Source organism: Miscanthus floridulus, chromosome 2 (genome assembly GCF_019320115.1).
Source record: "Miscanthus floridulus cultivar M001 chromosome 2, ASM1932011v1, whole genome shotgun sequence".
Lineage (NCBI taxonomy): Eukaryota > Viridiplantae > Streptophyta > Magnoliopsida > Poales > Poaceae > Miscanthus > Miscanthus floridulus.
Window position 1 is genome coordinate 170,294,325 of NC_089581.1, and position 121,896 is coordinate 170,416,220.

General features: G+C 46.6%; 10 protein-coding genes, 1 long non-coding RNA gene and 1 pseudogene across 12 annotated transcripts; 6 read left to right on the top strand and 6 right to left on the bottom strand.

Moving 5' to 3' along the window:
* Positions 1 to 6,233: 6,233 nt before the first annotated feature.
* On the bottom strand, positions 6,234 to 7,127 carry LOC136537435 (protein ENHANCED PSEUDOMONAS SUSCEPTIBILITY 1-like). Its single transcript, XM_066529410.1, has one exon. It carries the CDS (start codon positions 7,125 to 7,127, stop codon positions 6,234 to 6,236), a length of 894 nt encoding a protein of 297 aa, XP_066385507.1.
* Positions 7,128 to 10,270: 3,143 nt separating this feature from the next.
* Positions 10,271 to 16,174, top strand: LOC136535675 (sulfate transporter 3.1-like). The gene is made up of 10 exons (XM_066528033.1): positions 10,271 to 10,782; positions 10,949 to 11,156; positions 11,764 to 11,935; positions 12,315 to 12,380; positions 14,157 to 14,270; positions 14,409 to 14,525; positions 14,655 to 15,259; positions 15,357 to 15,442; positions 15,536 to 15,612; positions 15,776 to 16,174. The coding sequence occupies exons 1-10, from the start codon at positions 10,458 to 10,460 to the stop codon at positions 15,965 to 15,967; spliced, it is 1,962 nt and encodes a 653-aa protein (XP_066384130.1). The 5' UTR covers positions 10,271 to 10,457; the 3' UTR covers positions 15,968 to 16,174.
* Positions 16,175 to 32,987: 16,813 nt separating this feature from the next.
* Positions 32,988 to 33,815, top strand: LOC136537436 (uncharacterized). Its single transcript, XM_066529411.1, has one exon. It carries the CDS (start codon positions 32,988 to 32,990, stop codon positions 33,813 to 33,815), a length of 828 nt encoding a protein of 275 aa, XP_066385508.1.
* A 20,381-nt stretch (positions 33,816 to 54,196) lies between these two features.
* On the top strand, positions 54,197 to 58,484 carry LOC136540624 (type I inositol polyphosphate 5-phosphatase 4-like). The gene is made up of 14 exons (XM_066532622.1): positions 54,197 to 54,605; positions 54,715 to 54,811; positions 55,087 to 55,167; positions 55,260 to 55,347; positions 55,429 to 55,533; positions 55,628 to 56,128; positions 56,223 to 56,358; positions 56,481 to 56,671; positions 56,770 to 56,878; positions 57,132 to 57,280; positions 57,364 to 57,675; positions 57,754 to 57,814; positions 57,903 to 57,971; positions 58,074 to 58,484. Exons 1-11 carry the CDS (start codon positions 54,570 to 54,572, stop codon positions 57,608 to 57,610), a joined length of 1,740 nt encoding a protein of 579 aa, XP_066388719.1. The 5' UTR covers positions 54,197 to 54,569; the 3' UTR covers positions 57,611 to 57,675; positions 57,754 to 57,814; positions 57,903 to 57,971; positions 58,074 to 58,484.
* A 9,475-nt stretch (positions 58,485 to 67,959) lies between these two features.
* On the bottom strand, positions 67,960 to 71,470 carry LOC136537437 (probable N-acetyltransferase HLS1; annotated as a pseudogene).
* Positions 71,471 to 78,890: 7,420 nt separating this feature from the next.
* LOC136540625 (uncharacterized) lies at positions 78,891 to 81,290 on the bottom strand. Its single transcript, XM_066532623.1, has 3 exons — positions 81,029 to 81,290; positions 79,344 to 80,926; positions 78,891 to 79,268 (listed from the first exon to the last, which is right to left on the bottom strand). The coding sequence occupies exons 2-3, from the start codon at positions 80,867 to 80,869 to the stop codon at positions 79,052 to 79,054; spliced, it is 1,743 nt and encodes a 580-aa protein (XP_066388720.1). The 5' UTR covers positions 80,870 to 80,926; positions 81,029 to 81,290; the 3' UTR covers positions 78,891 to 79,051.
* A 2,366-nt stretch (positions 81,291 to 83,656) lies between these two features.
* On the top strand, positions 83,657 to 88,632 carry LOC136540626 (probable RNA helicase SDE3). The gene is made up of 6 exons (XM_066532624.1): positions 83,657 to 83,969; positions 84,061 to 84,135; positions 84,807 to 85,597; positions 85,665 to 85,826; positions 85,933 to 87,381; positions 87,474 to 88,632. The coding sequence occupies exons 3-6, from the start codon at positions 84,815 to 84,817 to the stop codon at positions 87,957 to 87,959; spliced, it is 2,880 nt and encodes a 959-aa protein (XP_066388721.1). The 5' UTR covers positions 83,657 to 83,969; positions 84,061 to 84,135; positions 84,807 to 84,814; the 3' UTR covers positions 87,960 to 88,632.
* Positions 88,633 to 91,163: 2,531 nt separating this feature from the next.
* Positions 91,164 to 91,984, top strand: LOC136540627 (uncharacterized). The gene has a single exon (XM_066532625.1). It carries the CDS (start codon positions 91,369 to 91,371, stop codon positions 91,663 to 91,665), a length of 297 nt encoding a protein of 98 aa, XP_066388722.1. The 5' UTR covers positions 91,164 to 91,368; the 3' UTR covers positions 91,666 to 91,984.
* A 4,774-nt stretch (positions 91,985 to 96,758) lies between these two features.
* Positions 96,759 to 101,593, bottom strand: LOC136535677 (uncharacterized). The gene is made up of 5 exons (XR_010779030.1): positions 101,394 to 101,593; positions 101,229 to 101,297; positions 100,757 to 100,802; positions 99,736 to 99,801; positions 96,759 to 96,964 (listed from the first exon to the last, which is right to left on the bottom strand). It is a non-coding gene; the product is annotated as an uncharacterized lncRNA (long non-coding RNA).
* An 847-nt stretch (positions 101,594 to 102,440) lies between these two features.
* Positions 102,441 to 105,107, bottom strand: LOC136535676 (uncharacterized). Its single transcript, XM_066528034.1, has 4 exons — positions 104,857 to 105,107; positions 104,639 to 104,764; positions 102,929 to 104,420; positions 102,441 to 102,848 (listed from the first exon to the last, which is right to left on the bottom strand). Exon 3 carries the CDS (start codon positions 104,357 to 104,359, stop codon positions 103,781 to 103,783), a length of 579 nt encoding a protein of 192 aa, XP_066384131.1. The 5' UTR covers positions 104,360 to 104,420; positions 104,639 to 104,764; positions 104,857 to 105,107; the 3' UTR covers positions 102,441 to 102,848; positions 102,929 to 103,780.
* A 1,358-nt stretch (positions 105,108 to 106,465) lies between these two features.
* LOC136535678 (serine/threonine-protein kinase EDR1-like) lies at positions 106,466 to 114,648 on the bottom strand. Of its 2 annotated transcripts, XM_066528035.1 has the most exons (13): positions 114,065 to 114,648; positions 111,663 to 112,085; positions 111,137 to 111,243; positions 109,761 to 110,974; positions 109,497 to 109,537; positions 109,290 to 109,358; positions 109,067 to 109,167; positions 108,709 to 108,787; positions 108,520 to 108,618; positions 108,381 to 108,449; positions 108,225 to 108,274; positions 107,150 to 107,326; positions 106,466 to 107,020 (listed from the first exon to the last, which is right to left on the bottom strand). In XM_066528035.1, the coding sequence occupies exons 1-13, from the start codon at positions 114,509 to 114,511 to the stop codon at positions 106,885 to 106,887; spliced, it is 3,012 nt and encodes a 1,003-aa protein (XP_066384132.1). In that variant the 5' UTR covers positions 114,512 to 114,648; the 3' UTR covers positions 106,466 to 106,884. The 2 variants fall into 2 exon arrangements, with proteins under 2 accessions (XP_066384132.1, XP_066384133.1); XM_066528036.1 differs by lacking the exons at positions 106,466 to 107,020; positions 107,150 to 107,326; positions 108,225 to 108,274; positions 108,381 to 108,449; positions 108,520 to 108,618 and having other exon boundaries at positions 108,777 to 108,914.
* A 3,482-nt stretch (positions 114,649 to 118,130) lies between these two features.
* LOC136540628 (uncharacterized) lies at positions 118,131 to 119,105 on the top strand. Its single transcript, XM_066532626.1, has one exon. It carries the CDS (start codon positions 118,360 to 118,362, stop codon positions 118,846 to 118,848), a length of 489 nt encoding a protein of 162 aa, XP_066388723.1. The 5' UTR covers positions 118,131 to 118,359; the 3' UTR covers positions 118,849 to 119,105.
* The last annotated feature ends 2,791 nt before the right edge of the window (positions 119,106 to 121,896 follow it).

Sequence of the window (121,896 nt, forward strand, 5' to 3'; positions counted from 1 at the left end):
TCTATAGCAACCTGAGTGTATTTCGTTTAGGATTTCTTTGCCTTCTTCAAATGAGACGCATTTTAGGAGTACTCCTGATGATGCGGCTCTGCTGTAGAGCTTGTCTCCTACTAGGACATAATTCTTGCTTCTGTGAACAACTCAGGTAGCTTCCTCTTTTTCCGCTGGCAATTTATTCTCTTTGATGTAATTAATAAAAATCTGGGTCCATGAAGTGGTGATTACCAAGATCAGGGTGCCTTTGGTTGAGATTTCAGGGGTTATCTCACTGGGTTGTTTGATAGAGGGAGCTGATAACTCCTCTATGAATACTCTAGGTGGGACCTTTGCCCTATCTGATCCAAGTTTAGTGAGGACGTCTGCTACTATATTAGAATTGCGCAGGACGTGTAGAATTTCTAATCCTTGAAAATGTTTTTTGAGCTTTCGTATTTCTGCACAGTAAGCGCCCATGTTTTCTTTGGTGCAATCCCAATCTTTGTTGACTTGATTGATGACTACTGCTGAATCGCCGTATACGAGTAAACGCTTGATTCCGAGGGTAATTGCCACTCGTATCCCATGGATGAGGGCTTCGTATTCTACTTCATTGTTTGTAGCCTGCCATAATATCTAAAGGACATACTTGAGTTGCTTTCCATCTAGAGAAATTAGGAGGATGCCTGCACCGGCTCCGCCTAGCTTGAGTGATCCATCAAAGTACATCTTCTAATGATCAAGGATGGTACTTGACATAGGTTGTTGAATTTCTATCCATTCGGCAACAAAATCAGCCAGAGCTTGAGATTTAATTGCCTTCCGTGGGGTGAAATCGATATTTGAGAGCACCAAGTTCAACTGCCCACTTAGATATGCGCCCTATTGCATCTCTGTTGTGTAGGATGTCTTCGAGTGGAAAATCTGTCACCACGGTAATCTTGTGGCCTTCAAAATAGTGGTGAAGCTTGCGTGAAGTGATTAGTAGGGCATAGAGTAGTTTTTGTACATATGGGTACCGGACAACAGTACTTCGCTAATGTAATATACGGGGCGTTGTACTTTATGTACACTCTCTTCTTCTTCTCTTTCCATGACAATCGCTGTGCTGATCATAGTAGAAGTTGCCGCAATGTACAGCATCATATCTTCGTATTTCTTTGGAGGTGTGAGAATGGGTGAGGATGTGAGATATGCCTTGAGTTTCTTGAAAGCTTCGTTGGCTTTTCTGTCCACTCAAATTTGTCTGTCTTCTTTAGCAATTTAAAGAAAGGTAACCCTTTTTCGCTCAGTCTAGATATGAAATGATTAAGGGCTGCCATGCAGCCTGTTAGTTTCTGCACATCTTTGACACTTCGAGAAGGGCCCATCTCTATTATGGCTCGAATCTGCTTGGCGCTTGCTTTGATTCCACGATGACTGACCAAGAATCTGAGTAGTTGTCCTGAAGGAACTCCGAATACACACTTGTTTGGATTTAGTTTCCACCTCCATCTTTTCATGTTTTCGAAAGTTTGCTTTAAGTCTTCAATTAGTGTATCCGTGTTCTTTGTCTTTACCACTACGTCATCTACGTATGCTTCTACGTTTTCTCTAATCTGATCACCGAGGCATGTTTGGATAGCTCTTTGGTAAGTCGCACCAGCATTTTTGAGTCCAAATGACATGGTTTTGTAGCAGTAGGCACCGAATGGAGTGATGAAAGATGTCTTGCTCTGGTCTTGTTCCTTTAATGCAATCTGGTGATATCCTGAATAGCAATCAAGGAAGGATAATAGGGCAGATCCTGCTGTTGAATCCACTATCTGATCAATGCGTTGTAGCCCGAATGGATCTTTGGGGCAGTGTTTGTTGAGATCTGTGTAGTCGACACACATGCGCCACTCGTTCATATTCTTTTTCTGTACCAAAACTAGGTTTGCTAGCCAATCTAGATGGAGGATTTCTCTGATGAATCTGGCTGCCATTAGTTTTGTAATTTTCTTTTTAATTGCTGCTTTCTTGTCGGGTGAGAATCATCGTAGTCGTTGCTTTATAGGCTTGGAGCCTTCATTGATATCAATTCTATGCTCAGCCAACTCTCTTGTGACACCTGGCATGTCAGCTGGCTTCCAAGCGAAGATATCTTTGTTGTCCCGAAGAAAGTTGGTGAGCGCGAGTTCCTATTTTGCCGAGAGGTGGGCGCTAATGGTTGCTGTTTTGGAGGGATCGCCAGTGCCCAGGTCGATTTGCTTGACGTTGGCTTGCTTTGGTGGTGTGAGGATGCTGGGCTTTTTAGCCGGTATCTCTAATTCTTCTTGGCTTATTTCTACGGCAATAGTGGCTATTTCTTTTCTACCATTGTCGGCTTGTGCTTTGGCTGCAATTTGGATTGCCTGAACATCACAGTCGAAGGCGTGCTTCAAATCGCTTCAAAGAGAAAGGACACAGTTAGGTCCTGGCATCTTAAGCAATAGGTACGGATAATGTGGTATTGCCATAAATTTTGATAGTGTTGGGCGCCCGAGGATTGCGTGGTATGATGAATCAAAGTCTGCAACTTCAAACTTGATGAACTTTGTACGGTAGTTCGAGGGAGTCCCAAAAGTAACTGGTAGAGTGATTTGCCCGAGTGGCATGGCTGCCTTGCCGGGAACTATGCCATAAAAAGGTGTACTTGTTGGTGTAATCATCCCGGTGAGTTGTAGTCTCATCTTCCTTAGTGTTTCTGAAAAGATAATGTTGAGTCCGGCTCCTCCGTCGATTAGTACTTTCATAACAGTCATACCGGGAATGGTCGGATCTAGAACCAGTGGGTAATGGCCTACATTTCCTACGCTGGTCCATTGGTCTTCTCTTGAGAATTGGATTGGATACTATGACCAATTGAGATATCTTGGTGTAGCAGGTTCTGCTGTCATGATGGTTCGTAACGCTAGCGTTTCTTGATGTTTGCTTCTGGAATCTAGAACCCCGACGAAGATTACTGCCACTGTCCCTCTAGATTTTTGGAATCCCTTATCTTCATGGTTGTCATATTTTTTTTCTGATTGTCTTCTTTATTGTTCCCCTTACTATCTTTTCTTGTGTATCTTTCGTTGAAGGTGTAGCAATTTCTGATGGCGTGCTTTCCATTGGGGTGCAAGGGGCAACGTATGTTCTCAATATTGTCATATCTTCTGGTTTTTGAAAACTTCTTTGATTTGTCAGCCATTGCTACCGTGTTGTCTGGACCACGCTTTCTCTCCTGATGTCTGTTGTTTCGAGGGTTTTGCCTGTCCGGGTTGTCTCTATTGTTTCTATCTGGGAATCTTTCTCGTGTCTTCTCCTCTGTAGTAATCATCTTTTCCACTGTTCGTCTGAATTCTTTGTTGTTTCTTGGATTTTCTTTGCAGAAGTCTTGAAATTACCACCTAGCCATGATTTCGTGAGAGAAAGCTTCGATTACTTCTCGTTGTGTGATGTCATGTACTTGAGCTCGTAGTTCACCAAATCATTGATAGTAATTTCTGAGACTTTCACCTCCTTTCTACTTGAGTCCTTTTAACTCTATGTGGGTGATTGGGTGTGTAATAATACCCGCGAAATTTTCATAGAAAGCTCTTTGCAAGTCCTCCCAATTTCTGATTGATCCTGGATTTAATTTGTCAAACCATTGAAGTGGCATGGTTTCTAGGGCCATGGGAAAAACAAGGTTTTGATGTCATTGTCTCCTCTGGCCAATTCAATCGATTGTGAGTAAATCCTGAGCCATTGCTTTGGTTCGGCCTTGTCATCATACTTAGAGTGGTTGGACGGCTTAAACTTGTGAGGTAGTCATATTGAACCAAGTCTGTTCACAAAACAGGAGAATCTATCGTGCGTTCTGGCTTCTGTGTATTCTGATTCAGCGCCCCCTTCTTGCCAACTGTTGTCTTGGTGAGAGTAGTTTTGCGTGGTAGTCTGAGTAGGTGCTTTGCTTCTAGCCTTTCTTGGTTGTTCGACTCGGTCGTTTTGACTATGATTTCTTCTACTTTCTCTGTTGTGACTTCCACTTGGTCCAAGTCTCTCGAAGGTGGACTTCCTTTGATTTTGATCTTCCTGTTCATGAGATGTTGCCCTTCCGTCATGCGTCCTAAGGAATGTTGATCGGAGGAAGTCCTAGAGCTGTTCTTGTTTTTCATTGGGATATGAAGTCACCCTGAGTTCTTCTAGTGCTTCTCAAATCTTATCGTAAGGTGTATTCGCTGCTCGTCCTTCTTCGACCTCTCACTTTGATTTTCTTCTATTGTACTTGGCTAGGTCTGACTCATATTTGATCCAAGTGTCCTTTCGCTGTTTAGCACGACGTTGACGTCCTTGTTCCAATTTGTTCTTTCTCTCTCTGGCTTGCCTCTGACTCTCAGTCTCACCATCGTGCCCTTGGATAAATGGTGATATGTTGGATTCAGATTCATCTAAAGACCTGACGTTAGGTGCTTCTAGGGGGACCAATGGTGATCGAGGACGGTGAATCATGAATATCTCTCTAGCATGAGTTGTTCTGTCATCATCGTTGGTTTCCATACTGCCAGAGTTGTTGATAACTTCAGTAGAGGTTTCAAAGTCACAGATCAAGTCTCCTTCTTGGTAGGGTAGAGTTGCTATTATCGTATCATCGACTAGTTGGGCGCTGTCATCTTCAGGAACGGAACCTGGCCAATGGACGATGCAGTCTTGAGATGTTATAGTTAAGACGAGGCCTTCCTAGGCTCCCTTCAGCAGCATTCTAAGCACAGGATAGGTGGATCCTTCGGGCCATGTCTGATAAGATGTTGCCATGTTGTGGAGTCCAAACAAAAGAGGACCCGACTTCTTTGAAGTACTCCGAGTGTACTTCGAGTAGTATTCTTGATAGGTTGACATCATGTTCCGGAGCTTTGTTGGAAAAGAACTCAATTTTCTGAAAGAACTCGGATAAGACTCCGTCTCGAAAGCAGAACCTGAGTTTGAATCGGATGCGTGAAGTCACGAAATCTAAGTTGGATTGGACATCACGAGCTGTGCGAATCTTTCGGCAAGCTGATCTGTCATTGTCGCCGAAATGGAAAAATCCTGATGATGATCGGAATCTTCGAGGAGACGGCCTTGGAGCTTGCCATCGTCGCCTGCCTCGCAGATCCATGAACCGAAGATAAAGATTGATCCCTTCGAGAAGATCACATTATCGAGGTTCATCAAGCTCTCGGATGCAAAGTCGCCGAAAGCCCCCTATCTGGCGCGCTAGCTGTCGATGTTTGACCACCGATAGCCTGCCACGGGGGTCCCCGGGGTAGTATGTTTGGGCTTCAGCGAATGCAGAACTCGACGGTTAATGCAAGAGACAATCGATTTATCCTGGTTCGGGCCCTTGATCTTAGATCGAGTAATAGCCCTACGTCCCGTCGGCGTTAGCCTTTGTGTTAGATTGATTGTAAAGTGTTGTGTCGTATAATTGTTCTCTTGAACCCCCCCCCCCCCGATCAAGGAGCCCTGCCCTCCTTTATATAGTCAGAAGGCCGGAGTCCTAGTCGGTTTACAATGAGAGTTCCTAGTAGGATTATAGAATAATACTACTACTAAGATTACAAGGAAGAATCCTAGTTAGACTAGTTCTCCCTTCCTTGTGGGGTATCCCGTGGGTCCCGCACCGACAGTGACCAACTTGGACACCATCGCCGCTGGCCTTACAGCTTGTAAGGCGGAGCTTACGCCCAGAATCCGATGCCATCGACAGGAAGCATGGTGTTCAACAATGACGCCCCCATGGAGGTATGTGGTGTCCGAAACATCACCGTCGTCCGCCCGGCTAAGGCCGAGCTAAACTTTCACCCAGAACTCCATGCATCCCAACAACGACACACACAACAGCACGTGGACACTCCACCCCATGGAACCAGTAGCGATATCTCTAGAAGGAGCTGAAGCAGCCAAATAAGCCGACGACATAGGGCTGCTGCGCGGATCTAGGCCAAGAACAAGGGTAGCGACTGTAGATCCATGGCTAGGGACGCAGATCTGGCCGCTGGTCACCGACCCTCACCGGCAGCTGGCTACCGCGGGCGCAAGCTGGCTAGCCAAAACAAGGGAGAATTATTTATTTGGCACTGAAATAAACCAGCCTTTCATATTTGGCACTAAAAATTTTGAACTTTCTTATCTAGCACCAAGTTGAATTTTCCTTCCGTAAATGGCACTTCCGTCTATTTTCACCGTCCATCTGTTAGTTGACTGGTTCGATCTCGTCAGTTTGGTTTCTGTATGTCCAATATACCCCTCGGTTACTCACGCGTGCAATTTGGCCAGGCCCAGGATCCCACGAGCTTCTTCCCCGTGCGGAGCCAGGCCGCAGCGCAGTCGTGGTGGCGGGCGGGTTCGCGGGCCGGAGCTCTGGCCAACCCGCGCAATGGTGGAGGTGGCGCGGCCCTCCGGCCAACACGCGATGTGGCGGAGGTGGCGCGGCAGCCTCGCCAGCCGGCGGCGGCGGCTCCTTGCGGGCGGAGGCGCGTACGGTTGTTGATGGTGGCACGACAAAAGGTTGTTTGGTCAGGCGACAGGCGGTGCGCGGGGGTGACGCAGTGCCACACCAGCGAGCTAAGCGCCTGGAACTTGGTGACGGCCGCCGCGCCAGCCGTGTCCTCGGCCGCTAGGAGCTCCTCCCATGCCCGGTCCTTGAGCGCCTCCAGTGTGTGGGCCGAGAACTGCAGCATGCGCTCGCACAGCGGCGGCGAGGGTAGCCTCTCGATGCGCCCCGTGAGGTCGGGGAATGGGAGCACGACCGGCGGCATCAACGTCGTCAGGCCATCGGGGGACCAGTGCTCCAGCAAGGGCGGCGGAGCTGGAGCGTGCTTGTGCTCCTCTGGCCCCAAGGCCGAGGGGGAGGCAGAGAGGCTGTCATGCACGATGCCCGCCCATACGTTGATGAATCTCCATAAGACGGTGCCATCGGAGAGCGCGTGGTTGTAGGCGAAGCCGAGGATGACACCGTCAGTGAGTTCGGTGACCTGGACGACGAACATCGGGAGGTGGTGGCCGTCGTGGTTGACGGCACTGACGAGGGGAAAGAGGGACTGGATGAGGGCACACATGCACGCTGCTGCTACTTGACGTGTGCTGGTGGCGTCGGATGTGCTGGTGGCGTCGGTGGCTGCGGACGGCGGCGGGCTCCTTGACATCGCTGAGTTCGCGCGGCTCGTGACGCGCCAGCACGCGGAGGCCGACAGGCTCTACTACTAGAGCGCCAAGCTCGCCGGCAAGGACAGGACCTCGCCTAGAGGCCGTTCCTCGGATCCGGCGCCGCCAGCTACGGCTTCTCCGCACGCCACGGGCTCGCCGCCGGCAACGGATAAGGCTCAGCTCCCACTCCTCCACCGAGGCCACGGCGCACGCCTACGACGCCACGCTGCTCTGCCTCAGGGAATCAGCGGCCACGGTGGATCTCAACTTCCCGCTCTGCCTCCCGTTCGACCTACCCCCCGCAGCCATGTCGCCCAAGGCCATGCAGCGCGTGGCCGCCGCGGTCGCGCTTGGCCAGCACCCGCTGCGGCACCAGCGACCTACGCTCAGAATAATGGCAGTGCCTGCAGCGACGATGACGGCAACACCACCCCGGCGTGGAGTAGCAACTCGCCCACCAGTGACGTCTCCTCCCCGAAGTCGACCATCAGCAGCGAGAGTGAGCTGGCCTACTACTTCGATGGCGATGGCGTGGTCAGCTTCGACGAGTCCAAGGTCATGATGAACGCAGCAAGCAGCCTTGTGCAGCAGCAGCAGCATGCATGCAGAAGAGCAGCAGCGTGCGTGCGTGCTCCAAACACCTACTACTAACAAGGGCACTTACGTCATTTTGCAAGCCACTTAACATTGTTACCGGTGAAAATAGACGGTAATGCTATTTACGGAAGAAAATTTCAACTTGATGCTAGATAAGAAAGTTCAAAAATTTTAGTGCCAAATATGAAAGACTGGTTTATTTCAGTGCCAAATAGATAATTCTCTCCTAAAAAAATCCCCTAGTGCCCCCACCCCGGGCCACGGGCGTCCACCGGGTCCAGAGCAAAGCCAAGCAGATCCGGCACCGAATCGTGCGTACCCGGCAGGAGCACATGCCAACCGTGGTCGAGGCGAGCTGAGGGAGTGGCTGAGGCACGCTGCTGTCCGCTGGCCCCGTAGCAGGGGCCCTCGTAGTACGGATGCGGCCTCGCGCGGATCTGGCTAGACTGGGGTCAGGGCGTGCTGAGGGAGCCGGATCGGCGCACGCCTGCTACTGCCGGCCCTGTTGCTGGCTTCCCACATGACGTAGGTCCCCAAACTCCCGTATCCGGCTGGATGCACGACCGGGATGAGCACAGACAGCCAGATCTAGATCCCCCGCTGGCTTTGGGCACCGCCGGCCATGGTGGAGCTCGAGGAGGGCGAGGGAGGAAGCATCGAGAGGAAGCAGGATAGGGAGAGGGAGCCGCGACAGTGAGCCTTTTTGAGCGCGCCACTGCGGGCCGCCACCGCCACTTGCCGGAGGGAGCAGCGGCGTCGCCCGGATGACCGGCAAGGAGGAGTCCTCGGCGGCGCTGGTTGGGTGCCCCCCGAGTCGCCGCTAGGGACGACGCGGGGGTCGAGAGCCCACTAGGATACGTGATTACATGTAAAGGCCCCATTCGGCTTATCCCGTATCTGGCTTGTTCGGCATCTTTTTTCAGCCGGAACAGTGTTTTTCTCTCACAACAATTCAGCCAGAACAGTGTTTTCAGCCAAAATTCAGCAAGCCGAATGGGGGCCAAAGTCTGTTTTGGAGAGCAGCCCGTTTTCTCTTAAGTTAAGGTCCCGTTCGTTTGAGCTACTTTTCAGTCATGAAACAATGTTTTCTATCACAAATTTTTAGCATAAACATCAACATAAACTAAATTTCAGCATAAGCGAATATGGCCTAGATAATTGAAGACGCCCTGAAAGATAGGCATTGCCCTACGCATCTATAGGGAGCAGAGCTTAAGTTCTGAGGACTACGGCGATACACTGGATGAGTGGGGTGCTACCATGAAGGCCGCGTTCGATATACATACACAGCTGGCAAAGGTATAGCCGCAGCCAACATAGAATGCCAACACATTGGACGTGTAGGTTAAAGGTAAAAGCGTGTGCTAGGTGCCGTAAATATTTCATATTGTTTACACCTGTGCTGGTGTGAACGGTTGCACAGTACTAAATCCGTTCTAAATTATAGTTTATTTGACTTTTTTTTATCTCAAGTTTGATCACTCGTCTTATTCAAAAATTTATGTTAAATATCATTTTTTTTGTTTTGGCTTGCTTTATTAACAAAAGTTCTTCAAGAATAACTTAAATTTGACTATGTTTACACAAATTTTTTAAATAAGACGAGCGGTCAAACTTGGAGTAAAAAAAGTCAAACGAATTTTAATTTGAAACGGATGTAGTAGTACGTATATACGTACCTCCATATAAGTGTGTACTCGTAGACGCGTATACGGTGCGCGTGTCCGAGTTATACGCGAACAAGAAACTGATGAGGGCCAAATTTAAGCTGCGAGACACACAAACACCGGCGGCACAGCACACTGTAGTCTGTAGTAGCACGTCACCCTCTCCCGACCAGGGCTCTCTTCGCTCGGTTGTATTTGGCTTATCAGCCAATGAACAATATTTTTCTCTCATATTAAATTAGTCAACAATACTTTTAGTCATGATTTATAAGCCAAACAAACCCAAACGAACGTGACGCTGCATCGTAGGCCGATGTCACGGTACCCAAAATCCAAAATCCTAGGATCCACGAGGTACCAAAAATCCAAAATCCTAGGATCCACGAGGTAGGCAACGTGGTAACTGCCACTCCCGAATCAAGAAACACCACGGCCGGAAACAACGCCCGAGCCGAGACTCGACGCGCCTTCTTCCAAACAAAAATGAGAAAACCCCGTCGCCGAATCGGCAGTTGGACCGATCGAGCAGCTGAGCTTGAGCTGAAGCTGACACGTCCGGCGCGCAGATTTCCCCCGGCGCGGCCATCGACAGCGGCGCCAACCCGCACGACCGAAGGATGCACACAGCCACGTGCGCCCGCGCGCCCACGTGTACAAAACCACCGGCGCCGGGCCACTTCCCGCCTCGCTGACGAGCGGGGTCCGGCCACCAGTGCCGAGCACGCCTGCTCCAGTAGTGACGCGGCATCCGGCCTGGGCCTACCCCCCATATCCCATTCCCACCCAAACCGAGGCACACCACTTGCCGGTCGTCGCCTCCTCCAGAGGCCAGCCGCCTATATATAACCGCCCCGAACGCCTCGCCGAGACATCACCACCGGTCACCGAAACGCAGCAGCTGACAGACACCTGACGGGCAGCTAGCTAGCAGCTGAGTTGAGCTAGCGCGCGACTGCGCGAGCGAGGAAGAAGAAGAGCTAGCTACTGCTGCTTCCTCTTGCAGCAACGAAAGCTCCATCTGCTTGCTCAAAAGCTTGCTGCTTGCACGCACTGCACACCATCTCCATGGGCGGCAGTGCGGAGGCGAACGGCGGGGCGGTGCGGGTGCCGGTGCCGCCGGCGCGGCCGTTCCTGGACACGTTTCGGGGGAACCTCAAGGAGACCTTCTTCCCGGACGACCCGTTCCGCGGGGTGGTGCGTGAGCGCGGGGCCGGGCGACGGACCGTGGCCGCGCTGCGCTACTTCTTCCCGTTCCTCGAGTGGGCGCCGGCCTACAGGCTGGGCACCTTCAAGTCCGACCTCATCGCCGGCATCACCATCGCCAGCCTCGCCATCCCGCAGGGCATCAGCTACGCCAAGCTCGCCAACCTGCCGCCCATCGTCGGACTCTGTAAGCTGCTCTGCTCTGCATGCAAGCACTCTGTTGTCTGTTCTTCAGGGTTCACTATCAGGCGCCATTGCCTGTATTTTTTCCACGCCGGCGTCGCCATGCACTGCACCTGCACGAACGTCCTGAAACACTAGTACCAGTGTGCTAACGTACGACTGCACTGCAGACTCGAGCTTCGTGCCGCCGCTGGTGTACGCGCTGATGGGGAGCTCCAAGGACCTGGCGGTGGGGACGGTGGCGGTGGCGTCGCTGCTCATCGGCTCCATGCTCGGCAGGGAGGTGTCGCCGACGGAGAACCCCACGCTCTACCTGCACCTCGCCTTCACCGCCACCTTCTTCGCCGGCGTCTTCCAGGCCTCGCTCGGCCTCCTCAGGTACGCATGCATGCTAATTGCTAGTACTAGCTAGCTACAACGTACTTTGTATATGCTATGCACTCTCTCATGGCGGATTAAGCTTAATTCATAAGCCTCTCCAGCTCCGGCCCCTCCCAAAAGCATTACGTAATTGGTGAATGAAGAAGAAAATAAAGGCCAAAAGTGCAGTGCAGTAGGTAACTTGTCAAAAGTCAGTTTCTAGAATAACTATTATTCTACTACTGGTACCACACTACCACTCAATCTACTACAGAGTAATTTCTGTGATCAAATGATATAGATGGTCGAGTGTCTTCAGTCTTCACCAAGACCGGAAATTTTAGGGCGAGCTATTAAAGCTTTTAGGTGAGAGAAGCGGGAACAAAATTGTGTACGGGCAGCCGTACAGTGCCGCGTGCGGGAGTTTCTACCGAATTTTGACGCGAGCAGTGAGACTCTAACCGCCGGCTAATAATAATAATATAGGTCTTCAGTTTTTTTTAGCTGAAACAGTATTTTTATTTCACAATAATTTAGCCAGAACCATGTTTTTTAGCCCGTTTCAATCAAAATTCTGTGAATCGAACGGGGCCATAATCTTGTGCATGCATGTATGTGCTTCTAGGTTGGGCTTCATCGTGGACTTCCTGTCGCACGCGACGATCGTGGGGTTCATGGCGGGCGCGGCAACGGTGGTGTGCCTGCAGCAGCTCAAGGGCATGCTGGGCCTCGACCACTTCACCACCTCCACCGACGTCGTCTCCGTCATGGACTCCGTCTTCACACAGACACACGAGGTACATACTACTACTCATCACCTCTCCCAACTCCCATGGCCATGGATGGACCATGCGTGTGTGGCCGTGTGCACGACACGGCGGCGGCGAAGGCATGGGCAGCCTGTGGAGCTAGCTCCCTGGCCCTGCCCCTGCCCTGCAGCAAGGTAAGGTTACGTCGCGTTGCGTGCGCGTCCGGCAAGGCCAGGGCCGACCTGCACCTGCAGCGGCGACAGGGACATGAATGCCCTGCCGTGCGTGCATTTGTAGCTTGCTGCCGGGTTCCATGTCACGGGCGATCCGATATTGATTTTTGGTCCCGTCGTTTTCGAGAATTCCGGATACTAATCAATTTCCCTGCTCCTGACGCGCTTGGTCGGTTTTGGATGATTGTTTGCAGTGGCGATGGGAGAGCGCCCTGCTCGGCTGCGGCTTCCTCTTCTTCCTCCTCCTCACCCGCTTCATCGTAAGTACTAGTAGGAATATTTTTTTTTATCTCACTCACCTCTATGAACATATTTACACTCACCTACCTCTATGAGCATTTTTACCTGGGTCGATGAAGAGTAGGAGTAGTTATAGTCTCCCTCGATTTTCCTCTAAATAAAAACGTAAAAGGGGTGAGGGATCTACTACTCCTACTGCTAATAGAAAAAGTTAGGCACGAGAATCTCTGTGAAAGGCTCCTCCAATCATACTAAAAGGAGTAATACGAGGACCACAAGAGAATCGCCTAACCATGGGGTGTTTTTACTTTCCCTTATTCTCTTACTATTACTTTGTGCATAATTGATGATCATGACGTAATACCGCACTTGTACTAAGATTGTGACCGGAGATAGATAGCCCAGCTCACTGGTTTCACAACTTTATTTAGGGATTTTTGTGACAAGAAATTGCACCGGAGAACATGTGTCAAATTGGAGCCTAGAACCACTCGTGTAGACATGATGCTTCCAACGTTTCTGAAATTACAAATATCTCACCTGCAGCAACAGTAATTAATTTAGAAACAAGTAATAAACGCGCGGTTAATTAGAGTGGGGGTATGCAGCACCATTTGGTTCAAGTAATCTAGTAGCCTAGCCTAGCCTAGTGAAGAATCCGTGACTGCTAAAGATGCAACAAAGACAAACAGCCTGTTCGCTTGTTGGTTTCAGCTAGCCCAAACCAGCCAGTCAACAGTGTTTTCCTCTCACAATAAATCAGCACCAGCCAGCTCAAACTAGCCCAGAAACCAACCAGCGAACAGGCCGAAAGTTTGTCATGTCATGACTCACTCGATCAAGCACACAAATAAGGACGGGATCTCGTGAATCCAATTGGTGGGCGACAATGGCATCCATCCTGATCCATCACGCACTTTTGGGTAGCGTACACATTCACCATGTTCGTTTGTTAGTTTCAGCCAGCCCAAACCAGCCAGCCAACAGTATTTTTCCCGCACAACAAATCAGCACCAGGCAGCCCAAAGCAGCCCAGAAACCAACCAGCGAACATGCCGATTGCATCGACGAAGATCCAATCTGCTGCCTGGGCAGCTTTGGCTTCTATATATACATCTATATATATCCTGCATATCATATATCCTCTTCTATCCCAGCCATAATATTAGCCTGAATATTCGCATCCACTTCGACCTCTTTTATCGCTTGCCTTTGCGTCCGGAAAACAAAAACAGCCCCCATGCCATGTCGTGTTCAAGACGCTAATCACTGTTCCGGATTAGAGCTTAGTCAGTGTGTGTCTCCGTGCGGCCGCTGCATGATTGCACCAGACGTATCAGCTTTTGGCACAAAGACTTTCTGGCTTCCCTGTGCATCCGTTTCATATTCATGCTCTGGAAAGCGATCGATAGGATCCAGTTTCATTCATGCATGGCTACTGAGAAGAAAAAGAATATGCAAGAGGCCAAGATCCACCAAACAAACTTTCTACTGTATTATAGATTTGTATTTTCTCAATCGTCTTGTTTCTTGGCGCAATCGCAGCTTATCTGGCTTGTGCGATCGAGAATGAATAGAATTCATGGTCAGACGAAGATTCTGAACTCTGTAGTTTCAGTACTTCTTTAGTCTGTCTGAACTTTTATGTCTAAGCAAACTGGAATCTCTTATATCAGTAACTAACAGGTCAATCATTGCATGTTTTTACAACAAGACGAACTTCATGTTTCAAAATCGTCAAGTTTTTAATAATAATAATAATAATAATGTAATCTTATAATTACTTGTTCTGACAGAGCAAGAGGCGGCCCAAGCTATTCTGGATCTCCGCGGCGGCGCCGTTGACATCAGTCATCCTCGGGAGTGTCCTGGTGTACCTCACTCATGCTGAAAACCATGGCATTCAAGTGGTGAGCATAGCTCGACTCCTGAACTCTGTCTGAAACAATACAAGCATGCATCACATTATCAGCAAGAAATGCATGAGCAGACAGAAAAAAAAAATGGTTACTGATTCATGACATTTTTTCCTTCCTACGTCGTCATAGATCGGTTACCTCAAGAAGGGTCTGAACCCACCATCAGTGACAAGCCTGCAATTCTCGCCGCCCTACATGATGCTTGCGCTCAAGACTGGGATCATCACCAGCGTCATTGCCCTCGCTGTAAGTCTTACGATCCATCCTTGTCTCACTGCTAGCTAGCTAGTTACATGCCACCTGCAAGAGTTTATTTTGTTTCATAGATAGATGATTGCTCAGGTACTTACAATGTTTTGCTCTCGTCAAATGCAGGAAGGCATTGCCGTAGGGAGGAGCTTCGCCATGTTCAAGAACTACAACATCGACGGCAACAAGGAGATGATCGCGATCGGGACGATGAACATCGTGGGCTCCTTCACGTCCTGCTACCTCACCACGGGCCCCTTCTCGCGGTCCGCCGTGAACTACAACGCCGGGTGCAAGACGGCCATGTCCAACGTGGTCATGTCATTGGCGGTGATGGTCACGCTGCTGTTCCTGACCCCGCTGTTCCACTACACCCCGCTGGTGGTGCTGTCGGCGATCATCATCTCCGCGATGCTGGGGCTGATCGACTACCAGGCCGCGATCCACCTGTGGCAGGTGGACAAGGTGGACTTCTGCGTCTGCGTCGGCGCCTACCTGGGCATCGTCTTCGGCAGCGTCGAGGTCGGGCTGGTCGTCGCCGTGTCCATCTCCCTCCTCCGCGTCCTGCTGTTCATCGCGCGGCCCCGGACCACGGTGCTCGGCAACATCCCCAACTCAATGGTCTACCGGAGGATGGACCAGTACGCCGCTGCGCAGACGGTGCCCGGCGTGCTCGTGCTGCGCGTCGACGCGCCCATCTACTTCACCAACGCCAGCTACCTGCGGGAGAGGTAATCAATTAAGCACGCATGCAGTTCAGAACGGATTCCATGGATGGATGGCGAGGACGATCTGGAGATCTTACCTACCGGTGTTTGGTTTGATCAGGATCTCGCGGTGGATCGACGACGAGGAGGAGCGCACCAAGAGCAAGGGCGAGATGGGCGTGCAGTACGTTGTCCTCGACATGGGTGGTGAGTGTCAGTTGCATTGCATGGTTTTCTCTCAACTCTGAAACTCGATCGATCTGCATCAGAAACTTGATCTGTGTTTTCTTCTTGGTTCAGCCGTCGGTAGCATCGACACGAGCGGGACGAGCATGCTGGACGAACTCAAGAAGTCCCTGGACAGAAGGGGGGTGCAGGTAAGAGCAGAAGCAATGCCACTCCCATCCTCTATTCCTTTGGCACGCGCGCGCTTTGTTCTGAATGAACTCCAGCAGAGTTCTGAAATGCATGTCATTGCATGAACATGAACATGAACCCCGGCTGATTCAGTCAGTGCTCTTCCGTGTGTCTTTCATTCAGATCGTGCTGGCGAGCCCGGGCAGCGAGATCATGAAGAAGCTGGACAGCTCCAAGGTGCTGGAGCAGATCGGCCACGACTGGATCTTCCCGACGGTGGGCGAGGCGGTGGCGTCGTGCGTCTACGTGCTGCACTCGCACAAGCCGGCCGGCGTGGTCAAGGACAGCGCCGCGGCCCATGAGAGCATGGTCTGACTGATCCATACGAGGACCGCCAACCGTGTGTGTGTAGTAAAGTGTGGTCGAGTCTGACGTAACCTGTCGTCACGCGAACCGAGATGAATTATAACGCGTCTCGAGTATTGTACACCTGTACCATCGAGGAAAAATTTCAGGGAAAGAATCCCACTCGTTTTTTTTGTGAAGAAAAACCCGTCTGGACATTAAGCCTGTTCGTTTCGGCTGAAACGATCGTGGATTATTACTGCTGGCTAGTTTTGTGTGAGAGAAAAATATTGTTCTGGCTTATAATCCACGATCGTTTACGACCAAGCGAACATGCTGATTATGGTCTTTGTACGTGCAGACATGCAGTGCGCTCGCAGTTTGCTAACCTTAACACTGATGGCCTGAAAGAAAAAATAACTCATTGTACAGAAATTCAGAGTAGTTTAAACAAAACGAGCTTGCTAACTGGCACGACCACACGACAAGGCATGGAGATGGAGCCACGTAGGTGATGGCACAACGCATTTCCATGCTAATATCCACTCCTCTGGTAACTGGTATGCCTAATCCGCTAATCGGGGACCGACCGGACAGCCGGGCAGAGCAGCAACACTCGGTTGCAGAGACATTCGCCGTCTCAATGGCCTCCACGGGCTCCGGACGGGCGAGAGATGTCAGGTCTTGCTGGACTCCAATGGGCAAGCCCTTGCGTCCCCGTCTTTTGAAAATCGGCTTATAAGTTATGACCGGAAACATCAAGGTTAATACTAGCTGGACGCGTTAGTATAAGGAAAGATAAATCCTAGAAATCGTATGATAATCAGAAACTTATGTCCTTTAGTTTGGAAAATTCTAATCATCGCCATCAATAATAGTCATTAGATATATTTTGTTTTATAAAATCCATTCTACCATTTTTTAAAATTAAAATATATACAAAATAAACCCCAAATCTGTGTCTAAACTATTCGCCTCTAGCATTATAGAAGATAATTTAAAATACTCCCTGAATTTACATCTAAATTAACTACATATACATTAAAAAAGATAATTTCTCCTGCTTGAATCTCGTTCAATATGCAAACTCGTGCAATCCCATCTCCAACCGAGACCACTCAACCGATCTCATCCACTTGAAAATTAGTGTAAAAGTAGGTCATTCTACTTTCTAATAGAGTCATGAGTTCCACAACCCTTGGTGAAATTCCATACTTTAACAAACAAAGACGATAGATGATGCGATTATAAAACATAATGCAAGTAATCCCTAAACCAACCATATAGGCAATAGTATAATTAAAACATTTTAATTTGTATCTAAATTATCTAATTCAAACTTTATAGTAAATAAATAAAAATAGATTTCAAATCTACATGTAAATAATAGTATAGCTATTATGCAAAAAAACGATATCCATAAAGTACGCTATATATATACTTCTAAATTACATACCACTATTATTGTTGAGTTAAAAGTAAGTACAGTGCGATATTCCACCATGTAGACCAAGTAAACGTGTATACATTAGGACTAGGGTTTAGATAAGCATAAATAATGTTTTATAGTAAAATATATTTTGTATGGGATGATATGGTGGTTGCCACTTGACACCAATCCAACGATTGTGTTTATATTACTGGTCTTTGCGTCTTGGAGTGGAATGAGAGAGAGAGAAAGGAGCACTCCACTCCAAGACGCAAAGACAAGTAGAAGCCATTTGAAAGGATGGCATAGGTAGGCACCATGAAGGATTAGAGTGTGTAGTATAGCCACCAATAAAGGGTGTCATTGCTGTACCAAGTGCATAAAAGAGAACAAACCTTGATTTTTCTTGTGTAGAGAGTCGATCTTCCATTGGTGTCGGTGTGAAGGTCTCCTTTTAGTTGTAGTACAGTAGTATATACAGTCCACATAGAAGTGGTATCAGGTGTCATTTTCAAAAAGTTAGTGACTAGATCGAACTGCGAATTTATAAACACTTCTTATTCATCCTAAATAAATAGTTCTAAAAACATAGACCAACACTTGAAAGAGAAACCATCTAGAAGGATCAATTGCTACATCACAACTCACAAATTAATGTTTCCAACGGGTTGTGTAGGCATAGATAAGATTATTAAAACTTCAGTCATATTATAAAATAAAAATTATTAACACCCTAATCAGACATGTGTTTAATTGTTTATGGTGTGCCATGTAAGAAAAACTGCAAGTATAACACACTGTCTTCACTTATCCTTGTGCAATCTATAGTTGTGGCGTCTCAATGAGGTAGCAATAGCTCAAAGTGACTATCAAGCGTGGTGACACGTAAGGTTTTGGAGCTCATAGTGTAAAAAGAAAATCACATTCAAGACGCTGTGCTAGCTTGTCTCCTTGCCTTAACATTTGTGGCACAACCGCCTCATCTAATTCTCTCTACATAGTACTTATCTTCCATTAGACCCTAAGTACCCAAAAGAGTGCACTAAACCACGCAGTTCCATCGAGCACACCCAAAGGGAGAACTCGGCAATCCACATTTTTCATCAGAATCATAAATAAGAGAATAAAGCTTACAACATTCTTAACCATTTCTTACATCACTTTATTACAACGTTAGAGTACTTAAACAAGTTGAATGCAACAGCGGAATTAAGACAGTTTTAAATGTAAAAGAGTTTATACATTTTAGGATTCATATTTTTATCTTGCAGCGGAGAACAACATATGATCAGAATTACATCGGAAATGAAGATTAATGGTGAATCCTTAACATAGTGAACATTTATAAGCCCGTTATGATGGCAAGTCATAAAACTTTTCTTCTAAAAACTTTTAGTGAGGGTTATAAATAAACACTACGATCGTAGCGTGAAAGGAATCCTCTCTGAGCCCACCAGGAGGTTTCCACACATAAGAGTCAGCTCTAGCATCCACCTGTCTCCTACAACAGGTGGATTAAAACCCTGAATACTCGATTGTACTCAGCAAGACTTACCCGACAGGAAGAAAATAAAAGACTCCAAGGATACGAAAGGCTATCTGACTTATGGGTTATTGCATCCGCAGAAAACATTACTAAACGTGCATCCTTATATTCAATTTTATTAGCAATCATTATTAGTTTATTAACTAACCATTCTATGTAAGCACATATGCTACTTTCAAGCAGGTGGTAAGCAATCAAAACCATTTTATCATCGTTCATATTCTAGTTCTTACTACGGTGCTAGACCATAGCCAAGTCATACCGTCTCACAGAAATGGCGATTCGCAAATCAATGTATCCCAGCTGGGTACCCCAAAACACACGCTCCCTTTGTACCCCAGGCACAAACGAGACCAACCTATTTCACTCTTGTCGAGAGGTCCATGTCCTCGTCTAAACTTAGACTCCAAGCCCCTACACTTGAGACCCGATCTCAGCATGGTGCTTAGACCTCCACCTTTCTCCGTCTCCATTCAGTCGGTCCGAAAAGAGCCAAAACCCATGACAAGAGCGTAACAAGCCTTTCCGCTCCCATAAGCAAGTATGTGCTCTGAATAATAAGTCTGTGACCTGACTACCATCCACAACAACGGACGGTCCTCAATTGACACAGGCAGAACAAGTGCAATCCGAACCTCGCTCGAATGCCTAACCAAGTCTAGATCCAAAGTACCATTTCGCCCGGTCTCCGATTATCCTCCATATATATTCCATGTGATAGTAATATAATACCAACATTAATATCTTTCTTATCTCTCGCGAGTGACAAGTAATCACTCAACTTCTACCGGATCCTATAGCACAGCAATCTACGCGATTCCGACATACTAGTAGGACTCATAGGATAAGGATATATATATATATATGCAAGTGGTTTTTATTCAACTCCTTAAAACTTAATGCACAAGCATAAAATAAAGTCCAAAATAATAGGGCTTATGCACCGGGGCTTGCCTGGGTAAGATATAACCAAAAGTTAACATACCATCGTGGTGACCCGATCATCAAGGCAGCATCCTTTCTGCTACTCTAGATGACTCCGAAAGCCATCATTGTTCCATGGTGCACGCTATGGCGATGGTCGAAGCAGGGGAGGGCCGAGGTGGTCCGGCCACGTGCGCCCAGGCACGACAACGACGTCCCGAGGCGGACACCGATGCATCACCACACTGACGATGAGTGCCCTGGCCAAAACAGTGTGAGCACCGGATAGAGGGGGTCAAGGCGAGTTCAGGGTTACGAGCAATTGAACTGCTATCAACCCTACGGGCCTTACCCCAAAACCTACCGGCTCGATGGCACACATGACCAGCGGCGAGCAAAATGCCAAATTGTCAATCGGTAGTGCTCGACCGGGCATGAGGGGAAAGAGACGGCTAGCCGACTTCCTAAGCTACCCACAGGAGCGAGGAATTATGCGGCGAGGCCCGCTGACGCTAGGAGGGAAGAAGGAGCGGTGGCCTTGCGCATGGTGCGGTCATGGAGAGGGCACATGAGCGAGTCCGAGTAGGTTAAGATGGGGCAGTTCTGATCGATGGCGGCAACACCAGCACGTGTGCCCAGATGACGAGACATGGAGGCTTGGCGCGAAGTGCTTGGAATGTAGTGGCAGGACCCAAGCGGGGCTCACCGGCGTCGGCTAGCGGAGGCAAAGCGAGGCAGAGAGGCATCACCATCGCCACTGTGACCGGGGTCAGTCGACCTAGACGCGGTGGCAGTGGCACATGCCTAGAGGCTCAACGTGGTAGTTGAATCAGGGGGTGGGGCGAGCGCCATGTTGGTCGAGCGATGACAATCACAACCTTGGATCAACCCTGCACGTGGCACGGCGGCCAGCCACTCGAGCATGGCGTGCTCACGAAGCAGCAGCGGAAGCTAGGCCACATCCAACCGAGACCGACCAACACAGGGTAGGGACGCCACGCCACACCAATCGGGCGCGCGAGCTGGCCAGCGGCAATAGCCCGGCCACGGCTTGAGCTTGGCGTCAGCAGTGCTCGCGTGCACACGGTGACCGCGGACTTAAGCCGAGCGACAGCAACCAATGATGTGTACGCATTTTAAAGCGAAGCAAAGGCTGTTGATCAACACGACTAGAGTTCAACCAATTACACTAACCTAAAATCGATACTAATACCCAACTGGCGAAGCAAACCTCATGTCCAGAGAGCGACTAGAGAGGGAGATAGGGAGGTGCCAACATGAGTTCATCACGCTGAACACCGGTTCATGAACCGAGCACCAAATCATGGTTCGCAACGCGTTCTAAGGAGGTTTGGGCAAATTTAGAGCTAGCAATGTGACCTCCAACACAACTTCTACCGACACCATGCTCAAGTGCTTACTTAGAAGCAACCAACAGTATAAAAACATGGATCTAGTGTTTAAACATTTTAGTTAGAATTTAAATACCAAAATGGCATTGTCTACTATCCTTCTATACTTAGAAAAGTTAAGGGTTTCAGTTGGGGCTAAGTAGCCATTAACTCTTTTGTCGCAATTTTTAATAGGTCTAAACCTTATTAACTTCAACCAACAAATACTTCATGCAATAGTCCATACTTTATACTAAACCATAGGAACAAAATATTTAAGTACTATTTAATTATTTTGTTCAATATAATTCGCTAAAAATGGCATTTTAATCACAAGTTCAACTTCTTGCCGATTCAACGAAAATGTCTGATTTTAATTTCAGATTTGATTTTTTTGAGCTCCCAAGAACACTATTTAACAACATTTATTTTTCAAAAGTTAAAGTTGCATTTCCATCTACTAAACTTGTACTTCAATTTTTATTTAAGTACTAAATACAAGTTATATTTTATTTTTGTTTATAGAAATTGTTTTCTGTGCCAAACAATTAAAACTACTTGTCCTATTTTTCTTGTTAGGATTTTCATTAACATTTTTACGCGCTAAGTAAATTAACTTAGATATTTATTTGATTTCTCTCAACCACTAAAGGTAGGTTGCACAGAGTTTTTTTTATCATTTCATGCGTGATTTTAAAATTTTCAACTGGAGAACTTGTTTTGCTAATTTCCCTAAGACCTTCCCCCTTAAAAGAATCTCGTCCCGAGATTCGATCTGGAATTCGAAAGAGAAAGTGCGATTACACTTCGCAGTTCTAAAATTACACAGAAGATTACACGACTTCGGATACTAAACCACATAGGGATTTAGAGATAGTTAGACGAGAACAATGGAGAAACAGCAAGATAATGATCAACCAAAACATGGCGTATGTCCAACAAATCCAGAAACACGAGGGTGAGAAATCGATCATCGTGAACCCTAAGACTTAAACTAACCAGAGGTGGACTTGAACTTCTTTGACAAAAAACAGATCCCTTCTTCTTCTCAAAGTACACAATCACCTCTGACGTAATACCCTACTCCTGTGGTTTGTTGGTTTCTATTAGCGATCGTATGATATTACGTGTGTTTTGAGGGGGTCCCTACCCGCCTTATATAGTCTGGGGGTAGCGTTACAAGTCAGTTAGATCTGGGAGATAATCGAAAAGTAATAACATATTACATGAATCATGGGATCGAACGTATCCTAACAGATCTCGTAGTATTTTCAGGATATTTTCCCGGTGTCTTGCGGGGCGCGCTGAGCAGCACCGTGCTCCGCAAGGCTTCGTCTTGTGGGCTAGACCACCCCTGGGGGCGCAACCTATGTAGTCTACTGTGGGTATCTAGGGTCGTACCCCCCCCCCACAGATTGGGACATGACGTTAGCTCAGGCGCTTCAATCACTCCAGACTACTCGAGTACTAACTTTTCCTTATTGCTCTTCTTTTTTCTTCCTGTAGGGACCATGACGCCTAAGAGAGGGATGAATTAGGCAACTTAAAATTCTAACTCTAAACTATGGCCTCTTTTTCTACCCTTAGCAAAACCTATGCAAAAGATAAACTATCTAAATGTGCAACTACGGTTTTGCTAGTGTGTTATTATCTCTACCGCAAAAGGAGTAATATAAACAATGTAAATGCGGAAGCTAAAGAGCAAGGTAGAGATATGCAAACTTCTGTCAATGACTCTGGTATTTTTACCGAGGTATCAAGAAGCGTGCAAGCTTCCCCCTAGTCCTCGTTGGAGCCCCTCGTAAGGAATCCCTCACAAGGGCCAAGCTCCCAGTCGGGTAACTCCGTAGATAGCCTCGGGCCCTCCCCATGCACAAGTGGGTCTCCGACGTGCCTTCCAACAAGCCTCTCCCGTATGCTCCCCGCCGTCTTCACTATCAAGCTTCCGACCAAAATGTCGTGGGCCTTGTTCCCTCTAGTACACGGTGGGACCACACCACAAATGTGGTTGGTGTGATCTCGCAAGACTACAAGCCCCCCCGATGTACAACAATGGTGCACACAAGCACTGAGTGGTAAGAAGTATACAAACCTCACTAAACACTAGGCGTAAACCTAGAGCAAGCGCATAAGCGGTGGTCTAATCAACCTAAGCACTTCGCAAAGCACCTACGCTAATCACCTAATGACTCACTAAGCACTATACAAGTGGAGATCACTAAAATGGTGTATCAACACCCTTGGTATGTTTCCTCAGCTCCACACACTTCATTTGGCCGGTTGGGGGATGTATTTATAAGCCCCACTGAGAAAGTAGCCGTTGGGGACGAAATCCCGCTTTTCTGCTACTGACCGGACGCTAAGGTCGTCCTGATCGGACACATCCGGTCGTCCTGACCATTAGAGCCATGATCAACTGATCGGACGCTGCCAGCGTCCGGTTACTTACCACCAGACGCATCCGATCGCAATTTCACCGCTCTGAAACCTTTCTGTACTTGATCGGATGCTACGGTCCTGTGTCCGGTCAATTTGTCGCCAGCGTCCGGTTGCACCTGCTGTTGCCAAGCCTCCTAATCGAAGCGTCCAGTCGCTTTCCGCTAGCGTTCGGTCCAACGTCCGATCACCTTTGTGAGCTCATTTCTTTATGATCTTGCGTCCGGCTTGGTTCCTATCTTTGTGCTTGGACTTTGCTTGATATCTTAGGTCTTCTCTTGTGCTTCTATGGTCTTGCATATGGTGTCGGTCATCGGATCATCACATCGCCTTCGTCCAAGTCACGTCTTGCACCCTATTAAACTACAAAACAATCACTTGCAAATTCATTCGTCCAACATGGTTGTGTTGGTCATCAAACACCAAAATCCAAAGTAAATGGGCCTAGGGTCTATTTTCCTTACACTTCCCTTCCTTGACTATAGTATGAGCCAGTCTTTCGCATGGACTGAGATCACGACATATGTACTTCCTCCAAAACCATGTCATCTCGGTCACTTTGAAGGAGCACTACTTCGTTGTGGATTTCCCGTTAGAACACAAGGATATTTTTCCAAAGGAGAACATTTTGTTGAAAGAGTGGTACGATGGTGTAAGTTGACAAAGGTGCTGGTCAACAACCTTGATGCCAGCGCGTGCCAAGCAGCATCACCTTGTGGCAACTGTTCCACAAGGGCCCTCGGTTTTGTCGTGGCACCATAAGCATTTAACCCGACAACTTTACCAACTTACACGTGGTGAAAGCAGTAGGGTCATAGACCACAGAACCAAAGGAGTATTGCAAAGGAAGATTCAGACAGCAAGGTTTTCTTTCACAACAAGGGACAAGGAAATTAAATCCTATAATGGATTTAATTTAAATTAATGCAAACATTCTGCTAGGACATCCATAATTAGTTGATACAGTGTCCTATGTTATCCAATCAGGGTTGGTCTGCTTGCATCTGAATGGCTGCTTCTCTTGTATCCCGCTTGATGTTGTCTTGAGAACCCTAAGCAAGTCTAACAAGATCTAAGGGAAAATCGACATAACAAACACAACAGAATAAGCGAATGCACGTTCCAAACACCCAATACAGGTACCATTATACAGGCAATAGCCCTCTCCTATTCTTGACACATCATTTGCCACCCTATGACCAGACGATTTTTAACAACTATGGACGAAATACAACGAAAAGATTACAATACTAGAGGACAGCGATGAAAAGCACTACTAACTATGGGTACATCTCCCCTAGGACAATTAATCTACTTCGTCGGACCACACAGCTTCATTCCTAGGCTCGGGGGATCCTTCTACTGCCCTGGCTATGGATCCGCGTCCTCTCTTGGTGGTGGCTAAGTGAGGGGAAGCAAGGTCTCTACTTCTGATACCTCTGAGGGTGGAGGTGCTGGCGGTACTGCAACACCGGTTCTCCTTCTTTCCGGTGGGTGAACAGGGATTCCCTCCAAGACCAAGGGGTCCTGCCTTTCTATGGCAAGCATCCTATGCTTGGCCCTTGTGACAAGATAGGCATCCTCCAGCTGCTAGGTGTGCCGATCTTCGGCCTCCTTCAGGGCTTCCACCATGGCTGTCTCATGACTTTCTACGGCTGCAACATTAGCGTGCGCTTTAGCGAGCTATACTTGGAGCATCCTAAAGAAGATCTCGGCTTCCTCGGCTCGGCGGAGGCACATCCTCAGCTCTGAGGCCTACCGATCATACTACTCATCCATAGCAATCAAGTACATGGCCAGGTGTACCACGGTTGGGCTGTCTTCTTGCGCATCCTGCCCTTGCAAAGCCTCCATGCGAGCCTTCCATACCCATTGATTCTTTTCCAAAGGTGGAAAGAACCTCATGGGGGTACGAGCAATGGGCTCTTCATAGATCTGGCAAAGATGCCGCAAGGCTTTGCGGGCCACAACTTGTTAGGTGTCGACGAAGCAAAACCCGGTTGCGGTCACATTCTAGGCTTCAGTGATGTCGGGGAACTCTTCACTCTTCCCAATGTAGACGGTGACCTCACATCGCTCAGTGCCATGTTTCTCATACTCACGACCCTCATACTCGGTGCGATCCTTGACTCCGAGTTTTTGTAGGGTGGCATACAGAATTTTGGGAAAACCCTCAGTGTTCAGGCAGTAGCTACTAACCCAGGTTCCTGCCATTCTTGGTGGGTGGTGGTTACAAGGAAGGATCGAGCGAGAAGGTTGCTCAAGAGAAAAGGCTAGGGAGCTGGGATGCACCGAGTGGTGGTACCAAGTGGCTAGGCTGGGCCTTTTTGTAATGGTAGAGCGGTCATTGGTCCTGGCACAGTCCACCATCGAGTCTTGCGTGGAGACCAATGAAAGGAAAGCAGCAGGATTTTTACGCACATGAGACGAGCGGTGTGCGAGGCCATAAAGGACTAGTATGGCTGCTGGCAGAGGTTCGACAAGAGCGTAGAAAGGCAGTACGGAAAACATGAGCCACAACAGGCGTGAACCATAGGCGAACACGATGCACGAAGCCACAGTATAGCAGTAACTCACGAACAAGGACTGGTCAGTTTGCACACTTTGCGAAACGCGTGGCGCCTATGAATAGGCGCACCTGCCAGCAATACTGGCACGACGACTAAGGCAGTACTAGCGCGTCTGACTTAAGGATCGTACACTGTGCAAGAATTAGTCCATCAGAGAAAGCCTAGTTAAACCTTTTCTGAATACTTAACCATAGCAATAGGGCTACTTATATACTTCGTATGCGAACATCCCAACATTTTGCAAAAATAAGTTATCACATTTTAATTTAGGAAAGGGTTTTGAAGCTTTATTTTCTCATTTATGCTCTGATACCACCTGTGGCAGAACCGCCTGATCTAATGCCCTCTATAGAGTACTTGTCTTCCATTAGACCCTAAGTACCCAATAGAGTGCACTAAACCACGCTGTTCCGTCGAACACACCCAAAGGGAGAACTAAAAAATCCACATTTTTCGATCAGGATCATAAATGAGAGAATAAAGCTTACAATATTCTTAACCATTTCTTATATTACTTTATTACAACATTATAGTACTTAAACAAGTTGAATGCAATAGCGAAATTAAGATAGTTTTAAATGTAAAAGAGTTTATACATTTTAGGATTTACATTTTTATTTTGCAGTGGAGAACAACATATGATCAATGTTATAGCGGAAATGAAGATTACTGGTGAATCCTTAACATAGTGAACATTTATAAACCGGTTATGATGGCAGGCCATAAAACTTTTCTTCTAAAAACTTTTAGTGAGGGTTATAAATAAACACTACGATCATAGCGTGAAAGGAATCCTCTCTGAGCCCACCAGGAGGTTTCCACACACAAGAGTCAGCTCTAGCATCCACCTGTCACCTGCAACAGGGGGATTAAAACCCTGAGTACTCGGTTGTACTCTGCAAGACTTACCCGACAGGAAGAAAATAAAAGACTCCAAGGATACGAACGGCTATTTGGCTTGTGGGTTATTGTATCTGCAGGAAACATTACTAAACGTGCATCCTTATATTCAATTTTATTAGCAGTCATCATTAGTTCATTAACTAACCATTCTATATAAGCACATATGCTACTTTCAAGCAGGTGGTAAGCAATCAGAACCATTTTATCATCTTTCATATTCTAGTTCTTACTACGGTGCTAGACCATAGCCAAGTCGTACTGTCTCATAGAAATGGTGATTCATGAATCAATGTATCCTAGCTGGGTACCCTAAAACACACGCCCTATTTGTACCCCAGGCACAAACGAGACCAACCCATTTCACTCCTGTCGAGGGGTCCAGGTCCCCATCCAAACTTGGACTCTAAGCCCTCACACTTCAGACTTCATATGCATGGTGTGCCCTCTCCTTGCTAGGCTGACATCGCCAAAAAGTAAAGTTCATCGCCACTATGACCCCATCTACTCTCCTTCGGTCAATCAACGCCATGAGCTCCCTCACCTGCTCCATTCCACTAGCACTAGGTCTCTCTGACCACATGGCGTTACTCACGGGAATTTGTTCAATGCCGCATGCCACATAATGTTCCCCCCGTGGCATGTAGAACCATCGCTGTGCCCAATACTTCACATTTGTGTTCAATAGGGTAGCGATGTACTACCCAACCATCCCATCCCACAGCTACAAGTATGCGCTACCCACAACCCTAGATCCAGACCCCCACGAGATTTCAAATAGAAAAAGTGGCGGAAGAGATCAAAATGTGAGAGAATGCCAAGATAGGCTTCGTAGAAATGGATGAAGACAAAAACATGAAGGATGGAGTTTGGGCCTAGATTGCAAAGACTGATGGTGTAATACTCAATCAATCCATGGAGGAACGGATGGATCGGAACGCCAAATCCATGATAGAAATAATCTTCAAACACGACCAATTCATCGCCGCAGGGGGTAGGAAAGCTCTCACCGTGGGCAGGACATCATCCCACCGTCACCCTATCCGGCAGCACGCCATCCACCACCAACTGGCTAAGCGCCACCTCATTGTCGATGGAGCTCACCCATTCCTTGGCGCGGTTGAGCTCGCGTGGTGCCCTGCTCGAGCTATTGTGGCTTCTCTTGGGCGCCATCTCGCCTATCTGAGGAATGGTGGAAGATTACGAGCTTGCGGTTGCTAAGATGGCGGAGCAGTTGCCGAGTGATGTGGTGCGGACGCAAGGAAGAAGACGAAGAGGCGAGAGCAAGGTGGAGAATGTGCGCCGGGGCTGTGGCACTTTATAACGGTTTGACCCCGACCCTTTGCCTTCTAAGGATTTTGGGAAATCGTGCCTGACCCACCGCATTCCCTCCTGAAACCGCCGCACACTGATGGGCCACCAAATGAACAAGGTGGGCCACGACGTTAAATCGCGTTGAATGCAGAACAACGAAACAAATCTCCAGACTTAGCGCTGGGTCAATGGAATTCATTATGCATCTATGCTAAGATATTTTTCCTTCATCCTGCTACAAGATTTCTCCATCATCTTCCACCAGGCTCGGGGACTAAGTGTGTACACTTCACCTTGTGGTGAATGTATTGGTTCCCTGATTACTCGATCTTTCAGCAATGATGGGGCCTGCATATTTTTCTTTGACCCTGCTATAAGATTCCTTCATCATCTTCCAACAGGCTCGGGGACTACATTGTGTACATTGCACCTTGCGGTACATGTACTTTTTCTTCTTCATGATGTTTTGACTTCATCAAGTCTTCGCCTATGCTTTGCCCTAATGACCACGTCATCAGGACCATCGCAATTGGCACTTAAGTGTGTACACTTCACCGACTAAGACTTCAAAATTTTTACTTGAGCTCCTTACATCCTTATGGCAAACCACGATTTCGAGTGAGTCTGAGCTTGATGCCTAGTTAAACTGGTCGGATGCATGTCTCAGCTGCTTGGACACCCACTTCAACAGCTCAGACGCTTGTTCGAACTGCTTGGACGCTTGCTTCAATAGCTCGGCCCCTATTTGAACTGGTCAAAAGACTGATCCTGATAAGTTGCTGCAAGTTTGATAGCTCGGATAGACGCAAGATGGTGTTGCTCAGTGGATGTAAGGTGCTCGAGGACTAGCTATGGGGGTATGACCCCCGGTACCCACAAGGCTCCACGTGGGCCAAGCCGCTAGGGGAGGCCCAGCCCACAAGACTATGCATGGGTCCGCCACTGGTCTAGGCCCAGCTCGCAAGACAACGCCATGCGAAGTATGTCGCAGGACGACGTACTTCACAAGGCAACGTGAAGATCCTCGGTGATCTACGAAATCTGCTCGGATATGATAGATATTGTATGATCTGTAACTTTCTATCTTGTAAACTGATAAGAATGGAAATAACCGATCTATAATCCTACCCCCAAGCTATATAAGGCAGGTATGGACCCCCCTCGTTTTCATCTGAACACACACAATACAACCCACAAGGACACATGATGTAGGATATTACGTCAAGCCGATGGCCCGAACCTGTCTAATCATTGTCTCTTGCATTCTGTGTTACCATCTGGTTTCTTCACGCGCACCTCCACCAATTCATCTATTGTCATGGGCATACCCCTCGGTAGACTGCCGACCAGATTTCGTCGATAGCACGACACACCGATCCAACTTTAGATCAAAAGACCCGAACCCCACAATCTTAGCACCACAACTCCTATAGTTACCAACCGTGTCACCTATCCGGTTGACCTTGCCAAGAAGGCTAATCTCTACCTGCGAAACAAAGAACACAAGTAAGAACTCAAAAGTACACAACTAAAAAAATATGGGACAAACTATAGATATATGATTAAAATCACGAATGTGGGGTTTCACAAATCGATAGATGGCGACTATCAAGGACATATTCTTCTAAGCAAAACCCAAAAACCTAACAACAGTGGCGCCGACTGATTATAAGGTCTAAGGGTCATCGCTCCCCTTGGACGTGCCCCCTTAATGGGCTCAAAGAAGATACACGGCCCAATGGACCAAAGACGGTGACATAGCAGCCTGACAAATTCTGAACGCTGACTTCTTTCGATGATTCGTCGAGTTAGGCTAGGCCTCAAGCTGGTGTGGGACGTCCTTGCTGGTCTTCTCCACCTCCGCACCTTTCTCCAAGTACCTCATGAGCCTCCCCACTGTTCCTAAGCAAGACAACATCATTAGGTAGTAATCTATTCTCAAAACTATGAAAGAGATCGCTTAAGAATGAGCTCACCTCTAAATTTAATTGCCGCATTCGAACTTGGGTCATTGGACCTTGCATAATGGTTGGAGGATCAACGGGTGCATCTGAAGGAGTGATGTCCTCATGACAAGCCCCCATGCCTACCGGACCTCCCTTGCTGCTACTCTTTCTACCTGCATAATGTTTTCAAACTACATATATATCAATGCCACTAACAATTCTCTTTAAGTTATATTAATATTCAATGATTATAAATTTATTTTTTTCATTTTGACTAAAAACATTATGCCATATCAATACTTGTATTTGAAATTTAAGCACTTTATATTTTAGAAAATAATAACATTACTGTGATGGTCCTGCTCAGGGTTGGCCGGTTGGGGGCAGCCTAGGGCAAGGGCGGTGGCGTGCTTGGGCATCGGCGCTACTCGTGCCGACTGCGGAGGCATTGGTGGCTACAGCGTTAGGGCAGGGGGTGGCGACAATGTGGGCGCAGGGATGCAGCATGTAGTGCTAGGGAGAGAGGCAGGGGAGAAGAGCGAAGCTTAGAAGGGAGATGAGGAGATAAGGAGCCGAAGCCCACTTCTTTGCTTAAGATTGAAAGGTTACATCGCCCCTCTATCTATAGTCATAGGAGACTTAGCCCCTAAGCAATATAAACTTAACCTCCAAGAAACTAAGGAAGAGTTCTTATAGATTTAGACTGCTTTCATTACAAAGTATACTTATTTATTTCCTAATAAATTCTAATCAATTTTATTCTAAGCAAATCTTTTATTTCTTCGCCAACTTTTTCCGACTTCCCTATTTTGTTCAGGATTGCCTCGAATGTCGGAAGATCTTGAAGCGGCGGCGGTGCTGCCCCTCTGGCCGCGGCGCCCCTCAGGCCGAGCGCCGAGCGGCCCTGTGGCCGTCTAGGGCTCAGTCCTAGGCCTCGCCTGCCCCCTTTGGCCCGTCGTTGGGAGTCCCACCTAGGACCATGACAATTACATAAATAATTCTTTTGATATACCAAATTCAATATCTTGAGTGTCATTGTGCAAGCTGAAATGACAATTTATCCTATTGTTAAGAACAATTGGCCATTAATTCAGTTGGCAATAATCATCACCAATAATAGCCATTGGATCTATTCTATTTTCTAATATACCCGCATGTGTACTGTGTAAAACAACATAAAGTAACACATGCATCTCTATTTAAGTTACCCACATGTACCATTAAGAATTATGATATAAAGTAAATCTAAATTTATATTTAATTACCTGCATGCTATTGTGATAATTAGTAAAGTGCATGACTGGTTCTCAAACTTGTATGGGTGTGTCATTGCCGGTTCCCATACTTAGAAATTGGATCATTTTGGTCTTTAATCTTTGTTCAAATCTTAATGGTCATCCAAACAGGTCTGGCTCGTGCGTGCACGCCGATGCAGAGGACTGGATTTCTTTCTTGAGTAAAAGATTAAAAAGTGTTATATGCAAAATGGCTTAGACACATGAAACAGATGAAAGGCTATCCTTTGAAAGTTACTTTGCAAAACCACTATCTTCTTCCTTGGTGCCACTATCATCTTCCTTGGGGCAGCACCGGTTGGTGGGGGGCACGGGCCGAAGCACGGTGGCGGTCGGGCGACGTAGGGCATGACATGTGTTGCAACGGTGATCAGGCGGTGGGACGGAGGCGTTAGCAGAGGCATGGTGGCGGTCGGGTTGTGCATGCACATAGGTGTGCAGCAACAACGGCAAAAACGACACCGGATGCAAGGCATGGGCTGAGGCGTGGCGACGGTCATGCGGCATGAGAAGCGGTGACAGTCAGGTAGCAACGGTAGCAGTGGTGGCCGAGCGACATGAAGAAGTAGGCAAAGATGCGGGCAGCGATACGACGTGGAGAGGGCAGCAACATTAAGGGCAATGCGCAAGCAGCCGGCCATGACCTTGAGAGAGGTGAATGAGAAGGGATGGAGCTGATATGTGGGTCTAGACCTGTTTGGATGACCACTGATAGCCGAACGGATGTGAAGGATTAAAATGATGTGGTTTATGAGTACAGGATCGACGTAACATACCAACACAAATTTGAAGAGGCGGCCGTGTACTTTTATTCTAGATAATCTATATATTCCCCCTTAAATTCACTAAGTCACTACTTCTGTGACTATTAAAAAAATAAGTGCTGCTTACAAACTAGACAATCGTCGTCACCGTTGTTGCCGATGAGCCAGAGCTCATCTTTGAAGAAGAAAAAAACAAAAGCTCGCTTTGTTGTGCTTTGTGAGCTCCTTTGGTAACTCATGCAATGGAGGAAACGTCCTCGTGCATGCTGTATCTGCTTATAATCTGCAGCACACACAGAAAGGGTAGAGAGGAAAGTATGGCTTCCCTGACATTGGTGCTGTACGGACCTTTCGGCGATGGCCTGACCACAACCCCAACCCTAGCTGGCGGCGCCGCCACTCTCACCGCCGCACCCGGCGCCGGCGGCCTTCCCGGCGTCACCACCGGCGCCTGCCTCCCCCACCACCGAGAGCCACCATTTCCACGCCACGCTAGCTCCCCACCTCGACAGTGCCAGCACGAGCCCTCCCGGCCATGGTGGCCACGGCCACGAAGGCCGTCTCCACCCCTTCCTCCCCTCCTTCCCCCCGCCCGCTCCCCCTCCTCCGCAGCTGGGGCCTAGCATCGCCGCCGCCACCACCGCGGCCTCCCAGCTCACGGAAGCTAGTGATGGGGCGCTACCGCCGCTGCAGACCGAGGAGGCGGCCGATTCCCATGCAGATGGGCCCTGGGCGGCCGGGATCCATGGCCGGCAGCGATGGAGAGGCCGCCGCACGGCAGCAGCCACTGCCACCGCCACGGCCCATGACGTCGCCGGAGGAGAAGGTGTCGACAGGAGTCGGTCCCGAGCAGCTGGTTGCCATGGGCGGCCCCGGTCCGAGCTCGTCGCTACCGCCATCACTTGAACCGGGCACCGCGGTTGCCGGCGTTGGCGCGCTAGATGCGCAGCCACCGCCACCCACGACACCAGCTCGTAGCCTGGCTACGGCAGAGGCAGCCCCACACAGCCAGGCGGCGATCGGGCCTGCTGCTGCGCTCGCCCAGCCGGTGGGCGTAGGGCCCCATGCCACGAGGGCTGGGGCAGCGGCGCTCTGCCCGGTGGCGGCCTCCGAGCGTGGCTCCGCGGGAGCGTCGTTGTCCTCCGCTGCCTCCGACCTCGATGCCTTCCTCATTCACCCATCCGCCCCCGCCCTGAGCCCATCATCTACCCTATCCCCCCAAGCTGCCCCCTCCCATCCTTGGAGTAGCGCGGCGGGACGCTCCAAGGCCCGTCGTTGGGCGGACGACGACCTCCTCGACGACTCCTATGCGGAAGAGGTGCAGACCACCTCCATGACCCCCTACCTGGACGCGGTTCATTAGGAGCCGCAGCCGCCGAGGACGTCGACGCTGCCTATGATGTCCCTGTTGCGCACTCAACCTCTGACGTTGGGCCATGGCGGTGCGGCGGCGGGTCGCTAGGATGCTGGGCGAAGGCGGGGAAACGCAGTCGGCCACGCCCGTAGCTGTTGTACGACATGCCGGCTCGGCCAGTGGAGGACCGCATCCCGGCACGCCAGCGCCTCGGACGGGTCTCTGCCCCCAACGCCGATGGGTGGCGGGAGATCCTCCATTGGCAGGAGACGCAACCAGTGGCCGCCTCGGCTGAACCATGAGGGCCAGCAAGCGGAGGCCAGCCGGCGAGTCATCGACCACCGAGGCGCATCCCGGCAGATCTTCTCGGTAAATGCCTCAATTGCCTCTCCTCCGCGCATCGGGTGGCATCCTGCGGGCTTCGCCAACGATGTTTGCGGTGCAGGGTATTTCGACACATTGCGTGCGACTGCAAGTAGCCAAGGCGCTTGGGCTCTCGGAGCTCGGGCGATGCAAGAGCCATGGGTCGCCAGCCGCAGCACCCTGCCTGCTCCGCTGGGCCAGCAGACCATGGTGGCTCGTAGGGTCAAGTCAGCCAATGCTGTTCCTGCCACCGGTGGTCGCCGGCGCTGAAGGCGGAGGCAACGCCGAAGACGGAGGCGTCACAGGCGGTTGGCAGAGGGGCCGCATAGACAGCCCCGACCTTCACCTCGGTTGCTGCTGAAGCTCAGCATGGGCACGGCGAGCGGTCTAGCGAGACGGGCAATGTCCAGCCTGACCCGTTGACGCTAATGTTGTACCCGGACGCCACGCATGGTCGCGACATCACGGAGGACCCGATGCTGGAGGAATTCGCAGCCTCGCTCGCCAGCAGTCGGATCGTCGCGTGGCCTTCTCTTGAGCGCCAGTTGTCACTTCCGGTGGCCCCCCAACTACAAGATGAGGCCCAGGCAGTGACAGCCCCTAGCTGGAGGATGAGGACCCAGCGGCTGTGGGCTCCTATGTGTTGCGAACACCACCTCCGCGTCCCATTCACTGGGCCGTGGACTCACCGAACCTCACGGTGGACGCTGGCCCTCCCAGTTCACCACCGGTGGATACCCACCCGACCGAGGACAACGATGACTCCGCCAAACGCCGTCTCGATAGCTTCATCAATGAAGTGACGCATAAGTGGGACTCTCCACAAATTCGTGAGCCTCCAAAGCAGCCTCCTGCTAAGCCCGTGATGCCGTGGCGGAGCAGGCGGTTGGCGGCTCAGCCCCTCTCTCGAGTACCTGCTTCAAAGCGAGGTGAGGTGCTGATCATGCAGCGTATGGGATTCACCAAGGGTCCATCAACGCCATCCGCGTCGGAGCTGGCGGCCTATGACAAGCTCTTCGGTGCCGACCTGATTGCGTCCGAATCCGAAGCGTTGGACGAGCTCTTCCCGGCTGTTCGGTCCAGGCAGCCGCGAGGACGCAAGTTCACCTCTTAGGTCGCACAGTTGTGTCGGTATTGGTTGTTTCTTTTAATGTAATATCGAATCTAGAAGTCTCTTGCTAGGATGGTCCAGTTATGGCTGCGTTAGATTGACCTCCTTCGACGCTCGATACAAGCGTGTTGTATGTTTGTCTAAACTCTTCTACCTAATATAATGATACGCAAAGTTTTTGCGTACTAGAGAAAAAAAGACATTGGTGCTGTACTAGCATATAATCTGCAGCACACGCAGAAAGGATAATAAGGACAGTATGGCTTCCCTGGCATTGTCGGTTGCGACGCGCCGAGATTGCTTGGTGCAGGAGCTCGCTGAGGAGTTTGCACACCCTGCGCCCAACTCGGTGGTTGTGAAGGCGGCTGTCTTGGCGGTCCAGGTCCAGTTGCGGGAGCAGCCCAGCGCGGTGGCGGCCGAGCTATTGGGGGCTGCTTGGGTGCCGGCGGAGCCGGCGTTATAATTACATCATCGGCCACCGTCTGCCAGAAGCGGGACACTGCAGCTTCTTCCTCCCACGCCGTGCGCGCGGCGGCTTCCGCCACACGCATCGCGTCGTCATAGGCGGCCTGCACGATCTTGAACGCGCCATCGGCGGCCGCGGAGGGGTTCTTGTCGGGGTGCACCAGAAGGCACAGCCTCCGGTGCTGCCGCTTGATGTCGTCGTGGGTGACGACGGATTGGTCGCCAGAGGGCCGCGGGTGGGGCAGGCCCAGGCCCAGCACGGCGTACCCGTCGGGCGCGGCGGCGTGCACGTCGTAGGCCACGAGGGCCTGCTCGGCGCCGTGAAGGCCCGGCGCGAGGTTGAGCGCGTACTGCGCGTGTCGTCTGGCGCCCGCAATGTCGCCGGCCAGGAAGCGTTGCTCGGCGGACGCCGGCGGCCTCCGCACCTGCGCTTCCAAACTCGATTCCGCCATAGCTAACGCGTTGTACAGACGAAGAAACCCGCGTGCTGGACGATGCTTCGGAATATTTGTACATGCGAGATGAGACGGGTTCGAATCCGAGAAGGTATAGGAAAGCTCTCGTGATCACGAGTGCTCGCGGGTCGCCGCATTGGGCGCGGATTCATCTGCGTTGCCGTGTGATCTGTTTTATATGCTGGTTGAGATTGATGACAACCTTGACAAGGTTGGGACTCCGCCGCTCCGGACTCGAGAGGGAGTGGGCCGAGCGTCTGTGACTATACAGGTAGGGCTGGGCCTTCGAGGCCATATTTTCAACGGTCTGCCGTGAAGAAACTACAGGAGGGTATGCACACATTTTGGGCTCTCTCCGGGCTGCAGCCCGGGCCCAGTTTGACCTCCACTAAACATCGTTAATTGCTTTAGGGCCTCCACAAACACTGCTTCATAAATTTTACTGTACAGCAGCTCCACAAAAATCTAAAATTTTTAGAGCACTTCTTTAGATGTTTTTATAACTCCACCTTTTTTTTAGAAGTTGTACCTGGTTGGCTAAAAAACATTGAGCGAAGTTGAAAAATATAGAGCAAAACAGTCCCAAATAGTCACGAAATGTTATAGCACCATTAATCGTGACCAAGACAAATATTCATTCCTCAGTCTAGAGGAGTATAATCTATGCCTATTCATCGTGTTCTTTACTTAATAAAACCATTGAGTGTTGAGTGAATATGAATGTTGATCATAGCTGCGGGTACGCTGACTTTTAGTGAATGTTAAGTAAACAATTTGGAGACATGTTCTCCTAAAGCCTGTACATGTATTTGAGTAACATGAAATTTTTCTTAGTTAAATATTTTCATACACAATTAGCTATTAAGATTTTTCATATGTTTTCTACAAAACCTACTAAATGAAACAGCCTCGGCTATAGCCTTCCTTTGTTCCAAGCCACCGCGGTCGTCGAGCACCTTGCACCTGCCACCTAGGAGTCATCTTCTTCGTCTCCAGCGATGTTGCCTATGTGTCGGAGATATGGGCCAGAAATATCTTCACCGTCCGTATGATCATCGTCAAGCTATTGGCCCAGCAGCAGTCAAGGGGAGGTTACTACACATAATAATCACACTCTAGGGCATGTTTGCCTTTTTCTCCGCAATTTAAGTAACTGCATGATGCATTCTATATCTAAAGTTTTGTCACGACAATGACTTATGCTGCAAACCAACGCTATACGGATCACGCCATCTTATGGCTAACATCCTACACTAGGGGGCTGTAGTCTAGTTAACAAAGTGCATAACACGCTGAGCAATTCGTAAAGGAAAAACAACATCAAAGAGAGAAGGCAACAACCTTTAAAACTGTTTTAAGTACTTTTATGACACATGTTCAATGTAATGTGCTTTGTTGGCTATGACAACCTAAACCCAATGCTACATGCGCCGCATCTCGACGGTTAGCACAGGGACTACAGTCTAGTCGACAAAGTGCATAACACAATGAATATAGCTCATAAAGGGAAATTAACACATGCTTTCCTACAAGTTTGTCTTGTTCGACTATCCAATAAATACTCACCGATCTCGTCTTCATGTTTTAAGGCGTACAATAACAAAGGCAATGTCGACAATAGCGACTTAGCTGTGCTGCCTCCAGCTACGTCGACATTCCGCCTTCGAAAACTCTGTCGGCAACGACCCTCGGGTACTCCCTCCGGGGCTACCTCGAGCCGGTCACGCCGCCTCTGGCTACGTCATCACGCTGCTACTAGCTATGTCGACATGCCGCCTCCAGGCACTCCGCCGGCAATGACCCTCGGGTACTCCGTCGGGGGCTACCTCGTGCTGGTCATGCCACCTTTGGCTACGTTGTCATGCTGCTACCAGCTACATCGAGACGCCAACTCCGGCACTCCATCGGAAATGACCCTCGGGTACTCCCTCGGAGGCTACCTCGAGCTGGTCATGCCGCCTCTAGCTACATCAACACGCTGCTTCCGGGCACTTCGTCGGCAACGACCCTCGGGGGCTACCTCGTGCCGGTCATGCCACCTCTGGCTACGTCGTCATGCTGCTACCAGCTACGTCGACACGCCGCCTTCGGGCACTCCGTCGCCAACGACCCTCGGGTACTCCCTCAGGGGCTACCTCAAGCCAGTCACGCTGCCTCTGGCTATGTTGTCACGCTGCGGCAAGCTACGTCGACACGCTACCTTCGGGCACTTCATCGACAACGACCCTCGGGTACTCCCTCAGGGCTAGCTCCAGCCGGTCACGTTGCCTTTGGCTAGTCATCATGCTGCCACCAGCTACGTCGACATGCCGCCTTCGGGCACTCCATCGGCAATGACCCTCGGGTACTCCCTCGAGGGCTACCTTGAGTTGGCCATGCCACCACCATCTACGTCGACATGGCTCTTCGCACGCATCGTCAGCAATGACCACTCGAATACCCATTAAGCGACAAGCAAGGTGAGTATGCAAAAGCTAAAATACAGATGTACTAACTCTCCTCTCCTTCATATGTTTTTATAGGCAGGGGATGCTCACGGCTAATGGAATTTCAATCTCTGCAAGCAGAGGCGCCAGTTAAGACTAGGCCACATCCCCATGATCTCTGAGGGGACGCCTTCTGAGAAAAACGCGTGGGGAAATGAGCCATCGAAACCGATGCCTTAGCTTCGCCGACAAGGAATCCATCCGCGCAATCATGGGAACCGTGGGGCCCAATGGCCAAAAACTCGACATACCGTCACCCAAGCTGGTGTAGGCGAGTGGTCTGCCACTCAGATCGAGAACTCGGCCCGGCTCACCCTCACAATAGGTGCAAGCGGTAGTGATTCATTCACTATCGACCCTACCTGTCGGGGGCCTAATACTGGGGTACCCAATGAGATGGAGCTAATAACCATCGAACGTTAACGCTTCTGGTCAAACAAGAACGCTACTACACTTTTTGCCCGAATGATAGAAGATTGGTTTTGCCTCACCCAACCCCCGAGGGCCAAACTCCGCCTCGCCCAATGGCTGAGGGCAGGCTCCGCCTCGCCCGATGGCTAAGGGCTAGCTCCATCTCGCTCGACGGCTGAGGGCCGGCTCTGCCTCGCCCGATGGCTAAGGGCCGGCTCCGCCTTGTCCGACGGCTGAGGGCTGGCTCTGCCTCGCCCGACGACTGCACCCTGCTCCTTCATGATGATGAGCACGAGGTAAGACAGGACATTCAAGTCAACCGCAGTACCGAGGACCATACCCTACACACCTATAGAAAAGTATCATCAGGATACGACGGGACGGGCACGTTAAGCCCTTCCAAGCATAGCAGAGCCCAAACAGTGTTGTAGGCGCCGACTTTAGTCTTATAGTGTTGTGGGCACCGCCATCAGCCCTCGGGCGTGGATCCTAACATGAGCATACGACAACCACTATAATCCAAGAGGGAACTCACATCATCAACAGTAACAGGCATATAGTCACTCCTCGTCTACTCCCCGCAGAGTCATGGCTCGGCACCCTAACACACTGCACCGTTCGCTAGGGGAGGATGGGACATGACCACTCGATGAAATGAAGCCAGAGCCTGGCCCTATTAGGATCAGCGAAGCATGCTATCCCTAGCATGGTCTGTCATGTCAGCAGGGCAGGCTCAAGGGAAAAGGAAGAACTGGCACCTTCGAAAGACCTTCTCTACCTTTGTTTTTTTCCTCTTTCGTCCATCTGTAATCCCTGCTCCCCCTTGGTCTATAAAAGGAAGGGCAGGGCACCCCACTAAGGGGACGGATCGATTCCACACACAACACACAAGCGCGAGCAGCGGCTCTGTCCGCTCCGATGTAGGTGGCGGAATAACCTCCGTCGCCATGTGCTCGGTGACCCTCGAGGATGCTTCTTTAGCCCCGGCGCCTGCTTGACCCACCGAGGGCACGGACGCCACCGCAGACGGTGCCTGACCGGCCGACGAGGCCCCAACATCGGCTTTGCTTCTACCCAAAAACAGGAGCGACATCAAGCGACGACGCCCATCCTGCCTGAAGAGCAATGCTCTTCTTAGGCGCCAGTGCCAAAGAGCGGCCCCGTCTCAGGATACTGCAAGAGTTAAAAGGCATAGGTCACACTGAAAAACAAAAAAATAGGAAAAACAGAGGAATCGGTGACTTACGCTAGCGCTGTTGGGCGGTAGGAACATTTTGGGGATGAACCCCTAGATTCCTGCTCCAATTCATCTGGGCGAGACCGTTTTGAGCCTACCCCCTGCTCCCAAGCAGAGGGGCTCATCTCCCTTGCCTCCGAGGGCACGATGACAGAGCCACCCCTCTCTATTGGCACGCTGGGCAAGGCGGTAGATCTGCTCACCCCCATCAGCTCGTGGGGAGCGGCAGTGGAGCCGCCTCCCTCCACTGACACCCTGGGCGTGGCAGTAGATCCACCCACTCCCATCAGTCCTGAGGACGGGCCAATGGTTTGGCCTGTCTCCGCTGGCCTTACAGACTCACTTCCTCCGCATGGAATGGAAAGGGTCCCTGCGTAGACGAGTGGGTACCTGTCAGCGAATCCTCACCCTCCAAGACATCCCACCCCACATCGGCAACTACCTCATCGTCATTGTCTTCATCGTCTTCATTGTCTGTGTCCTCTCCTCACTCCCGTGCCTGCTGTTTCTGCTGTTTCTTCTTCCGCTCAGACTCCTTTGTCTTCCTCTGCCACTCAGCTATGGCATGGTTGGCCGCCACCATGAACTTGTCCTTTGATAGCGGAGCCGGGCAATCCATAAAGATAAGTTTTTTTGGCTAGTCCTGCTATCCTAAATGTCAGCACCAAGGGGTCAGGAATTCAAGTAAAAAGGAGGCACAGAGAAAGAGAACTTACAAAGTCGATGAACCTCAGTTCTTGCCACATTGGGGGATGCCCCAGCACCGGATACACGAAATCAAGGATGACACCGATGTTGTCCTTCGAAGGCTCTATCACCTCCTTGATGCACTATGCCACTTCGGAGGGGGGAGCGCTTTGTCGACAAGCACCATCCCTTCAAGTGATGCTCCAAGCACCATCTAGTGCAGGGGAAGCGTGTGCACCATCAGCGGCGCCACCCTCCTCATGTGGTAGGCACCGATGATCCCCGACACCTTCATGCCCCTCTCCTTCAGAATTTGGAGGGCGATAAGATGGTCCTTGATCTTCTTCTTATCTTTGTTCGAAACACCCCACTTCTATGACTTCAGGACCTCTTCAATGATGCGCCTGGAGAACACTAGCAAGAGGGCGGCAACATCGTCCTTGACATAAAACCAATACGAATGCCACCCCTTGTTGGAGGTCAACAGACACATCGATGGGTATTCGTTCACCCGGTTGTTGCGAAGATGAATGCCGACATATCCCACCGGCACGCTCAGCTCTTGCTTCTCGGACCACTTCTTTAGAAGGTTGACGACGAAGAGATACAGCCACAAGTTGAAGTGGGGATCAATCCCCAAGAACCCCTCACACAGGGCGACGAACACCGCAACGTGCTGGACCCCATTGGGAGTAAGGTGCTGCAACTCCACCTTGTAGTAATCCAACAACTCCCGAAGGAACTTGTGGGCGGTGGTGGCGAATCCCCGCTCGTGAAAGTGAGCAAAGGACACCACGTAGCCTTCGGGCGGCGACGGCTCGTCCTCATTACTAGGCAGCCACCACTCCTCAGCGGTGGTCAGCGAGCAAAGGAGGCCACGGTGAACAAGGCCCTCCAAGCGCTGAGGGGTGATGTTAGATCTACACCACAGCTCCATTAAACGATTGGGAGGGGGGTGAATGCAAGCTTGACGGTAGCTGTGATGTGGGTGCTGGAGGCTCAGGCGATTGACGGTGGAGGTTGTAGATGCAAAGGCAAGGAGGCAAAGTACGAAACCCTAGGGGCGAACCCCTTGGTTTTATAGGGGCAATGGATGCGAGAAGAGCAACCACCTGCCTAGGTCTCCAAGCCTACCACGATACGCCACCACATCACATCACAAGATATGCGCCCACGATCCCTATCCTTTCCCACCAAAATTACGCTGGATGTTTCGCCTTCCCAAGCAGACCAGGACTCTTTTCCCACAAAGGGGATACGGGTCAAAAAGCATTTCTCTGGCCCGCCTAAGCCTAGGAGTTTGAGGGCTGGCCCAATGGTTTCGATGGCCATCCCAATGAGGGATGGGCCCGTGAGTGGCTAGAACTCAGGCGCACAAGTCTCAAGGGAGCCTTGATCCACAATCGAGTCCCAACCGGGCTGACCCTGGACGAATCCCCATGAACAGGATACTAGAGTTTCCTTTAAGCTATCCAGTTGTCAATACACCAAATCTCATAGTCATACCCACGAAGGGTCCAAAATAACCCTCGGGCGATTCTATCCGAATCACCTGGGGGCTCAGGGGCTACACCCTACGGGTGCGCTCGCGTGCACCCTCTGGCGAATCAAAATACCCCCTGGGTGATTCTATTTAAATCACCCGGGGGTTCAGGGGCTACTGTTGAGGACCTAATACTGGGGTACCCAATGAGATGGAGCTAATAACCATCGAACGTTAACACTTCCCATCAGACAAGAACACTACTACACTTCTTGCCCGAACGATGGAAGATTGGTTCCACCTCGCCCAACCCTCGAGGTCCAGACTTCGCCTCGCCCGACAGTTGAGGGCTGGCTCCACCTCGCCCGACGGCTGAGGGCTAGCTCCGCCTCGCCCAACGGCTAAGGGCTGGCTCCATCTCGCCCGATAGTTGAGGGCTGGCTCTGCCTTGCTCGATGGCTGAGGGTTAGCTTCGCCTCGCCCAACAACTACACCCTGCTCCTTCATGATGATGAGCACGAGGTAAGACAGGACATTCAAGTCAACCGCAGTACCAAGGACCATACCTTGCATGACTGTAGAAAGGTACCGTCAGGATACAATAGGCCAGACACGTTAAGCCCTTCTAGGCATGGCAAAGCCCAAACAGTGTTGTAGGCATCGACTTTGGTCTTACAGTGTTGTGGGCGCCGCCATCAGCCCTTGGGCGCAGATCCTAACATGAGCATACAACAACCACTACAATCTAAGAGGAAACTCATGTCATCAACAGTAATAGGCATATAGTCACTTCTCCGTCTACTCCCCATAGAGTCATGGCTTGGCACCCTAACACATCACACAGTCTGCCGGGGGAGGATGGGACGTGACCACTTGCTGAAACGAAGCCAGAGCCCGACCCTATCAGGATCAGTGAAGCATGCTATCCCTGGCGTGGTCTGCCATGTCTGCAAGGTAGGCTCAAGGGAAAAGGAAGACCCGGTACCTTCGAAGACCTTCTCTACCTTTGGTTTTTTCCTCTTTCGCCCATCTGTAATCCCTGCTCCCCCTTGGTATATAAAAGGAAGGGTAGGGCACCCCACTAAGGGGACAGATCGATTCCACACACAACACATAGCCAAGCAGCAACCGAGCTCTTGGCATCCTTTCGACCTTTCCATTAGAGACTTGGGACCTGTCCCTCTCTTGACCGTTTGTACCCCCTACTACGAACCTTTTTTAGTACTAACAACACAAGCAGCAGCAAACTGGATGTAGGGATATTCTGCCTGAACTAGTATAAACCTTGTGTCCTTTAGTACATCATCCGAGCCTAACACGTAACAAATATAAATTTACTAGTTGGTGTTTGTTCGAAACGCCGACACTGCCCCTACTAGAGTCAGGGGGTATTCGGGAGGGTTGCCAGTCTGACCCTAAAACCTCTGACACTCTGTGTCACATAAACCTCCTAATACCGAGACGATCTCAAAGTACCTTATTTCAGCGGATGTGTGCCTCTTTGTGGGAAACCAGAAAACTGGTTGGCCCATGGCTATAACCTAAGTACGAGCTCCTAGAATTTGAAAAAGAGTTTCATGACATGCCTCACTGGTTAGGCTTTGTCCTACCACTTTCTTTCAGTGATAGTGGATGTTCACTCGTTCTACCTATTACCAACTCGAAGAGTAATATGTGCAACTGCCCATAGCTGCTCACGCGTTCATTACTCGCTGTTGATGTTTCACCACCGATAGCCTGCCATGGGGGTAACCGGGGCAGTATGTTCGGGCTTCAGCGTATGCGGAACTCGACGGTTAACGCAAAAGATAGTCAATTTATCCTGGTTCGGACCCTCGATCTTTGATCGAGTAATAGCCCTACATCCAGTCGACGTTAGCCTTTGCGTTGGATTGATTGTAAAGTGTTGTGTCGTAAAAATCGTGTCTCTAGGAACCCTGCACCGTCCGTATATATGACCATCATCAAGCTATCGGCCCAGCAGCCATCAAGGGGGAGGCCCGCGAGGGCCGGTGCCATCGACCAACGTGGAGATCAAGGCAAACCAAGGTAGACATATCTGGACGATAGCTAAGATCTTTATGTTGCGCATATCGTGTAACAAACTAGGAAGCAATCTGTTAGCCCGATCGCCCTATCTATAACCCTACCTCTCCTACCTATATAAAGGAGGGTAGGGACCTCGAGCTCGGGACTCAGGATCCATCCATCTTCCACCTATTTCATCTACTTCGTAGCTAGGAGCAACAACCCCTGTAATTGAGCATACGGATACAAAAGCAGCCGCACCACTGGAGTAGGGATTAGCGCACACCGCGCCCCGAACCAATATAAATTCTTGTGTTTCGTGTGCTACCATCTGATTCCGTCTACGCGATCACGTTGCTGGATATTGCCGCGGCAAAACAATCCGACACTGTGGCAAGAAGGAAAGGGGATATTTCCCTCGTCTATCTATAGTTAAGCAGTCCTTCACTTAGTTATTGTTTTGATTAAGTTCAAATAAATTTACCATTAAAATCACCACTTTTATTTTTGGTCGAGAGTTTGTTATACTTCGATAATGGCGTCCTTGGAGTTGATTTCATCGGTCATTATCTTCAAGGGAAGGGTGCTCCCGCCGGGGAAATTAATTCCGAATCGTCGATCTCATTGTCGATAGCCACGAGAGAAAATTAGGCATCCAACTTGATAAATCAAGAGTTGGAGGTGCTGAATTTACAGTTTATGTTGTACTCGACAATTCAACCGTGGTTTGATAAATAAAGAGGATGCCAAATTGTGGTGTGCTATCTAAGTGCGAATGTCTGAGTGAGATCATCCCAGCGATTTAGTCTGATTACATTTTTCTAGGGTTTTCTTCGTCATCGCCAGACCTTGGTTTGGATACCTACTAAATATCCTTTGTAATATTCCTTCTTATTTAATATAGAAAAAATGTTGTCTGTCATTTTTTGTCTGTATACTGTGATTAGAAAAAAAATGTGGCAGGCAACTTATTTTTAAAAATTGATGAAATATTTTAAAAATAAAATAATTGGTGAAGTTCATTGAAAGCCATGAGATTCATATTATTGGTTAGGCTTTATTATAAAAAGAGACCGCTTTCTCGATCTCTCCATGTTTAAGATTCACAATGATGGTCAAACCAGTTTCTGGGAGACAAGTGGCTTGAAAACTCCACTATCAAAGAACAACGCCTGTCTTTATACGATATTACAAGGGAAAAACATATAGCAATAGCTAATATTTTTAGTTCTACACCCTTAACATTTCCTTTATAAAAAGCTCTAATAGACGAAAAAGCTACTTAAATGGAATCAATTGGTGGCTAAAACTGTATTTGTTCAATTGGATGACCAACAAAATCCCCTTAAGTGGACCCTTACAAATAAGAATCTTTCGTAGTGCAATCAATGTAAAAATACTTAACTAATCAAATTGTCATGCCTTTAAACAAGTTGCTATATAAGCTAAAATTATTACTTAAAATCAAGATATTTATCTGGTTCTCGATAAAAAGGGGTAATTTTAACCAAAGACAACTTAATAAAAAGAGAATAGAAAGGAGACGATAGATGTTGTTTTGTGACAATAAGGAATCTGTCCAACATTTGTTCTTTGATTGTCATGCGGTTAGATTTGTTCTTAGATTTGTGACTGTAAGTGGGGTTTAATCTCGAACCACCAAAATATGTGTCTGACTTATTTGCGGTGTCCGGAAGTACAAGTACACCAACACTTGCGCTCTCTGATTTGTGTGGGAGCAGTGCAATCTTTTGATTTATTTGGCTATTTAGAAATGATAGGATTTTTCATAATAAAACTATACTATTATTTGTAGGTTGTTTCTAGGATAATTTATTGGACACGTTTCTGGAATGCCACTTGCCACATGCCATTTTTGAAACGTGCATTACGATGGACACCGTGGCTGTGAAAATTTTCGCCAAGCATGGATGGTCGCTGTTTAAGAGGCTTAGCGTTTAGTTGATAAATCCCTTTGTTTGGTTTCAACCTTTGAGAGATTAAAGAAAAAAGATCAAGAGGCTGCAACTGTCATTTGGATTGGTTAGGTAAAACTCTTGTAAAGGCAGAAATAAACCTTTTTTCTAGAAAAAGAAAAATATGTTTAAAAAATCTCTTATTTATTTTTCACTTAAGTTCTTATCATTTAGTATATCAATTTAAAAGGACCCACAGGCCCACTAATCATACGTGAGATCCCCAGTCCGGATATAGTCTACCTGAACCGTCAGATTTGATCTCTACGGTCCGGATCGGTTCCCCCATCCCCTTGCTCAGAATAGGCTGTTGAGAAGTCGGCCTGTTCGCTGCTTAGTTTCTGAGCTGGTTTAGGCTGCCTGGTACTGGTTTATTGTGAGAGAAAAATACTGTTGGCTGGCTAGTTTGGGCTGGCTGAAACCAACGAGCGAACAGGCTGAAGTGCGAAGAGATGGTCCAATGGCAGGCGGCGGCGGCGGCGAGTGTCTGCCGTCGTTGCACGGCCTCCGTTGTCTCCACCTCCACCTGAACGGAGTCTGGAAGCGCCACCACTTGCCACGCCCACGCGCGTCGCCTCCCTCGCTCTCGGCGCAGGTAGCGATAGGGGCCTGCACTCGAATTAGTCTTCTCGTGGTAGAAATCAACAGCCAATGTTCAATTACTTGTCCAAACAGTGGGTGGATTGATGCTTGGTATGGTACTTTCTGGATAGGGGGATAAGCAGCGGTGGCTGTTTTACTCATCCATTATACACTTCTAGAATTGATCGACGGATTTGAAGTAATAGAGTAATAGACTAATTGGGAATCTGGGATTGGTTCTCCCCCCATATCCTCTGTTGTGCATTTAACCTGTTTTAAGTAGAGAGAATGGTGGTAATTGTTGTTGCTGTCCCAGAACGCCGCTGAATTTGGTAATGACTTGCTTTATCTGCAGAGGGCATGAGATTCATCCGGGCAGATGCAGTTCCTTATATTGGAGTGTTTGCTTCCACCTCTTAAACTTGTCGTTGTCCCATCGGATATTTGGACACATGCATGGAGTATTAAATATAGACTATTTACGAAACTAAATGCACAGATCGAGACTGTTTTGCAAGACGAATTTTTAAGCCTAATTAGTTCATGATTTGACAATGTGGTGCTACAGGAAATATGTGCTAATGACGGATTCATTAGGCTTAATAAATTCGTCTCGCGGATTATTGACGGATTCTGTAATTTGTTTTTTTATTAATATCCGAACACCCAATGCGACACCCCCACGTGACACCTTCTAAACTTTAGTCCCTGAATCAAAACACCCCCTATATAATAGTTTTTGTTTCTTCTCTGCATATAGGAACCAGAAAATTCATTGTATTGTAAGAGAAGTCAAGCTTGATCCTCGCTCAGTTCATATACATCAGCCTCATAGTTTCAACAATGCCTGGTCTTTGAAGCACATACTCAGTTTTTTGTCGGCTGTATTGCAGATGAATGACTTATTGCCACACAGATAGGGATCAAAGTTGGTGAAGCGTTGGCCTTATTCATGGTTATTTCTCGGTGTTCATTGTGAGTATGGATAGTGCCAATCAAGTGATTACCCAATAATTTATTATTTCTGTCCTACGCAGGCAAGTCCTTTACTCCATTACTAACTTAGAAATCTTGTGTCAGCAATATTGATCATAATCAGTAAGACGTCGTTTTGCATTCTATTATTCTGGCCCTTTTTGGTCTCTGTGTTGTCCTGACAGCCAATTAGGAACTACTGCTAAAAGCTTTGCAATGTGCCAATGTTTACATACATCATGTGACAGGATATGGTAATCTCTCCTGATGCATTATTTCCTTGGATCTAACGAATCCTGTCTCTCAATTTTGAAGCATATACTCCGCAACAAATTTGTCTTTGATCCAACTGTCCTTATGTTACACATGCCTGGGAAGATACGCTGATGTTCCCTTCCTAGTTTCAACAAGCTTGCACTCATCATATATTGGTGAATGGTTACACATGGCAACAATTGATCATGTGGGAAGATTGTTCTACGATAGGGGATAAATTAGTATGCCACAGAAAATTGTCATATAGAAAGTACGTTTTTCAGGTACAATTTCAGGAGCCTATAATTGTCATCTGTCTTATAGATCTTATGGTTTTTTTCTTTCTAAAGTGTCATTCATATTGACATGATTCTCAGCAGATTCTGCCAGGACATGCGAAAATTGCTCATATCTTTTTTTTGAAAGAAAAAATTGCTCATATCTAATTAGCAGAAATTTACAATAATGCTTCTCCAGAAATTTACATAGTCAGATAGTTCACTCTACTTCTACTGTCCTGACTGCTGATGCAGTGATGCAAAATACTGTGAATAACAGCTATTCATCTGCTATGGATTGGATTATCTCAAGCTTCAAAGCCCACAAATCCTATGAGCACAGAACAGGAACCACAGGATCAAAGGAGGAACCATTTAAAGCTGTCCTTTTGCACATTTGGGAATCAAATCTTCCCACTCTTTCACAAGGTTGCTGCATTTCGGCCATATGATTTCTGGTCAGTTGTCATGATATAACCGGTCAAGTTTGTTACAATGTTACTATTCATGCGGTCCTGCATCTTGATCACGCGCGACATATGTAACTAGTCCTTGTGCACATTGCTGGTTGCAGGCCTGGTTTTCTCTTTTAAGCTGGAGCATGGCAGCTGCATAAGATGGATGGACCACTGAGACGGTTTTTTTGGGGAAGCTTCAGAGATGGCAAGAATCCAGCTCTCGCGTGGATGTACGTGTGCAGAAAGCACTGTAGGTGAGGAAACACTGTCGCCCTGCCACTTAATATGTTACTCTGACTTTTCAACTTTAGTTTTTGGTTTACGTGCTTCTTACTATTGCAATAACTTGATGATTTGCTAGGATAGTTTGTATTATGTTCATTTGTTTTCTGCAGTACAGGCCTTACTTTTTTTTTTCTCGAATACGCAAAAGATTTGCGTATCATTCTAATTAAGAAGAAAAGGGGTTTAACCATACACACGACACGTTTCTAATAAGCGCCATAGGAGGTCTTACAGTTTAACTGGACCTGCCTTACTGGGTGCATGGATGGGTCACGGAGTTCATATTACAGAATTTACGCTGTTTCCGTATAAAACGTTTGTAGGTTATGTGGCCTAAAAATTTCCTAGTTATTATTATGCTTCCAAAATCTCGAAATCTCCTAGTCATTAAGTTTTCAAATCTCAAAATCCTGTGGATCAGAGTTTGCATGTTGTAAAGGGCATATCTACATGCTATACTTTGGGCTTTCATGGGCACGCTCAAGTGACCACGGACAGTGGGCCAGATTCCAGGATTTTAGAAATGATGGTAACTTGATGCGTTTATCAATAGCGGGCCCAGTTGGAGAGAGAGATCCTTTTGCAACAACAGAAATAGTGGCAGCAGGGTGGTGCAGAGGTAGGGAGGGAGAAAGGGAGCGATAGGGATTGGGACAAAAGGGTTGAATTGCAGTAGAGTGTGTGACTGTGTGCATGGCAAAATGAAGATGAGAGAGATAGCGAGTGCATGACTTGGTTGGGTTCGATGAGAGAGTACGTGGTAGATCGATCAGCAACAGCAAGTCAGCAGCTATCCTCACTTCGTCAAAGAGGCGCTTTGGGTTGTCCTCCGTGTACAACTCTATCAACTAGAGGCTTTCAGTGACACGAGGGGAACTGGGGAAGTGTGTGAGAGAGAGAGAGATTGCGAGGGAGATGTAGTCACTTAAGTCTAGTTACCTTAGCTAGTTAGCTGCTGAAGAAATGCCATACGCTTTTGTGTAAGAATATCGCAGTTCACAGCAGTGCGTAAGTCTTTTGAAGCACGCTGCTCATTTTTCTCGTCTGCTCCTACCTCTAACATAAGTTGCTGGCTTCCTCTGTTACCGTTAGAGAGAGACAGAGACGGAGAGGGAAGGGATTGAACTAAATGAGGGCCTGAGGGGCTGCAAAGCTGAAAAGCAAAAGGCAAAGAGGAACACTTTGGCCAAAGCATATGGAACGAGGATCCTGTTTTGACTGACTCCACAGTTCACCCCCATTTCTTCATTTCGGTTTCAGCAATTTGGCACACTGTAGATTAAATAGGGACTAGGGAGTACTTCGTTATTCGTTTCAACTTTCAAGTTTAGGCTAGTTCTGAACCTATCCTACTTTCTGCTTCCTATTTTTTTAGATTTTTTTTTAAATTCTACCATCTGTTAATGCTTACTGGAACTCGTGCTCATGCACTACAATTTAGTGCTCCTACGTACTTGAATTTATTTAATACTTGGTTATCATATTAAAAACATATCTGTTCATGTATCCTGGTAAGCATTCAGCCTAGCATTTTGTTGTTTTACAAATATATAGTGAACATACAGATTGTTGGATGATCTAACGATACAGTTATCCCTAAAATCATTATGGAAATTATGATGAGAGCAGAAATCTTGACACAAGTACTGCATTATTCTGAAACCAATATCGATGCCTCAGCAATGAAAAAAGGAAGGTGTAGGGATTCCCATTTTTGGAGATTAGGGAAGAGCATGCATGCCCAAGATGGCCTTTATAGCTAATCTAGACCCTGAAATCTGCTTTGCTCTGACATTAGGCTGACACATGTACTCTATGCAGTCAATCGTTTCATGCTTAATGCCCCTAATCTCGTAGATAGACTAATATAAGTGCCCTCTTGTGCTGTTTCAAGTTTGAACACAATGCTCTATGGATTTCTCTAATTTGATAATTTGCTTGGTGGGGTTAACAATCAGTTGCACAGCTTGCAGGGTTAGTAGTTCCCATGTTCTTATTCTTGGTCAAGTCTGCTCTCAACTCAAGAAGATTGGCCTTGTCTTGGGGAAGGGAGCAAATGTGCACAACAACTAGCCAATAATGTACTTTTTGATTGATTAATCAATCTAGGCACTAGTCTAATCACAGATTGTGCCCATGCTTAGGGCCTGTCCTAAGTGATCATTTTAAAACTGACCATCTTTTCCACCCACTCGTGCAATGTCTTCTATGACAGTGGGACCAAGGATTCACTATGCCATACTATACCTGGCTTTTAGGTAGGTAGATGTAGCATTCAGTATATTGTTTTCATTGCACACATGAATCTAGTGTGTATGCAATTGTTAAAGACAAAAGTTGTATGCCTGGCCATGATTGGGGCAGTAAGTATCCTGTTGGTAGCATGATATTTAACTCATGATCAGCCTGAACTTGGAACAGAGAGATCAATAACAGATCTGCTCCAACTCAGGTCTACTTTCTCTGAGCTGCCATACACCCGTGGGAATTCTGGGATAAACTAAGCGGAAAGGATGGGGCTTTGCACGACTTTTGACCAAGATAACCCTGGTCGTAATCTCTTGGTTCCAGGATTATGATGCTAATTGTTAATTATTGGCTGGTTCAGAGTTCATACGGATTGGTCACTTCTGGTAAGACCGTCCTGCCATCTGAGCAGATGATCATTGAAAATGGATGTGACGTGATTGGCACAAAGGTTCTGCTGTCCTATTCTCAAGGTAATTCTTGTCATTATTTTGTCATCCAATTTACTGGTCGAACTCATGGCCAGTGTTCTGCGCTAAATTGGATCTAGTACCATATGTATGAAAAATAAATAAAAGAACTGACACCTCGTTAAAAAAAGAGAGAAAGAATTGCTGCTTCTGCTAAAACTCATGAGTCATGAGTCGTATCTCCATGACTGTATTGAATGTTTTTTTTCCTGCAAGAAAGCCTCACGGCGACTGTTAACTGCACCGAAACAATCTAATGACTGTTTTGGCAGTGTACGAAGAAAGAGAACATGTGAATGGGGTAGGTAACTTCTGTGCAAGGCAGCACCCGAACCTTGTCAGTCAAATTGGGTGCAGAAGAATCAACCCTCTGGGCTTTGGCTGTTTTACTGCTGAGATCAGCTCCCTTATTTCCATGTCCGTGCTGAGATCCCCCCGGCCGATCTGTGTCTGTCCTTGGGTAAGTACGTTGCAGCTGACTTATTACTCGGTGGAAAGTTGGTCCCAAGTGATACCTATCCCATTACCAAGTACTACCATGACTATCCCCACAAAATAAAAGTTGGCCATAATGTTGTAGTCTATTATGATCTACTATAGTGCTAGCATTTTTACAAAAGAGGATAGTGGCAGCAAAGCAGATGTGTCGCATATATATGTTTGCCGATTTCGGGCCAATAGAGGCGTGTTCCATTCAGTTCATTTCTTTCGATCTTGATCCGATTCAGTCACTGGTTCTTAGGAAAGAAAAGAAAAGGATCAGAAAAGAAATTAGGCGCGCTCCCTCCTTTGCTTGGTTTTCGTTTTACCAAGACGACACGCTCTTGATTCTTGAGTAGTACATGAAAAGAAGAGTGAATCCCTTGGAGTTGGACTGAAGGTGCTGACAAAGCCAACATTCCCAGGAAAATCTTGGAAGTAGGCACTAATGTAATGTGCAATCACCACCATCCAGATTCCAGGGTCGCTCTCAAAACTCAAAAGGCACGCGCCCAGTGAGTGTGACCCAGTCACCCAGCCCAAGTACCCGCGGAACAAGAGTCCTCCAAAATCCATGTGGCTGACTGTGACCGGTAGCCAGGCGTAGCTCCATTCCAATTAGTTTCCTCCTGGAAGAAATAGTACATGCTGCCTATAAATAAAAAATATATATATTTGCATTGAGCTAAGAAAATTGTTCGATGTTGAGCTGCTAAGAACAGGACTAGAATGAAAACATCTCGAGTTCCAACTCACACTCTTCTTGCCGTACAGGGATACAAGATCCAGCAGGCCAAAGAGGGAAAGGCCAATCTCCTCGAGCCGAAGTACCAAAGCATATCAAAAGAAAGGAACAAGGGAAAACAAACAAAATAGGGGGTCCGTATCATATCGGGTGCCTAAAAACACAGGGAAAAACGCCTTGGAACGGAGAAAAGCAGGGTCACGGTGAAGTGTGAGCAGCCTCTCCTCTCCTGACTTTATCTTTTCTGCTGCTCCTCCCCAACTGCTGCTCTTCGTTTCTTTCTTGGCCAGTGGGACTGTGGGAGTGGGAGGGATGGAGCCATGGAGGGGGATCGAAAGGGACACACCAGCACTGCAGTACTAGTACACTGGGGTGAGGCTCCAGAATACAACAAATGATACATACTCCACTCCTATTTGAAACAGCTACTGGTATATGCACATGCAGCTGCAGAGGAGTATTTTTTGGGGTAGATTTATTTATATATTTTTTCAAATAATAAATATTAAATATGTACGTATGTGGTGTAGTATTTTAGGAGTAGAGTTAAATGAATACGGTACCGTATGCCAGTATCAATGTGGTTGAGTACGCGGGTCCTTTTCCCCTCATGGAGTTCTTCAGATGCTACATACTGCAGTACTTTTCACCCACTACTGTGCTTGTGCTTGTATGCATTCTTTCCTCTTCTACACAGTTTACGTATTTTACCTTACCCTGCTTGTTTTTGCAAGACCAGCATAAAGCAGAGGAGACTGTCCATCCTAAGATTCCTCTCCACTTTATTCTCTCCCAGCCTCGCACACACGTAGTTAGGCTAGTCACACAACTTCACCTCCCTCCAAATACCCAGGTTTTGAAGCAGGGAGGAAGACAGAGCGCTCTCCAGTCCAGTATCCCACTCGCTCTCCTCCCTCACCCCAACTTTACCTTCTAGCTCTGCTCTCCCTCCCTCGACACGCACGCACACAAGGCCTGGTGAAGCTCTAGCCTAGTGCTAGTATAGCATCACATTTTGCTCTTCTTCCTTTGCTTCAGGAGCCAGTTAGAACATTGGTGTTAGCGCGCTCTTTCCTCCAAACAGAATCAAGATTTTGTTCTCATCCTCAATACACTTCTCTCTCCCTCCCTCCCTCTCTCTCTCCTCTCCATCAAATCACAAGCTTTGTTTATAGAAAACAAACAGTTGTCTCTGCATCCGGCCTGGCTTCTTCTACCTACATCAGCTGTCCATTTTGCAGCAAGCAACAGTCTCTTCGGCTGCATGAGTGTTCCCCTGAGCAACAATGAGAGATGGCAGCAACACCACCAAGAAGAGCAAGGTATCTTCCGCTCCTCGAGCTTCACTGAGCTCTGCTGCATTGTAAAAGTAACTTATTATGTCCCTCCATGCTCCAATGTGGCGCTCCTTGATGTTGCTGTGACTTGTAGCTGTCATGGTCCAAGAGCTTGGTGAGGAAGTGGTTCAACATCAGGAGCAAGGCCCATGACTTCCATGCCGACGATATAGCCGCGATTGGTAGGACAGGTATGCATTTCTCTGTGTTTGCTTGTGTGCGTTTGTATTGTATTTGTGGGCCTGATTGCTCCCCATTGCTCCAGCAGTGAGCTCGCCATGTCTCTCTTTGTCTCCTGAAGATCAGTTTTGTTGTCTCTTCAGCTTCTCATCTTTCTTGTCTTGTTTCTCTTTTTTCACCAGACACCCAATTTTCTTGTTTTTTCGAGTTCTTGTTACCAAGTTATTGATGGAGCAGGCTGCTATCTTGGATTGGATGTTGCCTGATCAATGGTTTCTTGCTTCAGTTGCAGGAGGGGGCGATAATGAGTGGAGGGGCAGCAGCTTCACCCGTAGGGAGCCTAGCACAGTGAAGAAGAGCAAGACAGGTGAGCAGACTACCAAAGGCTTGGTCTTTATTTGCTATCTGGACGGCCACATTTCTGAATTATTTCTTCAATGCCATGGCGCGTCGATTCAGAGAGGTCGTCGAGGAGGAGCAATGGGCACTCGAGGCGGGGAAAGATTGACCTTGATGCCGCCGAAGCTACAGTGACATTGGACTATAGGTATACTACTGCATTGTAGAGTTAGTGCTCATACCCATTCCCAAACTTGACGGTACATAACTTGTCGTGTGCTCGAAGTAGGATATTTGTTGCTACATGGAATGTGGGTGGCCGTTCCCCGCCAAATAACATGAGCCTTGAGGACTGGCTCCATGCTGCACCTCCTGCTGACATCTATGTCCTCGGGTACTTGTTACATCTCTTTGTGTGTTCTCATGATTCTTGTGACAGTGCTTATTACAAGTAAGATTTCACTGGTTTTGTTGATGCTATTGTGAAGGTTTCAAGAAATTGTTCCACTTAATGCCGGTAACGTTCTTGGGACAGAGGACAATGTTCCAGCAAAGAGGTGGGTGTCACTGGTCAGGAGGACACTGAACAATTTGCCAGGTACTAGTGGCAATGGGAGCTTCCGGACACCATCTCCGGCTCCTAACCCTGTGGTGGAGATCGATGATGATTTTGAGGGTTTGTCATCGAGGCAGAACAATGCGACATTTTTTCATCGTCGGTCTTTCCAGGCTGGGCTTAGTCGGAGTTTGAGGATGGAGGGTGACATTCTTGCTCCTCAGCCAAGGCTGGAACGTCGGTACAGTGTCTGTGACCGAGCAATCTATGGTCGTAGGCCTAGCGACTATGAGAACAACTACCGATGGGGTGGATCATCAGATGACGAGAATAATACTGGAGAGTCGCCGAGTACTGTGTATTCACCAATGTCATATGGATACGGCAATGCATCATCTCTGGAAGATAGTCAGAGACGAGCTGGTCAAACTAGGTAAGTTTTAGTCTGAAGTTTTTCATTCTTGAAGCTGAACTCCAGCACATTACTATGAATTTTAGTGGATATTTTGTGGTAACTGGCTGTTCAGATACTGTCTGGTGGCAAGCAAGCAAATGGTGGGATTGTTTCTGATGATTTGGGCTCGGAAAGACATAAGAGATGACATAAGAAATCTGAAAGTTTCTTGTGTTGGGAGAGGACTGATGGGCTACCTTGGGAATAAGGTTAGTCATAGTGTTTTTTTTTTGTGATTTTTGTTGCTTTTCCAGTTTATCATATATAATTTGATCACAAACAGGAAGTCTTGCTAGCTTAAGTATTCAATGGTAAAGGATTTGTTTTCCAGGGTTCAATTTCGATTAGCATGTCATTGCACCAAACAAGCTTCTGCTTCGTCTGCGGCCACCTGACTTCAGGACAGAAGGAAGGTGATGAGCTGCGGAGGAACTCCGATGTGCTGGAAATCCTCAGAAAGACCAGGTTTCCAATGGTCTATGGGCAGTATGAGCGTTCACCAGAAACAATCTTAGAGCATGAGTAAGCAAAGAACCTTACAACGTATTCATGAAGTTTACTCCATAAGCCCATATGCATGTGGTATGACATTGGGTCCCTTGTTTTGCCTTTCATTGCAGTCGAATCATCTGGCTCGGGGACCTAAATTACCGAATCGCGCTTTCCTATCGGTCAGTGAAGGCCCTTGTCGAGATGCGCAATTGGAAAGCCTTGCTAGAGAAAGATCAGGTGAGAGCTTGGTAACCCTTGTTGAGAACAATGCATGTGTGCGTGTGTGTAGCGTTGAAGCTCTAGAAAGCAGTAAAATTCTTGTGCCAGAGGCAATTCGGTGCCTTTAGTCTTGTCGTTCTTTTTACTTTATCATGTTACAAGATTACTGCTGGCTTCACAAAAAAAAGCAAAAGGAGCTATTGTTTTCGCTATAAAAATGATTTTAAAATATCCTGATATCTCAAAAGACAAGAAAATCTGGCACTTTCAGCTAAGGATCGAGCAAAGAGGTGGAAGAGTATTTGTTGGGTGGAATGAGGGAAATATATATTTCCCACCAACATACAAGTACTCAAACAATTCTGATAAGTATGCTGGAGATGACATGAACCAGAAGGAAAAGAGGAGAACCCCCGCATGGTATTTTAGCTGCAGATTTTAGTGCCCAATTAACTTTGCCGGATTTTGTACAGTCAAGTAACTTCAGTAATCTTGCCATGCAGGTGCGACCGTATTCTATGGTACGGAAGAGGCCTTGGTCAACTGTCATACGTACGAGGCGAATCTCGCTTTTCGGACCATAGACCGGTCTACAGCGTCTTCAGTGCGGAAGTGGAATCAATCAATCATAGCCGGATCCAAAAGATGAGTTGCTCAAGTTCTCAACTGGACATCGAAGAACTGTTGCCTTACTCATATGGATACACAGACATCAACCCATATGGATACACGGACCTAAACTTCTACTGAAAGAGTTGAGGATTTCAGTCTTCAGCATCCTTTGAATGTTGAATCCAGTAAATAGTGATGAAAAGGTAGGCCTTGGAGAATGATTTTGGTTCTTACTTGAAATGTTTATGTTGCATCAATACACTGATAATTTCCAATGTCAGGTTGTATTTTTCATGAAAGGTCCAAAATTTGTTGGACCAAAGCTTCAGCTTGTGATAGTCGGTAAGCTCTACTCATATATCATGATCGACACAGTTGATTCATTACTCATTAGGTGCTGAATTACTGACTGAATTTAGTAAAATTGCAGACCTGCGCATTGTACATCTTCATAAGTGCTAGGAAACATAGTATGCAAGATTTAACTACTCGAGATAAGGTACGAGTACATATGATCAGTTTCATGTGTTGGCAGCAGAGCTACATTTTGGTGCGTGAGAGGTCTGACGAGTCACTCAATCTTATTCCCTCCCTTTTGCAGCCAAGGGCTATATTCTGCTAACTCTGAACAAAGTTACATGCTGCAACAAGGGCGTGGTTCACTGACTTTGAAGAGAATAAGCAACAAGATGGCCACTTACAGAGCAAACGGTTCGTTTTTTGGGGCAGACAGTACGATATTCAATCATAAGCCCTGGAGACTTTGGTCACAGCAAAGATCCTACTGGTAGCAACGGCAAGCGTGCGTCAGATATTTTTTTTCTTTTTACCTGTACACTGAAGGGCAATGTTTTCAGACAGTAACGACAAGCAGTCCTTTGTATAGTTTAGTCGTCTGTGGTTATCTGTTGAAAAAGGCCCATGAAGCCTGCATTGCTCGTATCATTTCCATGGATGGAAAAGGGATGTGTAGGCCATCATTGCCATGTTTTTATTTTTATGAGCATCGTCTGAATCAGTTGAGCTGACAAAAAGGCTACCTGTCACATTTTCACCGGCCGTCGCTCTGCAGGAAAATGTGTGTTCTTGCCCCTCTTTTCACTGTACCTGGCTGGGGCTAGGCTAAAAAAAACTGCTGCTGGAACCTGCAGACTTGCAGAGACATCTGTGATATACTTTTCTGTTTGCGTTGCAAGTGCTGAAGTGCAAGCGCACGCCGTGATGAGTTCTAGTAAGGAACGATTTGGCTAGCAGTTGGTGTGCACTGCATGATGGTCAGATTGAGTGCACCCTGAACGTGCATCAGTGCTGCAGACCGTTCCCATTGGACCTTGCATGCAGTAGTGTTGATTCAGTTTGTGGCATTGGCTGTTGGACTGCAGAGGGAGTGAGGGACCGAAATTTCTGCAGGCATGCACTTGCCATACATTACTGTTGAGCTACTGAAGATGTAATCATTTTTATATTAACAGATATTGTGCTACTGAAGCAAATCTTTGTCCACTGGGAAAGGGCTAGCTTCTTATGGTTGACAGTCACCACCAACAGATCTAAGGCAACGTTCTGACCCCGGCCCCAATGCTTCGACAGGGGAGATGCAGAGTTCTAGGCCACTTTAGCCTCATTTCCTGCCGAAGAACCTGAACTGCTTTTCACCATACAGTTATTCTTGATTGGTGTGTTAGCCCCCTTAACAGAAGATAAACCTAGCTAGCTAGCTGACCCTGACTGTACTGCGCCTCAAAAGGAGGTCAGTTGGGAGGAAATGACAGCCATCTTTCACCTTCTTTTGTGCGTTGGCGGGTCTGAAACAACGGTAATTTTACGAAACCTAGCTATGTATTATGGAACTGTTAACCATCAAAGTTACCAGCCCATGACCTGTCTTAGTAGCTAGCATTTCAGTAAACAATTGTGCTTGCTACTATATATATAGTATTACTTTTTTGTTTCTTTGGGTCACGTCCATAGGAGTATGTAGTATATGTGTTCATGTGCTGGGTGAATGTAACAATTATGGCTTGGGAATAAAAGAATCTCGATGGGTATGGAGCAAAATGGCTGTGACATTGCACCCTTTGGGCGTTGAGGTGATTGGTGGAAAAGCATATGCTCTGGCTATGCACGAGAGGACACGACGGGGACAGACAAAGAGAGAGAGACTCGTCGCCGGCGGTAGCGTAGCCCCGGCCCCGGAGGGCAGAGGCATCCATGCCTTCTTGGTGAAGAACAGCTAGCGAGGAAATGCAAGGCCGGCCGATTTCATTTCTGTGCATGGGCCCAAATGCAATGCAAACAAAAACTAACAGATGCTCGCTGTGGATGATATATGCATGCAGTCAAGATTCATCATCCCGGCCGGATTTCCATGATTTCTCCCGCTCGACGACGATCGATCGGATTCTGCATGCATCCCGTCCCGGCCGGCCCTGGGGTGATTGTGTTGTGTGTCGTCCCTGCTAATCATTGGATCGGCCGCTGCAACAGTGCCTCGTGCATCATCCATTCCCATGATGACTAGACTGCATGCTGCGTTGCTGCTGCTCTTTTTGCAGCATGCAACATGTGCAATACATACATGTGGCCGGCCGGTCGTCAGCTAATATTGTACAGCTGAAGAGAGACCTAGTAGTAGTATTCAGAAATCTTTTCTTGGGGAAATTTGAACTCGATCTTCCTTAGAGAGAGAGAGAGAGAGAGAGAGAGAGAGAGAGAGAGAGAGAGAGAGAGAGAGATGTGAGTTTTAACATGTTATTGCAGAAGAAAGGGAAGGTATGGACTATGGAGACAGGAATGGATGAGAGAAGGTGAGGCGATTACCATGTATGCATGCTATAATTTCCAACATCGTGGGGCGTGGCAGCAACGTGCGTGCAAGAAGCATCAATTGGCGCCGCCGGTCACCGTTGATGCTGTGGCCCGGATCTCGAGGAGCAGAAGATGATGGCTGATGTCACCGCTCTCACCTTCCAGGACCCAGAAAACCATGGCCATCATATCCACCACCACCTCCTATACTGTCCTTTTTGCTTGCTGTTGTGCAGTGCAGTGTTCGTCACGAGACAGCAAGCAAATAGCAATGGAGTTCCGCTCCAGAATTAGCAAAGAGTGTCTAGGTATAGCATTTGTTTTACTCCATGCATGACGTGTTCAGCAATCAGCACCATGCATGGTATGGAACGACACGACAAGTTATATATATATATATATATATACTGTTGTGCAACTGGCCATAGAATAACTTATTATGTGGCAACTTTGAGTTACGATAGTTACTATGTTAATTTACGAGACTACAGTAACTCCTTTACTAAGTGATCTACTATAACATTATGGTAAATATCACCGTGAGTTGTAGTAACACGAGTATCGTAAATGCATATTTATGTTATCGTAAATTGGTACAACATTATCATAAATCAAGATTGCTATAGAATAAGTTATTCTATGGCCAGGTATATATATATATATATATATATATATATATATATATATAGAGAGAGAGAGAGAGAGAGAGAGAGAGAAAGAGAGAGAGAGAGAGAGAGAGAGAGAATCAGTACGTAGGACAGCGTATTCTTTACCTGGATGCATGTAGAGCGTGTTTTGGGCCATTCTTGCACAGAAGATGCAATGCAAATGGACAGAGCTGCACTTTTGCATGCAGAACAATCTCTGCATGCATGGGGGTAGACAGGCACTGTTTCTCATCGATCAGTTAAAGCCTAAAGCTCGAAGAAGAATATCATTCAAAGCATCGATGCCTTGCATGAGAGAGCACGATGCAAGGCTAAAGAGTGGCCTTGTCTCGTCAAGTCGTCATGCATGCACTCGTACACGTGCCATTCAAGCAAGGTGTCATGCATTTTTACGGCTTCGACGACGTGCTGCAATCATGCAAAGTTACGTTGTGTGCGCGGGTGATAATGCTATAAACACCACCATGAAGAGACCATGCATAAAGAGAGAGAGAGAATATAGGGTCTGATTTGATGTGGGCGGGATAGGGTACAGCGTGGCAAATCTAGCTTCAGCTAGATTGATCTTGATCTTACTTTTTTTTTTAGAGAGAGAGATGATCTTGATATTACTTGCAGGTGCGGACACGGACCCATGTAGAGCCCACTAACAGCACGGGCCTGCTAGAGGCTTATACTTATAGAAAAGTGTACACTTCATCTACATCTCACGTGTCTTTTTTTTTTTTTTTGTTGTTCAAAGTTCAAACAATATGTAATTTGTCATTGTTTGACTATAGCAAAAAAAATGTAAATTGTCTCTTTTGAGTCATCCTTGTAGTTATACTAGCTTCTTTGTGTAAGATTGTTGCCTTAAAATTTTTAAAAAATTCAGACACCTGAAATATAGCAACTTCCACTACATCATATGTACGTGTCCATTTTCAGTTCAGAAGAAAACACAACGCCGACCAGCCTGCAGCTGCAAGGGATCAGAACTGAAGTGAAGGGAGAGCATCTGTGAGATGCCGGTGTGCTACACCTTGGTGATGAGCGATTGACAACACGGTGTGCGTGTGACGTGTCTCTTGGCAGGTTGTGGTTGCAGGTGACAGGTGGAGACAAGGTACATGCGGCGACGAGTGAAGAACGAAGATAGGATGCCGCGTCGAAAAACCGCGGGGGCGGAGAAGGGCGGATCGAGGCTTGCGTTCGAGGGACAGGCGATCGTGCGGTGTACGTCTACTGTACCTGACTACATGGCGGGAGGACGTCGAGGGAGGTTTCCGGATTATGCCACAAAATCCGGGGTTCGCTGGTTGAGCCACAAAGCCATGCATCGTACCGGGACGCCCGTGCGGCAGGCGTTGGCCGAAGATGGAAAATTCTGGCGATCGCGATATGATTTCGGATGGTCGTGCGGCGACATCGCGAGGATCACATCGCGGAGATGGGGGGATCGCGGACATCGCGGAATTTGCCATGGAGGACGTAATTGGAATTTACGCCCCTACGTTAGATTTATTTAGCGTAGGGGGTTATGTGAAAATAGGTCGTGCCACCCTTTGGAGATATAAATATGTGGCACCTAGGGTTGAGAAAAGGGTGGAACGTTTTGGACTCTCGGCGAGTTACTATTCACGTGTGAACAGTACCTGTGAACAGTACTCATGCCCCGGGGTTCCGCGGTTCAGTTTTCCTCTCTCCGGTCTAGCCTAGGGTTTAAATTCTAGTGAGAGGTTTTTGTTGATCTCTCCGATTAAGAGAGGGAGGATGTTCGGGCGGAGGCTAGATGCACTTTTGTAAGTTCAATTACTCAATTTAATCTTTCATCTATAATGATTGATCTTGTGCATCTCGATTGGTTCTTTACAATTCTCGTCAGCATCTGATATAGTCTGCTTGTTTTATTTTTATCTCAAGATCCGTAAGTCCGATTGACGTGATTCTAGTTGGGTTAGTTTCGTAATTTCATCTAGTTTAATCTGACAAATTTTTAGGTCGATCGGAGTTATGGATTTTCGTCCACGTCAGGTTTACTAGGTACATAGAGTTCTGGCCAGATTTGAAAAACGTGATTTAATCAGGTTTTGTGTTTAGGGGAAGGGTTAGAAATTATTTTTGGCTTCCGCGACCATTCACCCCCCCCCCCCCCCCTCTGGTCGCCCGTTTCGATCCTTCAATCTGCATGCAGGTTAGCTAGCACAACTTTGGGCATGCATATGGAGCACCGCATGCATCAGCATGCATCGTCTGGCGACTAGCATTCATCAAGCAGTTCAGTACATTATACATGCAGCATACATCAACGTAGAACGTGCCTTTCTTCGCTTTGCGAGCGGCACACTGCAGCAGAAAAAGACTCTTGGATTGGAAACGAGCTAGCTGTAGCTCTGCTCTGGTGGGCAAGAGAAATGGCTCCTTTGCCTTTTGGATCGGAAATGGCTGCCATTTTTGCGTAGCGCAGAAGCTGTCAGAACTCGAGAAGAGAGAGAGAGAGAGATGGCTCAAAGACAATGCCATGCCATGCATGCGTGAGAAGAATGTGTGCCGTGTCGTGTCTGCTACCTACAATCGATCGACAGAGATGTATACATACTGTACTGTACACTCCACAAGCTACGACTAGGGCCATGTTTAGTTGCGGCCAGATTCGGCGCCGCCGGAAACCCAGGGTACTATAGCGCACTGTAGTATTTCATTTGTATTTGGTAATAATTGTCCAATCGTTGACTAATTAGGCTCAAAACGTTCGTCTCGCAAAGTATAACCAAACTGTGCAATTAGTTTTTGATTTCGTCAACATTTAGTACCGCAAGTTTGATGTGACGGGAAATCTTCTTTTTGCATAGTGCCAAATTCAGGAAATTTGGGGAACTAAACATGGCCTAGCTTCTTCTCTAGCCATGCATCGTGCGTACTCCCTGTTAAAAAAATAAAGTCATTTTGGACAGCGATACGGTCTCCAAAGTATTACTTTGACTCCTTATTTTTATAAAAATATTTATCAAAAAGTGACATGTATATTTTTATGAAAATATTTTTCAAGACAAATCTATTTATATGACTTTCACATTTCAAAACTCAACAACTTAAAAGTTATTCATGATTTATATTCCCAGTGACCCACCTTGTCCAAAACGACTTTATTTTTAAGTACGGAGCGAGTACAGAATAGTACATACTCTACTCTGTATATGCATATATGTCCGTGTCTCTCCACCTTGTTCTCTAGCCATCGTCGTTTGAACTCTTGGGACCTTGCATGCATGCGTGTGCGTGTCAGTGTAGGCCGGTGCTGCTTCTGCTGCAGCCTGCAGTCGTTGACATGCATGGGACTCGTTGGCCGGAAAAATGATATTTATGCTAATGCTGATTTGTTATAAGAAAAAAATATTATTATTTTGTTAAAATGGTACGGCTGATAAGTTTGAGAGTCCAATCCTGCCATGCCATTGCCATGTCTTTTTATTTGGAGCATGTCGTTGCCAATTTTCAGGCGAGAGGAGCGTCGTTGAAGATCGGCCTTTATTTGCACCCACGGGCCAAAGGGTTGTCGAGCCCAGGCCAACTGACCGCGGGTCCAGCGGGACGGGCTGCGGCCTTACCACAAGAGCTGGAGGCCTCGCGCATTGGGCCGCTGGCCTACCTATCCAGGGGTGCTTGGGCGGGCTGCTGCAGGCCTGCAGCGTCAGGGCCACCACGCTCGCCCATGTGGCGTGCTTGACCGCAGAACAAACTACGACACAAAGTTTTTTTTAATGCCTCTTATCTGGGTACAGCTGTAGCATCTGTTCGTATACACGCACACCCACTCAACACATGCACACAACTCACGCCACCCGTGTACAAACAAACATATAACTACACCCAGATCTGAAGACCACGTCCTTCTTGATATCACCGAAATCCACTGATTCCGTAGGCGACGGGCACGTCATGATCCCCTGCAACACAAAGTTACCTTACCTAGCGATAATTTCTTTCTTTTTTTTCTATCTATATTCATTATTTAAGTTTGGAGCTTGCACCCCTCTCATCCATAGTTGCTCACTCTTACCCTTCTCGATTTCAGTTTAGAACTGCAAAGCCTATCTTTATCCCTAATGGCGTAGTTGCTCACTCTCACCATTCATGCTTTGGGCCTCTTTTCTTGTCACTCCATCCTCTCACTCTTCGTGCTTTGAGCCTCTTTTTCTATCCATTGGTCCGTAGTTGGTCACTCTCACCCTTTGTGTTTTGAGCCTCTTTCCATCCCTCAGTCCGAAGTTGCTCACTTTCACCCTTCCCACTTTAAGTTTGGAACCACAAAACCTCCTTTGCTATCTCTCGGTCCATAGTTACTCACTCACCCTTCTCGCTTTGAGCCTCCCTTTCTACCCCTCGGGTCCGTAGTTGCTCACTCTCATCCTTCATTTTTGAGCCGCTTTTCCCATCCCCTCGGTCTATAGTTGCTCACTCTCACCCTTCACACTTGAGTTTGGAACTACAAAATCTTCACTGTCAGCGCACCACTCATATCATGATTTCGGATAATGAGTTCTCAAATTTCGAAGTTGATATCAAGATTATGTTAACCAGATGACAAATAGAGGTGTTTGTGCCTCTTTTGTAAATCTGGCTTTTCATTGATAAGATTTTTGTTGGAAACCTATATATGAGTATACGGTGATCTATAGAATTACAAATTACTAGGAACCAGGAACTGATGAGCATATACAAAACATGATTATAATTTCATGGGACGGACCGAAAAAGTGTTAGATTTTATACATGGGCTAGACCCTCAAGCCCATATACATAAAATTTTAATGAATCTTTAATAAGGTCCATTGTTTGTATTCTCTAATGAGTTTTTAATGTTTATTAAGCCCACAAGTGAAGATAGAAGTCATTGTATCAATTAGTACCATATTACTAATTGATGTGGAGGTAAAGGGTTCTTCTCCCTATTTATATGCACTAATCCCTGCTTATATGAAGACTACTATATGGCGAGCTAATGGTTTAGGAATACCTAAGGTAGTAAGGTGAGCAATTATATTTTTCCTTTATTATTATTATCTCTCTCTCTATAGATATATTGCTCACTTGTAATCGTCGTCAATGAGATGAGCTACTCAGCTCTAGTAGTAGTATTCCGTGCAGACGTGCAGTAAGAACGGCCCCACAGCCATGGCGACATGTATGGACGCGGACGTGAGCCAAGAATTAACATCAGGCACACAGCACACTATTATGGCGCATACGTACAATACATAATGCATATATGCATATGCAACAATTGCCTTTCTTTCATGTTCTATTTCTATAACCTTTATAGACATATGTCCTGATCAAAATAAATACCATTAGTCCATAGATAGCGCCGCAGAAGGAAATCAGAGATTTTAAAATAACCGGAGTATGCAAGAAAATAACTCGTGCAATAGTTTCCCATGCTATGGGCTTTTTGGTTTGAGTCCTAAAGTAGCTAATTAGCATAGTACCCCAACTATTAGTATTATGTTGACAAAGTAGTAAATTCACAGGTCTTCCTGAATTTTATTATTATATAAATAAAAATAATGCGGAAGCTAGGAAAGCAATCAGGCCGTGACAAAGATCGTTCGCTTATTAAAATAGACCCAATTGGAATCGGGCGCTCCCCCAACGTCGTTGCATCAAAAAGTGTAGTTGTAAAAAACGCTTCCTTAAGCTCATCGATGTGTACTCCTCGGCTGTTCAAGAAAGGGCGAAGGTTTCTTGGTCACGACCAGCTAAAGATCACTGGCCATCTCACAACGTGGACTCGAACCACAATTTCTCCTTTTAGTAGATCGTGATTTGGTCTGTCGGCCTCCTCATGATAGTCCACCGAGTGAAACCACGAATAGTAACCTTTTCCTCCTCATGATAGTCCTCGCTCTGCCCCTCATATCCTTAACTTGATTTCCTAAAACCCTATTGATGGAATGCATTGCCGTGATTTCCCACCTACTACGCTAATACTTGTTTCAATCAATTCTCTAGGTCCATCTAGAAATAATGATCCTTTCTTGCCACCCACGTCAACTTCGACTCCTAACGTATACGAATGGTTCTTATGCTCGCCAATCTTCAAACTGTTACGGAGAAATGGTTCTTATGCTCGCCAATCTTCAAACTGTTACGGAGAAGTCGTTTACTGATTAGCTGCTTGAACGTGGAAATATTTCTGATAATCCATCAATACATCCTACCTATGCCGAGAGAACAAAGATCATACTATTCAAACTGGTCTAGTTAATGCCCACTCGTCATAAGGAAAATACAATTTGATGCTTTATCCCTCCATACCGGGTAATGATTGGTATGGCTTGGGTATCCCTTGATCTCTTATCACAAACTAACCTGTTGTCCCAACCGAATCAAACCCTACCTCGGTTCTAGCCCCTGAGGAATAAGTAGGCACTCATTTAGTTCTTGAGGAAAAGGTATAATCCTAAGCAGACCCCTAAGAACTTGTGATATACAGCCCGCTAAGGCATGGCCTATTTTCAACGGTTTAAAGCAAGTTATCTTAGATTTGAAGGAATAGATCGGAATTGGAATTCATATCTATCGGAAAAATACCCTATCTGTCGATAAAGAGCCTATTTCTTGCCATTCTGATCGTCGAGAATATATCCAAATTCAATAAATCAATTCATTTGATCGTATAATGCTTCCTGAACACTTTAATGCTACAGTAGTTATTCCCTGTACTACTTGGTTGTTCCTAAGCAGCCTTTCCTTTGAAAGAACTGTAAACGAACATTGCATTTGATCCCTTTATTCAACCAGGTCTATCCGAGTTACCATCGCGGTCTTAGAAAGGCTAGTGCTTTTCTTTTCACGGAAGTCGAAGAGAACAGACTAATCGAGTCTAGCCTATAGCTACTAAGTATTCCTACCTATAACTAGAGGGTATTTATCTACATGATCGACAGATATCTACAGTGGAGCGAGCAGGGGCCACCTGGTCCAATCCCAGCCGTCCGTGTGCCCACCGCTGCCACGAGCCGCTTCAGATCATGCACCACAGGTCCTCTCGGGCGCGGTGCACGACAGGCAGCATCAGTGCGGGATGCGCCTGCGGATGGGGTCCATCGTCCATGGCCTCCACCTCCACAGCCACCGCTGCCGGCCTGCCGCGTGCCGGCCACGTTGACGATCGACACGAAAAACGCCGCCTCCGCGACCAGTGCGGCGTCGCGGCCGCTCGCGGCCGGCGAGGCCGCACACGAACCACACCGCGAACGGGCGGAACAAGTCGGGCACGGACGAACATTCACGCCGCCGCAGTCCCACGCGCTCGCCACGACCCACGACGTCGCGGGGACGCCAGGAAGTGCTCGACATCACCGCCCCACTCGTAGCCGCCGCCGATCGCCAGGAACGTGCGTGTGCGTGGGGGGAGAGCGTGTTGTCCAGGACGTCGCCGATGTCCGCGGGAAAGAAAGAACTCTGTGCGCGAACAGGTTGCAGTACATGGCGCTTGGCGTCGCGGGCGGCAAGGCGAACGACCGTGGCGCGGCGCGGAGCCGGTGCGAGTGCACTGGGTGCACGAGCAGAGACAGCGTTTGGAACTCGGTGTAGCCGCAGCGGCCGGTGAAGAGACGCAGCGACGTCTCGTTGGGCTTGTCGGTGGTGGCCATGCATGTACGCGTACTCGGCGGTCATGATCATGAGGTCGTCGAACCACTGCTCCAGCTGCCGCACCAGCTGCCGCGAAATGCCCCATGCATGCACAGGCCGCACATTTATGAGAGCAAACGAAGCTCTCATGACCACAAAGCTTCTCACGACCATGGTAAGACCGTGCATTTATGAGAGCAAACGAAACTCTCATGACCACCAATCTTCTCACGACCATGGTAATTCCCATGCATGCATGCACAGGCCGCATATTTATGAGAGCAAACAAAGCTCTCATGACCACGAAGCTTCTCACGACCATGTTAATTCTTCACACACGAGCAGGAAGTTTAAATTCCTCCTCCTTGTTCTCTCTCTCTAGCGAACGGAGCTGTCACGAAGCTTCTCACAACCATGGTAATTCTTCACACACGAGAAGGAAGTTTAAATTCCTCCTCCCTGTTCTTTCTCTCCAGCGACAACAGCTCCTCATCCTCCCACCGTCAGCGATAGCAGCTCCTCATCCTCCTCAAGCCGCTCATGATGGACCGTGCCTCCACCGTCGACTGACCCTCCTCCCACTGTCGTCGTCGCCGATCCTCCTCCCACAGATCGCCGCTGGCCGATCCTAGCAGCAGTGCGTGTGCCCCCACCGCCCCCACCGCCGTCATCGATCCAGCAGCCCTCTTTGAGCTTCTGGGCTACGACGCCGCTGTCGTCGTCGGCCTACAGCCTATTCGCTCGGTCGTGTTTGGCTTATAAGCCATGACTTATTAGCCAACGAACAGTATTTTTCTCTTACACCAAATCAGCCAATAATACTTTCAGCCATGGCTTATCAGCCAAACAAACCCAAACGAACAGGGCGCTAGTCACGGAGCTGAGACGTGTTGCCACCTGGAACACAGCGCCACAGGTCTCCTTCGGACTTCTGCTGCTCCCGGTGGCGTTCATGGCCGCTCTGAAGAAGCGCCTCTCCCTCTCATATCTCCGTCGCCATCTCGACGCGGTTTGGGCGCTGGGGGAGTCTGGTAGTTGTGCCCCCCGCCGCCGTCGTGACGTGCATCATGACCGGCATCTAGATGGGGTTCTGGCCTTCTGGGCAGCAGCTGAAGGGGGAGCAACTGAAAAAAAAAATCATTGGTTTACGGGAGCAGTTGAACAAGATTCGTTGGTTGGTTTAGTCTGAACAAGGATTTGATGGTGTGAGTATATCTTCAGGAGTTTGTTTAGGATTCACTGGTGTGAGTACGAGTGTAGGGGTGTTCATTAGTTTGAACAAACTGTGATCCTTTCATATGTCTTCATGAGTTGTTTATGCTAGCAACCCGTAATATATATTCAGGAGTTGTTTATCTATACAATGATTAGCTAAATCTATTTTCATGAAAATTGTTATGCTTGGTTGTGCATTAGAGAAGCTTACCAATTATTTTTCATTCCAATACCATCTTCAAAATGGACTCTATAAATATTTTCACCTCAAAAATAGTATCATATGGTCGTTCCTCTCATCCTGCAAGCAAAGAAAAAAGAACAAAAGTGTGGTACCCTGATGAACTTCAGTTTAAAGATGTGGACGAAGAGGGCAAACACAAAGAAATTTCTTCGCAACCACTTCGTTGCTGACAATGTTTTTTTTATCACAAGCTGGCACTCATGGAATTGTATTAAAGCACGTAAACTCGGCCAAATCGTGAGTTACCACATCTGTTTAGTTTCTTGACTTGATGACTACACAGCAGCATGGACAGTGTCGCTCGCGATCGTAGATAAGGATGACAACAACTATACCTGTGGGAGGGGCCACAATGCGAAGGCCTAGAATGTTGCCGACTTTGGCATCTGGATGGGGTTCTAGGCACGCCGTCTTGACATGCATCATGACCGACATCTGGCTGGGGTTCTGGGCAGCAGCTGAAGGGGGAGCAACTGAAAAAAAATTCATTGGTTTACGGGGAGCAGTTGAACAAGATTCGCTGGTTGGTTTAGTCTGAACAAGGATTCGCTGGTGTGAGTATGTCTTCAGGAGTTGTTTAGGATTCACTAGTGTGAGTACGAGTGTAGGGGTGTTTATTAGTCTGAACAACCCGTGATCCTTTCATATGTCTTCATGAGTTGTTTATGCTAGCAACCCGTAATATATATTCAGGAGTTGTTTATCTATACAATGATTAGCTAAATCTATTTTCATAATTGTTATGCTTGGTTGTGCATTAGAGAAGCTTACCAATTATTTTCCATTCCAATATCATCTCCAAAATGGGCTCTATAAATATTTTCACCTCAAAAATGGTATCATATGATCGTTCCTCTCATCCTGCAAGCAAAGAAAAAAGAACAAAAGTGTGGTACCCTGATGAACTTCAGTTTAAAGATGTGGACGAAGAGGGCAAACACAAAGAAATTTCTTCGCAACCACTTCGTTGCTGACAATGTTTTTTATCACAAGCTGGCACTCATGGAATTGTATTAAGGCCGCGTTTAGATGACGAAAATTTTTGGTTTTGGCTACTGTAGCACGTTCGTTTGTATTTGACAATTAGTGTCTAATTATGGACTAATTAGGTTCGAAAGTTTCGTCTCGCGATTTCTCACCCAACTGTGCAATTAGTTTTTTTTCGTCTACATTTAATACTCCATGCATGTGCCGCAAGATTCGATGTGACACTTTGGGGTGAAAATTTTTAGGAACTAAACAGGCCCTAAAGCACGTAAACTCAGCCAAATCGCAAGTTACCACATCTGCTCAGTTTCTTGACTTGATGACTACACAACAGCATGGACAGTGTCACTCGCGATCGTAGATAGGGATGGCAACAACTATACCTGTTGGAGGGGCCGCGATGCGAAGGCCTAGAATGTAGCCGACTTTGGCATCTGGATGGGGTTCTGGGCACGCCATCGTGTTGTGCATCATGACCGGCATCTGGATGGGGTTCTGGGCAGCAGCTGAAGGGGGAGCAACTGAAGAAATTCATTGGTTTACGGGGAGCAGTTGAACAAGATTCGCTGGTTGGTTTAGTCTGAACAAGGATTCGCTGGTGTGAGTATGTCTTCAGGAGTTGTTTAGGATTCACTAGTGTGAGTACAGAGTGTACGGGTGTTATTAGTCTGAACAACCCGTGATCCTTTCATATGCCTTCATGAGTTGTTTATGTTAGCAACCCGTAATATATATTCAGGAGTTGTTTATCTATACAATGATTAGCTAAATCTATTTTCATGAAAATTGTTATGCTTGGTTGTGCACTAGAAAAGCTTACCAATTATTTTCCATTCCAATACCATCTCCAAAATGGATTCTAAATATTTTCACCTCAAAAATAGTATCATATGGTCATTCCTCTCATTCTACAAGTAAAGAAAAAAGAACAAAAGTGTAGTACCCGGATGAACTTCACTTTAAAGATGTGGACGAAGAGGGCAAACACAAAGAAATTTCTTCGCAACCACTTCGTTGCTGACAATGTTTTTTTATCACAAGCTGGCACTCATGGCCTTGTATTAAAGCACGTAAACTCAGCCAAATCGCGAGTTACCACATCTGTTCAGTTTCTTGACTTGATGACTACACAACAGCATGGACAGTGTCGCTCGCGATCGTAGATAGGGATGACAACAACTATACCTGTGGGAGGGGCCACGATGCAAAGGTCTAGAATGTAGCCGACTTTGGCCCAGGCGCCTCAGACTAGCGCATGCAGCCCACGTCGTCCCGAGACATCGCATGTAGCCGCTTCTACTACCGGCTAGCGCTCCGGCCATATAGGCATATACAAATATATGGAGTATATCCACTAGACTCCTAGTTACAAACTTTTTTCTCGAATACGCAAAAGGCTTGTGTGTCATTGTATTAAGATCGAGAAATAATTTGATTACAACGATGCGCCACGTAATGGCGCACTAGGGGGCAGATGATATTACAAAGAGCTTAACCCCACCTAGCATACTCTGAACAAGGTGGTTACTATGAACTCTTAGTTAGAAACTAGTTGCACTCTCGTAGTTAGAAACTAGTTGCACTCGCTACTCTCCACGAGACACGAGTCCATCCATCAGCAACCGACATTAAGGGTGGCCTGGAGGAAGAAGTTCAGAATGATCAAACAATTGATAAAATGTAAAGTAATAGCAAGAGTCTGAAAAGCTTCACAGGTCGTCAATAGGTGTTCATAAGTAATAGGTCCTATAAAGGAATGGTGAAAAGAGTAAAAAAAATAAGGCCGAAGGACACCTATCATCACCATCATGTCATAGTTGACATCATAAGCCCCAGGCAGCTGGCAAGGAGGAGAAACAACAGTCACGAGTCACACCTATGGTAACCCCCTTATTTCCTCCCTCCCATCAAAGAGAGCATAACTAATCGTTCAGGTTTAGTTTCCTCCTGATTGTCTATGCTTGCGTGGCCGGTCAGCGAAGTTTGAGCGATAGAAGTAGACATTAGCTTGCAGATCGAGTCACTGAAACTACCAAATCAAAGAATCAGTACAGCTAGGGGCAAATCCAATGCAGGGACTATGGGGGCTCAAGCCCCCCTACATGCCTGGGCCCTGTGGATGGAGGAGAGATAGAGGGAGGAGAGAAGGGAAGAAATGGCAGAGGAAGAGAGGAAGAGAGGGGCCTAAAGGAACTAAAGGAAGAAGAAGCGAGATGAGCACCCCAACACCCCCTATGATAGCACTTTACCATCTTAGGTGTATATATAGGTGCAGTGGCTACAAATGAGAAGGCCCTTCATTTTATAGTCTATATGTGTAGTGGCTACAAATGAGAAGGCCCCCTGACTATAGCCAGCATCTTCGTCTAGTGGCTACAAATGGAGGCACATGAATAAAACCTCCCAAACAAGAGATGATGAGAGGTGCCCATGCAGGTGGTTTTCAATCCATGTATATAGGCGTACTTTTGCACGAGTTCTTCGAAAGATGGTATATATGCAATTAAGTGCATTCCCCCTTTATATAGGGGGAATCCTTAAGGATTTCCTACAGGCCCATCAGAGGACCCATTGTATTCGTTTGTGGAGGTAAAATGTGAAGTAATATAAAGGCTAGATGAAGATCAAGGTTAGATATATAAATGCTATATCATTTTGCTTCCGTAGTGGAAACATGCTGAGAAGGGGTGACCGGAGGTGGACGGCGAGAGGGTTGCTCAACTCTTTGGGAAGTGGACGGGAGCATTGCCAATTAGAAGGGGTGTAGGCAAAGTTGCACGTTTTGATGTTTTTTAGCAGTGACAAAGTGTCGAGGGAGAGAGGGGCTACCCATTGGGTTAGGAGCATAACCCGCATGGGGTGATATTGTGGGGAGGTAACAACAACGAAGAAGATTCCAATGGAGTGGAGATTAGCAATGATTTAGAGTTACGGGGACCTGGCAGGGTGTCGTGATCGTCTTTGGCCTCTGTGCGTGCGTGGACTAATACTTCTATTGGATTCGAGGAATAATTTGCATGCAGTAGTTTGCATGGGCGTGCGTGAAGCGATGGAGCTGCATGCATCCACGGCAATTGCATCCACCGACCTTATTTCTGAATTTAGGTGTACAACCACCAATGACCGGAGAAAAAGCTTCTGTAGTTTTTTTTAGAATTACACAGTACAACCTGTAGTTTTGATCTCATAAAAAATCTAGATATATAAAAAATGGAAAGTACTCATCTTATTATTCTTATTCGTCAGTCTTAGCATAACGACCCGATCGAGGAGATAGAGATATATACCCCTCGAAACAACAGGTACTTTCCACTACTGCATGCAAGTTAATTTTTTTTCAGAACACACTTCACGTGTATTTCATTAGGTAGGCATGCAAGTTATTCCTAGGCCACTTTTCTCGCATCGCAGCATTCTCATTTCAGGGCCCGGTCGTGGCGGCACATCCAGGCGTTCTTATTCGCTGCTGCCATGCCATTGTCGTTGCCATGTCTTTTTTTTAGGAAAACCATTGCCATGTCGGTGTCGTGCATCGTCCAAGGAACCCCAGGCGGTCTTGGCCTTTTTCTGCATCCACGGACCAAAAGCCTACTGGTCCAGTGGGATAGGATGGGCTGGGCTGCGGCCACTCTAGAAGAGCCGGCGGCTTTGTCCACTGGGCCGTTGGCTTACGCGTGGGGCCTCGCCCACGCTAGGGATGCTCGGGCGAGCTGCTGCAGTGTGGGCCCCATGCGCCTGCCCCCAACCGCTCCGCGTGCCGACGCGTTTAGATGCAAAACTTTTTGGGTTTTGGCTACTGTAGCAGTTTCGTTTGTATTTGGCAATTAGTGTCTAATTATGGACTAATTAGGTTCGAAAGTTTCGTCTCGCGATTTCTCACCCAACTGTGCAATTAGTTTTTTCATCTACATTTAGTACTCCATGCATGTGCCACAAGATTCGATGTGATGGGTACTGCGTAAAATTTTTTGGGAACTAAATAGGCCCTAAGTTGTGACCAAATAAACCGCAACAGCAAGGCCTTGTTTAGTTGGCGATTTTTTTGGGAAACGGTACTGTAGCACTTTCGTTGTTATTTGACAATTAGTGTCTAATCATAGTCTAATTAGGCTTAAAAGATTCGTCTCGTGAATTTCGTCTAAACTGTGTAATTAGTTTTATTTTTATTTATATTTAATGCTTCATGCATGCGTCCAAAGATTCGATGTGACGGAGAATCTTGTAAAATTTTGGGAACTAAACACTACCCAACTTACCACGCGAGAGGTTGGTGCGTGGACTCGAAAAAAAAAACTCCTGGCTTGAAAAGTATTGGCTCGGCTTGGTTTCATTTGGCTCAGCCCAACTCGTTTTGGTTTTGTTTTCTTTAACAAGCCAAGCTATATACACATTATCGTGACCTAGCTGGCTCGTTTCTTTTTTTTACTGATTTTTTCGAACGCCAAAAACTATGGTCTTTGAGTTTCTGTTACTCATTTTCTTTTTTCTCGCGTGTGTGCTACGCTTCCATCGCTGTATTGCTAATGGAACTTTTAGGGTTCCAAAACCATAGTTCTTTTTGTCGTCATATGTTTCTATATTGGTTGTGTGCGATGACAGAGACCACAAGTTTTCCATTTTCTAAAAACATTGTTTCTACATAAGTTGATACTGATGACAATGATTCATGTTCTTGGAGAGAACGCTTGAAACGCTTTCAAAGATGTGCACGTGGAAAGTGGATACTGATGAAAATGACTAATGTTTCTAGTATAGTGCCCATGCTAATGCCACGGCTTCATTCAGAATGTGGCTTCATTTCAAGGATGCTAATGAAAACAACCTAAGGACGTTATTTTTTTTTCATAATATATTGCTTGTGCTAACAGTGCTTGTGTTAATCCTATCAAATTTGAAGTACTTGGCTAATTGTGCTTTATCAAAGCTGTTTTCATAGCACTGAACCGAGCAATGAAAGTTCAATGTTTTGCTAATATGACAAGACATTGCACAAAACTTTTTTGGCATTAGCCAAAAAACAAGCACTATGTTGCTATCTTCACGGCAAAAATTGGCATCAAGAGAGTACATGTAATAATGAGAAAAAATTCTAATGTAGCCAGAGTGGAGCATCTTCAAAGCAATATGACAGCCCGCCCATAGGAGGAGATTGACCACCCCAGTAGGCATTTGACCGCGAGTTCAGGTGTGTGTTCATGTCCTCTGTTCTCTACTTCTTCTCGTAATTAGTGTGGCACTAACGAAGGTCTCACCTCTGTTAAAAAAATCCAACCTTCATAGCTCATACATCCTAGAGTGTTGCATAAGACAAATTACCAGTTCTACTGAAAACATGTGTAGGGTCTCTAGGTGGTGAAAGCATAAATCTACTATCTATTATCCGCTTCTCATGCAAATTGGTCTTTGGGTTTGGCTTGAAAGCAAGACCACCAATGCATACTCCCCTCGCAACTTTTCTTGGCAAGTGAGAATCTTAACCATCAAATGGGGACATCCAAGGTAGGAATCTTATAAGATGGGTCAATTATCAATTGTTGGCACAAAATATCCTGACAAGATGCCAATCTGGCACCTACAAAATGCTTTTTTCCTGATCAATAAAGTATACATTATTTATAGTTAGTAACACAAATAGAAGTTGTGCATAAAGGTGAAACATAGCTGAAATAACCAATATTTCAAAAGTATCCAGTATATGATAACTACATCAGGCAATTTTTTTTGCAGGAATATGGCCACCATATATTTTAATTTATTATCATACCTCATCCATAAGAAGTGCAGCCACCAGCATCCGCGACACCTGAATAAACAAAATAAATTATTAAGGCTTGCAGCCTTGTTCTCTTGAACTTACCAGCCATGGTACAGTATTTTTTCTCTCACAACAAATCAACATCAATCGGCTTATCAGCCGCAGAAACCATCAGCCAAACAACCGGCAAAGTTATTAAAAAGAAAGAAGCAAATAAGGTCTAAGATGCCATTCCAGCAGAGAGATGTTCAGCAGAGAGATGCCAAGCCCACGACAGAGGCCACAAGTTTTCCATTTTCTAAAAAAATCTTTCTACATAAGTTGATACTGATGGCAATGATTCATGTTATTAGAGAGAACACTTGCAACACTTTCAAAGATGTGCATGTGGAAAGTGGATACATAGATGCATATTAGGGGAGAGTATGTATATGTGGTAGCGGTAGCGACGGTGGTGATGGTGGGGTGGGAGATTGCAACCTCTCACATGTAGGAAAAGGAAACACATGAATTTAGAGGGATAGAATCAGAGAAGGATTCAATGGGTACTTGTGGCCCAAGACTACTCTAGACTCGACTTATTGTTTGTTTAATGGTTTCTTTATTATTTGGCCCAAATCAAGAAACAAGAGGCCCATCTCCAACAATTTGTGCAATCTTGCCTAGCGACCCATAATTGTTGTACGCGGCAGCTATCCTATCCTTTGTCCATCCGTGTTGTGTGCTAGTGCGCCACCATTCCTCGCTTCTCTGATCTAACACCTAATTTCCTATTGCCATGTCGTGCCCCAACCCTCTACTTCAATTTCGATGAACGACAACCAATAGGGAAGTTGAGTAGTGAGCAAGAGAACTAACAGGCAGCAGGTTTCCCAACGACGAGCTTGGATAGGGCTACCAAGGTGTCGAAGTATTATTCACCGTCTCCGGGCTTTGGTCGCCGCATAAAGAGCAATTAGGCAAACCAACTTCATTTGGTGGTGAGAATTGTCGCAAACATATTGGCTCAATTCCTTACTAGTGTTTGAGATTCCTTTTGCATATAGAGCAAAATTTGTTGCCTTTGAAGTGGGAAATAGTGAATAGGTTAGCAATTTGGTTCCCAAAAAATCTTTAGATATAATTTATGCAGTTTTGAACTTATTTTAAATTTAAGAAACTATGAGATCTTTTAAATACATGTGGATCATGCTTTTGATTAGAATTGGGTTTGTGAACATGGATTATACCAGTTTTTCAAATATTGTGCATGCATGCCAGATCCTAAATACAAATTACGTCGAATTACATACGGTTGAAATTGGCTAGAACTACCCTAGGTTGTCATTGTAGTTCCACCACTAGGAGGTACGGGAGCCAACAACTGAATTTATGCGAAAAGTTAGAGACTAGGAGGCGCAACCACAAAAATCAAGGGAAAATAGGGGGCGGAGGTAGAAAGATGGCCTGAACCTCGGCATACATGTTCATTAGAAGAATCTCTCACAACTATATATGCAAATGTTAATTTGGAGGCGTGTAATAATAAATAAAAGCTACAAGAATGACAGCATGTAGTAAGCAATGAATGGAAAAAAAGAGCTCGTGTCTTTATAATACTTCAGAGGTAAGAATCATCGCAGTTATAGCATATATTTTTGGGCTTATTGGATACACACCATTGCAATTTTCACGATTTTAAAACACGCCACTACAATTCGCCTAATTGGGCTGGTGCCATTACAATTCTGCTAGAGTTTGAAATACGCCATTGTCTATGCTCCATGCCGTCTTGGACCCACTGTCAGGGCTACAGGAGGCCACCATATTTGCGTATGGACCTTTCTGCCCTCCCGAGAAAGGATAATGTCCCAACGCCGGCTGTTATCTGAAGTGAAGCACTTGGGTTTGCCATTCTCTCATTTTGTTTAGTTTATTTATGAATCAACTTCAGTACATGCAATGCACATTTGGCGCATAGTTCCCAGAACATGCAGTGACATGTCAAGCGCACATGCTACATTCTAGAAATAAAGATGGAAACATGTAATGCACATACGGCACATAGTTCCCAGAACATGCATTTTCATCATTCCAGAAATAAAAATGGAAACATTCCATCGGTCCACATCCATAGTTCTCAAACATTGTACTTAACATCCATACAGAGGACACCATTCTAGTTGCATAGTTCCCAAACACATCAGGTCACTTACAAAGCACATGTTGGTCCGCTTGGACTAGCAAAAGCCATAGATAACACTTCAGGTCACTAAGACCAGCAAATGCACAACAAAACACATCATCTAATCCACGCCGAGCCAGCTGTTGAGGCTTCTCACCACTCTTGCTTCAGGAGCAGTTGCAGCCTTCAGAAGCTTCTTCTTTACAGGAGTCTTCTTCTTCTTTGGTGCTTGCTTGGTTGCACTTGTCTTCTGATTTTTCTTGGGTGCTTGCTTGGTTGCACTTCTCTTCTGCTTTTTTTTTGGTGTCTTGCTCGGTCCTTCATCTTCTTGCCTCACCCTATAAGAGATGGCTATCATTTAGACATTCCTTGCCCATTTACATTCACAAGCAAATCAGGAATAAGAAATGTACCTTTTAAGTGATGCAAGCGTAGCTGCCTCATCAACACCATCATCATCTTCTGTTGGTTCAGCAAGTTTGCAGGTCTTCTCAAAGTGCCCATAGCCTTTGCACCTTTTGCATCTCACTTTCTTTTTGTTTGCCCTTTCTTCCATACTCCCTCTGATCCTGACCACTCTAGGTCTGCCTGCTGCCCTCTTCTGCAGTGGTGGGTGCAGTTTATATCCTAGCTCCACCTCAGGCCAGTCAGCCCTATCAGGCATGGGTGGAACTATATCTGCATATGCTGCTTTGAACCTGGCCACAGAGTAGTATTCATGCACAAAATCCTTGATTTCCAAGCCTCTGTTGGACAAGATCCAAGCAAGTGCATGTCTACAAGGTTTTCCTGTGACCTGCCATTGCCTACAGCCGCAACAATGATTGACTAGGTCCACTGTATGCCTTTTGGTGTTGTTCCAATCATCAAGCAAGGTCACCTCAGCAAAATCCTCATCACTTACTGCAACTTTGATGACCTTCAAGTGTTTGCTAATTAGGTTCAGTTCCTTGATGACACTAGGCAAAATGCCTTCTCCCAATTCTCTACCAACCTTTCTCCTAAGATACCTCTTCTCCATTATCATCTCCCTGAGCCCATCAACTAACTCATGTATGAGCAGCCCTTTCATGTCCCTCACCTGACTGTTGAAGCTCTCTGACACATTGTTTGTCAGATAATCACATTTGCTGTTCTCGGAGAAACCAGCCCTGTACCAGATTCGGTTGTGGTGATCTTGCAAGTACTTGATTGCATCAGGAGCAAATTCATATATCTTCTTCAAGTGCCACTTGAACAGCCCTTCAGTGTAGCTTCTAGCAGCTGGATAGAGATGAGTTGTGAAAACATCTCCTTTGTAATGCTTCATGAAGTTGGAATATAAATGCCTCATGCACTCTCTGTACTCAGCCTCAGGAAACACTGCACCAACTGCTTTCTCTAAGCCCTTACATGCATCAGTACAAATCACTAGTCCTTTTGGGCTCCCAACAGCCCTTCTCAAATGATGCATAAACCACTTCCAGTTGTCCTCATTTTCACAATCAAAAATAGCATAAGCAATGTAGTATAACCAGTTATGTCCATCAACCCCTGTAGCAGATGCTAACTGTCCTGTGTATTTACCATTTAGACTTGATGCATCTACACCAATGAATGGCCTACAACCAGTTATAAACCCATCCACACATGGTTTGAGAGCTACAAATATCCTCTTAAACCTCATTTTCTTGCCTACTTTCTCCACATCTATCTCTACAATGCTACCTGGACATGTTATATCCATCTGAGCTTTCCAATTAAATAGCAATTTGAATGACTCTTCATATTTACCATGAATATGTTGCAGTGCTAGCTGCACACCTGAATAAAGCTTGCTGTACTTGAGCTTTATCCCATAATCTCCCTCAACCTTCTCCTTGGCTACCTTCGGACGCTTGCTTGGATTCTTCTTCAACCATTCTTTCAGTCTATCTGACACCCATTCTTGAGAAGGCATTTTGTTTACAACAAGCTTCGTGGTTGGACAATCGTGTTCAAAAGGTAGGGTCTTAATCTAAACAAAAGACAAGCATGAATAAGTAGTATGCACAACCAAACTGAATTTAATTAAAAAAACAAACTGAATTTAATAACAAGGATACATAATTGTTTATACCTGTATAGTTTTCTGATCATGAATCCTTGAAGCATGAATACGCCAAGGACAGCCAGGGTGCTTACACCTTGCAATATACCTGGTAGGGTCAGTCTTGATGCCAGGAGCAAGCTCAAAACCTTTCTTCACTGCATAGTGCCTCACTGCTTTCCTGAAGGTGATGATGTCAGGAAATAAGGCACCCTTCTCTATTCTTGGGTTCTCAGGATCATGTAAGACCCTTATCTCATCAGGATCTGCATCAGTAACCTCTGCCTCAGCAGGAACAATTTGATTGGCAACATTAGTAGGTGCATTCAAAGATGGCTGTGCAGGTGGAATTGTAATGTACATATGCTCATCATCGACGCCAACATACTCTTCTTCATTATCAAAGATGTCATGCTCTTCTTCGGCAACACATTGGAATTTGTTAGGCATTGTTGGATTAGGCTGTGGTTCTGGATCAGTAGGTTCTGGTGGTTCTGGATCAATAGGTTCTGGTGGTTCTAGATCAATAGGTTCTAGTGGTTCTGGACTAGGCTGCATTCCTAGATCAGGAAGGATAAGGTCTAGTTGTAGTTCAGTATAAGTAGAAGGCTTTAGTAATGGATTTATGTCATCTGGAAGCGCACACAGGGGTTGTTCCCACGAAAACATCCTAAGACAAAACAAAGGATAACAAAATAGTCATGGCTGAATTGGAACACTAAAAATAAGGAACGCAAGAACACTATCTTAGATACTAGCGAGAAAAGTAACATTTGTCCAAAGGAAACTAAAAAAACAGCACCATTTTTTATCATTTTTTAATTCATAAAACTCAAAAGTAAACCATGTACCCCGGCAGTGCTCTTCCAAACATCAGCTTATAAGAGAATCAACTTCAGATTTCGGAATCACTGTTTTTTTTTAACCTGGAATCACTGAATTGACGCAAAGGGAAAGGGAGAATCGCTGCCAAAGCCTGAAGACCATCCCTCGCGTAAAAAATACAGAAGCCAAGCAGCCCCAATTGGTAGATCCGCTCCTGCTTCCCAATCCCCCAACCCGTCAGGCTACTGGACCGCAACCAGCAGCCCCTATTCGACAGACACGGAATCAACCAGCCCGTCCGTGCCTGCACCCGCGCTGCCGCTCGCGTCACTGGCGCGCTCCCCGCCCACACGACCGCTCCAGTCGCCGGCGCGCGCCCCGCCTCCCCGCTCCCCACCGCGTCTGGCCGCCGCTCGCTCGCACGGACGTGGAATCGCGCTGTGCCGTCCCTCGCCGCCAGCCCGCCCGCCCGTGCTTCCACCCGCGTCGCCATCCTCAGCTAGTATGGGTGCTACTTCGAAACAACGTACCTGGTGCCGTCCGTGGCCGAACAATCGGCGACCTCGGGCGCCGCCGCCGTTGTCGCAACGTGCACCATCGCCGCGCTACTGGTCCGCTGCCACAGCCCACTCGACCTTCATGGATTGTGGAGCCCCACTCCTCCGCCGGAGACCAGGTCCGCTGCCGCCGCCGCCGCCGCCGCCAACCGCCTCGCAGTCGATCTCGAGTTCTAGGGTTAGGGATTGGATTGGGGAAGGGAGTGAGGAATGCGGAGTCGGGGACGGCGAACAGAAAGACGCGTCGCGCGTCGGCGGTCGCGGCTTATCCTTTTGCGTGGCATGAAGGGCAAAAGTGGCAATACGAAAATACAACAGCTCATGAAAATTGTAATGGCAAAAGTGGCAAAAGTCAGCCGTAGATAGTGGCGTATTTCAAACTCTTGCGAAATTGTAATGGCACCAGCCCAATTAGACAAATTGTAGTGGCGTGATTCAAAATCGTGAAAATTGCAATGGTGTGTATCCAATAAGCCCTATATTTTTTCCCCTCTTATTGTACATATATTATCCTACCTGCCATTGGACTATTGTCATTGGCTACCTTAAAAACTACAATAATGGCACCGTAGTAAGGAATGAATGGAAAAAGGTATGTCATATCGTTATAATACTTCAGAGATTATAACCATCGTTGTTATAGCATATATTGTTTCATACAATACAATGCATCTATTGTTCTACCTACCATTGGACTGTCGTCATTGGCTATCTCTGGAGTTTATTTTTTGGGTTGTGTGTGATGAACTATTCATTAATTTTCAAGCATTTTTAGTGATCCATGCCATGCTAGAACCAAAACTCATTTCTACAAAGTGGCATCTTTCTTTTGTAACCGTTCCTTTCAAATTTGAGACTTCCATTGATTTCTACGTTCACCAATCTCATATTGCTCTGGTCTTTACAGCTTTACTGTTATTGTTGCGTCCTTACCGTTGACCTCCTTGCTCGGCTGCTCTGCCTATTGGTTGGATACACCACCTCTATTAAGGGCTTAATATGTATCTACACATTTAGCAAAACTTCACCATGTTTTTACGCCGCCACGAATGGTAGACGTGCCGCGCGCGGTGCATCAGGCATGCTAAAGGTGTGGCGCGAGAGCTGTGAACAGTGAGCAGCGAACCAAACAGACGCTAAATACGTGGAGCATCTAAATATATATACATGTACTGTAGTATTTTGTAGGGCTCTCATCAACACTGCAAGCCTAGACCACAGCTAAATAAAAAATGGGCAGAACTTTTATCCGGCACTATACCGCGTGTTTCTTGAGCTCAGCTCAAGCCTAGCCCATCCGTCCTTTCCCTTTTCTTTTCCCCTGACACCGCCGAATTTCCTTTCTTTAAGGCGGACAGAGTTGTAGTTGCAGCTTCGACGGAAGAACACATCAATGGCGGTTTCATGATCCTTGATTCGCTTCGTCTACCGCCGTCAGAGTCATCACCCACTACAGTATTCCTCCCCTTAAACCCCTGCACCATTCTCCTCCCTCCCGACGCCGACCCGCGGATTCTGCTTCCTCCCCTCCCCTTTTATCGCCCGCCTCGACGGCGACCTGCCCCGCTCTTGCTTCGCTGTGGAGACCGGTAATTTCTCTTTTCTCTCGATCAGTGCGGCATTGCAGTTAGCCCCTGCCCTTTTCTTCTCCCGTTCACCCCCGCCGCCTCCCTACGCCAGGTGCCCAGGTGTAGCTTCGTCGGTCCCTTCGCCAGGTCTTCCTCGGCCCTTCGCCGGCGGCCGAAGAGCGCCTAGGTATGCGCGCCCCTCCTCCTCCCTTCCTTCCTGCTGTGCGAAACCAGGCACCCGAACCGTAACCTGAACTATTTGGGTATGTGTATTCGGATCTGATCTAATTACAAGTGTATGTTTTTTTTTTTTTTTTTTTTTTTTTTTTTTTTTTTTTTTGCAAAAATTATTGGGTATGCATGTGTACACCCATGTCTTTCACTGGTCTGCCCCTGATTCATCTGGACTTCTAGGATATGTAGAGTGATTACTTCAGCTTTGAGATGCCTAATTTTATAACTGCTTTATCATTTAAATCCTTTGCAAAGAAGGGAAGTGGAGTAATGCAGTGGCAAAGTTTGGTGTGAAGGGGAAATCTTTATCTAGAGATGCTAGAACTTGAAATGAGCTCAACAAAACAACAACTCTTATAAGATGCATAGTTCTGGGAACCGCAGTGGCTTGGTAAAGTATATCATGCCTATTTCACGTAGTTGGTTATACCGTTATAGTGTATCTGGTGTCTGGTTGTAATATTTGTTTGTATGCTTGTTGTCCTAGTTGTAGATGGTCATAATACCATGTCTAGAATGTTTTTTTTCTTGTTTTGGACTTAACTTTAAATGCTAACTTTTGGTTAACAGAACTTTCTTTCTTTTTTTTTTAAAAAAAACTGTTACTACATTTTTTCTTCTCAGGATTCAAGATGGGGACTCATTGTAGGAATTATTCAGACGATGAATTTTCAGTTGCTGGCGAGAAGCCTGAAGTAGAATTCATGGACTTCCAGAATGATGACACTTTTCAGGATTATTCATCTGAAGATGCCCCTGTGCTTGTCTCAGCTCCTTTCCCTTTCGAGGATGGAAAACCAAAATCTGTACTTGTTGGAGAAACATCGGCTGATACCATTCAGATTGAGAATACCTCTCCTGAATCTGTAAATTTGTGGAGTGTAAGAATTTTCTCTTCGAACCCAGAAGACAGCTATGTGTTATCAATGATGAGACCCCCGTCAAATGATGCTAATGAGGAGGAAAAGCAGGCTTTTCTTGCTTTGACATCCGTGGAAGACCGTACACTTCTGCCTGGACAAACCCTTACAGTTTGGCTGTCTTGTACGCCAAAAGATATTGGTTTGCATACATCAATCGTGCATGTTGATATCGGTGATGAGAAGATTGAGCGTGTGGCTTTTCTTTTGGCAGATGACAATGTCTCCAAGGCCTTATTTTCTGATAAGCCTTATTCCAGGAGACGTGGTCAAGTTAAGAAATTTGAGCCTTCACCATATGTGCCAGGTTGCCGTCCAACTCAGCAGCACACTCAAGGATTCAAACATAAGCTTCGTCAGTATGCAATACCTGCACACATCCGCGAGCTTATTGAAAGTAAACAGAAACCTGATGTCCTATATGATGAGTTGAGCATGATGAACTATGCAGAATTTTTTAGCGCTCTTATAGTCATGGAAGAACTCAATATGGAGGTATTTTCAACACCTGTCTCCTTAAATTTTAAGCTCTGTCCTGGTTTGCTAACTTGCCTTTTTGCAGGAGGAGATGAGAACATATGACATGGAGGGTATCTTAATGAGACGGAGGGGTATGAACTTTTTGTCCCTTGAGGTCCCTGGTTTGGCAGAAAAAAGGCCATCACTAGTCCAAGGAGACTTCATAGTTGCTAGATATGCTGGGAATGATGCTCGGCCTTACCAAGTTAGTTCCCTTCCCTTGACAATTGTATATTTTTTGGCGCATTTTTAAAGGTTGAATATAGGTTCATATGCTCTCAGTGAATAATGATATGTCGGTTTGTCTCCAGGGTTTCATTCATAAGGTTGAAGCTGATGAGATATTTTTACAATTTGACCATCAGTTCCACATGAATCACCGTGACAGAAACCAGTACCACGTCAGCTTCACATATAACAGAGTGAGCATGAGAAGGCTTTACAAATCGATTGATGATGCAAAACATTTGGGACCTGGCATTTTGTTTCCCCGCCAATCACCTTATAGAGTTTTGAAAAGGTGGCCATTTAAGCCTCTGAATCCACATATAAATACTGAGCAAGCTGATGCTGTTGCAATGATACTTGCCTGCAGAGGAGCTCCACCATATGTGGTATATGGACCTCCAGGAACTGGCAAGACCATGACCATTGTAGAGGCCATTTTGCAGCTTTATACGGGCAAGAAGAGGGCAAATATTCTCATTTGTGCTGCTTCCAATACTGCAGCTGATCATGTACTGGAAAAGCTCCTTCAAGCTAGCTATCTGATCCGTCCAAGTGATATCTTTAGGCTAAATGCTCAGAGCCGTCAATACGAGGATGTCAATACTGATTTTATCAAGTTTTGCTTCTTTCAAGATCGGGTGTTCAAGTGCCCTCCGTTAAAAGCATTGGTGCAGTACAGGATAGTTATATCGACCTATACGAGTTCATATCTGCTGCAGGCTGAGGGCATTCGCCAAGGGCATTTCACACACATTTTCTTGGATGAGGCTGGTCAAGCCTCTGAACCAGAGGCGATGGTTCCTTTGTCAGGGTTGTGTGGAAGAGACACTGTGGTTGTGTTAGCTGGAGATCCAAAGCAATTAGGGCCAGTGGTTTATTGTAAGCAAGCGGAGAAGGATGGTCTGGGGAGATCATATCTGGAAAGGCTGCTTACTGACTTCGAGCAGTACCAAACAGGGAATTCTAATTATGTGACCAAGCTGGTGAGGAATTATCGGTGCCATCCTGCAATCCTAGAGCTACCATCAGAGCTTTTCTATGAGGGTGAATTGATTGCCTGTAAAGAAGGAGAACCATCTGCTTATGATTGCATTGGCCTTCCTAACAAGTCCTTCCCTGTTCTTTTTGTCGGAATTCAAGGATGCGATGAGAGGGAAGGCACCAATCCATCATGGTTCAACAGGATTGAAGTTAGTAAAGTAGTATCTATCATCAGGAACCTGACAAGGGGTGGGGATGTTCATGAATCTGATATAGGAGTAATCACTCCATATCGTCAGCAAGTTGCCAAGATAAAGAAAGCCCTAGAGGCATTAGAAATACCGGACTTGAAAGTCGGAAGCGTCGAACAATTCCAGGGCCAAGAGAGGGAAGTGATAATCATCTCCACAGTCAGGTCGACTGTAAAGCATAACGAGTTTGACAAATTTTTTAACCTGGGATTCTTGAGCAACCACAAAAGGTTCAATGTTGCTATCACTCGCGCAAAGTCATTGCTCATCATCATCGGAAACCCTTACATTATCACCAAGGTAGTCTCTCTTTCATTCATTATATCTCTAGGCTCTAGTCCATATCATGCACTGTTATGTATTCATTGTCAAACTAACTACTGTAACTTCAGGACCGTCACTGGGACAGGCTTCTGCGATACTGCGCTGACAATGACTCTTATCAAGGATGCCCCCTTCCACCACCAGAATCTCATTCTTATTCAGACGATACCAGATTCTTCTCCAAGTATGATGAAGACCAAGGTGGACCTTCTGGGCAGGACTACAACCAAGAAGCTGCCTACTGCAACTACAACCAAGAACCGTCTGACTTCGGTTTGAGGCATGACACTGGTGCTCAACCTGCTTCTGAGAATCAAGAGTTATGGTCTGAGGAGTTGCCTGAAGATGATAACCAGCCATTCAGCAACCCCCAAGCAGATCTTGAGGAGATGCCGAAGCAGGATGTCGAGGAAGGGGCTGCACAGGGAGATGTGCAGGCCGACCAGTTATCGACCAATGACAATCAGCTCCAGGGTGCATACACGGAGAAGTACACCTTCCCTCCTGGTTGGTGCGACGTTTCGAGCATCCCAGCAACAGGCTGGGGTGACTGATCAGACCTGCAATCGCCCTTGGTAGTAGGGGGCCATTGGCAGAATAATTGAGGCTGGTGACCTTGTGAAGCCAGCACCCTCGGTATCCCTTCTTTTCATCAAGCCTTCATTCAGCTCACTGCTGGACAATTGTTGTAGCGAGTGAACTGCGTCTATGTGTTTAGGCCATCGTGTGCCTGATGCTGGCAACATGAGACGTGCAATATGGTGTGGTTGATTTGCGGGTGTCATTGAACGCGTGTGCTCATGGTTTTAATGCACTGCAGTAGCCTGTTTGGTGTCGGTGTGGCTGCCATGCCGGAGTAGGGTTGTCAGGCTTAAAATCTTCATTGTTCTGTTTCGTCAGGAAGTTTAGAAGAAGGCACTCAACTGGAGTCAACAACTCGTGTAACTTGTTGCCGACTTTACTTGGCCGAGAGAAGCTGTCCATCCTTCATCCAAAGACCCATTTTTTTAGTTATAATTCATGTTCTCATTTCAGTTTGAGTTGGGTCGTTTAGCTAAGTTATGAGTCAGAGCTTTAGCCTTTGCAGGTTCAGGTTTAGTTTGTTGCTTCCTTTTCTAGTTCTGCTCTTTTCCTGGCTTCTATCAAACTCATGTATTTCTGTTATGCTATAATGGAAATGGGATATTCTCGTGTGAAAAAAAAGCTGTGATAGAACAAACTCCATAAGATGCAGCCTATATTTATAAATGCTTGAAGGGGAATTCTGAATCGGCATATCTGGCATTACCTTATATTACTAAAAAATACCTTATATTGCCAAAAAAAATTCCTTATAACTTCCTTCGGTTCATTTGTATATCTTGGGCCTGTTTGGATACGATTATAAGCCGATTATCGGTGGCTGGCCCTATTATTGGTGGCTGGCCGCGAGAATCACGAAGAATCGCGTCAGAGCTGATTATCGTCTCGTGACTCAACAACTGCGACTTTTGACGGGAGCTCGATTTTAGATCGTATCCAAACAGGGCCCACGTGACAGCGATGCCGCGGGTCACGATGCGTCTGCGACGAGCAAGGCCCAATCCATGTTTCGTTGGGCCCAGAATTTTCTCAGCCTACCCATCTTCTTGGCCTGCCCATTGCTAAAAAAAAATCCTCTTGGCCTTCCCACAACTTTCTCAGCCTACTCATCATCTTGCCCCGGTGTCCTCTTCACACAAGAAGTCCTATCTTGTCCTAATTAGGTGCACTCAGAGGAAATTGTTACTTTTTCTTTCTCGCTGGGCACGTATCTCATCGCGACAAGAGGATATATGTATATGACAAGTTGGTGTCGAGTTTTGAACCATCAATTTCACTCGTAGGTTCCAAATGTGATCGACAGTGATGATTGGTTACAAACAAAATAGAGTTTAACTGAAGTAATTCACGGGGAAGTAGCCGGACAAGTCCATGTGGCGGCCACGTGGGAGGATCGGAGCGCAATCAATATCTGCTAAAACTTGGCCTCCAGTCACTGGGGCTGGGTTCTGACGGAGGACGTGCAACAAACACTCGCACAGAACATAATTGAGGCTGAGCCTGCTTGCCGATCCTAGTCTCCAGACAGTTTCATAACGCCAAGAGACTATGTCAGCTTATCAAGCATTGTCTCGTTATTAGTGGTATATGGCCGTATGGGCCTCCAGAGCTCAGACATGGGGTCTTCAGCAATAACTGCTGCAAACTTTCATGCTTCAGCACCCGGTAGTTTGAAGCTCCTGTGTTCTTTCTTTCTCACATCCATTTCTGCAATTTTTCGCTATTTGGATAAGAATGTGCAATATGAAGCGCTGATCTGAATTGGTGTGTGCTGAATGAATGCCCTGAATTTCTACTTGTTAGGACATGATAAGCTTTGTTTGAAAAACTGTTGGGCATAAGCCCAATGCATTGTGTTGGGCTACCACCACCACACGATCGAGGAAGAGACAGGGGGAGAACTGTATGCAGAGAAGAGGAGTCATTGAGTCACTAGGTTTGCATCGGTCCGTGCGTTTCATTGTACTTGTTCGTGGTACAACTGCTTCTTGATCCCAGGACAAGAAGCCATGGTTGTACACATGCGACAGCTGGTGCTCCCATTTCCCCCGTTCATGGGCCAAATACCCCAGCTGTACAAATGTACCACCAACCATTGCAGCTCATGAATGAGTAGCCCAGTACAGGCTTGCATCTTGTCATATATATACACTTGAAACTACTAGGCCAAATGGCATATACGTATATGTGTGATGTGTATGGGTTAGGTCACACGGTCCAAGCACTTGCTTAGCCTTAGCACGGACGGTAGGGTGACTAGGGTCCTACTCCTACACCAACGGCGAGCAAGAGCATGCAATTGAGGCACTTGGGGTTGAGCTGGTCTGGCCTCTCTGTGTGTTGTTGCTGCTGCTGCAGGTCCAAGACGAACTGAAGCTGTCCAAGAACAGGTGTATGTGGCATCAGTTCACTGAGGAACTGCCTTTTGTGTTGATGACAAACTAAAATCAAATCACGGCCGGGGTGCCGTCATTGTTATCATGAGTCGACCACGTAACAACCGATCCGACAAAGCCAGGTGTGTCGTATCATGAACAGTGACTGAAACCTAGCACAAGTTAGCGACGAAAAGATTCTGCCGGGTGGTGGTCCTAGGTCGACAGTAACTAAACTGGTGTATGTATAAGATTTTGGCTAAAAGTTTATGGAGATCGCAGAGAAAAATAATCGCCGAGATAAGAATATAAGATCCTTGGTGATTCTGTGTCTTCCTAACTTTTAGGTGCTAGAGTATCTTGTACAAGTTCGAAATATTCCTAGCATGCATATTTCGCACTCTTCTTTATCTGCCAGGTCCTCCTGAACCTGAATCATTCAGAAGAAGCAACATTGCTACCTGTCAAGCTCATAGAGTGCATTGTGCATCAGACTGAAAGTCCTGTACTCCTGCAAGGACCAAGGATATCAGTAAATGGCCTAAACATGCAGCGACATTTTTTTCAGATGCCAAACGAAGGCAAGGCAAGCCAAGACTAGGTGTATGTGATCCAGAGAGACCAGAGCATGCATAATGATGGCACCTTCACTGAGCTCGCATCATCTGAAACAGGAGAGATGGCAAGCATTTTGTCTGACGCGTCACGGTAAAATTAAGCCCCTGTGGAATAATCAACGCAAGGTTGCAGACGAACACCACCACCTGGCTCCTCACTGTCTTATTACAGTTACAGCAGCCAGCATCTGCAATCTGCATGCAGTAGCAGTAGCAGTAGTGTAGTGTAGTGTCATCTTCTTCCCCAGAGCTAGAGCGTCCTCAGCCGCCTTAAATACAGCACCCCGTAGTCCTCTCCTCCTCGCACCGCACACACTGACCAACAGCTAGCTCCACCTCAGCGGCACTGCACCTGCACCTCCCCCGCCAGCCGCCAGCCGCCAGTCAGCATGGAGGTGGTGGTAGAGTGCGCCAAGTGCGAGTGCTGCGGCCTGGTAGAGGACTGCACCCGGGACTACATCCTGGGCGTGCGCGCGGCCTTCGGCGGGCGGTGGCTCTGCGGCCTCTGCTCGGAGGCGGTGCGGGACGAGGCGGCCAGGGGCACGGCGAGAGGCGCAGCCGCCGCGGCGGCGGGGCTGGAGGAGGCGCTCCGGGACCACATGGCCTTCTGCGGCAAGTGCAGGCGGAGCCCCGCGTTCCAGGTCGCCGACGGCATGCGCCAGATGCTGCGCAGGTGCTCCAAGTGAGACGGCGCTGGCGGCACGCCCGCCGCATCGTCGTCGTCCCGCGTTGGCGTTGCACGGCGAAAATCGGCAGTGCGACCCGCGTCGTCTAGCGAGCCTTGGACAAGACAAGACAAAACAAGGCGAACACGCCGGCCATTGCCCATTGCTGTGTCGTCTCTGTGCAGTGAGCTGCTGGCGACATTATGTTATGTGCAAGGAATTGGCACGGCAGTCGGCAGTATTAGGGCGTTTAATTAATTTGGTGATCTCTGAAAATCCAGGGACTCGTAGGTGTCATTAGAAAGCCTGGTTGTGCATTCTGCTTCAGGCTACAGCTGTTTTGTTTCGTCAATAAGGAAACTACGTGTATGGTCTGCACGGCAGGCGAAAATAGCACGTAGTACAATTTCATTTCATTCCTACATATTCGGTGTGTCCTGCACCCATGCTCTGCTTATTTCTTTCACTGACATAAATTAATAATATTGTTATGAGTTTATACAAATGAATAATATTCAAATCCATAAATTCAAATGCGTTAATTCAAATTCAAATATGAATTTAAACAACATGTTCATCGCAACATTAAATCCACTAGCCTCAATACCTTCACCCATTGCACCAATTGATTCCCAAAGCTATTGTTGAACGCCACCATCCGTTAAGCTACAAGTTAAGCCATCATTATCACCACATACGCATTTGCATCTGACTAAAGTGTTGATGCCATAAAACATGATCTTATATTCTTGCTCCCACATCAACCGCCGCTCTTTAATGTCAGCTTGCGTTGCTCCGTCACCACCTTGCGGTGAGACCTTGTGCTCCTGCATAATCTTCCTCGCTTTCCATCTGTCTTCATTCAATTTTTCTTTTTTAATGAGGTTTTGAATGATAAACAAATTGTCAAACAAATAAAGATATTGAAACTTGGTTCACCTCTTGGAGGCATTGTTCAGGAACCAAAGGTAGGGCTGCCGAGGAGGGGCGAGGGGTGGAGGAGGGCACGGTGGCAGATCAGGGCGGGGCAGGTGGAAGATGGTGGAGGCGACCAATGAGGGCATGGCAACGGTGGATGCGGCGCTCGGTTAGGAAGGCAAGCCGACAGCGATGGCGTGCAAGTAGCGGAGGCGGTCTGAAAAGGGCGCGCAGGCGGTGGAGGCAACTAGGGGAGGGTGCACTAGTCATACAACTAACGGGGAGGGAGGACCCAGGCAGGAGGGCAGTTGGGGACTAAGGGGTAGTTCTAGCCGACAGGGACAAAAGGAGGCGGTGGCAGAGTAGCTCAAGCACGACATGTGCGGGATCTTGGATAGGAGTGGGAGGGCAAACAGTACCAAAAAAGTAGAGGCCTTTGAGAAACCCCTTAGGAACAACAACAAAAATCCAGTAAGAACGGTCCCCATATGGTAATCGTGGGCACCTGTCGTGGATTCACATATGCGTCTATGGACATACAACCAATGATTAAGAGAGCTATAGTTTTCCTTCCAGCAACTACAGCTCAATGGAAACCATCCCTATTGATTCACACATGTGTTTATGCACCAAACCCATATATTAGATGCATGCGCATGGACACATGTTGTGAATATGTGGTAGATGACCAAGACTACTTAATGGAATCTGTCCCTATCTATTTTTTTCCTCGGGAACGAGGGATGAGGGAAGATTTTTAGAGCCTATACTTTTAGGGCCTTGAGTAGGTAACAGTGGGATTTCCCCCTCACCTCTAAGTTCCCATAAATAGGATGGGATCTAAGCAAGGACCCTGTTGAAGATGCTCTAATAATCTAGAATATTAGCACCGAACATGCTAACACCGATCTACTTAACTAATAGGAGCACTACCTCCGGTTATAGATACAAATTTGAACATTTGACTTTGCATGATTTTTTATGTGTGTATCTTTAACCCTATACTTCTTTCTAAAATACTTACATCATTTGGGGCTTGTTTGACTGTACTTCAGTCTATGATTCATATGGATCCGAAGAGGTTGACCTCAATTTCTCCCAATTCATATGGATTGGGTGGATTAGAGTGCAACGAGCAAATTTGCAAATGTTTTCTCAGGTAGTAGTAAGCAAGAATAAAAATGAAATACTTGAAGCAGTGCAGCTACTAGCTGCACCTGTTTTGTGCCTTCTCCATCTGCTCCCTGCAAGCTAGCCACTCGTTGATCTCAGCTTGCTATTGCTACACTAATCTTGGGTTACATGAGTTCTTAGGCTCTACCAACTACTACATTCTGGAAGCTGGATGAATCTGGTGTTCGCTTGGAGGAATTTGGAGGAATCTGGAGGAATTTGTGAGAGAGTAAACAGTAAAAACCATCCGTGCATGTCGGTGCTTTGGAACCAGGGGTCCCTCAACCAACGAGTGAATTTGTGCTGCGTGCTCCTAATCCCGGATGGTGATGCAAAGAGACACAAGGTTTATACTGGTTCAGGCAATCGAGGCCCTACGTCCAGTCCGAGAGATCGATCTTGTATTCCTTGCACCGGAGTGCTCGTAGTAGGGGGTTACAAGCTAGGTGAGAGAGGGGGCTAGCCCCAGGTCTCGGCGAGGGTGGTGCGGGCTGCTTGAGGCGTTGTTCTTCACCAGCGTAGCGAAAGTGTCTAGTTCTATCGGTGTGTTCGTCCTCTTTTTCTCCCGCCCCTAGAAATGGCCCCGGTCCTTCCCTTTTATACTCCAAGGGAGAACCAGGAACCTACATATGTTGCTACATAGCGTTCTAAAAACGGGGGTGGCGTGTCCGAGCCCTGTAGCCGGCCACTGTTGTGGCGTGGTCGACGGAGTGGCCCCGTCCTTGTCGTGCAGAAGTGACGCGCCGGTCATACTCGATCTTGTGCGTCGTGGGACTCCAGTACAGCTTGATGCAGGACATGGCGGGCGACGTGCTGGTCACCGTGTAATGACGTCGTAGTGGGCAGCAGCTCTGCAGATGCCGAGGCCGAGCCATCGTGGGGGGCTCGGCGGTCATGGACCCTCAGGCTGCCGAGCCCGTGAAGCAAACCGCCGAGGCCCTGGAGGGAATTATTGGTCCTGGGTACTGATTCCGAGGCCACAGTAGCCTAGACGTGGCTTCCCACGCCGCGTTGTCCTCGGAGCAGGAGTTGGCAGCACAGTGAGGCATGGGTGTCAACCATGTGCATGGTGGTTAGCACAGTGACGGGTAACCCCTGCCCAGTCCGAGGGACGTGCAGGTCATCGCGTGATGACGTCGTAGGGGGCCGTGGTTCTGTAGGTGCCGAGGCCAAGCCATCGTGGGGGGCTCGGCGGTCATGGACCCTCAGGCTGCCGAGCCCGTGAAGCAAACCGCCGAGGCCCTGGAGGGAATTATTGGTCCTGGGTACTGATTCCGAGGCCACAGTAGCCCAGACGTGGCTTCCCACGCCGCGTTGTCCTCGGAGCAGGAGTTGGCAGCACAGTGAGGCATGGGTGTCAACCATGTGCATGGTGGTTAGCACAGTGATGGGTAACCCCTGCCCAGTCCGAGGGACGTGCAGGTCATCGCGTGATGACGTCGTAGGGGGCCGTGGTTCTATAGGTGCCGAGGCCAAGCCATCGCGGGGGGCGTTGGCGGACATGGGTCCCCAAGCTGTCGAGCCCCTGAAGCAAACCGCCGAGGCCCTGGAGGGAATTATTGGTCCTGGGTACTGATTCCGAGGCCACAGTAGCCCAGACATGGCTTCCCACGCTGCGTTGTCCTCGGAGCAGGAGTTGGCAGCACAGTGAGGCATGGGCGTCAACCATGTGCATGGTGGTTAGTACAGTGGCGGGTAACCCCTGCCCAGTCCTGCCTCCTGTCCCATCGGCCATTCTGCTGTACTGTGCCGAGCATGCCGTTGTCGTCAGGGGCAGCAGTTGGCTGAGTTGATGCGACACGACGTTTTGTCAGAGGGACGGGGGAAGGAAGAGGCAGCGGAGTGCTGCCGAGCCTGCCTTGCGCGAGACGGAGGGTCGGTGGCCCGGCCGAGGCCTTTGGCGGGGAATCGCTCGGGGTCAGTAGTGAGGGGGCCTCGGGCGAATCGGAGAATCGGCCGAGGCCCGTGGCGATGGGCCTCGGGCGAGTCGGAGAATTGGCCGAGGCCCTTGGAGCCTCGGGCGAGTCGGAGAATCGGCCGAGGCCGGCAGCGTTTAGCTGGTTTCGATCTTTACGAAGTCTAAGCAGTTGTTTTTTGGATCTTGCTTAGGGTACCCCTTCTCGCGGTACCCGACAGTGCACATTGAAAAACCGGCTGGTTTTCACACCAGCCGAACTGCCCTTAGCAGCCAAGTTTTGACGGGCCTATGATTATGTTTAGTTCCCCGCCGTATGAGATGGGTGGAAGTTGCTTTAATTTGCTTCCAAATGATAAGCCAAGCGAGCAGGATTCCTGGGTTTGTTGATTGTTAATTCGGATGGGCAATCCCATGATTACAGCTACGGTGTGTGTAATCGGCGTCATGTTGATGTAGCACGCTGACACTGTTGGCTGCGATGACAGCTGAGGACAAGCACTTGTGATGCTATCCTCCTCTCAAACTCTTCACCACATTCCCTCTCTGCAACCACCTATTGCCGTCGCCGTCGCCGGGTTTCACATCCGTGGCCTGTCTCGAACGCAATACTGAAGAATGGTCTCTCTAAGACATCGTTTGGCTGTTCATGGAAATCAGCCACGGGTGATATCCTCCACGCGTGGAATGGGTTGATCCACGTGGTACACCTGTTCCCGCTTCAATTCCGCGCGAGAGTCTAGTTCCCTTTTTTTTTTTTTTTCATTCGGCCATTTAAAAGGACGTGGTTTTTTTTTTGGACAATAAAGTGAAGGACGTGGGTTGGCTCGCTGTCGCTGGGACTAATTTAAAGGGCCACATGGAACGTCTGTATACAACCCAAACAAATTAAAAATGGACAGGAAAAAATTCCTAAGCAAAGTCTATGAAATCAAGAAAAAAATCTAAATTTATAGAGGAAAAAATAAGACAACCCTAAAACTATAGAGACATCAGAAACAATTGGAGTGGCTGTATACAACCCACAAAAATTAAAAATGAACAGGAAAAATTCCTAAACAAGGTCTATGAATCAAGAAAAATAATCCAAACTTAACGATAATCAAGATTTCAGAAACGAACTCCAGAAAATGCAATCCAACATGTTACATAAAACTAACTCTGCTTTCCTCTCTAACTTGCAAACTGGTTTCTCTAATAACAATAAACTAAAATTAATATCATTGGTCTTGAAATCAACATTCCAACATGTTAATCCTGCTCTCTTCTAATTTGCTGAATCATCTTTTACAAGCATTGAGCTCCAAATTGAACCTGCGGCCAAAGATAGTAACAAAGGTGATATTAGTCCCGGCCATGAGCAAAGAAAAAGGAAAATGTCCATAATTTTCATAGATAGATTCACCACAAGAACAAAACAATGGACACATGGTGATATATTTCTAAGCTTTTCTATACCTATTAATAAAGAGGCAAAATTTCCGGCCATTTTTTCCGTCAATCTATTTTTTTTCATCCACCTTCTCGTAACTACCGGTAGTCAAGAGTTTCTTCCATCTAGACTTATATCGCCCCAGATAGTTAGGACGGATATCTCTCTCCGAGTCTAAATAAACTGAATAAGAATAGAAATTCTAATTCAAACAGAAAATAAATTAGATAAAATCTTATTTTACTTTCTATATAGCAAAGCGTCTTTTTCAACCTAACCTTTTACTTCCCTATAATCGTGTGAAGGAGCTCTCTGGTCAGTCCGTCGACCCCTCCAGTCTCCTCCAATTGTCGACCCCTCTCTGTCACCCGGCAGCGCCCACAGTTCCCGGCACCGCTCTCTGTCACCCGGCCGGCTCCCCCGGCGGCGGCATCCCCGGCCTCGCGTACACACGCACGTCCACACAACACACGCACACAACTCACACGATTCGTGTACAAACAAACCTATAACTACACCCAAATCTGAAGACTGCGTCATTCTTAAGATCATCGAAATCCTCTGATTTTGTAGGCAACGGACACGTCACGGTCCCACTGTGGCGTCACGCGTGAGAGGATACAAATATTGGAGAAAAAACCCGGTGGGAAAACGTGAGCTTAGCTCGAACCCACGACCGACCGCTCCACCACCCGGAGCACTTGCCGCTCGAGCTACGGCTAGATCCTTTTTTCCCCTTATTTTGCTTCTTTGCAAAGTTGATTCTTTATTTTATTGGTCCTCACTAATTTGGTGAACTCTGCTAGCATGTCAGCTGGTTGCTGACGAACTCTGCTACACCAACTTCTGATCCCACACTTACATGGCCCCGTTCGGCTTACCTTAAATCTGGCTTGTTTGACTTTTTTTTTTTTCAACCGGAACTGTATTTTTCTCTCATAATATTTCAGCCAGAACTGTGTTTTCAATTAATTTCAGCCAAGTTTCAGCAAGCCGAATGGGGCCATGACCACTTATTTTGAGATAAAAAAATTGAATTGTACAAATATTTAGAATGGATGGACTATGGAGTAAGATTTATCCATGTAGCCATGTGAAATCCATCACGTGAAAGGTTCTCAGACTCGAATAGCATAAATAAACCTACCTCCTATTGGCATCACCGACTTGCCAAAAGATCGATTACATGGGCCCTGTTCTTTTCGCTGAAATTTGACTTATGCTGATTTGCTGAGAGAAAAACACTGTTCGTTCGCTGAAAAGTACTGCTGAAGAACAGAGCGACAATGTCTACGATAATATAATGTACGACTACAAGATACGCTCAACAATACTACAGTGTGTGACTCCAACATGTATTGGGATAGATGACGCAATTCATAAACAAATCTCCGAGCCACAGGTTGTTTAGGTGACTACATCATAAGCTATAGGTTCCGCTGCATCGCACATACACGATTTACTATAAATATTCTATTATGACTCTTTGAACCTTGACCTTTCTCTAATAAGCAAATATTAGGTATGGATATTTTCATGTGTTCTTATAGAAAATCGTGAAAATTGATATTTAACTCTACCGACACATGAATAGGATAGGGGCGGGGGGGGGGGGGGGGGGGGGGGGGGGGGGGGGGAGAGACTAAAGTTATTATGTATTATCGCGTGTAAATATTTGTGTCTTCACAATGAGAGAGAGAATCTATCAAATTTCTACTTTAATTTAATATCGATATAATAGAGCATTGTCATATTATTACCAATACCAATTTATATTATGGTTGTCATGGACATCACAAAATAAATCATAAAATAAAAATCTATCGATGCATATATTTTTTGATGCTTTTTTCTCCCGTTGCAACACATAGGCTTATTTGCTAGTACCTATAAAATATTAAAATACGACTTCAACAAATTTTTTAATTTGTCTCCAATGTCGTACGAGTTTTAAAAGGAGTTGGTCCAATTTGTTACATCAGTGCCCTTTGACGATTTGGTGGAAGCTTATATTTTGTAGTGGAGTGTTGTAGAACTATTCAACCAATGAACTAAGCAGAATAAAGAAATAGAGTCTAAAAGCATAATCAATGATACAAGCATCTAAATCAGAAGCACAACCGAGCTACTGATGCATGGAGCTAAATATCCTGCTACATACATAATGGCAGTACCATTATGCAATGAACCAAATTATTTGTGCCAGCAGAATCAGACACTTATAGTAGGTTAATATGTAATGCTTTTAGTCCTACATTTAGAATGGTACTACAGGGACACTTGTCGTAGCCATGAACTAAGTATGGTATTCCATTCAGCAAGCAGTGCTACTGCTACCTGAGTTCTATGCAAGGGCCACATGAATTTGCCGGTGCATGTTTTACTACCCACAGAAGCACTGGGAGGCTCTAAGCACCAGCTAGTTGCAACACTACAAATGGTCCATTTAGTATACAACACCAGAAAAAATCAGCAAAGCTTAATTTGATTTGACTCAATAACCACCACCATTATTATTAAAGTACTTACTAAACCAGAATTCAAAGGCCACAACTTGAAGATGGTGTGTACCTAGAAATCGTACCCAACAGCAAAAAAGTCTAGACTCCAAAGCAAGACTAGTTTGAAGATTTTGCCCTTTCCACTTTCTTACCTTCCTGAATGGAGAAACCAGATGTTGCAAAGCTATGATCCTCTTCGCGAGCCTCTCCCTCCTCACCTAACAAAAGTGATTTTGGATGAACTGATTAAATAGCATTAGAACTTGTCTATCTTAACAGGTAAAATAGCATCAAAACTTAGCGCTTTCACATCGTATAAAATTTTTTAAGCTTAATAGAGGGTAGGGAATGCAAGGTGGGAATGGCATATAAGGAGGAGCACTAGTGATGGACTTTTCTTCAGTTCAGGGCAACATTTGATCATTTGAGATTTTTGGTAAAGCAGCTTACTATTTGGCAGTTGTATACCACAGCTGTGCAGTACATATTCTATATTGTTTGGCCAAAGTCAAGAATCGGGCTGCTAGTATTCCTTCATGATTGCAATATTGTATACATAAATACATAGTGAAGGTCAAACATGTTGTATACATAAAAGACTGAAACCAGGAAATAATTTAGACCACGCTACAACATTAGCAGCGCCATACTGCAGAAAGTAGAATAGTGCTTCTTCCAAACTATCACACCATCGTCCATTGTTCTGACAAAAAGTGCCAGTAAAATAAATACTCAAGAGAGAAATGCTAAAGCACATCAACAACTCAAGAGAGAAATTTCAGTAAATGGGTACTTGAGTTGCTACAAATGCATACACTCTACAACTACAACCATGCCTTTTCTTATCAAACTGCTCAATTGTACATGGACAGGAAAGCTACTGGTGGTGAATCAATCGTTACTAAGGGCAGTATCAACCTAATAATTATTCCTTCATTTTTGATCCAGCTGTGACAAATGCAGGATGGAACATGGTCCTACGGAAATAATTTTAGTGCATTCACCACATTAAACACACAACCATGGACTCATGGAGATATATTTCTTTAGCTTTTACCTACAAAATATGACTGGCATGAAAGATACGAATGCTGATTATGAAGGCTGTGCGGCAAAAAAAACACAGCCATTGACTTCATCTTTACAGAGGGATCTAGTAAACAATATTGAAACCTGATTATGAAGGATGTGCAGTGCCAGCTAAAAAATTCCAGAGCCGCTGCGAAATAAAGATGTTATTTCTGTCATAAATTCACAGGAGCAAAACTGATGACATTGTAAGCTGAAACATATCATCACTACAAATTCACAAATGAAAACATAGAAATCTTGTATAGGGAAAAAAAGAGAGGATGGATAAGCATCTCAAATATCACCACTGCACAATTTCTGAGCTTGTGTTTTTGCTGGTTGCCATCATAGAAAAAAGATGCAGCAGTTTCAATACCTTGTGCATCAATGGTACTGCCCCTTTTTTTGCAACAGGCATACTATGATGATCACTGAATAACATTTTCACAGCTATTCTTGAAAAAGAGGACTGCTAGACAACCAAACACTTGGACCACCGAACTATACAGGATACTTGTATCAACTTCGAAGGACAGTTTACCCCCAAGAAATAAGAGGAGGTCCAAGAATTTACCAATGGTCTAGCGCCTAGCTGCAACAGAGAAGTGGCCACCAAGATTCACCGGATCTGAATCAACCAAATCTGAGAAAAGAAAGGTGAAATCAAAACCCTACTGAAACAAGAAGTGAAGCAACAACTCTAAAGAACAGATGAGATGGGGAGGAGGGAGAGGCTCACGGGAGCTCTACAAGGGCGGCCAGAGTGGAGTGGACGGCAGGGTAACAAGCTTGATGTGGATGTGGCGGCGGCAGCGTACCAGGGGTGGCAGGGTATCTCGCCACGCGTGGTTTGGGGCTCAAACCACGCCAATACTCCTCCATCTAATCCCTTGTTTAGTTACCCAAAATTCAAACTTTGGAACTATACAAAAAGAAGATTCCCCGTCATATCAAACTTGCGGTACATGCATAGAGTACTAAATGTTGACGAAATCAAAAACTAATTGCACAGTTTAGTTGTACTTTACGAGGATTAAACAATTATTACCAAATACAAACGAAATACTACAGTGCGCTACAGTGATATACTATTCCGACGGCAACAACTTCGGCTGGCAACTAAACGGGACCTAAACGAAGAAGCCTTAGGCTTTGTTTGGATGGTGTCGGATTAGCCTCAATCCCCATGTGTTTGGATGGTCAACATCTGCCGTCCAGAAGACCGAATTGCCAATGCTCCTTCTGGTTGCCATTCCAGAAGACCGAATTGCCATGTATGATGACAACCTAACACATACAGTACTCTACTCCTGTAGATCTAGAAGCATTAGATGCAAAACCGGATACATCATGAGGAGTCATCGTGCAGAGCTGGCAAGCCAATCAGTAAGACCAACTGGCAGAGGATGATGACGGTCCAGTCATTGGATAGCCACGAACTGGAATCGCAAAACAGAATGAATGCTTGTGTAGTCAAGCATGTGGGCACAAACGGAAAATGGAGCACACAGGGACAATAACCACAGGGGTCAGCACAGAAGCAACGAACTACCAACACTTTCAGTGAAAAGAAAGAATCAACAGATGCTGAGTTGCTGACAAGCAATATTGCTCTTGTATCTCCACAACACTAATCAACCTGTGCTTTTGCATGCAACAAGTTCTCAACGGTCTCCACAAACAAGCTACTTCCGTCTCAACAAGTCCAACCATAGCCATCTTCCCCACACAAAGTATCATCAACAAGCATCGAATTTTGATATATCCTTAAAAAGGAGAGCCTAAGTACAACAACCATTGTCACTCGATGATTAGGATCACAACAAAAGCTGTGGTGTACATGGACCAAACATAAGATCTTCAAACTAGATCTTGGAGGAAATACCGTTCGATAACATGAAACTTAACAAGTCACGGAAACAGGACCAAAATTAACATGAAGTTACATAACATTGAAGTATTTAACTAGAAAGCAACAGGATGCCACAGCATCAGCATGGAACACTGACACCATAAAAGATTAGTAACATAAACTAAAACAGTACCACAAACAGACTAGCCCATCAAATATTGCACAAAAACAACAGTCTGGCACAATACTGGACTATGACGAAAACAGATAACTAAGTGATAGATGCTTGGCCGATTCCGAACTCCAGGTATGGATGACATTAAGTGCATTGGACGAGCAAACCTGCAGCATGATATCACATTAGCACCGTCTGATTATATGTATGATAGTAGTGGGTGGAGGGGCATGAAATAGATAATTACCATATTCAGGTTTGACCGTTTGCAGATCTCTGATACATGAAGCCCTTTATGAGAATACATGAAGAAGACTAGAATCCTGGGCATGCTCCAGGAACATGAACAAGGACAAGGAGGTACAGAAGATACCTAAACGAAGGCAAAACCACCACTAGATGCAACTTTGAGAGGAAGGATTGGATGGCAAGGAACACAATTTGACATGCTACATGCAACGAACTGAGGAAACAAAGGAGATGCATAGCTAAAGTCAGTAGAGACATGGAGGAGAAAGAACATTGAATCGGGACTTCATAACAACTGCTCTGAGCATCTTCATTCCAAAAACAGAAGTGCCAGAGAGGGGAGATCCTTGTGCACTTTGCAGAACACAAGAAGATGTTATGAAGGGAGGTGAGTCAGGAGGATGCAATATGAGACAGAATGCAAGTTTCAAGAGATGCAGCCATCCTACAGAAGACTATATATATGGCAGGTTGTAAGCTCTAGCCTACAATGCCCTGCCTGAGATGAACTACAGGAGCAAGGATTATGAAGGCTATCGCTACTGGTTAATGATGGGTAGCTAGGATGCAAAGACTATCTAACACCTAAATGGAACATTGGCTACTAATAGGCGACTACAAGGTACAAGCTGCAAAGGTGACTCAGAAACTGCAGTGATGTGAAATCCACCACATCCTTCACTGCAGTTTCAAACTGCCTAACCTCCTCACTGTGATTGCTAACCACCTACAGCACTCCTGTTGATGAAGAACCACCGCCAGGTACACGGTGGTTATTCTCGGTTACCCTATACAGACTACCAAGGTCAGTTGTAGTTAACCTATGTACACAGAACTGCCTAACCGCCATTCAGTTATCCTCAATTTTCAGGTGAAGGATCCTCCTCAGATTCTCTGTTGCAATGGTAGCATCAGTACCACTAAAGAAGGTAACACCTGAGCCTGCAGTCGGCGATGAAGGTGCTGATTTGGCATGCACAGGCACCTCTTCGTCGTCTGACCGGTCAGCAGGTGGAAACTCAAGTGAGACACTGCGCTTCTGGTGGAGGGAGAACTTGGGTATTGGGAGGGAGCTGGGAGGCGGCGAATTGCAGAACCCCGGGCCAGCCCAGAGCTCAGGGCGAGAGGGAGGGGACGTCGAAGGGCTTATAGAGATTGCTCGGCTGCGCTTTTTCCCATGGTGAAGCTGCTGCTGTTTCGGTGTCTTGGGCTCAGGGGAGGAGCGGGTCCGTGCAACCCCCTGCGCACACGGAGATGGCAGGATGCCGATGGTGATGCCGGAGTGGAAGGCCCGGCAGTTGCCGGCATGGTAGCCGCGTGTGGACTGAGGCGACGAGAAATGGGGCGACGCTGATGACGCCTTCTTCCGGCGACCTGAGGAGTGGTGGAGCTGGTGGCTGCGCTGCTCCGAGATGATCAGAGTCTCCATGGCCCGAGATGATGCAGGTGCTCTGACTGGGACAGCTCGTAGTGACCGATCCCACGAAACCCTAGCGCCAAAAGGACAATCAAACGCAGAAGCATGTCAATACAATGCATTTTCATCGCAAAACTAGCAAGCACGACCAGAATCTGGGCCAAAAAAAAAAATAGATGGTGAAATTATTACGGCACAGTGAATCATAATGCAGAAATTGTTATTTCCACTGTACAGATCGCCAAATCAGAGCACACACAAAGCAGGGGACACAGGTCTACTGGTAGATACCTTCCAGATCTACAGCCGAAGAGCAGGCTGAACCCCAGACAGCACTGATGGCGTCCCACCCCACACGATCACCTCCGCGCTTCTCTCCTCCGTCTCAAACCAGATCCACGGCAACGCGAGCGGGTACTGCATCCACAAACCAAACAGCCGACGCCGATCAATCAGACGCCCTCCCAAAAGGAAAACCCCACAAACCGGCGCTCCCGGCCCCAACTCACCAAATGGATTCCCGCGACCAGCGGAATCTCCGAGGAGCCCGCCACCCGCTGAGCGGAGAAACGAGGCGGAAGGACCGGTCGGCGGGCACGACCTCGCAGATCTGGCCGGAAGGCCGCGCTTGCGGTGGGGGGTGTCTGGGTGATAGGTGGCGGTGGTTGGGGTTAGTGGTGTGCGAGGTCGGAGGGAGGAAGGAGGCTAGTCGAACACGATGGGAGCTACACGACGACGGAATCGAAACGGCCGGCTCAGAGGCGGGTTTAGGGTCCTTGTGACGTCCGTGCGCTTTGGCTTTGGCCGGGTCGTGCGCCACGCGACGTTCTTTGGGGGTCTGGGCCGGCCTGCACGGGATTTTCCGTGCGGGGTGGGGGCTCCGGCCGTTGGATCTCAGCTGTCGGCGCGCGTGGACGGTGATCGGGAGGACGCGTGGTGGGGAGGTGACGTATGCGTGTGTTGTGGATAAGGGAGGCGTGGACGGGAAGAATGGGCTCAGGGTTATCCCGTGCTTGCTTAGTTGCAACCAAATTCCTAAAAAGTGCTACAGTCGGCCTGTTCGTTAGTTGGTTTCAATCCGTCCAAACCAGTCAGTCAATAGTATTTTTTTCTCATAATAAACCAGCACCAGCCAGCCCAAACCAGCCCAGAAACCAACCAGCGAACATGCCAAGTATCTATCACATCGAATCTTACGATACGTGTATAGAGCATTAAATATAGACAAAAAAAAACTAATTACACAGTTTGGTTGGAAATTAGAGACAGAACGTTTTGAGCCTAATTAGTCTATAATTGAACACTAATTGCCAAATAAAAACGAAAGCACTACAGTACAAATTCACGAACTAAACACATCACTACTGTACTTTAGATTGACACTGTACCTCAGTACTGTTTGGAATTCATCTTCCTTTTATTCCGTTTTCTTTTTTACCAAAAGAGAGAATTCATCTCTTTTTTTTATATACGAATTCCTCTGTTTTCATTAAAAAAATATACGAATTCCTCTTTACCATTTCACTTAACTTTCAGCATGATGTAAACTGTCTCCGCATGAAATAAATGTAGTTTCAGGACATCTTAGCTAAAAATAACGTATTTCCAGAATTGCATTCCACGGAACAAAAGTCGATCCTACTTGTATCCAGAATTTGCCTCGTTTTAAACATAAAAGGGAGCACGCCACATTCCCAACAGTACAATTACCAAATGGTTGACAACTTGGCAAATTCGTAACCATCTCGTTGACGAAAACCAATCCAGCAAAATGAACAATGGACCAGGTGTTCTAGGCTTTTCCTCGGTCAAGGCACAGGCCAACAAACACAAACAGCTAAGGTCCAGTTTAGTTTGTAAAAAATTTTGCAAAATTTTTCATATTCTCCGTCACATCGAATCTTTGAACGCATGCATGAAGCATTAAATATAAATAAAAAATAAAACTAATTACACAGTTTAGACGAAATCCACGAGACGAATCTTTTAAGCCTAATTAGACTATGATTGGACACTATTTGCCAAATAACAACGAAAATACTACAGTACCCATTTTGCCAAAAATTTAGGAACTAAACTTGCCAAAAATTTTGGAACTAAACTGGGCCTAAGGCATGCGAGCATACACACATCTTCCAAAAGTACAATGTTTCCTAAATTCACGTGTCCTGATTGTACAGGATTACACTTCCAAGTTCCAAATATGCTGTCTTTTTTAGCAGCATAATAAAAAAACACTTAACATAGCCAGGCATTTCACAATGAACACGAAGAGCTCTCACTGCTTTCCAGAGGGCTCGAACCCGGTTGGCCAGTTGGGTGTACAAATGAGGGATTGACGAGGGCATAACAATCAGTTGCTACACACTGAATCACTTCTTCCGATTGCTGTCTGATGGGCGACTCTATACATACCCTACCTTGGGGCGCTCAATCTACAAGGTGCGCCAGCATTTGCCTACTTTTGGAGAAACACAAACAGAAAAAGAATAAAAACTATGCACAACGGAAAGTAGAAAGCCCCCCTAAAAGCCCCCCTAAGGAGTCAAGTTCACTGAGATTTCTTGATGAACTTGGGGGCTCTGGGCCTCCTGGTGAGAAGGGGTCACTAGTCTTTGAACAGTCTTCAGGGCACTTGTTAACTGTGCAAATGACGGGCGCAAATTTGGATCCCTGGCAATTGACAAAGCACATGTTAGCACAAATTTAAAATCAAGAGTCAAATTTTAAATGCCATGACCGATACAGGAGACTTTGATCAGAGAACAGGTTAAATTCTTAAAGGCCTTTTTTGAAACTCACTTCTGCCAGCATTCAAATATGATCCTTGCTACCAGAGGATCAACTTCCTTGGGAATATCAAGCCGTCTATCCTGGAAACCAACTGCCCCCACAACTTGCATTGGATTCATCCCACTCCATGGCATTCTAAGTGTTGCCAGCTCCCATAAGATGACACCAAAGCTGTAAACGTCGCACCTGCACAAAATTCAGGTAGTGGATGCATTAAGATTGTTACTGAATTTAATTAATGTAAGCGGTGAGGATCCTATCATACTTTGGTTTTGGCAAAGTATAAAAAGGTATTGCAGGAGAACATGCGAAAGTGTGAAACCTATAGTTCTGGAGGGAAGATAGATTAATTAACCGGTACGGTTCTGGTTTCTACATGATTGGTTGGAAAATTGTAGAACTAGCCAGAGAGCTGATTGAAAACTAGTCACATCTCGAAATATCTCCTCACTTGGTACACAGGTTATTAATTTTTAAACCAACCATGGATCCTCTGTGCTGTGCAGAAGTGCCATGGTTGCAGTGGGGATCGGCAGGAAGACAAAGGGGGAATGTTGGCACGAAAGGTAAGTACGTCTCCTGGAAAAGGCGTCTCGCAAGAACTCATTGTCGAAGGCAAGAAAGGAGTGTTGGAGTGCTGGCAAGTGCACCAGGAACAGGGCTCACAGTCACATACTCACATGTGACGAGCATGTATGTGTCAAGCTGTGTGCCATCTATGGTACTTGGGTCCGTGTTGCCAGGATAGGGCGAGGGAGGAGAGAGACAGGGAGAGCGACAGAGGGTGGGAGGGAGGGAGAAGAGAACTGTGTTTTACCGGGTTATTAGTAACAAAATGCTGCATATAGAGTACAAAATATTTGGAGCATATAAAAGCCTGACTAGATAGGTGCATGATCCCGCTACATGAAAAATACTAAGCAGTCACATCCAACTATCAGAAAACCAAAATTCTTTGGTCTGAACACAAAACCTCAAGCACAAGCATTCGACAGGAAGATGGAACCCTATATTCACGGAAATGCTCAATAACCAGAATATCCAGAATAAGATAGGAGTTAGAAAGCATCAGCAAAACACTCACTTTTCATTCGATTGTTCATTCCGCAGAACCTCAGGTGCCATCCACTCAGGCTGATAGATGATGCAAAAAAAGAAAAAATAATAATAAATCATGTTCCAAGGGAAAGACAGAAAGTAGGGGGGACATGATTTTGTCATCCAGATGCTAGCTACTTACTGTTCCAGCAGTGGATTTGGATGACAAAAATGTACCGTGCTTCAACCGTGAAAGTCCAAAGTCGCAGACCTGTTTATTGCATATATTGATGTGAATGATAATTGGTGGCCAAATATTAATTGTGGGCAAGATCACACACCTTTACATTCCAATTATTGTCAACCAGCAAGTTCGGAGATTTCAGATCTCGATGAACAATTGTAGGTACACTAGTGTGCAGGCAATTCATGCCTTTGGCCTTAAGAGAGAGAGAGAGAGAGAAAGTCATTTTTATGAGCAGCAACAAAGAAACAAACATATCAACAAAATATAAAAGATTCATCCGTACCACATCAAGGGCCATCTTGATCCTCCGCTTTTCATCAATTAGGCAATTAGGGCGGTGAAGGATCTTATACAAGCTTCCCCTAAACAAGGACAAAATCATGAACCAACAATGAATCACCAAACACCTCTTCAGGTTTTTTGTATGAATCTGCGGGTGTGAATCTTATGTAGCATTTAGCAACTCCAGAATTGCAAGAACCTAGACATCTAATAGCATGTACCACAATAAAATTAATTAGTAAAAAGAGCTTTCAGTTTATGCATGCCAGCTACAACTTCTGTGTTGTCTAGACTGGGATATTTAATTCACACATTCCACAATATAAACAGTGATTGTGTAGTAAAAGTAAGTATTATACCTTGGAAGATATTCAGATACAATAGATAAGTTCGGAGGGCGTGTAACAGCACCCATAAAGAGAACAATATTTGGATGGCGCAGCCGACGCATAATTCGGACCTTGTCAAATAAAGTATATCCGTATATCAAAAAATAAAGCAACAAATGGACTGAGTAAATATGAAAATTAAATAATTTATTTAGGAAAACTCCAAGATAGAAACAGATAAAAGTTCACCTACTTCACTCCTAAACTCATCCAGAGCATCACCATAGAAATCTTGATCCAAGAATTTTTTTACAGCTACTTCCTGCAAATAAATGAAAACTTCAGTGCATTGACCATGATTTGGTTTCTCATCTGATTCTTTTATGACTTCCACAGAACATCTTGAACAAATGGCCAAGCTCAAGATACAAAAAATAAAATGGGGGAATGAACTACTTACCGTTCCATTCCAGTCAGCACGGTAAACCTCTCCATATGAACCTATTGAAGGAAACAAATCAATCAATAGTTTTCACGCAGAGATCAGGAAGATGCAAGTTCATACAACCAACCCACTGCTATTCAACTAATAAAAGCATACCCATTAAAGCTAACAACTTGAAATACAGTTCAGCACCATTTAAAATTAGTTTCCAAAACATGTCAAAGTTGTTAGTTCAAAAGCAGCAGAGTGTATATCAAAACTTGGTAGCAAAATAAGTACCTAAGCCAATCCTTTCACCAATCACAAGATCTTCCCAAGGAATTTCGCACTCAGACACATCATCAAAGTCAAGCCTCTGTGACCTCATGTCCATGTTTCTTGATGGCAATGACGTTTCCATGAATCTATCAAGGGGAGATTTTTTTGGATCAGGGAGCAATTTCTTATGGTCTTGCTTTACATCCATGTTTTCAATATGTTGTTTTGCTTGACTCTGAACTCTATTCATTGGAACTCTTCCTTCTGCAGGATTACCCCATGGAAGTCTTTCCTGTGGTGGTTGAACTACGACATGTTGATCCTCCAGTCTACAATTTGTTTGACCTTTGTCCAAATCACCACGCAGAACCCTTTCAGGAACCTTCCCAGTCTCAGCTGTAGATGTAATCTTCATGGCAGAGGTACCAGCCATAATACTATCATAATTATGATATGATGCATCATTACGCAATCCAGAATTAAGATTAGACCTTGCGGCAGGTCGTGGCATCTGGGATGATGATGATGTAGCATTATTGCCAACATTTCTACGAGCAAACGAATCCTCGACATAATTGTACTGTTTGTTGTTGGAAACATCATTGTAAGGAGACCAATTCTTCATAACTAACCGCTGCTGTGGTCTTCCAGCATTAGGGACTATGTTCTCTCTGCGCTTTTGCAACTCATTGTTCCTATGATCTGGTCCTTTGAATGGTACTGAAGTTTTCTTGGACTTCATATCCCCAAAAGGATTAAGGTCAGCAAAAAGGTTATTTGACTCTGGAATTTCCTGCAAATCTGGAAGGCGATTTAAATTCCGCTGATGCTCGTTTTGCGGTACAACTTTCTGCTGGGATGATGTACCGGCAGAAGTTGATGGTCCATCTGATTGGTCATGATTAACCAGCATCCATGAACTGTCAAAAACACTTCCAGCAGGAACAGATGATGTGACACCCGAAGAGGTTTGAGTAGAAGCTGCAGTTTCTGCTGCCTCATATCCAGAACTACTATCTGATATCCAATCACCACTGCTGAACAAAGGCAGTTGGCCACCTTTAGGTTCAAGTGGCAAAACAGTAGGATCCATATTAGCATCAACAGTACTCGATGATCCAGCTGTTTGATTCAGGGCGAGTTTTCGATTAGAATTTAACGAATTGCCTTTCCAACTTAAGATATCTGCTGGAATAAGAGCACCAGGAGCAGCCATCAGATCAACCAAAAACTCCCTACAGTAAAATTACACCAAAAAACCACTTAGTAAACATAGAGCAGCAACAAATTAATTGGAATATAGTAAATAAGACTAGCACATGGATAGCATAACTTGAAGTATCTTAAGTGTTTATGCTATGAAGTATGAACATAGCACAATGATTAAACATTGATACCTTTCATTGTCCATCTTAATTATGTTTATAGCATCGTCATCATCACCACCAGTATAATTGCTCCCTTTGACAAGTTTGCATGGAATCCCAACACTATCTGCAAGGATCTGCACGGAGAGGTACAGGACATAATTACATAACTTCTTAAGCAAGTGCTTCTCAGCTGAAACAATACAATACTCCCTCCAGGTTGGTAAAAGAAGTCGTTTTGGACAGCGACACGGTCTCCAAAGCATAACTTTGACTTCTTATTTTTATAAAAATATTTATTAAAAAGTGATACACATGTATGTTTTTATGAAAGTATTTTTCAAGACAAATCTATTCATGTGGTTTTCACATTTTCAAACTCAACAACTTAAAAGTTATTCATGATTTATATTCCCAATGTTTGACCCAAACCTTGTCCAAAACGACTTCTTTTACCAACTTGGAGGGAGTACTTTTTTAGTAACTTCCTAGCTAGCTTAGGTTTCTTGCATATGCATGCATGGGAAAGAGGGAGGGAGGGAGGGAGGAAGGGGACCTTGAAAAGTAGGGCACGGTGACGTGATAGCCCTATCTTGATGCAACCAATAGGCAACAAACTTGTTTGTAGCGAGGTTCTCAGCTCAGTACTCTTCTCCAGCCACCTTGTGAGCATGTCGTTAGCATCTTTGACAGGTCCACCCATATTATCTGTAACAAGCTCAGCTATTCTTTGCACTAAGAGTGCAATATTGGCAACAGGGAAGTCCAACAGGATGCACTGTGCCACTTGCTCCATCTCCTGCAAGGTACTATCAATGGCTCGGTTTACTACAATGACTTCAAAGCCTAGGTCCCCTATGCCTGTTTGGAGATCTGCTAATGATGGCATCTTTCCCTGCTTAGAGGATTCCATAGAGGAGCCAAAGATGTCATAGAAGCCATCAATAACTTTCTCATGATAATCAAGAAAGTTATAGTCCTGAAAGAAGTTAAAAACAGATGTCATAACAGAGCATGAATGTTAGAACACAACAACCACACTTGTATGTAGTGATCAACAGACCAACAAATAGTATTATGACAAGAATTTGACCTAACTAGACACACCAACAGGCAAAGAAACTTTAGAGTTAATAAAAACACTGATCTTGCATCTCCAAGAAGAGTCCTAATAGGGATTTGCAATGGAAAGAATCTGTTCAGCAAATATTTGGCCGGCATAAACACAACCTACAAAAAATGACAGCAAGATAATTTTCACACCAGGGCACGCTCGAATTTCATTACTTATAGCAACGAAACCACAGAGTTTGTTGCAAGCAAGCATCCAACAGTTGTTGCAAACGATACAGGGACAAAAACTGGATAGTAATAGAGCACTCAGGTCTCCATTACTCCTAGCGCAAGAGATACAAAACTACTGGTCAGAACTGTGTTCTAAACACACTCCAGCCAAACCAATGGATCCAGCCAAAAGCAGCTATTAAAAACAGAACATCACTAAGGTGCTAGAACAGGTTACTACATCCAACAAGCAGCCCACTTGGTTTACTTATCGGCACATCTAAAACTTCAGCCCACGACATCATTGGTTGCGATCAAAGTCATCCCTTGATCCTGAGCTGCTTCCTGCAGATGGTAGAGCAGCGCCAGTTCTTTAAGGACTTCAGCTCCATTCTTCAGCAGATCCTGGTTTTCCCCTGATAGCAGTCCTACCCACCTCCATGATACACTAGTAACACTAGCGTGATTTGACCAGCAACCATATATTTGCTTCTGGAAAAAAAAAGAATTATGCTACCTGATCCATCATCTTCCTTGGCTAACTATCTTCCACCTCCAAGATATGCGAGCATCTAGCATGCATACAGCTTCTTCCTTTTGTTTACCTAGGTTTTGCATGCCCTGGTTGAGCCTACAAAGGTGTATATTTTTGTACCCATTTCTCAGGAGCAAAAGTCTTTTCTTTTGTTCTCTTTCTTTTCATTCTAGCAGTGTGGCATTGGCACACCAGGAACCAATCATTTCAGCTTGCCAGTGCGAATACATCAGTATCTTTTGTGTGCATGCAAGCAGCCCCTAAATAGTAAGTAGCATTTCCATTTCTCCATGTATTATTTCCTACTCCTAGACTGAGGTGAATCATAATAGCAATCATGAAATAAGGTAGTATCTCAACAGCGACATAATTTACAGCAGTTAACAGCGTTAATTGGCATGTAGGTTTCCCAAGCGTACTTATTAAATGACATAACAGGGAAGACCAAGACCACTATTTGATTCGTCAAGCGGACGCCATAAATAGGATTTAGTGATGATTCAGCAAGCTAGTGTTTTAACGGCATCAGCATAGCATGTAGAGGAGAAAAAGGCTGCTTTATGTGATCGAGGAAGCCTATAATTAGTGGCTTCTGCCTCAACCTAATACTTCCTCTGACCATAAAGTACATTAGGACATCCACGCCGTATCCAATATGACAATTTGATTAGTAATATCAACAAACACATGTTATATAATAGAAAGAGTTATATATAGGCAGCGATGATCTTGTGTTGTCAATCTATGTGAATTTTAGACATTGATCATCAGAGCTAAAAAGTTTGAATTAGGTCAGAGTTAAATTATATTGGTGATCGGAGGAAGCATCTTCTATGACTAATACTGGTGCTCACTAGCCACCAGGAAGCTTATATGTGGCGCATGCATTTATTCACTATGTGCCATGCTGTGGACTGAAGTGAAGCTCAATTAGGAACTATACATAGTCACATAAGTTGATACTGAAACCAACGCACGAATTTAAATGTCATCTGTGAACGGTAGCGGAGTAATTGTCCAAATGGTGATGAAGTAGCAGAGACGGTTTCGACCTAAAACCTCACAAGCAATTAGCAAGTGGAGGCACCAAAAGTCGAGTATATTATATAATTGATGATCGTCCCGAATGGAAGGCTCACCCAATATCGGCGGGAGAGCAATTCCGCGGTGTGAGTCTCGTCGCGGTGGGCGGCGAAGCGATCGAGGCTCATGAGCTTGGCCTTCCTGATCTGCTCCCCGTCCAAGTCCCCCACGCAATCGCCGTTGGAAGACGCGGACAGCGCCATGGCCAGCTGCATCTGGAACTCCTCCTCGGACGATATGTAGTCCTCCCCTCCCGCTCCCGCCCCCGCGGGCGCGGGTGCCGCAGCAGCAGCAGCGCCCGTGGGCGTCGCCGCCGCGGAGGGAGGCGAGGAGGAGGCCGCCGTCGAGACGGAGAGCGCCGGCGCCGGCGCCGTCCCCGACGGGGAGCTCGCGGGCGACGGCGACGGCGGGCCCGACGCCTGCGGCGGCGGCTGCCCCGCCGGGGACGCGGGGTCGTTAGACCGGTGCTGCCACCTGATCTTACTCTTGAACAGGCTCTTCATCCCTCCCTACCTCCCGGCTCGCCGCGAGCTCGGCGGCTAGGGTTTGCTTGCGTCGAGTGTTTCCGCGTCCCGGTCGGCGAAGAGGAGACGACGACCCGTGACGAGGAAGGAAGGAAGCGACGGGCGAGGAGGGGGCGCGGAAGCGGAGGAGGAGGCGAGCAGGTGGGGATGGGGGGGAACGGGAACGCGAAGGAAAGCCGAAAGCGGGCGGAGTCCTTCCGTCTCCGAGGGGTGTGACTGCAAAATGGCGCGGCTGCTTTGTGGCGGATCGGGTCCCGGGTCGGGTCGGGTTGGGTCAGTGCGTGGCGTGCTGCGGGCCTGCGGGGCTAGTGGGCTAGTGGTGATTAGTTGAGGGGCCTGGGGTTTGGCGTTAATTACCGAAGGAACCAGCGGATTAGATTACGCGGAGAGCGGGAGAGGAGATGGGGACATCACTGAGGGCGGCGGCCGCGGCCGCGGCCGCCGATCGTGGGTAGGACCCGACGTCCTTGTTGGTGCGGTGTGGGGGCTCCGGACGGCGGCTATTGTCCAACAGTCCAAGGCAAGACACGGGACATGTCTTGTCTCTGATTACTTGACCAGATGAGCGTTACAAGAGCCCATCTAGATTTTTGGTAATATCAAATCAAGTAAATGAGCTAAATACTGACGCCTCAATCAAATCGAGTAAAAATGTATTGGAGGTGAGATATTGTAGGATTGTACATTGTACTCCACCAATTCTGAGCGTATTCAGATTTGAAAGGTCTTTAAAGCCATACTCTGACCATCAGTTACTCTTGTGGTACATCATCACTTTAAAGCCCTGTTTGGCCGGCCCGGCGGCTCCGGCTTCAGCGGTCGACATCTGGTTACTGTTCATCGAAGTTGTTTTTCTCTTTCCTCCTTTCCTCTTTCACTGACACCATCGGAGCCGAAGAAGCTCGTTTTTCTGGCTCCGCGGCTCCAGCTCCTGTAGGCACCTGTCGGCCGTTGGGGGGCCGAAGTGCAGACCCGCGGGAGCCCGGCCAAACGGGGCCTAAATAAGTAGGTATTAAAAGATAAGTTGAATGCAAATCGGTTGATGTAGCTTTTATGTACTAAAGCATGCATAAAACTTGAGTAAATAATTAATGACCAAAACCTACGCACTTTGTCTTTTTTTTCAGGAACTAAACACCATTTTTTAGAAACATGGGGTATTGTCATAGTTCTTGTAGAGCACTAAGCATCTCCAATAGCTAAAAAAAACACTCGGTAGATCAATGAGTTTTTCAAGTGGCTAAAAAAAATTAGAAACACATTTATTGGATTCCTTCGACCGTTTTAAAAATCTCCCTCCTAATAAAATATATAAGGGTGGGAGATAGAAATTGATTCTATAGATTACAATTCTATGTTTCTACTTTGCAATTTATAACACGCTCTTCAACTCGTTCTCTTACGATAGAAGTGTAACACATAAGTAATTCTATCGTATAGCTAATAATACATATAAAACCATATTAACTTAATTAATTTGAGTCTAAATTGTGATTATTAAAATAAATTCAATTCCAAGGATGCAAACGGGACCTAAGTCAGTTTTGCATCCGGAATCACAGACTATTACGTAGAATCTAGCTTTTTTTTTGCTGATGAAAGACGATCAAAGAACCAGAGACAGCGGACAATGAACACGCAGCGCCAATGCTAGAGGCCGGTGGTTCAGGCGAAGCTATCACGGTGGGATACTGGGATGGGGAAGCTTCGTGCCGAACGGGACGGCGGGATGCCGGGTTGTCGCGGCGTGAAATGAAGCCGAATCGATCGCTCGAAGCCGAGGAGGAGGCGAACTGCCAGTGTGATTCCTGCCCCTGATCCGCGCTAGCTAAAAACACGTACAATAGAAAATCACGAGATCTGGCTGGAGAAGAACGAAGACGCCTCGGACGTGACAGCCTCGGCTAACACGCTGCAGGCTGCGGCAACGGACAGACTGATGATTTTTTGGTGTGCTTTTTGTTCAAACGGGAGAGAATGACCCGCGAGGACAGCTCACAGGTAACTGCCTGCTCGACCTGTGTATGCTTTTTACTCTGATGCTCAGAGAGTTTTATCGTTCACCCTGTTCGCTCAGGTTGAAATTTAGCTTCTACTGATTCTTATACTGAAATATTGTGAGAGCAAAACACTCTTCCATAACTGAAAAGTAGTTCTGAATAAACTCAAGCGAACAGAGCCGTTATCCTGTAAAGTTAACATCAGAGCGTGGTGGCATGGATTGAGAACTTCTCACCGTCCTATTACTCTATTATTAGGTGGTTGTTGCTTGCAGTCGATTTGATCATTGATGTGATGCGATTCAGTTATCGATGACGCGGCCCGACAAGAACCCCTTTTGGAATGCATGGATTTCTTTGTTTCCTGCGGGTTTTTTTCCCTATGAAAACGAACTTGTCCCTCCTATACAATTTATGTGAAATTCACGTAGACCCTGCAAAGTGACTAACATATGGGTACTGCAGTTGTATTAATTTGGAGTAACTGCAACAGGAATGCCCTCATTCCTCTTTCTAGCACATCTGAAAAGTCAAAACAGAAGAAACAACATAGGGAAAACCGACTCCACTACATCGCAAACGCTCGCCCGATCAGGCGATCGAACAGACAAGTCCGACCCGTTTCTATTTCGGGGAAAAACAAAATCCCAGAGCTGAGACGCGCGCGCACAATTTTATTCTAAAACCACCAGGCATTACAGTCCTTTTTTTGATAGCAGGAATTGAAGGAGCAACAGCAACGGCAACATCATGGTAACCCACCAGGCATGACAGTCCTTTTATTCAAAAACCAGAGGGGAAAAAGGTCTTTTCAAGGTTATCACTGGTGCGATCACGCATGCATATCAAGATATCAGAGATATAAGCAAAACAAGCGTGAGCTGACGCATCACCAAACCAAACCCTGTAACGCCCATCCATACCATGCGTAACGGGCAGGCGCCAAGCCGTATCTCACGTATCCTGCCTCTCATGCATCATGCAGATGCAGGAGCGCAGGACAACAACGAGGGAGCGCTTCCTTACCTGCACCAGAAGCAGCCTGGTTTGTGGTTCACTGGTTCCCATCCCAGCGTGGCGTACTCCCCGTATCCTGGCCTGACCGCTTCCTTGCCGGTCGTCAGCGGGTAACACCAACCAACCAGCCGCAGTCAAAATGGCAAAGCGACGTCCAGAGTCCAGACTCCCTGGCCGGAAAGGCACACACTCACGCGGCACGCAGATGCCGAAGCGGATTGGCCTCTGAATTCTGAAACCGTCGGAGGCAGCCCCATGTTTCCCATGTCAGATTCGCTGGGGACGCCCAGTTCTGCAGGTCCGCTGCCTGCTGCCTTATCTTCAGAGGCCACCGGAGCCCACAGCGTGACCGTGACCGTGGCGTGCCCACCCGTCGTCGTGTCCCTGCGTACCAGCCACTAGGAACAAACAGCACACACGCCGCACCGGGCACCGGGCCACCGGCACAAGAGCAGACACGCACACACACCCGCCGGTCGGTCTCGCCCTCCGCCTATCCCCGTCTCCCGGCTCCATCCTTTCTTTTCCGATGACTCCTCTTCACTGTCCTGAGCTGATCTTCCTTCCTCACACGTCAAGAACCTTGTGACACCTCGCCACCGGCTCCTCCTTTAGGTCCCTCCCTCTTGTGTCATTGTGTGGCAGTGGCACACTATAAATCCCAGCCTCACCCCTCTTCACCTAGCTTACATACCTACCCTGTCCCAGAACCAGCAAAAGAGAGGAGACAGCACGAAAGGAACCGAGGGAAAGATCGAGAGGGGCGAAAAAAACCTTCACTTTTGGACTTCAATTCCATCGTACGAGCACATGAGGATCCACTCAGCAGCTCCCGCTGGCGGCAGCGCCAAGAAGGACCTCCGGCGTCTGCCGCACGTGTACAGCAAGGTGCTGGAGCTGCCGCTCCCGGCGGACACCGACGTCGAGGTGTTCGAAGGCCCCGACGCCTTCCACTTCGTCGCGGCGCCAGCCGCCGGTGCGCGTGGCACCGCCGGCGTCGTGCGGGTGCGCACCGTCAGGATCCACCCCGGAGTCACCAAGGTCGTGGTGCAGGCCGGAGGCGGCGCCGAGGGGGCTGCAGACGCCGGCGACAGCATGGAGCTCGACAGGTGGCGGTCCCGCCTGCCCGAGCCGAGCTGTCCGGCCATGGCGGTGGCCGGGTACGTCGACGGCCAGCTCGTTGTCACAGTGCCGAAGGGCCCCGGTGGCGGTGAAGGCGGCGACGGCGGGCAAGGTGAGGTGACCTGGAGGTGCAGCGGCGGGGGCAAGATTAGTGGAAGACTGGTGGTTGTACAGTAGGAGCAGTGGAAAAGTAGCCTGGTTGTGGTTGGTCCTTCATCTAATCTGGAGTACCTAGTAATGTCTTGCCATCTTTGTTTTTTTGGTAAAGATGGGCTGTTCATCATGTTGCTTGCTTTCCTTCCTTCCGTTAGCGACAGACAGATGTTTCATGAGCTATCTTCCTACTGCTTCTCAAGCATATGGAGAGCAGCTATTGTAAATTATGTATTTGGTTGCCTTGAAATCAAATGCAAATCTCGATAAAGCTGTATTGTGGTTCTGTGCCCACTTGATGCAACTTTGGATTTTTATCATGGTAGATAAGATTTGGTGGAGCTTAATCTGTAGACCAGATCTGATCAGTTACTATTTCTCAAGATCGGGTGCCAAGTGCACCACTTGGTTGGTGCTGCATGTCACATGGATTCATCAAACCCCTCCATTTTGATGGCCCACGGTTTGCAGCCTAGTGTCTGTTAGTCCTATACATAAGATAAGATAGTCGTTCTGGTACAAGTAGGGATGAAAACGAATCGGATATGGACGAATATCACCGATATTATATTTGTTTTCATATTTTTGTCCGGATTCGGATTCGAATACGGATATTGTCAACTATATCGGATAGAATACGATTGGATATCGACATCATAAATATGCGATTTGAGTATTCGGATACGGATGTGGTATCGGATGTTAGATATCCGGACTCAGATACGGACAGATCTCAACCCCTCTAAACGAATTCGGTTTCGAATATGGTCGGAAAATATCCGTACCATTTCCATCCATAGGTACAAGGCAATATAAATGGCAAAAATATCAATGGTTTCAGGAAATATATTTATGTACTGCTACAAAACCAAATGTACTGCAGCTTAATGATCAATGTTCAAGAAGAGTATATTTAAATCTTTCTGTGGTTCAACTCTTCTAGCAACAGTTCTTATGTATGCTATTATATTTCTAGTTGCCATTTCTTATGCGACTAGCTGAACTGAAGTCAGCGATCACCTCTGATATAGAGTTCCAGTCAATACACTTGTCAGTTGCTTTCACCCGAAACTTAGAAGTGTAAATAAAATTATCACAGGTCAATTAGTCAACAATACCAGAATAGTTTGGATGAACTCCTGCATTAAGGGTCTCCCACAAAAATAAAACCATCTGTTATCATTCTCCTTGGAAACAGCTTAACATGATGCACAAACATAATAAGATTTTTTAATATGATTCCACACAAAATAGAAAATAATGACAAAACTACCAGAATTACTTTGATAAAGTGAAGCATCAAAATATCAATTTGATATTTCAAATGTTACTAGTTGATGCATGTTGCGCTGTTGACTAGGCTATCAGGGTGCAAAAGTCCAAAGTTCCACGAGAAGATTATATGAATATACCAGGCACTTGCAATATAAACCTTTGTTAATTTCACTGGTTGTAGTTAAACTGTATGTGTGCTTATTTTCACGAATCTCAGTTCAAGTTGCAAATAAAGGGAACGGTGTCACAATACAAAGAACACCAAACAACTGATGGAAAGGGGTGGAAAGGAAAACAAGTGTTGGAACACCAATACACGAGTAGCGGAGGTCAGTGCAAACATAAGCTAATAACATTGGAACATTTGTGTAAATGTTTTGCAGGGCTGCTAGGCGAAGCTTTCGCGTGGGGCCTGCGATGGAGCGAAGACCCCAGCGATTCAAGCGGAGGCCGCACACGTTTCGGGAAGAAACCCAGAAGGCCTCCGCCAGCAACAAGAAGGCCTCCGCCACTGGCCGCCGGTAGGACGAAGGCCCGAGCACGACCCTAAAGATGTACAAAGGAGTCCACAGGCAGAGACTCAGAAGCGAAGGCGGAGGCTCCTGTGGCTCGGGTGGAGGCTATGCTGTCTTCGCCCGAGAGAAAGGGGTCTTCACAGCACCGCGGCCCAAGATCAGAGAAAGGCGGTGCAGGTGGACAAGTCCTAGGATGCCCCTGAAGATTTGTACTGGCATTAGGATTTTAGGAATGTACCTTAGCTGTTAAAGGGCAAATTTGTAGTGTGAAGTAGTAGCGAGCAGTGCTCTATAAAAGGGAAAGCCAGATGCTATGTAAAAAAGGTTGGTGAATACATTAATGAAACCCTAAGTGATCTTGGGCCCAACTTTCATTTCACATACCTTCTCCTAGAGCACCCGGCCGGGCGAAGGCCTTCCGTATCCCACCTGCTGGAAACCCCAAGTTTTCCAACATTGACGCCCATCGCGTGTTGGCCAAGCAAAACCCACAATGGCAAGGAAAAGAGCAGCCTCAACAAGGGCACCTGTGGATCCCACACCAAGAGGAAGACCCAGGCGCAGCGCCCAAAGCACCTACGCCACCACCCTAGAAGACCAGGCTACAGAGGAACCGGCCGTCGAAGACCAGCCTACGGCTTCCGAGGAGCAGAAAGCCCCAAACCCCATGCCGAAACAAGAGCTTCAACAATTACAGGCTCAGTTGCAGAGCATGCAGCAAGAAAGAGATAGGGTCGCAGCAGCCTTCACCGCAAATCAATGGGCAATCCAAACATCAGCTCAGGCAGCGGAGATCAGGCAACAGCTAGCCGTCCTACAGACCGAGATACAAAGTATGTAGCCTTTGCAATCTAGCTTCAACACATCCAACCAGTTCCACTCAGTAAATCAAAGCCAACCCAACCCCCCGCCACGCACAACAGCTCAACCAACCTTCGGCATGCCTTACACTTTGCCACAAACCCATAGAACCATTTATTCCAAATCACTACTATCTGAAGGCATCCAGAGCTCACCCTGGCCTCCCTCCTACAAACCCATCACTTTGCCCAAATTCAATGGAAGATCAGACCCACGTCAATTCATCATGAGCTTTGAGGCAGCAGTAGCTTCTGCTGGTGGAAATTAAGTGGTGCTAGCCAAATCTTTTGTCATTGCAGCCGAAGGCGACGCGCTAGCCTGGTATTCAATGCTAAAGCCAAGTTCGGTGTATTCATGGGAAGACCTTCGCGATAAGATCTTAGCAAATTTTGAAGGATTCATAAGTGAATTCTTGACTTCC

Excerpts from the sequence above, each read along its gene's own strand:
- LOC136540627 (XM_066532625.1), top strand. The coding sequence starts at position 91,369 with ATGGAGGTGGTGGTAGAGTGCGCCAAGTGCGAGTGCTGCGGCCTGGTA.
- LOC136535678 (XM_066528035.1), bottom strand. The coding sequence starts at position 114,511 with ATGAAGAGCCTGTTCAAGAGTAAGATCAGGTGGCAGCACCGGTCTAAC. Across the intron at positions 110,975-111,136 it reads ATTAAGATGGACAATGAAAG|GGAGTTTTTGGTTGATCTGA; the intron begins GTATCAATGTTT and ends ATTTTACTGTAG. Across the intron at positions 107,021-107,149 it reads ATATTTGAATGCTGGCAGAA|GGATCCAAATTTGCGCCCGT; the intron begins GTGAGTTTCAAA and ends GTCAATTGCCAG.
- LOC136540628 (XM_066532626.1), top strand. The coding sequence starts at position 118,360 with ATGAGGATCCACTCAGCAGCTCCCGCTGGCGGCAGCGCCAAGAAGGAC.
- LOC136537435 (XM_066529410.1), bottom strand. The coding sequence starts at position 7,127 with ATGTCAAGGAGCCCGCCGCCGTCCGCAGCCACCGACGCCACCAGCACA.
- LOC136540625 (XM_066532623.1), bottom strand. The coding sequence starts at position 80,869 with ATGCCTTCTCAAGAATGGGTGTCAGATAGACTGAAAGAATGGTTGAAG. Across the intron at positions 79,269-79,343 it reads ACGCTTGCATCACTTAAAAG|GGTGAGGCAAGAAGATGAAG; the intron begins GTACATTTCTTA and ends CATCTCTTATAG.
- LOC136537436 (XM_066529411.1), top strand. The coding sequence starts at position 32,988 with ATGGTGGCCACGGCCACGAAGGCCGTCTCCACCCCTTCCTCCCCTCCT.
- LOC136540626 (XM_066532624.1), top strand. The coding sequence starts at position 84,815 with ATGGGGACTCATTGTAGGAATTATTCAGACGATGAATTTTCAGTTGCT. Across the intron at positions 85,598-85,664 it reads TGGAAGAACTCAATATGGAG|GAGGAGATGAGAACATATGA; the intron begins GTATTTTCAACA and ends GCCTTTTTGCAG. Across the intron at positions 87,382-87,473 it reads ACCCTTACATTATCACCAAG|GACCGTCACTGGGACAGGCT; the intron begins GTAGTCTCTCTT and ends CTGTAACTTCAG.
- LOC136535675 (XM_066528033.1), top strand. The coding sequence starts at position 10,458 with ATGGGCGGCAGTGCGGAGGCGAACGGCGGGGCGGTGCGGGTGCCGGTG. Across the intron at positions 10,783-10,948 it reads GCCGCCCATCGTCGGACTCT|ACTCGAGCTTCGTGCCGCCG; the intron begins GTAAGCTGCTCT and ends ACTGCACTGCAG. Across the intron at positions 15,443-15,535 it reads CGTTGTCCTCGACATGGGTG|CCGTCGGTAGCATCGACACG; the intron begins GTGAGTGTCAGT and ends TTCTTGGTTCAG.
- LOC136540624 (XM_066532622.1), top strand. The coding sequence starts at position 54,570 with ATGAGAGATGGCAGCAACACCACCAAGAAGAGCAAG. Across the intron at positions 54,812-55,086 it reads AGCCGCGATTGGTAGGACAG|TTGCAGGAGGGGGCGATAAT; the intron begins GTATGCATTTCT and ends TTCTTGCTTCAG. Across the intron at positions 55,168-55,259 it reads AGTGAAGAAGAGCAAGACAG|AGAGGTCGTCGAGGAGGAGC; the intron begins GTGAGCAGACTA and ends GCGTCGATTCAG.
- LOC136535676 (XM_066528034.1), bottom strand. The coding sequence starts at position 104,359 with ATGGAGACTCTGATCATCTCGGAGCAGCGCAGCCACCAGCTCCACCAC.